The 129,442-nt window shown below is 37.2% G+C and overlaps 1 protein-coding gene across 3 annotated transcripts; it reads right to left on the bottom strand.

Moving 5' to 3' along the window:
- Nucleotides 1-43,862: 43,862 nt before the first annotated feature.
- Nucleotides 43,863-94,609, bottom strand: LOC129745797 (neprilysin-3). Of its 3 annotated transcripts, none has more exons than XM_055739147.1 (5): nt 93,922-94,609; nt 52,172-52,448; nt 46,246-46,751; nt 45,768-46,186; nt 43,863-45,704 (listed from the first exon to the last, which is right to left on the bottom strand). In XM_055739147.1, exons 1-5 carry the CDS (start codon nt 93,931-93,933, stop codon nt 44,549-44,551), a joined length of 2,370 nt encoding a protein of 789 aa, XP_055595122.1. In that variant the 5' UTR covers nt 93,934-94,609; the 3' UTR covers nt 43,863-44,548. The 3 variants fall into 3 exon arrangements, with proteins under 3 accessions (XP_055595122.1, XP_055595124.1, XP_055595123.1); XM_055739149.1 differs by lacking the exon at nt 93,922-94,609 and adding an exon at nt 72,736-72,957; XM_055739148.1 differs by lacking the exon at nt 93,922-94,609 and adding an exon at nt 72,402-72,657.
- Between the last annotated feature and the right edge of the window lie 34,833 nt (nt 94,610-129,442).

Here is a 129,442-nt window from a genome sequence, read left to right as displayed (position 1 = left end):
AGCAGCGTCAATGCTCAAGTGGCAGGAGCAATGGGTCGCATCGAACAACGCAAGATGGACGCATAGGCTAATCCCGCGACTTTCGGACTGGGTAAATCGGAAGTATGGAGAGGTCAACTTCTACCTGACGCAGTTCTTTTCGGGTCATGGGTGCTTTAAGCAATACCTTCATCGGTTTAAGCTTATCAGCTCGCTTTATTGCCCGGAATGCGTAAATACGGGGGAATCGGCAGAACATGCTATCTTTGTCTGCCCCAGATTCATTTCAAGGCGTCAAAAACTTCAAAATTTGAGCGCTGAAAACATTGCGAGTGAAATGTGTCGCGACGAACAGTCGTGGCGTGCGTGCGAAATCTCGCAAATCATGCGCGATCTGATAAGAATCAGGAAAGATGATGAACGGAGAGAGCGAGCTAGTCAACCAAATTCAAATCAAAAGCAACGCGATCTTAGGGCGCGGTATAACCCTAATCTTAAAAGGTCTCACGTACTCAGGTTCGATCTTTCCTGCAGCAAAAGGAAGTGGAGATACCATTCGGGGTGGTCGTGGCGGGATTCTAGCTTGATAGTTTCTCAATCGGCCATGCCTTGGTGGTTAGAAAACCTGTGGGAGTGGATGCTGTGACGGGCGCGAGCTACTTTGAAAGCGTTACCTAACCGGCACATGATTCGGGGTCTTCCGTACAGTCTGAAATTGGCGATAGAAGAAAAGAAGAAACATGATAAAGGAGGAAGACCAAAATTGAGAAAGAGAAAAAGGGTGAGATGCATAATTTCAATAGCAGAGCCTTCCCCTTGATGTAGTATCATAGGGTGAAACCAAGGGGCACATCTGGCACAAGAAGTCCAAGGTGGTTTTAGTGGGACAAACCCACTCACAGCAGCAAACACCCGGCTGTTATGGTTTGTAAATAGTCAAATTTCCATCTTTTAAAAAAGCAAAAAAAAGAGCAGCGGTGATAAAAAAAACATCCTTGGCTCACTCCAGCAGTGGGGCCGTCGTGCAAGACCTTGCACGAAAATGCCTCGTATTGTGCATCAATAAGATGGACAAGTTTCTCTGGGACTCGTCGTCGCCTTAGAGCCGCCCAGATGTTTTCGTGGTTCAGTCGGTTGAATGCTAATTTTGAAATCAACGCACACCAGCAGAAGAGAGTCCTGGAATTCGTTGATTTGTTCCAGTATTATTCGTAGCGTTGTGATGTGGTGCACACATGATCGTCCGGATCGGAATCCAGCTTGTTGCCTTAGGAGGGTAGCGTCAATTTTCTCCTGGATCCTGTTCAGAATCACTTTGCAGGGTACTTTGAGGGTTGTACAGATCAAAGTTATATCTCGCCAGGTACCGCATTCTGTCAGGCCTCCTTTCTTCGGGACCTTTACGATTATACTCGCATCCAGTCGGCCGGGAATGTTGCAGTAACTCAGATGTCAGCCAAAAGACGGTGCATCATTTGTGTTGACAAGGTAGGGTCGGTTTTCAGCATTTCAGCAGGGATGCAATCGATTCCAGGCGCTTTGTTGGATTTCATGGCTTTGATGGCCACTTCTATTTCAGCCAGTGAGGGCGCTTCCGAGTTGACGTCATTATTGCGACTTATTGTTGGCTCTTCGAGCTGCGAGTTCTGTTGGCCATCGCTATTCGTGACTCGAAAGAGTTGTTCGAAGTGCTAAGTCCAATGTTTGAGTTGTTCTGTTCGATCTGTCATTAACTGACCTGTTCGGTATTAGAGCGGCATTCTTGCATTAGTCATTGCACCACTGAGGCGGCGAGACTTATCATAAAGTAATCGGATATTTCTAAAGGTGGCGGCTCTTTCTCCCTCTTCGGCTAGGGAGTTTGTCCAGGCTCTCTTGTCTCGTCTACAAGCTCTTTTAACTACCTTTTCCAGCTCGGTACATGCTTAATTCTGACTTTTGCCTTTCTCCGATCACCGACCATCCTCTAAGTTTCATCCGACATCCACTCATTTCTTCTTCCACAAACTTCACCAAGCGTACCACGGCTTGTCGTGATAAAGACATTTATGATTCCACACCACTGTTCTTCGACTATTCGGTCTGTCGGCAGTTCCGAGACTCGGAATTCAAGCCATCTCGGGGTACCCGAGCGACCTTATGTGCTGGTCGATGGGGGAAGAGCGATCCACCGATCACCATGTTGTCGTTGCCACAAAATACAACAAACAGTTCTCCGTTTTCGCTCATCTTTCCTAGACCATGGCGCCCCATGATGCGCTCAAAGTCCTGATTATTGGAGCCTATCTCTGCGTTGAAATCGCCTTAGTGCATTTGAATGTCACCCTTCGGAATTATCTCAACCACGCTGTTCAGTTGAATGTAAAACTGCTCTTTCTCCTGCAAATCGGCTACGTCAGTTGGCGCATAGCACAGGACCATTGTAAGGTTTCTAACCCGTGTTCTAAATCTGGCTACGATTATTCTTCCGTTTATCGTAGGCTTGCCAGATACTTTCAGAAAAAAGCGCGACATTTAACGACAAAAAAGCCGGATCAGCCGAAAAAAAGCGGGACATTTAAGCAACTCTTAAAAAAGCTTGAAAAACTTATACGTATACCATCAGTAGAAGTTATTCATGGAAAGTCCAATAAGGTTTTTTTTACCAAGTTTATTTTTGCTCAGTTTTTTTACATGCCTTGTATTTACACGGTTTCGTGCCGTAAACATGGTTATTCTCTATGATTCTCGCAAATTAACACGTTATTTGAGAGGAATGGGCGATGGGCGCGCTCGTAATCCCGATATACGATTTCTCGTGTGTTAAACAGAGAGATCAAAGGCCTTCACCCCAATTTCACTCCGATTAGTCATTCTTATGGAAATCTGTGTAAGAGTAAAGAGCAAGCTTTATTCTTTTTAGCAAGCCCAATCCGATTACTTCGAGTCCTGTATATAAACGGTGGATTTAATATCGAGTATAAAACCCTTGGTGTAACAACAAATATATTTCAAATTTGTTTAGAAAATTTGAAAACTCCACTCATTGTATATACTTTGGTCAATTAAGCCGAAAAAGGTGGTGTATAAAAGGCAATTTAACTAAGATTCTGCCGAAAAATTAAAATCTACCGTGAAAGCACCAATGACCGCGCACTACTTGCCATACTAGAAATAAATTTGTTCTGCTTTTTGTGGTCAGGAAAAAAATAAAAACAAACATCGTTTTTGCCGGATGCCATTTTGTCTGTTGTCCTTAGCAAGTGAGCTATGCGGGTCCCTTTTTGTAATTCAGTTTTTTTTGTTGAATTAGAGCACCTTGGCAAAAATTTTCGAACGCAAGTTATTTGTGGCTGTATAATGAATCAATTGTAAAAAAAAAGTGAACAGTTTGAAGGTTCTGTTGCGGAGAAAATGACAATTTTGTTGTGCACGGCCATTGGTACACTTGATTTTTGAATGTTTCTATCGTCGCGCACGGAAAGTCTTCTAGTATTTATCAGCAGTTAAATGTAGAGAAGTTCTTTGGAAGTTCACAAAGGTTGCACAAGATTCACAGGCAAGCTTTCCAATCTATGTTTTACATGAAAAAACATGATTTTTAGAAACAATATCAGAAGTAACGTTTATCTTGAATTCTTGAAAAATTACGTAAGTTTTACTACATGTCAGTGCTTTTCTTTCCAGAATCGCACAAAACACGATTTTTGTACGACACAAAGAACACCCATCATAGCTTAAATGCGCGGCCATTGGTGCTTTCACGGTATAGTCATTTGAGAGCAACTTAAACAATATTTTGTCCATACCAAAGTTGTTTACATATTGCACTGGTTGAACGTGGTCCAAGAACGCTTAAATGAATAAGAATCTTATTGGAACTTTAGAGCTAAAGGGTGATACGGTCAAAATTTAGTCAATATCAACTTGACGTATTTCCACTGACCACACTGACTTGACTCTTAGAACAAAAGTTCAATCATTTTCTGTCTAATTTTTTGTTGTCAGCTTTTGCAGGTTCGCAATACCGACGGCAGGTGGCGAACCTGAAAAATTTGACAAAAAATGCCCTGTAGGAAAAATGGTCCTGTTTAGCCCGATTTTATCGTAGAAATTGCGTGTTTTATTTTTAAAGTTGGGTGGCATTTCCTAACTGGGATAGCATTTCTTCAAATCGATCGATGCGCACTCTGGAATCGACATTGCGTACTGTTGGAAAAATGATTTTTTTTGTTTTTTTTTTCTGGAAAAATTATCCAGAAAACGAAATCGAGTGTCCAGTCAGTATGGTCAGTGGTATTTATTTCCATTTTGCATTTAAAAAACCTGAACACATCTCATTTTGAAGGTGTGTGTGTGTGTAGAATGTTGCTCCTTATTTTGATTTTAGAATTCACTCTTCAGTTGTCAAAATGCCGTCCAAGAAAGAAGAGCAGCGTATCAAAATTTTGCTCGCGCATCGCGAAAATCCGAGCTACTCGCACGCAAAGCTGGCAAAATCGCTAAAAGTTGCCAAATCAACCGTTAAAAATGTAAATAAAGTGTTTGGGGAACGATTGTCGACAGCCAGGAAGTCTGGATCGGGGGAAAATCGAAAACCGGAAGCTGCTGAGACGACAAAGAGAGTTACCGGTAGTTTCAAGCGAAATCCTAACCTCTCTCTCCGAGATGCCGCAAATAAGCTGGGTGCATCGTCTACAACCGTGCATCGAGCCAAAAAACGAGCCGGACTATCGACTTACAAGAAGGTAGTGACTCCAAATCGCGATGATAAACAAAAAACGACGGCCAAAGCGCGATCCCGGAGGCTGTACACGACTATGCTGACGAAGTTTGACTGCGTGGTAATGGACGACGAAACCTACGTCAAAGCCGACTACAAGCAGCTTCCGGGACAGGAGTTTTATACGGCAAAAGGAAGGGGACAGGTAGCAGATATTTTCAAGCACATGAAACTGTCAAAGTTCGCGAAGAAATATCTCGTTTGGCAAGCCATCTGTATCTGTGGCTTGAAAAGCAGCATTTTCTTAGCTTCCTGGAATGCCAACCAAGAAATTTACGTGAACGAGTGTTTGAATAAACGTCTGCTGCCTTTCCTGAAGAAACACGGTGGTCCGTACTGTTTTGGTCCTCAGTCGCGTTTAAACCGCCCGCGGGATAAGACGTGTTTTCTTAGCCTTGTGATCGCCGCGCAAATTTTTACTTAGCAGTGTCTATATCACGGACATCCTTTTGAAAGGATTAAACTTTGTTGTTGTTATTTTGCTTTCGCGACTACTGCTCGTTGAAAAGAAGTGTCTGGCGTTTACACTTTCGCGATGGTGGATTCTAATCCACCTTGGGCTGGTCCAGCCCAAATACCGAAGCAAAATTTTGGAAGAACGCTCCCATCCTGGATGGATCCTAGAGGATTACATGGCGACTTGCAATTTTTAGTTCTTAGAGCCCAAGAGGACCACAAACTACCCGCAAATCCTTTCATCGTCTCCAAATCGATCGATCGGGCTGCCGGACGAATTGATGGAGCCAACCCCATAAATAACGGTGAAGCATATCTGCTGAAAATTCGGAGCACTGACCAGGCCAACAAATTGAAAAAGCTGACAGAACTGATTGACGGAACAAAAATTTTTATTGCTCCGCATGCAACCCTAAACACCTGCCAATGCGTGGTTTCCTGTCGGGAAGCCCAGGGACTTTCCGATGAAGATCTACAAGAGAACCTAGCCGACCAAGGTGTGACAAAGGTATACCGCTTTGTCAAAAAGGTTGACGGGAAATCCACCCCAACAAATTCCATGGTTTTGACCATTAGTGGAACAGTACCCCCAGCCTTCATTTACTTCGGCTACATCCGAACACCAACCCGGCCGTACTACCCTAGACCGCTCATCTGTCTGAAATGTGGAAAATTTGGACATTCGAAGCTCCGATGCCAGGAACCCGAAAAATGCCTCAACTGTGGTGAATCTGGAACACATCCGAACTGCAAAAAGGATCCGCATTGCTTAAACTGCGACGGGAACCACTCCGCCATGAATCGCTCCTGCCCAGTCCAAAAAGAAGAACAAGAAATCGTAAAAATTCGTGTTGATTCTGGCATCTCCCAAGGTGCTGCAATTAAGGAATACCGGAAACGACAAGCAGCCTCTAAAAACATCAGTAAGATACAGCAACGTCTCGCGGTTTCAGATGATCGCGAAAATCAGAAGGATTTAAGAATTGCACAACTCGAACAACAAGTAGCCCAACTTTCAACCCAGCTGATGCTTCTCCAAACGAATCCCGAATCCGACTCCATCACTGAAACGGATACAGATAACTCGGACAATACCATGGTCACCAACGACAGCCAAGCCAGCCTTCAATCAAAATCATCTAAGCAAAGTCGACGCAATCGGAAACCCAAAGGAAACAAACCAGAGAAAGAAACTGCAACCCCCAAAAAACCTTGCCTAGAAACTAGCTGCCAACCCGGTTCTTCACAATCTTCCCACCCTGGACTCCCTACACAACAGAAACTCGGTAAGAACATTCCAATTAATTTCATTCGCAATGGCCCCAAACCCACTTAATATTTGCCACAACCACCAAGTTAATCCACCAACGTGGAGTACAACATTCTGCAACAATAGACCGGTCAATACACCTTCCCAAAAAAGCAAAATTTGTTTGGCAATACAATGGAATCTCTTCGGCTTACGAGCTCGCGCATCTGAGTTACAGATTTTGTCCACCCACTTCTCCCCCATTGTATTTGCTTTACAAGAGACCTTAGCTCCATCACACCTCATACCAACAGATTATATCAAAGGCTATCATCTCCACCTTCAACATCACCCGAGCTCACAAGGTGCAGGGCTTGCAGTTAAAAATGGTTACCCATATACATCTCTGAGGATCAATTCATCCCTGAACGTCATTGCCATTCGTCTTAGATCCCCCATCGAAATTTCAATAGTGTCACTTTATCTCTCTCCAAAACTGTCTTTCCAAAAATACCGAGATGAACTAGAGAATATTATTACTCAACTCCCAGAACCGGTCTTAATCATGGGCGATTTTAACGCCCACTCCACGGAATGGGGCTCATCCCATACCGATAGAAAAGGATTCTTCCTCGAGAGCTTCAAAGACGATAACAACTTAACTATCCTAAATAACTACCTGCCTACAAGAATTTGCCCTAGTACCGGCAACATGTCAGCTCTAGACATAAGCCTTGTCAGCTGGGATATAAGCTCAAGATTTGGTTGGAAAGTTTTAGGAGACTCCCACGGCAGTGACCATTTCCCCATTTCAATCTCTTTAGAACACCCAACCTCAAAGTCCACCATCCGTCAGAGATGGAAATACGATGAGGCTGATTGGATAGGATACCAAATTGACATCGAACAACACCTACAGAAAGAAACTATAGAAAATATTGATTCCTTCACCAAACTTCTGTTCGACACAAGCCTTAAACATATTCCCCGAACAAGTGGAACCCCGGGTAAACCATCAGTTCCTTGGTGGAGCCCAGAAATACGGGACGTCGTTAAACTTCGTCGAAAAAAGCTACGGTACCTTAAACGCCTCCCGAATGACGACTCCCGAAAAGATACAGCACTTGCCGATTTTAAATCTGCACGCTCAACAGCTCGTTCACTAATCAAGCAAGCAAAACAGGCGAGCTGGGAAAAATTCGTGGATGAAATAAATCTTTCCACGCCCTCTGCAAAACTTTGGGATAAAATAAAACGGCTCAACGGATCAGGCAGATACAGTCGCTTTCACCTCATGCTTAACCAACACTACAGCAACGACCCTTCACAGTTAGCAGAATCTATTTCAAAATTTTTCTCCTCTGTCTCATCAGCCGACTCAAACTCTAACCAAAATCCAATAGACTTTTCCACTCACCAACAATTTGAATACAACAATGATTTTACACTATCTGAGCTCGACAAAGCCCTCACCAACGTTAAAGGACGCTCTGCAGGAATGGATGAAATAGGCTACCCTTTGCTTAAAAACCTTCCTTCCATAGATAAAACCATCTTTTTAAATATTTTAAATAAGATCTGGCAGAGTGGCACCATCCCTAGGCAGTGGAAAGAAGGACTAGTGATCCCCATCCCAAAGCCAAAACAAGATCTGCACCAACTGAACAGTTATCGCCCGATTACTCTATTGGACTGTTCGGGCAAGATACTCGAACGACTAGTCAAACGACGTTTGGTATCTATTATCGAGACATCCAATCACCTGAATCTAAGACAATTTGGTTTTCGACCTGGTTTCTCAACGGACGACCATTTAACAACATTTGAAAACCTTCTACAAAACTCCCTATCTAAAAATTGGCATACAGAATGCCTCTCACTGGACATATCAAAAGCGTTCGATCGAGTCAGCCGCCACAAAATCCTCTCCACCATAAAAAAGTGGGGAATACTCGGTCGAATGGGAAAGTTCATCCAAAGTTTTTTATCTGACCGATCATCCAGAGTATTTGTCGATGGCGCTTATTCAACTTCCTATGCAGTCAACAACGGTGTACCTCAAGGCTTGGTTATCGCCCCCACACTTTTCCTGATAGGATTGCAATCTATTTTTGAAGTGGTTCCTAAGGACATAGAAGTACTTGCATATGCCGACGACATCATCCTACTTTCATCCTCTCCATTCTCTCGTATTGCCCGGAAAAAATTTCAACTCGCTGTTGGACAAATCGCTGACTGGGCTCCTTCACTCGGTTTCATTTTTGCCCCAGATAAGTCGAAACTGGTACATTTTGGCCCTAACAGGAGAAGACTACACAAGATACAACCGCTCACACTGAACAATAAAGCTGTTCCCCTAGTTCGATCCTTCCGAATTTTAGGCGTCTGGGTTGACGATCAGCTCAAATTCAGGAACCATATCAACCTTGTTCGGAAGGCCACCACCAACAAGCTGAATATTCTGAAAAAGATCTGTAGTCCTAGAGGTGCAGGTTCACGTACATCGTTGCTTCTGTTCCTACACGGCTGGTTGCTGCCAACAATGCTTCACGGCCTGGGATTCTTCAGTCGAGGACATGACATCATCCGGAAAAGATTGGAACCGATCTATAATCAAGCAATACGTATCATTAGTGGAGCCTTTAAAAGTAGTCCTATCCCATCTCTAATGGCAGAAAGCGGTCAATTACCGTTCAAATACATCCTAGCGAGAACTTTAACTATGAAATCGATCAGATGGTTGTCACTAAACCGGAGTCCCGATGTTCCAATGGTTCTTCGAGCTAACAGTTTCCTAAATACATTCCATGGTACCATACCTCCAATCTGTCACCGCAAAGAGCCTAGGCTACTACAATGGAACTCAAAAATCCCAAAAACAGATTTATCGCTCCTTTCCAAAATTCGAGCTGGTGATAATCCGTCCATAATTTTGCCTCAATTCCGCTACACAGTAGAAAACAAATACAAAACATTTCCTAAGTTCTACACCGACGGCTCAAAAACACAGAATGGCCGGGTTGGCTGCGGCATACACGGAGACTCCGTAAACATTTCGCTCCCCCTCCCATCAATATGTTCTGTATTCAGTTCTGAAGCATTTGCTCTATTGTGGGCCGCAAAAAATGTCTGTCCCCCCTCTGGCTTCGTCATCTTTTCCGACTCCGCAAGTGCGTTAAAAGCTGTAGCTGCCGGAAACCTTAAGCACCCCTGGATTGCTCAATTGTCAGAAGTCGCCACCCTGAAAAATATCTCACTTTGCTGGATACCAGGACATTCTAATATACCTGGAAACGAAAATGCCGACCTTCTAGCATCGGCTGGCTGTCAGTTGGACCCTCCAGAGCAAGAAATCCCTTCTCTCGACGCTGTCAAATGGTTGAAGCAGCATATTTACCATATTTGGTCCCAGGAGTGGAACAACCTATCAGACAACAAGCTTCGAGAACTGAAAAATACCCCCGAACCATGGAGAGACCGCACATCGTTTCAAGAAAGGCGTATGTTAACACGCCTTCGCATAGGGCACACCAATTATACGCACGGATACCTGATGAATAAAGACGATGCTCCTATCTGTGAAGCGTGCCAGGTTCCCCTAACAATTAAACACATCATCATAAACTGCACTTTCTACCAACAAGCTCGACAGGATTGTGATCTTGCAGATAACCTTCGGCAGGCTCTCTCCAATTGCCCCGACGAAGAGAAAAAGATTTTAAATTTTTTCCGACAAACCAAACTCGCAAGACTGATATGAAGAAACTGTCAAATGACGACTACAAATAATGAATGCCACTTGACACCAAGCTTGCAAAAAATCAACTCAACGAGTAAAAATCGGCTCAAACAAACGTGAGTGTGAGGCGGAACAGAAAAAAAATCCACCCCAGGCTGAGCGAGAGTAAAATAAAATCAAGATTCCTTTTTGAACCTTACTCACCAAGCACCGCATACTCGCTCCGAAAAAAAATCGCTCAAGTGGTGAGTAGAGTCAAATTAGATGACTAGAAAATCTGCTCAGCACAGCACGTATGATTTTTTATTCGGTGGTGAGTTGAGCAGACTAGCAAGGAGCCTGAGTCTGATGGGAAAAAAATCCGTAGAGTAAAAATAAAATCCGCTCACAGGTAGGCTGATTTTAAATCCTTGAGTCGGGAAGAGTCTCTTGGTTTTGACTCGCTTGAGTATTTTATTTTGACTCGCTTGAGTATTTTTTTTTGACTCGCTTGAGTATTTTTGTTTTGACTCCGATTCTTTTCGGCTAGCTTGATTTTTTTTAGATTTTGACTCAAGGTTTTTCTGGCTTGCTTGAGTCGTTTGCTTTTGACCGGCCTGAGTCGTTTTTTCTACTTGCTTGAGGCGTATGGAGTTTGGATTCTGGCTCTGCTCGTCGTTCGTGTGGAGTGCACTGGTGTGGTAGAGATGATTGATTCCTTTACCTGTATTATACAGGCTGTATATACCGGGACAAGCGTCGGGTGTCTGGTTTGAACCAAATTTGTTCTATTCGCGCTGTTTGCTTGCGTCGCTGATTGTAGTGCGCTATATAAATTACAAGAAAGTTTTTAATTTCTATCTATAAATATAATTCATTTAGAAATTGTTTCATCTCATCATCTCTACCACACCAGTGCACTCCACACGAACGACGAGCAGAGCCAGAATCCAAACTCCATACGCCTCAAGCAAGTAGAAAAAACGACTCAGGCCGGTCAAAATCAAACGACTCCAGCAAGCCAGAAAAACCTTGAGTCAAAATCTAAAAAAAATCAAGCTAGCCGAAAAGAATCGGAGTCAAAACAAAAATACTCAAGCGAGTCAAAAAAAAAATACTCAAGCGAGTCAAAATAAAATACTCAAGCGAGTCAAAACCAAGAGACTCTTCCCGACTCAAGGATTTAAAATCAGCCTACCTGTGAGCGGATTTTATTTTTACTCTACGGATTTTTTTTCCCATCAGACTCAAGCTCCTTGCGAGTCTGCTAAACTCACCACTCGGTTGAGTAGGGAGTTGATCTTGAGCAAGAGAGCCAAGAGTGGTGATTTTATTTGACTCGGCTCTGTCCGGGTTAGCTTGAGCGGATTCTCTACCCAACTCAGGCAGCATAAGGATGGAGTCAAAGAAAAACTCGACTCGGGCAAAAAAAATCAAAATTCGCAAGCTTGCTTGACACTGAGGAATAGAGGATGAATAACGCGATAGCGTTAAAATCCTAGAAAAAAGAATTTAAAAAAAAAAAAAAGTACTGTTTTGGTCGGATTTGGCATCTTGTCATTACGGTAAAAAGGCCATGGAGTGGTACGCCACCAACAACGTGCAGGTGGTTCCCAAGGACAAGAACCCTCCAAACACGCCAGAGCTCCGCCCAATTGAGAAATACTGGGCTATTGTCAAGCGGAACCTAAAGAAGACCAAAAAACTGCTAAGGACGAGCAGCAATTCAAGACAAACTGGCTTTCTGCGGCGAAGAAGATGGACAAAGTGGCTGTACAAAATCTGATGGCAGGGGGTAAGCGTAAGTCCCGGCAATTCGGATTTGGAAAAGCGGAAGCCTAAATGAATATTTTTCCTGAATTTTATACTAATTAAACTTGAAAAAGAAATTTAATTTGATTTTTTAAATAAACGATTTCACCAATTTACACGCGTTTTCCCTTGACGAAATTTTGACCGTATCACCCTTTACCTAGTTGATGAAGGTAGAACACATAAATAGTTTCACAAAACGTCTCGAACCTGCAACCATCCGAGACAAAAAAAATCTACCCAGAACGTAAACCAAAATGGAAATCTGTTTATGCAATTGAGTTTTGTGTCGTCATTCTGGTATCAGGGAACGCATCACCAAAATGGCAAACTGCATTGCATCTAGCTATCTAAGCATAGGATACCGATGCCTGCCTCGGTGATCAACAGTCTGTGTGATGGCAATCACTGCAACCGGCCCGATGCATCACAGAGGCTTCCCCCGAATCCCGGAAGCACCATGGGATTATTCTGGTGGCAGGATGTCAAAATAAATGTATCCGGTTATCTAAGCTTGAAACCTGTCGCCAACAGGCAGCAACAGACCGATCGGGGTGGCCCTTCATGCCGTTCGTTGTTGGATGGCTTGCATTCGATTCACATTTTTCGAGTGTAGGTAATTGGTTTCCAGCTTCCAGGATAATGGAAATGTAGAACCGCACCGATATGGTATTGGTTGTGGCTTTTGCTATCTGCTATCTACATGCTACTCGTCTTGCATTCGTTTCCATCCGGAAGTGGTCGGATTTCGGTTACAGTGCACTTTTTTTAATTGAGGGTATCGAAATTGTAAAATTGCATTTATTTCAGGATAACGGATTTTGTTCGATTGTTCCGTTATCCTAAACCTACCTTATGATAGCAAAGATCCTTTGAATCTCTAATGGTTTTGATATGACGTCAGTTATCGTTTATCTTTGAAGAAACATTTTATGACAGATACACCATAAATCAAAGCTTCAACTTGATTCTACCACAAACCTCAAATACGCAAAATTTCAAGCTGTATATTGGGCTTTAATAAAATTAAATATTAGGTATCTATCTTGGAGAATCTCCTATATGAGTTCAGAACAGTATAAATTCCTCTAAAAGCTTTTAACTGCATCAAAAATATTGAGCGTGAATAACAAATTAAAAACTTTTTGGTGGTTTATGTAGTTGTTTAGAAATGTTTTTTTAGTTGCGGCTTGAAACTGAATGTGAAAAGTGTTTAGTAAAGATTTTTTTCATTTATTTCACTTAAAACTACACGTGCCTTCAGTTTCAAATGTTCAAAAAATTGAAACAACGAAACAACTTTTAATCATCAGTCTGAAAAGAAGCCCAACATCTTATATAACCACATATTTGCATCAATCTCGTGGACATTCTTCAGAAGCATAATGTAGGTAAGAAATGCAATAAAAAATGCCATTTGCCGTTCATGTTCGATGTAATGCAACCGACATAGCTTCCAGGAGATCTATGAAATATATGCTTCCACTCTACTGTCCTGCTTGTGAACAGTTCAAAACCACTAGCAATTTTATTATTTTTTCAATGTGGTGTATATTGCGGTAAACGGGAATTCCTTCTGTCTTCATTCAGAGGTAATTCATCAATCGCATTGAATATATAGCTGAATTGCCTTTTAGAAACTTATGAATTCTACAAATTTGGTTTTATGATTATCTTTCTATGAAGATGAAGAGTTCTAACCAAATAGAGTTTGGGTACAATTTTTTTTACAAAAACAACACATCGAAAAAGCCAAAGGGATAAAAAATAAAAGTGCATTGAAGCTAATTCGAGACAACACTCTTTTGAGTAATTGTGTTTACCTATTCCCATAAACCTTTCGAGAATTTTTTTTCAAATCGTGAAGTATGTTTATAATGTTCAATAAACTAAATTATTTGAAAACTCAACTAATGCAAAAGCAGCTCATAGCTAAGAAAAAATATAACAGTGAAAAATTGACAAATGTCAATCAAATTTGTCATTTATTCCGTAATAAAGGGTGAAGACGTAATTATTGCGACACATTATTGATATTAATTTTAATTTGTTAGTTAGTAATCATTAGGATGAACATGTGATCCTAATGGTGATGAACAAATCCTAATGATGATCCTAACAAAGCATAACTTTTTTACCATTGGGTAAACATCAACCAAATTTTGTACACGTTCTCATTGATGTGTATTGTTTATATGCTGTCAAACTAGAAGTCGTGTTTTTCGATTCAACAAAAATTGAGGTGAACCAACGCGAGACGAGAGAACAAATTCTTTCCAAACACCTGGAATTTCCTGACCTGTCACACTGGCCGTTGGGAAATATGTTGAAAATTCACCATTCAACTGTCTCCAGAGTGTTGAGGCGTTTTCAGGAGCGGTTGATGTTGGACCACGGCAAAGGAGCTGGACGGAGGGGGAGGTGAAGCGGATGCAAGAGGATTAATGCAAATCCCAACGTCTCAAGCCGTGATTTGGCTAAAACTATTTTTTCTTTTGATTTTTTAAGTAAATGTACATACAGTGAGCGAAATAAGAATAGCACCACTATGTGTGTTGCTTGTTAAAATATGAATGTTTGAAAATCACCAAAATTTTCTTCTATTATTTGTTTTGAATTGTGTAACGGATAAATCAAGCATAAGTTTACTTTTTTTGGACGTTGCAATTGGCGTTGAGGACCAAAACTATGGAAAAAGGGTGCGAAATAAGAATAGGACCACTTGTGTTTTTCAACAAAAACAAGATTATTTCTAAAAATTTACCGTGTAAAAGTAAATAATATTGCTTCTACGAATTATTTGAATAGATAACTGCATTTTAAGGAGTTTTCTAGACTTCCAAAGATTTTCAATGGTTTTGAAATGGTGTTTTTAGAGATGCTCTTCTAGAACTAAGGAATTTGATATTTGAGCTGTAATTCTTCACCAAACTACTTATTTTTTTCATTAAAATGACGTGAAATGATGAATCAAACATTTTTGGTTAGTTTTAAATCGGGAAAAAACAGGTTGAAATTCATAAACTTAGATTTTTTTTCAGAAAACATAACTTTTTCTAGTTTCAAGTCATAGATGGCAGCACTATCTTGCCGTTAAAACCAAATTAAGTCTCATTATTTATTTTTCAGGCTTATTGAGGCCCATATTCATCATTTCGAGGTAGTTTTCCAACACACTTTTATTGGAGTTCACGCTGCAGACATCTTTTCCGGATATGCAAAAAAAAACCAGCACAAGAATATACTACCGCCGAAATTCCTGCTCATCTCAACTTCCGATTCAATTTCAAATCATATCAATAATACTGCTAGTTATCTGATTTATGAAACTCCATCGAAAAGTACAAAATTATTCTGATTATCGGTCCAAGAAATTTACTTTTATCGGTACTTGATGAAATTCTTATTTTTTGATATTGTAAACTTATAATTTCCAAGGCGGTCACACGGTACCAAGTACTTATTTCTTGACCAAAATCATCCAGCACACCTGAATTAATCCCAGATATACAAAAATGGGTATCAATTCGGTTTAATTGCAAGATAGTGCTGCCATCTAAGACTTGAAACTAGAGAAATAGCGTTTGACTATTTAAAAACATTGGTATTTTTGAATTTGAAGCCTGTTTTTTATATTCAAATTCAGCCTCAAATCGATGTTTCGTCAATTTGCATCATACTAATGAATGATAATGAAGAAATAAAGCAGTTTGATAAAGTATTATAGCTCAAGTATCAAATTCCTAAACGCTAGAGGAGCATTGCTTAAAACCCCCTTTTAATACCTTTGAAAATTTTTGAAATCCTAGAAAACTCCTTAAAATACAGTAATCTATTCAAATAATTCGTAGAAGCATTATTATTCTCTTTTACACGGTAAATTTTTAGAAATAATCTTGTTTTCGTTGAAAAACACAAGTGGTCTTATTCTTATTTCGCACCCTTTTTCCATAGTTTTGGTCCCCAACGCCATTTGCAACGTCCAAAAAAAGTAAACTCATGCTTGATTTATCCGTGAAACAATTCAAAACCATTTATAGAAGAAAATTTTGGTGATTTTTAAACATTCATATTTTTACAAGCAAAACACATAGTGGTGCTATTCTTATTTCGCTCACTGTATGTATGAAACCACCCTGAAATTTTGGTTTGGTTCTAAACATTATAAGAAAACTGTCATGACATTTTCGGTGTCGCAATAATGTCGTGTTCGCCCTTTATGACTGTTGGGATATTTATGTCTCCTACCATGATACATGAAGCAGTTGAACTGTTAGCAGATTATAAAGGGTGATACGGTCAAAATTTGGTTAAGGTAAAACGCGTGTGAATCGGTGGAATCGTTTATTTAAAAAATCAAATTAAATTTCTTTTTCAAGTTTAATTAGTATAAAATTCAGGAAAAATATTCAGTTAGGCTTCCGCGTTTCCAAATCCGAATTGCCGGGCCGCTTAACCCCTGCCATAAGATTTTGTACAGCCACCTTGTCCATCTTCTTCGCCGCAGAAAGCCAGTTTGCCTTGAACTGCTGCTCGTCCTTAGCAGTTTTTTTGGTCTTCTTTAGGTTCCGCTTGACAATAGCCCAGTATTTCTCAATTGGGCGGAGCTCTGGCGTGTTGGGAGGGTTCTTGCCCTTGGGAACCACCTGCACGTTGATGGCGGCGTACCACTCCATGGCCTTTTAACCGTAATGGCAAGATGCCAAATCCGGCCAAAACAGTACGGAACAACCGTGTTTATTGTTTATTGTTTATTGTTGCTTTTAAATCATCTGACATAGTTGTCTTAATGATAAAACTTAATTTAAGGTTATGTTTATGCACGGCACTTTAATCACCGAACACTTCACCCTCGATAGCTAGCGGACTGTAAAACTAGCTAAAACACTTTCTTCTGAGGGGATCTTTTGGCTTTCCCACTCTGGGGGAAGAATTTTGTTTACCCGGCGGTGAGATTTCGGACGTAGTAAAAAATCGCGACTTGTTTCGTTGGTGGTTTGATCAGAACTTAATTTATTTGCCGTTTGTTTTCATTCCAGTTCGGCTCTCTGGATCTTGCAAATATAGCTCGACGGTGTAACAGTGAGACGTGAGAATTTGAGAGAATTTCGACCGTTAGCACGTCTCACTGTGGAGCACCCAAATACTACGGAATGAAATACGATTTCACAACAGGTTACATAAATAAATTGCTCGAGCGATGATTTTTCAACTATTATTTCTCAATTCGTCTCTTACCCGGTAAACTTGAATCGGCAGAGAGGTAACTCAAATCGCCAGAGAAATCGTTAACGATCTCTCTGGCGATTTTGCATCATTATATCGGTAGAGAGGAACTCACCATATGCGTGTCTCGAGCGTGAGAGCTACGAAATCTGAGTAGAAATGCTTAGCCCGCCCCAAGAGAGCGCGATCCGAATTGTGCTCATGTGTTCCTATCGTGGTGTGTGTGTTCGGCTCAGTTCTGCCGACGCATGCCGAATAATTTCCGTTACAGTGGTGTTTGCCCAAGTAACCATAAGCATTAAGCCAAAACCCTGAATCAGCATTAAATCTACATTTCTAATGCAAGTTAGCATGAAATCACCATTTCTAATGCAAGTTGGCATTAAATCAACATTCATAAGGCTTTTTTGTTTTATATAAGCATTATTAATGCATAGAAGCAATAAAGAAAATTAGCACTAATGATAGCACTATATGCACATATAGAGTAGCTCTAAAGTTAATAAGCATTAGGGGTGGTGTGACCCGAACAGTACTTGAAGTACGGATTTTTTCACCCACCTTATCAGCATCAAGAGTGGTCGAAATGGTAAAGGTGCAAGGAGAGATAAAGGCTGCTGCGGGATCCTCGGTTCGAGACTCAGAAGAATTCATTAAGCAGGCATAATCCTCCTTCATTCAGCAGGTTGATTGATGTTGCAGATAATAATTATTTATTTATTTTTTGTTCATTTTAATTATTCAAAAAATAATAATTAAATAAACAAAAGGTGTTCTAAGTATGCATTGTTAATGCTTTTATACGGCTTGCGAAAAATGACGTTTTGATGGTGCTCTAATTCAGCATTTGTAATGCTTTTTAAAGGCTATGTTGTGATAGCATTTAATCAGCCCGCTATTTCGCCTTTTTAGCATTAAATCTGCATTATATACGCATATAGTGCAAAACAAGCATTAATACAGAGTTATATATGGGAATATAGTGTTGATTAAGGGCTATGTTTTAGTGCTTATGGTTACTTGGGTGATTTGATTAAGGGCATCAAAAACGCAATGTACCAAATTAATGCTTTATTGGATTAATCCTTTCAGAAACCGTTACCCGATTTTTTTCGTTTGTATGCTTCATACTTTTTTCCCGCAGCGTACAAAAACAGATACGTATATAAAAAACAATTAAATCTATTTTTCTTGATGTAATCCGTAGTTTTCAGAAAACTTGGGGCAAGAGTGTTTAATTTAACTTTTTTTTTATACTTTATTCCATTTTCCAAATTAAAAAATTCGAAATTCAAATTTCTTTTTAAAAATCTTCTTAAATTTTTAATACCCGACTACGAATTGATTAATAGCAAATAGATATTATCAGAACAATACAATAAAGCTTCAAAACAGGGAATTTTGATTCATACTTTCTAAATATCTAACTTTTGACTTAGATACAGCATTTTAATTCTGATTCAGAATCCAGATTCTTGTTCGGAGTTATCGACTGTGATTCTTATTTCATGTTTCCTCGACTGTGATTCTTATTTGATGATGACAAAATTATTTGATGTTTTGGTTGTTGGATAGCAAACTCAGTCTTAAAGACCATCCAACAATCAAAATATTGTTGATATCCAGATTCTAAATTAAGATACAGAATTCAGATCTAGAATTTAGATTTAGAATTCATTTTCAGCGTTCAAATTCAAATTTAAGATAAAGGTTTCCGTGTCAGATTTCAAATTTAGAATTCAGATTCAGATTTCAGATTTATTTTTCAAAATTCAAATTCAGATTTATATTTAAAATCTCAGATTTCATTCGTCAGACTCAGATTTCAAATCCAGATTTCAGATTAAAATTTCAGATCCAGAAGTCAGAATTTAGATTTAGAATTCAGCTTTATAAGATTTTAGATTCAGATCTCTAATACAGATTTCGGTGTCTGATAACAGATTCAGGTTCAGCATAATTGAGATTTCAGATTCAGGTTTCAAATTCAGACTTGATATTTGAAAATCAGATTCAGTTTATGATTTCAGATTCATCTTATTTCAGATTTTTGATTCAGATTTAGGAATAAGAAATTCAAATACACAATTCAGATTCAAATTTTTGTATTCCGGTTCAGATTCAGAATTGAATTCAGATTCCAGATTCAGAGTTCAGATTTAGAATTTATTTAGAAGCAAAAATCGTATTCAGATTTAATATTCAAAATACACATTCGAATCCGGCATGGTTATTTGTATTTTAACCATAACATACGCAGGTTTATATTTTGGAATATCCTAGGATTTTTTCAAATGGCATTCTTTGTGTGTTTTTATTGAATTTTTTGAGTTGGGGCTTGTCTTATTTGAATAAATTTGAATCTGGTTACCCATTGTTTGTTTTTTGTTGTATAAATAACTAGATCTGAATGGAAAACAATTAGCTCAAGGCTCAAAGCCCCGGTGAAGTGATATTTAAAAAATAGAAAATTTTCTTCTGAAAACGAATTCCGTTTAAATCATTTATTCATACATAAATACATATGTAGGTATATCCATAAAACAAATAACATTTTTTAATAACAGATTGCAACTTCTTGACATTTACAGATATCAATTTTTCGTATGGTTTTTTTGTTTTTCGGTATACTGCATCGTTAAAGTTTCGTAAGGCTTTAGAAAACTTGGCAACAGCTTCACAAAAATTTTTTTAATTAGGTACAGTTATTTTGAATCACTGAAATCAAATCGACGACTCATTTCAAGTCTGTGGACATTTTTTCCACTGTAAGTAAATTTTTCTTCTCAGTTTTGGAACAGAAGATCCACAATTTCCCTAACAAATATGGATCTTCATATTCATATGATTTTAATTGTTCTTCGAACAAAACCATGTTTTTGGGATCTTTAAAAAAATCTTCCATTTTTTGAAAATCATAATCATTTTTAGGAGGAAACCCTGAAATATCGCTAGGATCCGAACAAAGATTCTGACGCGAGATTTCTTTGATACTCTTGGATATTCCCCCCACTAGTAAAAAATTTTGAGCATCCAGTCGTCTTGTTGAAAAAATTAGTATGTGTTATTAAATTAAAATTTTCGAAAAACCGTAATCTGGATTTTAAATCTGAATTTGAAACCTTGAATCCTGAATCTGATATCTGAATTCTAAATACTGAAATCTGAGTCTGAAATCTGATAACTGAATCTAATCTGAAATCTGAAAGATCTGAATTCTGAATCTGAATCTGAAATCTGAATCTGAAATCTGAATCTGAAATCTGAATCTGAAATCTGAATCTGAAATCTGAATCTGAAATCTGAATCTGAAATCTGAATCTGAAATCTGAATCTGAAATCTGAATCTGAAATCTGAAATCTGAATCTAAAACCTGAATCTGAAATCTGAATCTGAAATCTGAAATCTGAATCTAAAATCTGAATCTGAAATCTGAATCTGAAATCTGAATCTGAAATCTGAATCTGAAATCTGAATCTGAAATCTGAATCTGAAATCTGAATCTGAAATCTGAATCTGAAATCTGAATCTGAAATCTGAATCTGAAATCTGAATCTGAAATCTGAATCTGAAATCTGAATCTGAAATCTGAATCTGAAATCTGAATCTGAAATCTGAATCTGAAATCTGAATCTGAAATCTGAATCTGAAATCTGAATCTGAAATCTGAATCTGAAATCTGAATCTGAAATCTGAATCTGAAATCTGAATCTGAAATCTGAATCTGAAATCTGAATCTGAAATCTGAATCTGAAATCTGAATTGGAATTGCGGTTCCATATGTCTTCAGATTTGATTTTTACTTTAATACCGAAATATAGAAAGAAAGAAAAAAACTGAACACACCCTAGGTCAGGCAAAAAGAAATTTACTGCAGCATTTTCTTACTTTTCGACAGAAAAAATGAGCGCTGTTTGAAAAGATTTGTAATCGGTTATGATAAAAATTCGTACCAGTACCAAACAAAATCAACAAAGCTATTTTTTCCGTAGATGGGGCATGCTCAGTTTGGTGCAACTTGTAAACATACCCAATGCAAAACTCTCTCAAAGACTTAAAAGTTTTAAGAATTATCATTCTAATGAAGCAAAATTTTATACCTGGTCGGTGATTTAATCAGATCAGTTTGACATTTGAGCGCTTTTTTGTTTTATCTTCTGTTTTCCATCCCTGGAACACACCATTCTGAAACCCAAACTCAGATTTTTTAATCCAGAATTTCGAATTCTAACACAATAACTTTAAATTCGAAATTCTGAATTTGAATTGATAAGTGATGAATTAATCATTCTCACATAGAAACAAAATGTTCTGAATGACAATCTAAAAACGATTGTGGGAATTGAGGAAGAGAATTTAAAATTATTATTTATAATATTTTTTTTTTTAAATGAAAGTCATTTTGATAAAACATAATATGTCACTTACCGAATGTTGCACCTTATTTGTTGCACTAAATCACAATCGAATGTTGCACTAAATCACAATCTCTTTTATTTAACACTACATTTTCTCAATACTTGAATGTCCTTCCTTTAAAAATTTACCGCCCGCTATCACCTGACCGTACCACACGAGGGTACGTCTGGAACTGACAATGCTTTGCTTGCACACAGTTTATTCGAAACGACAAACGAGTAACCCGGTGAGGTAATAATATGAATAATATCAAACGAGCAGCCGTCGCCCGTCGGCCCAGTTAAGTTCTTCAGAAAAATGCTCCCAAGGCGAATAAGAAGAAATATCAGACCCGCCGTGCGCGAGTGTCGCCGAAATATAACCGTTTTTTCCTAAGTCGGGATACCCAGTACTCAATTTTCTGAATTCTCTGTCGATTTTTGAGAGGACGCGCTTACTGGGTAGATAAGCTTCAATACGACGTTTAAAGGTTGTGGTACATACATTGAAGTCGAAAAGCGTATAAAATTGTAGGAAGCTAATTTTTGCAGACCGTAAAGGGTCGTTACTACCATACCGCGTACTTCTTGATTCTAATGAAAGCCAGTCTCGATTTCAAAGAGCTCTTTCTGGAGCATAGATATGACAGCGAGATAGCAACCATGAACAGTCGATTTCATTTCGTAAAACCTTCGCCACGAACAGTGATTGGCCGATGGCATGACGATCCGAGAGTGTGTGAAGACCCAGTAAAGCACAACGCTGAGCATACTGTGGCAGGTTTAGAGGATTCTCCCAAGGCAACTCCCGAAGAGCATATCGCACAAATCTTCTTTGAATTGCTTCAAAACGTGTAATCCATACAGCTTCAAATGGCCACCAAACAAGGCTTGCAGATTCTAATGTTGAACGAACCAAACAGCAGTATAGAGCTCGCAGGCAGGCAGGATCAGTAAATTCTTTGCTCAAACGAATTATAAATCCCAGCATCCGGTTAGCTTTTTCAATAGTAGCAGAGTAGTGGTGCTTAAAAGTCATATGACTGTCTAAAATAACACAAAGATCCTTTATTCGGTCTACACGATGTAATTGTTCGCCAACAATATTATAATCGTACAAGAAAGGTTGTTTCCTGCGTCCAAATGTTATGATACAACACTTAGCAACACTGAAAACCAGAGAGTTGACAGCACACCAGTTCACTACTGTATCAAGGTATTGTTGTAATTCGTAGCAATCAGCAAGACTGTTTATGATCAGAAATATTTTCAGATCATCCGCATACATGAGAACTCCACATCCTGCAAGAAGCGTGTTTATATCATTGCAGAACAGCGTGAACAATAATGGTCCCAAATTACTACCTTGTGGTACCCCTGCACTCGGATTGAATTCTGTTGATTCAGTGGAGCCAATTCTGACAGCTAAACGACGGTTTGTTAGGTAGCTCCTGATCCATATACCCAGTCTTTCCGAAAATCCTAAACGACGTAACTTTCTGAGCAAAATTTCGTGATTCACTGAATCAAACGCGGCGTTAATATCCGTATATATAGCATCAATTTGCTTTCCGCCATCGATATTGGATAAACATAATGAGGTAAAAACTGTCAAGTTTGAGGTTACTGATCGTTTGGGAAAAAATCCATGCTGATTTTCAGAAATCCAATTCCGGCACGCTGAAAACATTACATCATTGACGATCCTCTCCAAAACCTTCGAGCAGTAGACCGAGTCGATTTGGGGTCATTTTTGAATTTCTCAAACCCTGGGGTCTAAAATGCTTTGACTTGGTCCAAAACTCATCTATGATTTTTTGCAGAATTTTTAAGTAACGTTTACATGAGTAAATTTGAACTTTTAGGTTTGTATGGGAATATTGAATATTTTGTACTGAAAAATCAACATCATTTTTATTTCTTCTGTGGAACCAAGCCAGCTAATTGTTTTTGTGCCAATTTATAAAATTTCCAAAGGAAATTTTTCGCTGAACAGCTTTGTCGAAGACCGTAACTTCGTATCTTATTAGGCAAAAAAGTTATTAGCTGTTTAACAGGGGTATGTCTTTTGACATTAAGAAACAATAAATTCAATTGACATCACTGCTGGAGCCTCGCGAAGTATTGCTTGAAAAGTAGTCATGCAATACCTCGCTAGACACCCTGCAGGGATGTCAATTGAGTTTATTGTTTATCAATGCGAAAAGACATATCTCCATTTAACACCGAATAACTTTTTTGTCTAATAAGATACGAGGTTACGGTCTTCGACAAAGTTGTTCAGCGAAAAATTTCCTTTAGGAATTTTATAAATTGGCACAAAAAAAATTAGCTGGCTTGGTTCCACAGAAGAAATAAAAATGATGTTGATTTTTCAGTACAAAATATTCAATTTTCCCATACTAACCTAAAAGTTAAAATTTACTCATGTAAACGTTACTTAAAAATTCTACAAAAAATCATGGATGAGTTTGGGACCAAGACGAAGCTTTTTAGACCCCAGGGTTTGAGAAATTCAAAAATGACCCCAAATCGACTCAGTCTATTCGAGCAGGCAGCAAGTGACGTGACACCTCGATAATTACTCACATCCTGTTTGTCACCTTTTTTAAACACAGGGCTCATGAATGATCTTTTCCAGATGTCAGGAAATTTTTGTTGATCGAAGGACTGATTAAATATGTGAGTTAGAGGTTTTACTAGTATGGAGCTACATCTTTTCAAAACGCACGAAGGTATTCCGTCTTTTCCGGCTGAGGTAGAAAACTTCAAATGGTTGATAGCATCAAGAACCATTTCTTCAGTAATCGCGAAGATGTCGAGGTCTAACACATCTCTGGGTAACAGAGTTACGGCTGCATTGATTTGATCTGTACTTAACGAATGCATCGGAAAAACACTGGAAAAATGACTGGCAAAGAGGTTACATTTCTCAGCAGAAGATTTGGCAGTTCTGTCTTTCAAATGAAGCATCGCTGGTAGACCAGACTCCTTTCTTTTATTGTTAACAAACTTCCAGAACATTTTTGGATTGCGACGAAGCTTAGATTGCGTGCGATCCAAATAGCGACGGTAGCAAAAACGATTGTAGATCCGATATCTTCTGGTGGCATCATTTAGTTTCATTTTGATAAACGGACAGCGGGAGCTACTAAACTGTCGTAACCATTTTAATCGAAGCCGTTTTACCCGTTTTAGTCGAACATTTGTCCAAGGAGGTCGGAGCGGAGGCCGAACCAGCGGTACAGAATTTTCGAAAACTTCAGTCATAATGGAGCAGAATGTACTCACAGCCATATCTACATCAGTACATCTTTGGAAAATCGTCCAGTCAATTTCAGATAGTGCTCGGTTCATTAACTCAAAATCAGCACGACAGAAATTACGAGCAGATGCATCGAATTCATCAACAAAACCTACAGGTTTCGGGAAAGAAATATCAAACTCAAGCGGAGAATGATGCACGTCTATTGGAACAACAACTTCGCTGGTCTCGATGATGGTGCTTATCAAAATAGACTCATCAGTGAATACTAAATCCAACATTCGATTATTCTGGTTCCGTATTCCGTATCTCTGATGCATTCCATTCAAGACAGTCCCATCCACTAAAGAGGCACTTGCCGTACTCATCACTGATGTGGAATCGACCGACAAGCTGTTGCCATGACCAGGGATCCACAGTAATTGAGGTTGGTTAAAATCGCCTAGAAAAATCATACCGCATGAAGAATGTTGCAATCTAGCTTCCGAAAGAGCATTCACGTGAAGATCTAGAATTGATATGTCCTGGCTTTTTTCCGGTGGAATATACGCTAAGCCGATCAAAAACGAACTATGTGCATAAGACACTTTCACCCACAAGTTTCCAATGCTACTGGCATTTCCAATTGTTACGATGGATGAGCTATATTTGCTCGAAATAGCCACAAGGACTCCTCCACCACGACTACGCCTACTGTTGGAAATATTTCTGTCACAGCCAAAAACAGTGTAGTGTGAACAGAAAAGTTGACTTGAAGGTACAGAAGAGTCAAGCCAGGTTTCGGTAAAGGTGTAAATATCGTAACCGAGCTCTGACGTTGAGATAAAACACTCGGAGATTACGATGTGTTGTTCCCGCAGTATGACGATGATGAATGGGGCGCATGCTGGAAGGCGATGGGCAATCACTGAACGCATTGGGAAATAAATATGGGTACTTGCCTGAACGCACAGGCTGGAGAACCCCGTTGCCTTCTTCGAACACAGGGCCGGGACGACTGCTGACGCTGGCTGGAAACTGCGCGACTGTGACGAAGGGCTCTGGGGTCTCCATTGTGCTCAATCCGTTGCGTCCCGGTGAACCAGTGGCAGGCTGAAGCGTTAAGTTGATATCCTCGTCGACAGAAAAAATAATATCCGATGTACACGGAGCGGGGCTGGAAGGCATATGTACATCACCGGAAGAAATGCCTAAATGACACAAATACTTGCCGTGACATGGCAATTGGAAAGGCAGCAGATGTTTATTTAAACACTCTTTCACGTAAATTTCTTGGTTGACAGTCCCGGAAGCTATGAAAATGCTGCTTTTCAAGCCACAGGTACAGATGGCTTGCCAAACCAGATATTTCTTCGCGAACTTTGACAGTTTCATGTGCTTGAAAATATCTGCTACCTGTCCCCTTCCTTTTGCCGTATAAAACTCCTGTCGCGGAAGATGCTTGTAGTCGGCTTTGACGTAGGTTTCGTCGTCCATTACCCCGCAGTCAAACTCCGTCAGCATAGTGGTGTAAAGCCTCCGGGATCACGCTTTGGTCGTTGTATTTTGTTTATCATCGCGATTTGGATTCTCTACCTTCTTGTAAGTCGAAAGTCAGGCTCGTTTTTTGGCTTGATGCACGGTTGTAGACGATACACCTAGCTTATTTGCGGCATCTCGGAGAGAGAGCTTAGGGTTTCGCTTGAAACTACCGGCAACTCTCTTTGTCGTCTCAGCGGCTTCCGGTTTTCGATTTTCCCCCGATCCAGACTTCCTGGCTGTCGACAATCGTTCCCCAAACACTTTATTTACATTTTTAACGGTTGATTTGGCAACTTTTAGCGATTTTGCCAGCTTTGCGTGCGAGTAGCTCGGATTTTCGCGATGCGCGAGCAAAATTTTGATACGCTGCTCTACTTCCTTGGACGGCATTTTGACAACTGGAGAGTGAATTCCAAAATCAAAATAGAAGCAACATTCTACACAAACACACATTCAAAATGAGAGGTGTTCAGGTTTTTGAAATGCAAAATTGAAAGAAATACGCCAAGTTGATATCGACCAAATTTTGACCGTATCACCCTTTATGTAACACTTAAAAAAGATTGTCCCCTTTATTCTGCGCCGCGCGTGAGGTGACGATAGTCGAGTCGAGTCGGAGTCACGTGAGTCTTGTCACCTTATTCCCGAAGCCGATGTGACAGAGCATACGATTTGTCACTCACGGTGACTAATAGATTAGAATAAGAACACAAAAAGTTCATTCTAAAAGATGTTTCTCACCTAAAGCGACTACTGGAATCGGGTGACTCGACTATCGCTACCTCACGCGCTGCGCAGAATAAGGGGGTGTATCTTAGGTTACACGAATAAAAATGAATTATAATTATGGATACTAAGTTATTTAAAAAATTGATTGAGTGTGATTTATAGATGGCGTGGGTATCCACTTGAAACTTACCTGCAAGCGAACATGAATGTGATGATACCCACCAAGATGTAGGTGATATTTTCAAAGACGATGGAAAGTATTAGAGAAGTATTTTTCGAAAAAGATACAACGGCTCACCGACAGGCAATTTCCACTTCAGTACAACAGCGCGTTAACCTATTACACCACGGTGAACGAGTCGAAATAGCTTCCAACAAGCGTATATCTTGAGCTCCATCGGTCGACTGATGGTTTTTTTTATCGATACACCCCATAGGGGAAAGGTTTCCTAAATGGGCCTATCGGGTTAAATGACCCTACGGCTGTTTGGCAAAATGGCTGACTAGACAGCATATCTGACCAATGCATTTTGAGGGTGATACGCTTAGAACAAAAGGCAAGAAAGAATTTTATGAATTTATAAACTCAAAAAAAATTAAAAAATCATACAAGGTTTTGATACATTTTGATGTAATATTTCGACTTTTAAAAATTATACGTAGAGAAGTTTAAAACAAAAACTAGGATGGTTTTTGTTTCTTACTCAAATGAACTTAAGAAATTAAACATATTTCAGCTTTTGTGGACGTTTGATAATGATTATTTAGTGGAATAATAGAGTGTTTTTGTATGCCCCCATCATGTTTGTAAAATGCCTCCGTCCTACAATAACAGGTTAAATAGAATAAATAAATGATTTTTATCACTGAACCTTCAAATCTAAGCTCTGAATGACATCTTAAGAATGAATTGAAGATCTAAAGACAGATTTGATAAAGTTTTTCTCATGGATGAACTGCCTCCATAGTATGGCAACCCTAACTTTTGTTTTATTCCACAAAATTAAAATATACATAGATTTTTATAAAACTTCAGCTTTGTCGTACGGAAATTATTACTTTCTAGCAGTTTCAATGAAATTATACGGAAATATTGCCCAAAAAACAGAAATTTTATTCAAAACATAAATAGGCGCATTTAGCCCGCACGGTTTGAGGTTCGGCATTTTAGACAACACTTACAATAAAATCGTTTTCTTGGAAACAGAAGAAAATTTTAACATAAAAATTACTCCATTGTATAGAAAACAAATGCCTGCACACGTGTATATAGTTTTTGAACACATATTCGACGTGATATTTGATTAAATCAGTGTTCTGCTTAATAGGCGCATATAGCCCGCTCCTCCCCTACCTATATATCTCGCATGTGTTCTTTGCCTCCTATTGATCTCTCAGTTGTTTCTCTAGAAATTCCCCAAGCACAGTGGTCTAGATCGAACATTTAGCGAGGCAAAATTAATAACACAAAATCCGTGCGTTTTTGACAAATCATTTGTTCTACAAAGTTACTTCACATAATATGCGCTTTCTTTTTGAAAGGTGAATTATTAGGACGTGTCAATACCGTGGAAATTCGAAATACTAATTTCTTTCGGTGGAGAGATTGAGTATAGAAATGTTCTAGAAAGCTATAGATTGTATCTTTTGAAGAAACTTTACTGAACATACCAAAGTCGTGAAATGGAACGGTGTCGTTCTATGATTTTTTCAAGATTAAAAAAGTAGGGCGTGTCTAAAAAAACGGTTTTTCGCTTATAACTTTTTTTATACAAGCTCTACAAGTTTGGTGTGTTGCAAACACTTTCTCAACACATCAAAACACATATTTTTCTCGAAGACTGTGCATGGCTATCTTATTGTCTTTTGAAGCTAGGAGCATTATTGTGTAAAAATTTATCAATTTTTGAGCTGCTGTATCTCGAGTTGGGGCAAACGAAAAAATCTGCTTTTTGCTGCATCAACTAGGTTGTAATACAAATATTCGATACAGAAAAAAACTGGAGATGCGTTTTTTGTTTAACTCGAGATTTTTAATTTTCAACATTTTTTATTATTATGTTTTTTCAAACAAAAAAATCACGTATAAAAATTTCGTGCTTTAATTTTCATTGAAATCACATTCAGTTGGTCAAATGATAGTATTTATGCTTTATTTAATACCATTCTCAAATCTTTACTTTATTAAAATACTATAGCTAAAAATACTTTTTATATGAACAAAAGCATTTCATACAACAATAATGTGAAAAATGTTAAATTCAAATATTTTTAAATATACTGTGCGCAGCTTCAGGCAGTTGAATTTTAGCTTTTCTCCCCGCTACAACTGGGTTTCTTCTAACTGAAAAAAAAGATTAAAACAAGAACTTATTTCATTTCGTCAGTCGATTTTTAACTTGCGAACACGCCAAGAAGGATAATTTTTTCCTAAAATGTAGGAAACTTTTAAAAACAACTCAAGGATCACACGTACGCATGTAACGGGGAAAAACCATAACAATATTTATTAGGATTTTTCTCATCGATTGGTTGCGGTATGTTCAGCCATTTCCCAGATGATTTACAAATGTAAAAATTTTGAGTACCTGTGTCGGTCAAATCGTTAATTACTTTTGTATCAGCCATGGTAAAGAGAAGTTCGCTTTTGATATTGAAAAATAAATTCTTGAACAAAAAACATGTTGGATGTAATAATTTTATCTCATCTTCCATTTTCAAACTTCTTCCAGAGTTAACACACGGGTGTCTTAAAAAAAACAAGTCTATATAATGTAGTTGAAGAGGGAAAGTCATTGATTCCTTTCAAAAAGTTCATATGACGGTTTTCAATGTACTGAGCTTAGGTTAAGTCACTCCGACAAAGAAACGCCAAAACTTTCTCTGACGTCTACGGATCTACCGTGGGTTGTACAGACGCATGCGAGGATGCGTCTGGCGATTTTGTCAGTGATTTGACTTTTCGCCTTACATTTTATTTAATTTTCTACTAACAATTAATAGTCAAAAAACACGGTATGGAACTTCCATTTCGCCAAATCGAAATTATGTCTAAATTCAAATTCGCTAAACATAACATGCTTAATAGCACGCCTGTGCTTTCTGTGACCATTATCTGCACAAAAGCAGAAAATTTTAAATAACTTTTAAAGCCGGGAAAATAGAGGGTTTTAGAGGAGGATTTGATATTTTTTGTATGAAAAAACATAATAATAAAAAATGTTGAAAATTAAAAATCTCGAGTTAAACAAAAAACGCATCTCCAGTTTTTTCTGTATCGAATATTTGTATTACAACCTAGTTGATGCAGCAAAAAGCAGATTTTTTCGTTTGCCCCAATTCGAGATACAGCAGCTCGAAAATTGATAAATTTTTACACAATAATGCTCCTAGCTTCAAAAGACAACAAGATAGCCATGCACAGTCTTGGAGAAAAATATGTGTTTTGATGTGTTGAGAAAGTGTTTGGAACACACCAAACTTGTAGAGCTTGTATAAAAAAAGTTATAAGCAAAAACCTGTTTTTTTAGACACGCCCTACTTTTTTAATCTTGAAAAAATCATAGAACGACACCGTTCCATTTCACGACTTTGGTATGTTCAGTAAAGTTTCTTCAAAAGATACAATCTATAGCTTTCTAGAACATTTCTATACTCAATCTCTTCACCGAAAGAAATTAGTATCTCGAATTTCCACGGTATTGACACGTCCTAATAATTCACCTTTCAAAAAGAAAGCGCTTGTTATATGAAGTAACTTTGTAGAACAAATGGTTTGTCTAAAACGCACGGATTTTGTGTTATTAATTTTGTCCCGCTAAATGTTTGATCTAGACCACTGTGGCAAGGGAGGAATAAATAAGGTTCGAGATATTTTATTGATAAATTTGATAAATTCATCGAAAATTCGAACAGTTTAAAGAACGAATATAAAACTGTAGAAAGTGGGATGGGAGATTATATCATATTTTGTAATCGAGATTTTTTCAAATATACAAACTAATTTAACTTGATTTTTCGATATTGTTCAATGAAGATTGTATGCAAGTTTGTTGCATATTTTGTTATTATTCCCCATCATGATGTTTCAACTCCAAGTGACAAAAGAAGAATTTTAAATTAGTTAGTTTATTTATCCTGTGGGAATAGTTGATGTCATTCCTTTTCAAAACATCACTAGATAAATGAAAACCATATGCGCTCCACAATTATTTGAACATTTTTTCACAAAACGCCTCTTTGGTTCAGCGTTTACCGTGTAGTGGGACCAGTTTAGCAAACATAAAGTTAGTGTGTCCCTGACATTTTTGTAGCTGTAATCATTGATTCCCAAAAAAAAACTTATGCATAATATGTAGCTCAAGAAGAACTTCTTCAAGCTCGAAAATTGCTTCCCAAAAATTCGATAATTACAAAGTAATATTCATTAGTTCAAGCCCGAACCGGTAGCGAGAAAAAGGGGAGAACCCTGGCTGGCACTGGCACTCAATCAACAACTTTAAGAAGCGCTCCAAGAAGCATCGTCTCGGTTGTAGAAAGGATCATGCCTGAACTGCAAGACGTCACCCACGGGTGGTTTCCTTCCCATTGTACCATAAATTATGTTGTTCTTTTTTTTTTGCGGTTCATTGAGCCTCCAGGGCCGAAAGCAGCAACTTGCAATGCTCATCACATTTTAAACGTTGACTTTTTCGCATGGCAGAACATCTCAGTATTCTCTTGGCCACTTTTTTATGCCACTAAGTCGACGCTTTTTAGCAAAAGTGAAATTCATCATCCGATTGAGTACATGCCGACATTATTGGAAGCAGTCTTTTTTTCCTTTCGCGATGAACCGAGAAGAAGTGGATTGCAATAATAATAACAATAACAATAAAAAGGTAATTGATGCTGCAGTTACAAATACCCTTTTCTGCATCAGCGACGCCCGGAAGGCACCGCCTGGCCATTCCATTGCGAGGGGCTTTTGTTTACTGTTTTTATCATGTTAATTTCCCCAACTACACACTTTAATGAGTCTATTAGCATAATATCGCGCCGACATCATAAATCGTGTGTGCGGTCGCGGGATGAGTTTGACGACGACGACGACGAAGTTGACGATGACGAGAATGATGGAAATGATTCACGTTGCACGTCGGTGTGGTGTGACAGAGCGGTAGATTACCCCAATGTTGCCTTAAACATAAAAATAAAAGTTTAAAAGTTTTTGTTACATTCAAATTTAATTATATATAAGCATACTTTGCCATATGGCCGCTGGTCACACTGCATTTCTCTATAACGGCCTTTTTTTCAATTAATACAAGGGTAAGATTTGATAGAACGATAAAAACAGTGCAGGAGTTAATTTTCTTCCTAAAAAGGCAAAACTTTTTTACCTTGCGCGTTGTGATAATTAAAATAAGAACAACTTGCGATTCCCAGACTGAGTGCTCTAATTTTATATATCAGCCCTCTTATAGGCTACAACTAGATACGAGTGTAAGCGTAGGGAAAATAATAGTGCACTTCGGTGAAAAAGGTATTTTGCGGAGGACCGTAGACAGGCTGGTAAACGGTGGATAATGTGCAACACGAGACCTCATAGTGGTCATATCACCTCTTATTCACAACTCCTATCTCTACCTCCCCGCGGTGCCGGCTGAGATGCGAGTAACCTAAGCGGAGATCGGGTACCCAACCCCGGTGGATGTTTTGGTTGCATGCAGACTGAGAAGGTGGCCGCACGCGTCTGTTCTCCAGATCAGGGGCGGCGTGCCATGACAACCGAGCGTCTGTTCTCCAGGTCAGGGGCGGCTCAAACAGCGTCTGTCTTGCAGCAAGCGGCTGAACTTATGAAATGCGGCTCCTGCCAGCTAAGTCCAAGATGGCAGCCCCATCGCGGGATAGGGACTTTAGGCTAACAACTTACTGCTCCTGATATCTTGTATTGTTACAGAAACTGAGAGAAGAAATAACCGAATTGGAACTTTGGCAACGACTTTTAGCATGAAAACACGGACTAGAATTGGAACTTGGAATGTTTTGACCCTTGCCCAGCCAGGAAAGCTGGCTCAACTTGCTAGAGAAGCTAGCCGCCTCAAGCTAGATATATTGGGACTGAGCGAAGTCCGTTGGCCTAACACTGGAGAGTGGAGAACACAAGACACAGTCCGGGCAAGTACTGCTTTACTCTGGCATACGAGGAGAATATGCTACTCGGGAACGAGGAGTTGGTTTCCTGTTAAGCCCGCAGGCCCATGCGGCCCTCATAAGATGGGAACCGATAAACGAAAGAATAATCGTTGCCAGATTCAGAACACGGGTTAGAAACCTTACAATGGTCCAGTGTTATGCGCCAACTGACATTGCCAGTTTGCAGGAGAAAGAGCAGTTTTACAGTCAATTGAACAGGCGTGGTTGAGAGAATTCCGAAGGGTGACATTCAAATCCACTTAGGCGACTTCAACGCAAAGATTGGCTCCGATAATCAGGACTTTGAGCGCATCATGGGGCGCCATGGTCTAGGACAGATGAGCGAAAACGGAGAGCTGTTTGTAGAATTTTGTGGCAACAACAACATGGTGATCGGTGGATCGCTCTTCCCCCATCGACCAGCACATAAGGTCACTTGGGTATCCCGAGATGACCGAACAGAAAATCAAATTGACCACATCTGCATCAGTCGAAAATGGAGAAGGAGCCTTCTTGATGGCCGCAATAAACGAAGCGCAGACATTGCATCTGACCATCACCTCGTCCTTGGCGAGATACGACTAAGAGTTGCGCGTGTCCAACGGCGCGAGGAGAAAGTCGGGTGTCGATACGACGTCCGCTGGTTGGAGAATCCAGAGGTGAAAAGGGCATACGTTGAACAGCTAGAATCCCGAGCCTCGGAGTTGCCGACAGACGGAACAGTCGAAGAACAGTGGTTTTTTTTTTTTTTTTTTTTTTTTTTTTTACAAGATGGAAATTTGACTTCAAACCATAACAGCCGGGTGTTTGCTGCCGTGTGTGGGTTCGTCCCACTAAAACCACCTTGGGCTTCGTGTGCCAGATGTGCCCCTTGGTTTCACCCTATGATACTACATCAAGGGGTAGGCTGTGCTCATGCACTTATACATCTCACCCTTTTCCTCTTTCTCAATTTTTTCTCAATTTCTCCTTGATCGTCGTTCTGCTTTATCCTTCTTCCTCCTTCTCCTTTTCCTCTATCGTCAACTTCAGACTGGTACGGAAGACCCCGAAACGTGTGCCGGTTAGGTAACGCTTTCATAATAACTCACGCCCGTCACAGCATCCACTATCCCGGGGACCTCGAAACGTGTGCCGGTTAGGTAACGCTTTCAAAGTAACTCGCGCCCGTCACAGCAACCACTTCCGCAGGATTTCTAACCACCAAGGCATGGCCGATTGAGAAACTACCAAGCTAGAATCCCGACACGACCACCCCGAATGGTATCTCCGCTTCCTTTTGCTGCAGGAAAGATCGTAGCTGAGTACGTGAGACCTTTTAAGTCCCACCACACGTATGAGTCCAGATTAGGGTTATACCGCGCCCTAAGATCGCGTTGCTTTTGAATTGAAGTGTCATACGAGGCCCAAGACCTTTCATTAGCTTGTCAAATTTGGTTGACTATCTCGCTCTCTCCGTTCATCATCTTTCCTGATCCTTATCAGATCGCGCATGATTTGCGAGATTTCGTCGACTATAGCACGCCATGACTGTTCGTCGCGACACATTTCACTCACTATGTTTTCAGCGTTCAAATTTTGAAGTTGTTGACGCCTTGAATTGAACCTGGGGCAGACAAAGATAGCATGTTCTGCCGATTCCTCCGTCTCTACGCATTCCGGGCAATAAGGCGAGCTGATAAGCTTAAACCGATGAAGGTATTGCTTAAAGCACCCATGACCCGAAAGGAACTGCGTCAGGTAGAAATTGACCTCTCCATACTTCCGATTTACCCAGTCTGAAAGTCGCGGGATTAGCCTATGCGTCCATCTTGCGTTGTTCGATGCGTCCCATTGCTCCTGCCACTTGAGCATTGACGCTGCTCGTTGAATATTACGCACTCCTCTAACAGCTCTTGCTTTGTAACATTCCATATCCTCCGCCAGAGTTATGTCGATGGGAACCATGCCCGCGATGACAAAAGCTGCATCTGCTGATATGGTCCTGTACGCACAGGAAACTCGCATGGCTATCAACCGATGTGTGCTCCGTAATTTGGATCTGTTGCGCTCTACCTCTATCGCGGAGCTCCAGGCCGCTCCTCCGTATCGTAGTTTCGACAGTGCTACGCTCGAAAGGAGACGTCTCTTGCTACTCTTTGGACCATGGCAGTTCGGCATAATCCAGGCCAATGAATCTATGACTTTCGATGCACTTTCGCAACAGTATTTGACATGCGCACCAAAACTTAAGCGATGGTCGACCATTTCTCCAAGGTATTTCAGTAATCTTCATGTGCGGCACAACTCTTTTATTGGTCACGAGCAGAACTTCAGTTTTATGGTGAGCTATCTGAAGCTTAACTCCCTCCATCCAGATGCCAACCCTTTCTACGGACACCGTTGCAAGGTCTTCTACCTCCTCGATTGTTTCGCCGGTAATCATGAGCACGATATCGTCAGCAAATCCGACTATCTGCACGCCTGCTGGTAGTTTCAGCGTTAACACCTCATTATACATGGCATTCCAAAGCACAGGACCGAGTATGGAACCCTGTGGAACACCCGCTGTTAGGGCAGTAGATCGTATCCCAGTTTCGGTTTCGTACGTCAGGATTCGATTTTCGAAGAAGCTTCCTATTATCCTGCAGAGAGTATTGGGAACAAGCATCCTGTGAAGCGCTTTGGCAATCGCTTCCCAGCTGGCATTGTTGAAGGCATTCTTAACGTCGATCGTCACAATGGCGCAGTGACGAACACCTGTTCGCTTCTTTTTATATGCGCGCTCCGCGTACTCTATCACCATACGGATGGCGTCCACCGTAGATCTCCCTTTCCGAAAACCGAACTGTCTGTCCGACAGTCCACTTCCGCCTTCTGTGTAGATAATAAGTCTGTTTAATATTATCCTCTCCAGTAGCTTACCAAGGGTGTCCAGCAGACAAATGGGTCTATATGATGATGGATGCCCTGGGGGTTTCCCGGGTTTCGGTAGTAGCACCAACTTCGCCGTTTTCCACGAATTGGGAAAAGATCCCTCGTCGAGACACTTTTGTAGCACCACTCTGAAGGTATCCGGAATGGTCTGTACCGCCACCTTCAGCACTGCATTTGGGATTCCGTCCGGACCAGGGGCCTTATTCACCGCAAGTTTCTTAGCGATAGCCACGAGTTCTTCGTTCGTTACTGGCTCGATGTCGTGGGCACCCGCGTCGTACGGGGTACGACACTGCGTCGGGCCATGCTGCGGGAAAAGATGTGCAACGATCTCTCTCAGTTTTTCCGGACACTTTTCGGTCGGCGATCTTGGGCCACCGAATCTCGCCAGTGCAACTCTATAGGCTTGGCCCCATGGGTTATCATCTACGCTCTGGCATAACGCTCTGTAGCAGTTTTCTTTGCTTGTTTTAATAGCTCGCTTAAGTGACACCCTGGCTGCTCGGTAAACGGCACCTCTCGTTTCTCTGTCGGCTTCATTTCTCGCCCGTTGAGCTCGTCGTCTCGCTTTTAGACAGCTAGTACGAAGCTCAGCAATTTCTGAAGTCCACCAGTAAGCCGGTCGTCGCCACCACTTCGGTGTATTTCTTCTGGGCATGGTCATGTCGCACACCGCTACCATCATTTTCGTCAGCTGCTCAGCATTATGGACCTGGGATGAGTCCTGCATGTATACAGCTTCGGTGCACACTTCCTTGTCGAACACTTTAGTCTTCCATCTCCGCTCGTGCACTGGCAGCTGCCTTACTGCCACCGGATTTCGGTTTCCTACGCTATAGCGTATCGCCTGGTGATCACTGTGGGTATAATCGTCACACACTCTCCAATTCATATCAGTTTTTAATGATGGACTCGCAAAGGTGATATCGATCACTGATGTTCTGTCTGGTAATCCATGCTTGCGATAGGTGCTGATGGATCCAGTGTTGCACAGCTCAACTTCCAGTCTTGCGAAGGACTCTAGTAGACTGTGGCCCCTAGGGTTGTTGCCCCAGTTTACCGCCCAGGCGTTGAAGTCTCCTCCTATTACAACAGGGACCTTTCCTGTCAGTTCGTGAGTGAGTTCGTCCAACATTGTGTTGAACTCCACGATCGTCCATCTTGGTGGAGCGTAGCAGCTACAGAAAAAGATGCCGTTAATTTTGGCAATCACGAATCCGTCCCGAGAATCTACCACTATCTCCTGGATAGGAAAACGTCCCGTGGCGTAGACAGCAGCTGAGCCAGACCTGTCCGCTGCCCAATTACCGTTTCCAGACGGGATTCTGTATGGTTCTGATAAAAGCGCCACATCACACTTCTTTTCGCCTACCGTTTGCTCCAGCAGGAGCTGTGCAATCTCGCTATGGTTGAGGTTTAGCTGGGTTATTTCCAGTTTTACTGGCTTGCCTTTGCCTTTACATATACCGGACAGTCCAAGCCACCAGTTTCGTGGACATTTCCATCCTCCTGCTTGCATAGCATACATTTCGGCTGTTTTTTGCATTCTCGAGAGAAGTGTCCCTCTTCACCGCATCTTCGACAGCATCGTGACCGGTCGGGTCCGTTGCAGCTTCGGGATAGATGACCAAAATCCCAGCAGTTGAAGCAGCGTTGCATCTGCTTCGGTATCCTGGGTGCGGTTCTAAAATGCCCTATTGACCACCCTACTCTTACACTTCTACCGTCAGTAGCGTGTTGGCCGCTGTTGGTGAGAGGCGAATCGTTGCAATCTGCATTCCACCGTACGCCTTTCTTAATTTTATAGCTACCGATTCGTTGCTCATGCCAGGTATGCTGGAGAGAGCTTTCTCGAGCTCCTCTGCAGTTGTAAACTCGTCAAGGTCCTTACATTCAATGGACGCGATCTGTGATAGCGCTCGGACAGTCGCTTCATCGCCTAGGGTGCTTTCGACAAGCTCCTTGAAGTCGGCGCTTTTTACCGCCGGGTCCTTTTTTAGCTCGAAGAGCAGTTCGCCTTTTTGGGTGCGTCTTGTTTTGGTGACGCTCTCACCAAGAGCAGATAACTTTGGCTCTGCGCGCAACTTCCGGAACAAGTCCGCATACGTTGTGCCTTCTTTCGCTTCCACGATAAGCGCATCACCCCTGGATATCACCCGTTGAGGTTTGGGTTTCGGGGGTGGTTCTGGTTTCATAACGACCTTTCTTTTTACGTTCTCCTTCCTATTGCGAACCATTCGCCAGCCTCCAGCACTGCTTTCACCGTCGGCATCCTCATAATCCGTGCCCCTCCTTTTTTTGGAGGAATCGTTCACGACGGGGGAGTCGCGGTCTCTTTTTGCGGTTTTTCTTGGCTTGGACTCCTTCGAAAGTCCTTGAGAAGCAACCAATTTTGCTTCCTCCAGGTCCTTCTCTGCAGCCTCGGCCTTCCGCACCAACTCCGTTCGTTCCTTGACGGCACTCTGCAGGAGCACCATCAATTTCGGCACCCAGGTCTTGATGTGCGTGTGCACGTTGTTGGTGCTTCGCACAAACTCCTGCATCTTGTCGACCATGTCGGCTGCCTCCAAAAGGCCACACTTTTTTATGCCCCTCGGTGCACCTCTTCCTGCGACTGGGACCTGCTCCTCTTGCTGGGAACTGCTGAGGTTTTCAGTGGACCCATCCGCGACCGGGCTTCTTCCCGCTTCCTTGGCAACCTCCCTGCCAATCTCCTTTCCTAGCTCCTTTACTACTTTGCTCAGTAGAGGAGACCTAAGGAGTCCTCTCTTCGCAAAGACCTCCGTCTGAGTTCTTCTGCTTTCTCCTCCTTCGTCCGAACTAACATCAGTTGTCTCGACGTTCTTTCTGTTTTTAGTGTTGTTGTTTATGTTCATGATTAGTCCCACGAGTAGCTAGGGAAATATACGGTCCACTGCGCCAGTGCCCTGCTTTAGCGCAGCAAGGACTTCATTACTGTGGGGTGCGTCCTGGTGCCCCACAGGCTACCGTTTGCGGCTGACACATTTTCGACCCGCCAGCCTTCCACCTCATCAGCACGGTCTTTCGCATAGAGGCGTTTTCACGCCCCCATGAGCGGCACACTTTGGGTAATCTTGGGTCGTTGTATCCAATAGGTTCCGTTAGAAAAGTCCGAGTTCGTTGCGTATGTCTTCATCCGTAGGGGGGTTTCGTCGATTCCGTTTGCATAGTCCATTTCCGTAGCATGTGTCTTTATAAGAGGGGTTTCTATCAGTTCCGTTTGTATAATCCATTTCCGTTGCATGTGTTATCGTTGGAAGAGGGGATGGTTCCGATTTGTTCCGGGTGCATAATCCGAGTTCGTTGCGTAGGTCATTGCTGCATTTAATCGCCTCTTACGACATGGGTCAGCGACCCCGGGGTAGTATTCTAATGCCGCTACCCCACAGCCAGAAGAACAGTGGTGTGGAATTAGGAATGCCTTTATCACGACGAGCCATGGTACTCTCGGTAAAGTTTGTGGAAGACGAAGTGAATGGATGTCGGATGAAACCTGGAGGATGATCGATGATCGGAGAAAGGCGAAAGTCGGAATTGAGCAGGCATGTACCGGGTCAGCCAAAGCAGCCGCCCGCTTACGATATGCGGAGGCAGTTAAACGAAAAGGCAGTTAAACGAGCTTGTAGACGAGACAAGAGAGCCTGGACAAACTCCCTAGCCGAAGAGGGAGAAAGAGCCGCCGCCATTGGAGATATCCGATTATTATATGATATTCCTCGCCGCCTTAGTGGTGCAAGGACAAACGCAAGAATGCCGCTGAAAACCGAGGAGGTCAGCTGCTGACAGATCGAACAGATCAGCTCAAGCGTTGGACTGAGCATTTTGATCAACTTTTCCGAGTTACCAATAGCAAAGGCCAACAGAACCCGCAGCTCGAGGCGCCCACAGTAAGTCACATTAATGGCGTCAACTCGGAAGCGCCCTCGCTGGCTGAAATAGAAGCGGCAATCAAGGACATGAAATCCAACAAAGCGTCTGGAATCGATTGCATTCCTGCTGAAATGCTCAAAGCCGACCCTGCCTTGTCAGCACAAATATTGCACCGTCTTTTCGCTGACATTTGGGATACTGCAACATTCCCGGCCGACTGGATGCAGGGTATCCTCGTAAAGGTCCCAAAGAAAGAAAACCTAACAGAGTGCGGTAACTGGCGTGGCATAACTTTGATCTGTACAACCCTCAAAGTACTCTGATCCTGAACAGGATCCAGAGGAAAATCGACGCTACACTCCGACGGCAACAAGCTGGATTCCGATCCGGACGAGCATGTGTGGACCACATCACAACGCTATGAATAATACTGGAACAAATCAATGAATTCAAGGACTCTCTTCTGCTGGTGTTCGTTGATTTCGGAAAAGCATTCGACCGACTTAACCATGAAAACATCTGGGCTGCTCTTAGACGACGAGGGGTCCCAGAGAAACTAGTCCATCTCATCGAAGCACAGTACGAGGCATTTTCGTGCAAGGTCTTGCATGACGGTGTCTTGTCCGAACCAATCCCGGTAACTGCTGGAGTGAGACAGGGATGTATTTTGTCACTGCTGCTTTTTCTCATCGTAATGGATGAGATCTTGACTGGATCGATTGACTGTAGACCAAACCGAGGATTGCCGTGGAATCCTTCAGCAATTGAGCAACTGAACGACCTTGACCTGGCAGACGATATTGTTTCGCTCGCCCAAACACAACCGGACATGCAGAGCAAACTCGACGACCTCACCGAAAACTCCAAGGCAGCAGGTCTCAAAATCAATGTCGGAAAGACCAAGTCGATGGAAATCAACACAGAAAATCGTTCCAATTTCGTGGTGGCTGGACAACAGGTTGAGAAAGTGGAGTGCTTCCAGTATCTTGGTAGCCAGATTACGCCTGATGGTGGTACCAAGAAGGACATCGAAACCCGGATCAGAAAAGCCCGATTTGCGATTGCGAGTCTCCGAAACATCTGGTGCTCACGCCAGATCTCTCTACGAACTAAGATCCTAATCTTCAACTCAAACGTCAAATCCGTATTGCTGTACGACGGGTGTGAAACTTGGTGCACATATGCGGTGACGACGCGAAAACTGCAAGTTTTTGTGAATCGCTGCCTGCAGAACATCATCCGCGCTTGGTGGCCTGGCAACTGGATCTCAAACGTTGAACTTCATCGCCGGTGTCATCAAAAGGCGCTAGATATCGAGATTCGGGAACGTAAGTGGAGATGGATTGGTCACACGCTGCGAAGAGATGAAAACGAGATTTGCAGAGAGGCGCTTGACTGGAATCCAGATGGGCATCGAAGAAGAGGCAGGCCCAAAAGCTCGTGGCGGCGAAGTCTAGCCGCTGAAATCCGCACAGTTGACGAGAACCTTGGCTGGCAGCAAGTGAAGACGCTGGCTCCGGATCGCCAGCAGTGGAGATCTTTTATTTCAGCCCTATGCGTCGGTCAATCGGCGCCGGACCCTTAGGTAGGTAGGTATGGTCGTTCCAGAAAATTTCTGCAAATAACTTGATTTGTTTGCAGTGTATGAGAATTCGCGATCCCGGAGGCTGTACACGACGATGCTGACGAAGTTTAACTGCGTGGTAATGGACGACGAAACCTACGCCAAAGCCGACTACAAGCAGCTTCCGGGAAAGGAGTTTTATTCGGTAAAAGGAAGGAGAAAGGTAGCAGATATTTTCAAGCACATGAAACTGTCAAAGTTCGCGAAGAAATATCTGGTTTCTCAAGCCATCTGTACCTGTGGCTTGAAAAGCAGCATTTTCATAGCTTCCGGGACTGTCAACCAAGAAATTTACGTGAAAGAGTGTTTGAATAAACGTCTGCTGCCTTTCCTGAAGAAACACGGTTGTTCCGTACTGTTTCGGCTGGATTTGGCATCTTGCCATTACGGTAAAAAGGTCATGGAGTGGTACGCCACCAACAACGTGCAGGTGGTTCCCAAGGACAAGAACCCTCCCAACACGCCAGAGTTCCACCCAATTGAGAAATACTGGGCTATCCGCTGATTCGAAGCTGCGCTGCTGCCATCTGGAGTAGTACGATGTTGTGTGAGCAACATTCCAGGTGAACGATAAAATATAGGCGACTTTACATTGCTTCGAGTTAAGATTACATAAATCCAAATGATTATAGAAAAAAACACTCCTTTGAAAAATTGGAGTTTGTTTTCAATTGAATTAGAATAAATTAACCTGGCAGAAGAGTCAATTCTATCTGATTGTTCCATTTTAAAATAGTCAGTCGGTCAAAAAAAAAACTAACATATAAATCAATCTTTTCGTTCATTTTCCAAACTTTTTTTAATTTTTTCCAATTATCTATATTTTATGTCAACCGATTTTTCGTTGTTACTTTAAACTATAACTTATAGTCTATAACTATTGGATTTGGTTTAGATGTTACATTTAATGAATACGTTAAATAAAAAATTTAATAGTTTCAGCCAACGACAGTATAAAATGTTAAATTTTAATTTGATATTATTTACGGCTAGTGGTTGTAAAAATTTAATTTTCAATAAAAATTTCCCAAACAGAGATCTTAAGGTCCGATCAAAGTACAAAACATGATAAAACCATTGAAAGATGTCAAAAGAATAGCATCCAAGTAAACTTAAATTGTATAGTATTTTAAGGACATAATATTTTTTTTTTCATTTCATCCAACATCAAATATCCAAATCCGCCTTCCAGCTTTAAAATTATTACGCCTGATTGTATGCAGCTGCAGAAGGAAACCTAATAAAAAATAGCAAACAAATATGTTTTTCGGCTAAAAAATTCTAGCTTACCAATTGTTGGATCTTTCCCAAATTTTGAAGGAATATTAATTGACTTCTCTTTTAACAAACTGCAATGGAAAATATGTATTTGGCTTAAGTTTTCATTCAAAAATATGTGAAGGGTTTTGGAGTAGTAAAAAATTTACCTTTTTTGTTGTCGATTTGCGATGCTTCACGGCACATACACAATTTTTCCTATAGCCCACAATAATCTCTGAACTTTCTACTTTAAATTTGTATCGATAATTTTTTGAAAATCCTCACCAAATCAGAGAAAATAATGATTTATTACAAGCAAGTATTTCTACCTGTTTGTTTACATTTTTTGCACGCACACGATCTGTCAAACATTAGCTTCGAAATCGCGAATTGTCAAGCGGAACCTAAAGAAGACCAAAAAAACTGCTAAGGACGAGCAGCAGTTCAAGGCAAACTGGCTTTCTGTGGCGAAGAAGGTGGACAAGGTGGCTGTACAAAATCTGATGGCAGGGGTTAAGCGTAAGGCCCGGCAATTCGGATTTGGAAAAGCGGAAGCTTAACTGAATATTTTTCCTTTTTTTATACTAATTAAACTTGAAAAAGAAATTCAATTTGATTTTCTAAATTAACGATTTCACCGATTTACATGCGTTTTCCCTTGACCATATTTTGACCGTATCACCCTTTATACAGTATTCCAGAAAACAGCAAGATGTTTCAAACTTAGCAAAAAAAGTGGTTTTTTTTTGTTTATATATCTCAATACGAAAATATCTGCGACCGATTCCGCTTCATTAGAAATTATTATCTCTTTTTAATTATGTACTTACCTTCAAAACCAATTGATGTCATCAATAAATGAAGAACGCCACACATGAGTAAATTTTATTACCTATTTTATTCGGTAGTTATAAATTGTGCCTGCCAACATACAATGTTGTGTTCCACAAAGAGTCAAGCAAATTAGTAAAACATTTCAGATAGTCCCATAACTAATCGGATGCAACACAGAGATTTTCTTTTTTCCTGATATTATGTGTATGTAAGTTTTGATTAACGTGGTTACCGCAAGGAACCAGATGGTTTTGTCTTCAAATGCCAACGGTTGGACTGATTCCAAACTCTCTTTTCTTATCGAACATTCGCACTGCGGAAGTTTTTTGTCTTGTTTTGATCTGTTGCCTCAATCTCATTTAGTAACTTGTAAAAATTGAATACACTTATCGCTAGGTTTTCTATCTCAAAACATGTTCGCTTGGTTTGTTCAATATTTGTTCGTGTTAGCGTTACGTTACTGGGTTGGATTAGCAAGGATATCTCTAAAACGGATCTATTGACGTAAATATTTTTGTTCTTTGGGTATGTTCATTTGGCATATTCCAGGACTAGTTACTTACTCAACTGGTGAGACTTAACAGAACATCTGTTCTACATAGGTTTTCTTTGAAATAAGGTAACACTTTTTGTACACAGAACCTTAAACTAAAGATCATTCTTCTATTGGGGTTAATACGTCCATCGTTTTCCAAATAACCCTCGGGTATCCCTCGGGAGCAGTCTTCTCTTTACCACAACTCGCACTTGCGTTCCGGATTCATTCGCGATCCCAGCGGGCAGTTGAAGGTATCGGCGAACTCTTTCAAATTGGACAACGATCCAATGACCCGGAACATCGGTGGAGAGTGGGGATCTTTCTCGATCTGTAACGTGGTAGTCTCATCGGTCACAGCCGAGCACCAAACCTGAGCGAAGGAAATGAAAAATAGCTGACGATGGGTCATGTTTAGTCCCGGTAGGGGTAGAGTGTCTGTATCCGATGTGCTCAACTTTTCGTTCGAAATGTACGCATGGAAGGCAGCCTTGAGGCCTCCGTTGTCTGCGATGTTTTCTCCCATCGTTTGCTTTCCGTTGAGATTCTTTCCATTTATTTTGTAAGTACTGTACTGTCGATTGAAGCATTCAGTTTGATTCTTGAACCTATCAATTGTTTCCTTCTTCCACCATTGGTGGAGGTTTCCAAGTTTGTCGTACTCCCGACCTTGGTCATCAAAAGCGTGCGTCAATTCGTGACCCATTACCACACCCATTGCGCCGTAGTTCAAACTTTTTGGGTTTTTCATATCAAAGAATGGTAGCTGGAGTATTCCAGCTGGGAACACAATCTGATTCTTGGTCGGAGTGTAATAAGCATTCACCGTAGGAGGAGTCATGTTCCATCGGGTTTTATTCACCGGTTGGTCTAGTTTCTCCAGGTTTTTCTTCAAACTATAGATATTGAAGTTTATATTGTTATCAAAATATGCCTTAGGGTCGATGTAGAGATCTTGATACTTCTTGTCCAAATCTTCCGGGCTCAGAATGTAATCTGGGAAACCAATCATATCGGAAATCGCATCCGCTTTCTCCTCCGCCAACTTACGCGTATCGTTGTCCATCCAAACAAGATTCTTCAAATTGTCCTTAAACGCATTGCGTACTTCATTGATCATTTCTTCGGCTCGTGGTTTACTTTCACCGTGAAAAACTTCCCGTACAAACATAGCTCCAATCGCAAATCCTAACACATTTGTTGTATCACTTACACAGTAGCGCCACGGTTCTTCTCCTCCGTCCGATCCGATCAGTGCCTTACGCAGGCCTTTGTACGCGTCTCTGAAGGCCTTGGACAAACATGCCGTCAGAGTACGAACCGTTTGCCATACTAGATAGTTGTTCAGAATACTGCGAAAAGTCAAAGCGTTAAATAGGTCATCTCAGAAATAAGGTATGAATTACCCAACTTACATTTTCTTCTCGTCCGTCTTGGTGTACTCCTCGATGAGCGTATTCAAATTGGTGAGATAATCTGGAACATACACCACCACCTTCTCCTTCTCTGTGATTTTCCGTTTCACCAACCGGAACGCTTCGTCGAAATGATCCCGCCAATTGATGAAGGGCGCACTTTTTTGAAGCGATTTTATATCCATCAAATGGTACATCTCCTCGTCGTCCCGTCTCATGTCCTGTGGAATGGTGATATTAGCCAATCTTGTTTCAAACTGAACCACATCTTGCATCTGCCGGCGAGCGTCCTGTTCATTGGCCCCCAGAAGAACGGCCACCTTGGTCATGTAGTCCAAATACGCTGCCAAAATTTTAACATTTGCCGTTTTGTTTAAATAGTTTTCCCTCGAAGGCAATGTCAGTCCACCCTGGTCAATCTGTGGAAATAAAATTCATAAACACACCTCGTCCGAAACCAAAATCATCCCCAAACTACCTGAATAATATGCCTTGAAGAATTCCTATCATCTTCTGCTACAGCCCATCCAAACAAGCCACCCATATTGTACTTGATCTGCAACGTCTGCAGAGACTTCTGCAAGGACCACTTCTTCAAATCAAACCCACTTTCCTTAGCGGTCACGTTCCATCCTCCAACGGTCTTGAGCAGTTTCAACAGAGGTTCCGCCCCCAACTTTTCCATCGTTTCGTCCTCGTCCAAGCAGGACTGGTAGTACAGTTTGGCCTTTTTCTCCGCCTTTGATTTGAGCTCGACCTCCGGTCGTTCCAGAGCATTCTTCACCACCAACTGGTTCTGCTGCTCCAGTTTTCCGAAGGTTCCCCACATGGACTTTCCGTCTGGGATGGGGTTGTTTTTTATCCATTGATTACAGGAGAAACTGTAAAAATCGTCACACGGGTTCACCGTTGTGTCAATTGAATGCAGGATTTCGCTGGCAGCGAAAATGCAATGCTTGTCCAAACATGGAAGAGCAGCGTCACCTGATTGATTAATAGCGAAAAAGAACATATGCAGTTGGTTTGACATCTATGTTTTATTGTTACAACTAAATCTATATATATATAAATGAATGTTTGTCTGTCTGTCTGTTCCCTATAGACTCGGAAACTACTGTACCGATCACCGTCAAAATTGGCATCTGAGGGTTTTTGGGGCCGGGGATGGTTTCTATAATAGTTAAAACCCCATCCGACTTAAGGAAGGGGGGGGCTCCCATACAAAATTTGTAGTTTTTCGAAACAAATTAAAGTCATGACATCCATTTTCTCGAGATTTTTTTCCTTTGGGCGGTTTGTTTTTCGTCTCCATGGTCGAGGCGTCGCGAACATACGTCGCGAGAGGATAGTAACCATGGCATAGCATACTGATCAACTACGTACTCAACATGAAAAGTGTTTTTGTGTTACACGGCTGCATAAAAGAGACTTTTGATCCGCTTCTTTTTTGAAAAGTGAGACTTTAGAACTGATATTCAACTGTAGCAAAATTGTTATGAGAAGTTTTTAGTATACCCTGAAAGTGTTAGAAATAATAATTTCTCCTGTCAACTTACACGGTGGGGCAAGGGCAAACGTCGAACTTTTAAGAAATTCATCTTCAAAATGATTCAATATGTTGGAAAGACCAGAAGGGGTATTCCGAATGTTGAAACTGAAGAGGATATTTAAATTCTTAAATTTCTTTGTAAATGAAGGTCATTTGCTTTGAACAGCATTCGTTAAAAGTGGAGTAACAAACATAAAATTATACTGCTGGAATACTGCAGATATATCAATGAAACTTGATAAAACAAACAAACAGATATACGTTTTAAATCCATTTTGAAGCGATTACCCTGACGCATCTGAAAATAAGCTTTGCATTTACACTTGCCCCAATATACGGGACAAATGTTAACTTAGAAATTTGTTTTTGCCAACATTTTTGAATATTTAACTTTTAAAAAGCAAATCAAAAACGCGGAGAAATTATTTAGTGATGCAACTGATATTTTTTGCTTTAATAAATTTATTAGAAATAGCAATTTGCACTGTATAAAATCGATAGTTTTCATACCATGATAAGTGTTGTTTGGGAAAACTTCAAGCTATAATATCTCATGTCCACGAGTTTCGCATATGGCGAAACATTTTTTTAACATAATTTTGGCGCAAAAAGGATAGATATTCAAACTGCTTCGAAGGATGGTGAAAAAAGCTGTTTGAAAATGTTTATCAAAAATCCTTTTCATCGTTTTTTTTTTCAAATTTCGATTGCTTATTTTTTTAACTCCAAAAAATACATCATCTAAAGCTATTCAACTGTCCCGATTCACGCTATTGATCAAAATTCTATTTCCATAAAGTACAATATGCAATGAATTCCTATATGCGAATCTTTTTCTTTCAATTAGAAATTTAAGTAAACTCGAGCCAGGTAAATCAGCCTACCTTCTTCAAGCAGTGGGGGACAAAATTGGAAAAGATGGGGGAGCTCCCATGCAAGTTTTAGATAAAGAGCTTTTCAAAGAAGGGACCATATTTTAAAAGAGGGTTTCTTGCATACGGATATTTGGCATAACTCAAAAATAGATGTAACAAATGTTTTTATGGAAGTTCGTAACTTCCCACTTTGGGAAAAAAGGTGGGAAATCCATAAATATTGACATTATTTGAGTCATTATGAAGCTTCAAAAACAGAGTACAAATATCAGATCTTGAAAACAAGTTTAGAGATCAAGCTACAGTGAATAATATATACCATCTTTTAATTGCGATTCGGAACTCCAACTGCAGCTCTCATTTCAAAGTTGTTGGTTCTAAACCATGATGAGGTTTGATTGAAAAAAAAATGCTTAAAAAAAACTAAATTTGAATAAATTTTTACAAATTACCTTTATTTCTGCAAGGTGTAGCAATGCACACCGGGTCAGCTAGTTTATTATACAATCAAATTCTACTTTATAAATATTTTCACAGATGCCATCTGGTATTAGACTTATACGATTTGGGATCAGTTTTGAAAATCTCAAACACTGGGACCTATAAAGCTTTGTTTTGGTTCAAAAATTATGGTCATGATTTTTTTGCAGAATTTTCAAGTAACGTTTACATGAGTAAATTTGAACATTTATGTGTGTATGGGAAAATTAAATATTTTGCTCTGGAAAATCAACGTCATTTTTCATTCTTCTGTGGAACCAATCTTGGTAACGGGTTTTTTGCCAATTGAAAAATTCTTATTACGTCTCGGTGGTCGAGTGGTTAGCGTGGTAAGACGGTAATCGCTGGTCCACTGATGGCATGGGTTCGATTCCCATCTCGGTACTGGGTGTTAAATGTTAATCTTAAGCTGTCCACGTCATTTATTCAGTCTGTAAAGCCTAAATCGGCTAAGACGGTGTATGTCTTTTTTTTTAAGGAAATATTTCGCTGTAGAATTTTGTCGAAAACCGCAACATCGTGCCTTAAATATTAGCCAAAACAAGTTATAAGCTGTTCAATAGGGATACGTCTTTAAAAGGTGATACGGTCAAAATTTGGTCAATATCAACTTGACGTATTTCTTTCAATTTTGCATTTAAAAAACCTGTAACCGGTTGGTTACAAATCGTTTGATTTTTGTTTTCATTTTTGTAGTATTGTATATTTAGCTCTAGAAAATTCATGTTCCTTGTCGAGTTTCACAACAAGATAGCACCACAGTAGGCTACATTTTACTGCTGGCTGCTGTCAATTCACAGAGGAGGAAAAGGAGGAAAGAAAAAGAGAACATGGAAGGCGAAAAGGAAGCTTGCTTCAGGAAAATTCGCTCTCTTCTGTACCAGGCGGCCGTGTGTGAAGTCAAGTTCCTGTTAAGTGTTTGTGAATGTCTACGGAATTCACCCGGATACCGGATTGTCTTCGTCACGGCTCGGCCCGCAGACCCCTTGTGGTCTCGCGCCTAAAACGTAATGGACCAGCATCTTCGTCCTCGGGTTCTGCGGATCCCTAACTCTAAAGGAGGACTTCCCTTCTCGGCCTGTCCGGATACGGGGCACTCTCGTGGGCAGGCCGATTAAAAGCCAAAGAAGGAAGACGCCTGCAACGACCGAGTCCAGCAACGCCCGCTGGCGCCGACGGTTTCGGCACCCCGTTGATACGCCCTTAAATCGACGGTCCTCCTGCTTCCGGAACTGGATTTCCGGAACCACGACGTCGCGACAGAACAGCAACAGCAGCAGCAAACCCACGGTTAGTGAGATTTTACACGCCACACAAGACACAGAACATTGTTTATACACACAGACAACACGCCACATAAAAACGTTAATAAAAAACGCAAAGTAACATGAATTTCCCGATTTGTTGTATTTTACCCGAAAAGTCCTTGGTTACCCAGTAGTCAGCCGGCCCTGAGGTTCCGTACTCTTAGAGTACCTTGCCTTGGCTGGTCTAGCCGCTGCTTTTCTATCTGTAACAAACCTGAACACCCCTCATTTAGAAGGTGTGTGAGTGTGTGTAGAATGTTGCTCCTATTTTGGTTTTGGAATTCACTCTTCAGTTGTCAAAATGCCGTCCAAGGAAGAAGAGCAGCGAATCAAAATTGGGCTCGCGCATCGCCAAAATCCGAGCTACTCGCACGCAAAGCTGGCAAAATCGCTAAAAGTTACCAGTCGAAAACAGGAAGCCGCTGAGACGACAAAGAGAGTTGCCGGTAGTTTCAAGCGAAACCCTAACCTCTCTCTCCGAGATGCCGCAAATAAGCTGGGTGTATCGTCTACAACCGTGCATCGAGCCAAAAAACGAGCCGTGACTCCAAATCGCGATGATAAACAAAATACGACGGCCAAAGCGCGATCCCGAAGGCTGTACACGACGATGCTGACGAAGTTTGACTGCGTGGTAATGGACGACGAAACCTACGTCAAAGCCGACTATAAGCAGCTTCCGGGACAGTTGTTTTATACGGCAAAAGGAAGGGGAAAGGTAGCAGATATTTTCGATCTGTCAAAGTTCGCGAAGAAATATCTGGTTTGGCAAGCCATCTGTACCTGTGGCTTGAAAAGCAGCATTTTCATAGCTTTCGGGACTATCAACCAAGAAATTTACGTGAAAGAGTGTTTGAATAAACGTCTGCTGCTTTTTCTGAAGAAACACGGTTGTTCCGTACTGTTTTGGCCGGATTTGGCATCTTGCCATTACGGTAAAAAGGCCATGGAGTGGTACGCCGCCAACAACCTGCAGGTGGTTCCCAAGGACAAGAACCCTCCCAACACGCCAGAGCTCCGCCCAATTGAGAAATACTGGGCTATTGTCAAGCGGAACCTAAAGAAGACCAAAAAAAACTGCTAAGGACGAGCAGCAGTTCAAAGCAAACTGGCTTTCTGCGGCGAAGAAGGTGGACAAGGTGGCTGTACAAAATCTGATGGCAGGGGTTAAGCGTAAGGCCCGGCAATTCGGATTTGGAAAAGCGGAAGCCTAACTGAATATTTTTCCTGAATGTTATACTAATTAAACTTGAAAAAGAAATTTAATTTGATTTTTTAAATAAACGATTTCACCGATTTATACGCGTTTTCCCTTGACCAAATTTTGACCGTATCACCCTTTAAGAATATCAAAATGTGTGTTTGCTGCGGATTGCACGCCGTGTGTGCAACATCGCTTCGATGATATTTTAAAAATTTTCAGTTATTCTGAATGACCTATTGTTCAAAATCCCAACATTTTCATCCTAGTAGAAACTAGAGTTCATACCTTAAAAACATTATTTTGATTTTCATAAGGAACAAAGTGTCTATGAAATGTCTGAAGGTAAAGCTGTATTTTCACAAACGGCGCTTCGCACCTCGGCGAAGTGTTCGAGAAAACATTTAGTCTCAAATGGGTTAAAAGGCGATATTTTTGAGAAGTTAAGCAAAACCAAACGATTGTTTAATGCCAAAATAAGGTTAGATAACAAAAAAACGATGAACACGTTACTAAACATTTGATGTTTTAATCACTATACTCCATATATTTAATCATTGTTCTATTTTTGACCACCCTTTCGGTTTGGTGTATTCTGTTCACAAGTTTTGGCATTCTGCCCCACGGGGTGTTTTCTTGCTGGTTAATTTTTTTACAAAAATATCATCAAAATGGAGTTTATTTCTTTGCTTCCTTTTGATAATACGTAAATCAAATCCCTGAATTGTAGTAAACGTTCAATTTGGTACTTAAATTATTTTTAGTGCTCTGAATAGCGTTAATGATTAACTAGTGCGTTCTGTACAGTTTTTCCCTAGTATAGTCGAAAATCGACTTCTTATCCAAGGCAAAATTTGGCAAACATGGATAACTCTTCGAAATCTGGTGTTATCTCTAAAAAATATGGTTCCAAAACCCTATCTCAAAATTTTATCCTAGCCTGATTACAACGAAAATAATCTAAAACTCACCTTTATAAATATTTGAGTCCACGTGCGGTTGCACGTGCAGCACCCGGGTACTTTCGGTCGTAAGAACCCCGATCAGTACTGCAATGGTTACGGTAGACAGCAGCATCAGCAACAGGAGTATCTTCTCCAGCTTACTGCGGGCATTCCACAGCGACGTCCCCCTAGCGGTGTGATAGCGAATGTGCATCGTCGGACTACGCGTCGTTTCATTGATCTGAATCGATCCGATGCTGCTGCTGTCCTCGTCGGCGAACTGGGCCTGTTTGTATCGTGTCATCTGAAAGAAAATTGGTGGTACAAAGTATGAGAAAATGATGACAATATTAGAAAAAAGGGTAAATTTCACATGGTTTGGATCAAGACTAGCATGATAAGTTCAAAACAAAGCTAGGGTAGATGTACCCTCCTCCGTCGTATCCCTCTTATTCGTCTTAATTCATGAACGCATGTTTTAGAGCCGAAAAATCTCTTTCCACTTTAATAGGCTACTTCACATGATAAACTTACGCCTGTGAATTTATTTTCTATCACAAATTTGTCACTTTTAAAACTATTTTTTGAGATATTTGATTTTGAAATCTCGAAGTGAAATAATTTATTGGCACACTCCGCCATATTGAAAGACGAACTTAGTGATCCCCCCTTAGTGATTCTTTGTTTTAACGCTTCTTGTCAATGCATATAACAACCAAAATCATCAAATTCAACAGAAAAGTGTTGAAATAAAATTAGAAAAATGATTTCAAACTAATCTGAACTATATAAATTTGTCAATATTCGATTGAAATCGAATCCCTCGGCCCCCATAATTCGTCGTAATTTTGCGACAGGAATAGGAAACCGTTTTGAAAGAATTGGAATTAGACCGGTTCATTTTTACTATTTTTTGCTGACCACAGTCGGACTCATAGAGATTGAACATAATTGATTTCTAAGTAATCACAACACAATTAAGTAATTTTGAAGCTAGGAACTAGATGCGCTGGGAGATAAGTGCAAAAAGTCTTTTTTTATTAATAAATTACTTGAATATATTTAGCATTGCTTATAATGGATGGTTTTCAATGAACATAGAATTGATGGCTTTTTTAGCTAAGTGGTTGGTGTTTTACAAATTATTTACTACCAGTGCCGTGCATAATTTAATAGACGTTTGAGTGCACGCAAGAATATCTCCAACTTTACACATTTCTAACGTTCAACTCCAATGACATTGTTTCTTCATAATTTTATATTTTAAGATTTGATTATTCTTGGTTCAATTATCTGATGACACTGAACCTCTCTCAAGTATTTGAAACATTAGATACATCAATTATATGATAATTAGACTTTTTCAACTTCTTTCATTCAAACTGCAATATCTTACATACGACCAAACGCTTTGCTCTACAGAATGTTCACTGAGAGATCCTTGAAAACTAAAACTTAAACTTCTCCAGTTTTCAGAAATTCCCTAAATGGGAATCAATAACTACTCGAGGAAAAAAATCAATTCCTGGACCGATAACCTTGATTTCTATTGAATTTTGACGATGCATAGAAATCGACAAGAGAATTTAGATGAATGAATAATTTAAACTTTGAAATAAGAGTTCATGATTCTCTGGTTTGGATCTCTATACAAGTTTGGATAAAAAAAATCGGAAGATATAATTTTTTGTACATAAAGTCATTCAAAATATTACAATATTACAGTTTGAATTAAAAAGTCGAAAAGTTTTATGGCTCGTAAAAAAAACTCGAATAGATGAGCTGAACCAGTCTAATGCGCATTACACGCATCAACGTGGCGTTGCTTTGTTTCGATATCCTTCGCCAGGGTTCCCACATGTATAAGAATACACATGTTGACAAAACGCAAATGTGATTCTGCCTCTCCTCAAATGTCTTACTATTCAGTGTCATTACGTAGAAAAACATACAGTTCTTTTACAAATGTTGATGTTCTTTAAATATGGGTAGTTTCTGTGTAAATTTGTGCATTGTAATTTGTGTTAAATGTCTGTATGAATGTTATGAAATTTTATCTTACAGACAAATCCTGGATCATGGCAGCCCTGTCCGTTGGAGAGTGTGTTGGTAGAAAATAAATTTGCAGGGTGGATTCAATTTGTCAGGTCTAATATTGTGCTGCCTGCAATTGCCTTAGCCAAGCAATGGTACCTAGCTACAATAACGCTACCTTGAGATTTCTTGGCAAGACCATTTTATTGCGACTTAGAGCTCATTCGAACTTTGCCGTTATTCTGCGCGGTTGATCCGTGCGAAGTAAATAATAGCATTTGCATGAACCGCAACCGCAAAATTTCAAATCTATACCTCATGAGTAAGCTTGCCAGATTGCCCGGATTTATCCGGGTTTGCCCGGATATTTGATGCAAAATTTCGAGAAAGTCCGGTCCGGCCCGGTTGCCCGGATATCGTGAAAAAAGTCCGGATATTGCCCGGATTTTTTCACAATTTTCACAAAGAAACAAAAAAAAAACAAAGTTTTTGAGTAAATTTCAGCAAAATCGATTAACGGTATGGACATTTTCAACGGTTGTTTCAAATAATTTCGCTGATTTACTTTTATAAACCTTTAAATATTTAAGTGTTTCAAAAACTTTTTGGAAGTCTGCAATTACATTAATAAAATATTAATTTCATTTTTTTTGCATTTTTTCTTTGCTTTTATATATAATAACACCTAAATTTTGCCCGGTTTTTGCCCGGTTTTTGGATTTGAAAAATTGAAATCCATGCCCGGATTTTGCCAGGTTTTTTTGGAAAAATGCCCGGAATTGCTAGGCCCGGATGGAAGTGGAAAAAAATCTGGCAACCTTACTCATGAGGGAGGAATAGTTTGAGACAATTTCGGTATAATTGAACAGAAGGTATAATATTTTGCTGCCTGCAGATGCATCAGCCAAGCAATGGTAGACCTGTTTACAATAAAGCTATCCTAGTTTCATGGCTTATTGCGACTGGTTACTTGAAAGAACTTCTGCTGTTATCGTGTGCGGTTGATCCGTTCGATGTAAGCTAATGCCAATTGCATGAACCGCACCCGCAAAATTTTAAATGCATTTCTGAAGAGGGTGGAATAAATTGAGACAATTTCGGTCTCCTTGTACGACGGAATTAGGAACCTGGTACGACAATGAAGGAACTTGAATGAGGAAAATAAATCATAAATTGACTAAAAAGTACGTAATGGATTGATCTATTTCCTTCATAGTTTCATAAAACAGTATTAGAAATATAGTTCAGTTACTAAACATCAGTTTTAAACCAACGTGGAAGGCAATTCTATTGAAATAATAAAAAAAACTTACTTAAGCCGTTGTCTTAGGGTCCTTTACCCTACCATCAAACGGGGCGTCATGCAACAACGGAGTTAGATGCAATATTTCTAAACCACAGCACTTATTCAATTTTTATTTTAAAATAATGTCATTGAGTAATCATTTAATGATAACAAAATGATAATGACATAGTTTCTCACATCTTAAGCAAGTGTTTTAAAGTTTTTGATACTCATAGACATTTAAATCGAGCTTTAGATGAACAAATTTCATAATTTTTCGATGGCCTAAAAACTTGACCCAGTATGACGGATTTGCTAAACAAATAATACCATTCCCCAATTATTTTTGAAATTATTTAAAAATTTAGTCCGAACAACACCAAAAATTATTGTCATTGGTTTTTCGAGGGGATTTTTATTTCATGGTATCACAAATTTATCAAACACCTAAAATATTCATACGTTTCCATTAGATTCTTCATTACTAACAAAATTGGCTTCAAGTTACCCATTTTTCTGAGTACCGGAAATCGCACACTCAGAAAAATACTATTATGTAGGCCATAAGATTCTCTTATGAAGTGGCGCCATAAGAAAAAACAATGAAATTCATAAGATTGTCTTATGATGGAATGAACTCAAAGAATGAACACCGGTTTCAATGAGGGGTTGTTGCTTTTCATAAGATATTCTTATGGGAAAAGAAATGTCGCATAAAATTAAAATAATTGAAGATTATTTTTCATTTTATTTAATTTTCTGCTTAATTCGTATGAAAAAACATTATGGCGACAATCAGCTGGTTTTAAACACCCGGTTCCAACAAAAGTTTTATTGCGCCTTGGACCTTCGACTTCGCAGTTTTTGGCGGCAACCAAGCTGAAAAGTAAACAAAGCATAAAATGTTCCTATTGAGTTTATAAATATTTTCAACTAAAAATAAATTTCAACTCAAACTTACCATTTAGATGTAAAAAAATACATCAAAGTATTTAATAAAGGTTGTAACTTTTTCAAATGGTGAGTTCTTCTGACGACGACGAAATACATGACTGATGGAATGAATGTGTTCATCATTTTTTCACAATGACGTTTCTTCTATTTTTCATAAGAACTTCGTATGAGAATTAGAAGATTTTCATAAGACTCTTATGAAAAACAATTTTACACTCTAAATAGCTGTTCATAAGAGGCATCTTATGAAAATTGTAATAAGAATTTGCCTGAGTGCATGTTTTTAGAAAATTTTAAAATAATTTAATTGAAGAAACCAAGAGGTTTTCTGACTTTGTCAATTTGTTGCCCCATTAGTTTTAAACTTTTGATTGCTGTATGATTATCTGTCGATGCATTTTTTTAAGTTGCCATTGAAGTTGAAAAGTGTTGCATGTTACCCCAGTTGACGGTAATGCTCGAAAAAAAACTAATTCTCAGATGATAAGCTATTATGAATACTGACAACATCTTCAAACAATTGTCGAATAAAATAAAATGTTAGGTATACGGTATACACCTTATTGTCTTTCAGTCGATTGAATTTTTCTCAATTGCATTTAATTGATCCGGTCCAGGCGCCATACAAATTAATTGATTGTATCAAGCATTTGCCATGACACGTGTTGTCTGTTGACTATTCCACGGTGTCTCTGGGGAAAAACTTTATTTTTCGAAAATTAGCATTGCTAATTTTTGCACCATCGGGGTCATTAATCGGGGTCGTTCATATCATGAATTTCTCGAAAAAGATACAATGGCTCACCGACAGGAATTGTATCAAAAAACTCCGCTTCAGTACAACGGCGCGTTGGCCAATTACACCACGGTGAATTCGTTTGCTGGACCTTCCATGGATACACTCCATGTATATCTCGCAGACCGTAACCGGTCTGCTCGGTACCTTGAGCAGCACTGCAGCACTGGTTGCTTCACCAATTTGACCGTAAGGAGCGGCAAGGCCGAAGCCATCGACCATGAGCGCGTTCGGCTGAAATCCCAAGTCGATGGGTGGTGAGCAGGGAATCCAAAAATCGTTATCCTCCGATAGAATTTGCCGATCAAAACACCCATGAGCAGTGATGCCAACTGTTTTTCCGAAAAGTCTAGAAGATTTTGAAAAAAATGTCTGGAAAAGTCTGGATGGCTAAGTTTATAGGTGACGAACTTTTTTTTTTTTTTTTTTGGTCGCCAGATCGCTATATTGTAGTAGTCTAGGGACAATGTGGTGGAAAGAGAGGTGATGAGAAAGAAACGTTGCAAAAGTAGAAGTAATGTTTTTCTAAACATAGTTACCATGACAGAAGTGACGTCACTACCGACCATTTTCGCGACTCATTTTGCCTAAGATAAATGAAACTCCCTGACAACGCCGCGTCCCGACGCATGGCTTGTTTATGTTTATTTTCCTTTTTTCTCTCCGACATGCAATAGTGTGCGTTCCTTTGCGCCACCTTAGTAAAAGTGTACCTCATTGGTCTAGGGATCGATACTCATTACTTGAAAATGAAAAATGTCTGAGTCTATGCGAACGAAAGCTTAAACAACCGAAAGCTTAGACCCATTCAGTTGTCAAAATAACTTCTGTATTCTGCTTCACAGTAAATTCTTGCCGTTATGAGCTATTGGATTTCAATAATATTTTTTTTTTAAAACGTTGAGCTTATAGAAATTTCTGGACAAATCTGGATAATTTATGAAACGTCTGGACCAGACAACATGAGGTCTGTATTTCTGGATGACACATAAAAATCTGGAAGGTTGGCAACGCTGCCCATGAGAGAGATTTTCATCCTCAAGAACACTATACCCCAGTAAACATGAATCGGCAGAGAGGAAACTCAAATCGACAGAGGGATCGTAACGATCTCTCTTACGATTATGCATCATCTAATCGGCAGAGAGGAACACACCATACGCGTGCCTTGAGTGAGTGCCACGAAATAATCTTAGACACGCCCTGCAGAGAAACACACGAAAACAATCCGGATCGTGTTTGTACACTCAGAAAAATACTATTATACATGCCATAAGATTCTCCTATGAAGTGGCGCCATAAGAAACATCAATGAAATTCATAAGATTATCTTATGACGCGAATGAACTCTGCAGATGAACACCTGCTTCAATGAGAGGTTGTGGCTTTTCATAAGACGGTCTTATAAAAACAGGAAATGTCACGTTCGATGAGAATAATTCAAAACAATTAATGTTAAAAATTTATTTTATTGTTCGGCTAATTTGTTTGGAATTACATTCATTATGGTCACCATCAGCAGCACATCAATACCCGGTTCCAAAGAATGTGTTCGGTCGCATACGGTATTTTGACCATCGATTTTTTCCCGGTCAATGTGGTGAAAAGTAAACAAAAAACATAGAGTTTACATTTACAAATATGTTTAACGATTACAAAAATAAACTTTAATTCAAACTTACCATTTAAAAGAATAAAACTAATCATTCCACTACTTCGTTTCACGACTGAAAAATAACTGATGGAATGAATGAGTTCATAATTTTTCCACAATGCTGTTTCTTCTATTTTTCATAAGAACTTCGTATAAAAATTGAAAGAATTTCATAAGACTCTTATGAAAACTTAGTTTGGACGCAAAAAGGGGTTCATAAGACGTATCTTATGAAAATTATAATATGATTTTGCCTGAGTGTATGTTTTCCTTCGAGACGCGTATTTGTCTGCCTGAGAAGTCGACTGCACCGTACGAGTGTACGATTCACGCTCTTTTTTTTAAACTCAAAATTAAGTAGTTTTGGTTCAAAACAGCACTTCAGTGGCATCCCTCAACTTTGAGTTTGTCTGGGCAATAGAAAAACTAAGTTCTGATATGCATACTCAATACTAAGTTCGGCAGCCAAACTCGAATTTATCCTTTTTTTTTGAGGGTAGCTTATTTTCAGGGAATTAAAGTATGATTAAAATTTGTTTTACCCGGATGTTGCTGTTCCGGTACATTGCATTGCAATTGCAGAGCGGTTGAAAGTTTTGACACTCCCGGTCAAAGAAAACATCCGGATGTTACTTCCTACGGGAAGTAAACAACATTCGAAAGTTTCCGGACATTCCAAGCCGCTCACCGTATGATGACAATGACGGACAGAATTTTACGCTGACACGGTGAACATGCATTCCTTCATAGTCTTCCGGTAATTGTTCCGGAACGACAAAATTTTGCGACGTGTTCGTTTGTTGCTGTTTCGGTTCGAACTGAACTCGCTAAGTGTTTTCAGTCCAACAAAGAGAGTTCAATTTTTAGTTCATAAGGTCGAACTCAGCTTTGCACCCTCGCCGAAGGAAAAAAAGGATCAATTTTGAGTTCGCAGTTCGAACTCCATTTTGAACCATCGCACAGTGGGGCAGACCTGACTAATCGATGGCCAAAACCTCATAACTTTTTCAAATCAAATCCTACTGCTTTGAAGTCTTCTGAAAAGTTGTTCATCTGATCAAAAACTTCAATTTGAAGTAATTCTTTTTCATATAGATGTTGTGAAATTTGATGTAGATAACTTTGTTTGGCTAATGTCCTTATTAACTTGGAAGCTACTCAGCCGATCGGCGTGAAAATGTTCATGTAAGGGTTTTTAGGACCGTTAAAAAGTTAAATGACGTTTTGAGATCCCTTCTCTCACAAAAATAGGGGGCTCCCATACAAATGTTAGCTGAATATCTGCAAAACTCTTGAATTAATAATGCAGATGGATCCAAATTTGTCAAGAGAGAAATCCATGTTATTTAAACCCATCTCTTTACTGGAAGAAGGAGAAGCAGATTAGAAATGGTACAAAATTTCATTTCTAAAAACTTATCAAGCAACCACAAAAGATTTTTCAACTGCTAGGAACTTAATAAGGAACAAATCAAGCCAATTGAACCATATTTGACCTCTGATGATTTCAAGGAACGACAATTCTTTTTAATATGATGTATGTATGTATGTATGTATGAATCCACCTTGGGTTTGCGGCAGCGCCGCGGTTATGGCCAAAAAATAACCCACGCGTCCATCTTGGCTACCACGCAACACAATCATAACCCCTCAATGAGACTTTTAAGGGAATGGAATCGTAAGCAGAGGCACTGACGGTATCCAGGGTTATAAATGGAAATAGTCTCGAAAAGCTATTGTCGTATTGTTGACTAACCAAGATAGCATGTAAATTATAATCCCGCCCCCAAGGCTTCCGAAAAAAGAGTGCGTCCTTATTTTACAAAAAGTAATCGAATACTATCTTTTCCACAACCATGCCAAATTCCCTTGACATAAATTGAGGGACGTCCGGTATTCGAAACGGGAAACAAGCACATACTGTAATCCGCTCCTTTTGCAAAAGAAAGATACCCTGATGCCCCATCCCTTGGCTTTGTAATATATAAACAAGTTCAATATAATACAAAATGATATAACAAAATATAATATAAGGTAATATAATATAATTCGATTTAATAAAATATAACACAAAATAAAAAGATGCTATAAGATAAATTAATTTAGAATTGTGTTGCATTTAACATATATACATTGCAAATAATCACGAACAAAGCAAGAACGTGTACACGACCACGCCAACATAACTGAAAAGAAGGTCGGAATGTTGAAAAATATTTATTTTCATAAAAAATCATATAAAAATTACTTAAAAAATGTATTAATATTCCTTGTTTACCTGAAACCCCAAAACAAAAATTTCGCACGTGTTATAACAAAAAATTTAAAATCATATGAAGTTAAACAATACGATTTAATATGAAAATATACAATATTTTATACCTAACAATTGATAGAGAAAAATACCTAAAAAAACATTTATGGAAGTCAACCAAACTAAAATGTGTTGGTTAATAGAATTAAACAAAAAAATAAATTAAAATTATTTCCAACATAACTCAAAAATCTTTTTTATTTTTAATTAATGATTCGAAAAAAAAACAGTATAATATAACAGATTATAATAGAATATAAAACGCTGTAAAGAAATGTAATACAATTCTAAGAAAACATTGACTACATGTTTGATATATTATATGTTCCTTCAGCCGCTGAAGTGTTTAATATGTCACTAAGTAAATTCCTTTTACATTATTTGATTAAGGTGAAATTCCTGAAATATGATTTATCATGACTTTTCGACGATGAATTCTGGAAAACCTGATTAAAATGATTAATACAATATGTGAGTTTACATTAGAAAAAACCTTAATATTACGAACAACTATTCCACAATAAATTTGACAATGTTAAACTGATGCTTCCAACCAATCTCTAATAAGATGAAATATAAAATATATTAAATGAGTATACTTTTGTTTGAATAAAGTTATAAATATTCAATGAAATATAATAAAATATAATGAAAATAAGTTGTAATAGAACTATAATAAAGTTTATGTTTATGTTATATTTAAATATGTTTGTCAAATATCCTGCAAAAAAGTAATTTTTGTAAATAATTTCTAGATTATACAAGTAAGCATGCGAATGTTTGATATAGGAAGTTTAAAATTGTATGTACGTATTGGTTTCCAGCATAAGTAATAGGATTGTCACTACTCTCCTGTACGGCTTCATTTGCTGTGTTGTCAACTGATATGCCTGTAAGTTTTAAGGATATAATTGAACAAAATAAAATAGAATTAGAATTCCTGATAAAAATGATGTTTCCATCGCCTGGTATTATATTGGTTATAATCAGGCTGAACAAGATTGATGTTAATTAAATTACGTAAATACTTATCAGAAAAATACTGTAATTTTTTTTTAATTTACTATAAATTTATTATAAAAAAGGCATAAAATGTGAAGAAAAGTAAAATAAAAAAGGAAAACCCATTTTCATGTGCTGTTTAATAATTCAGCTTTTAAGTGTCCTATTTTGAATCTGAAATAAAATATGAAAACTTATTCTATTCTTAAATTCAAACTCTGGATCATTTATTGCATTCCAACTTGAAGCTAGGAAAATTGTAAATAAAAATGTTAAGGTAGCACTTAATGAAACTTCACTTAATTAAGTAGGGAAATCTATATTCAGTGAAATTTTTAAACTTAAGCTGATATTAAAGTTGCTTGAGAAATTTAATGCGAAGAAATGTGTTTGAAATTAAAAAAGACCTCTTTTTTCATCTAACAATGTCGCACTTCAGCTACGATCTAGTCACTGTGAAAGAATATATAAATTAATTATCGTCGTTGATTGTGATGATGTCAAATAATAATTTAACTCACAAATTAAATTTTATTATGGATTTGTTGAACACAATATCGACGCCGAAAAAAAAATCAGAATTCTCGAAGCATGTCAGCAAGTTATGGCCTATTTAATTAAATTCCAATGAGTTTTCAAGCTACGTGACAGGGCAAGCTAGGTGGAAATTAAATGAAGAAAATGAATATTGTAGAATTAGGTGAAAATGGACAGTTCATATAAACAAGGACAAAAACAAAAAAAAAAAACAAAAAAAAAATTAGTACGTGATTCTGAGAAAATTCTAAGAAAATTGTTTATCATCATTTAGTTTTAAATTATAATTTCAAATGAAAATAACAAAATTATTCATAGTTCAACCGTTCTAACTTTGTGCTCTTTTACCACAGCACATATTCAACTAACACTACTAGCAGCAAGAAAGGAATGCATTGTAGGGACATACACTGTAGAAATCTATTTCTGTACGGTATTAAAGGGTGAAAGATGAAGAGAAAGAAAGAAAGAAAAATTGGAAATGCCTCACCCAGAACACGCTCTCACTCTCGCATGTCGTCCTACTCTGCCGTCCATTTAGGAAAGAACGTGATCCAACATGCATAAACAGACGACGCAACGCCGAGCATCATCCGAGTCCACACCACACTTACACTATCAAAATAACCGGCTTTAATTCTTTTCCTCGCTTGAAAGAACTTCTCCCAAACATGGTTGCATGCCAAATTCATTTTCTCAAGATAACTGAGCGCACATCAATTACACCAACTTATTAATTATTGGAAAGACATCAACGCCATAACGCGATTCTTCACCAAAACCCAAAATTCATCACAAAAGGCAAGCTCTTCTTTGTGTCGTTCCCCATGTTACCGGATGCAAAGATTTTACTTTACGCACTCGCACGCACGCGATTAAATCAATGATACGGTTCAAAATCCCGCTTCTTTTTGATAGCTGTTAATAACAAAACTGAAAATATTTCTTCCAAAACATTTCAACCTTTCCATCTTCCAACACATTCTCGTGAATATGCTGGCACACCACTCGACATGAAACAGACAAAACACGAAAGCGGAGAGCACAATAAAGTGACCGAACGCGACAGCAGCACAAAGCAGACTGACGATAAATCTTTTTAATATGATGGCTTAAAACTCATTCCATCTATGAAACGAATGCTTCCATACAAATTAAATATAAATTGTATGTATAACTCGAGAATTCACCAATCAAACCGAACTAAAGTTGGGCATTAAGTCTCGTCTTGGAGACATTTTGAACCAAACCTCGGGAAAAAAACTTCAGAAAAAATCAGCCAAACTTTCTTCAAACCAATAAAAATCACGTGCACGAGGTCAGAGCAGGATTTGAGGAGGTTATAGAAAGTTTTATTCCAAAGAATCTTATCTGCTTGTCTGTAGATAAAATAAAACTTTTAAAAACCGAAATAGTATTATCAAAATGACTAAGAGGAAAATAAGTATTGATAAAAAAAAGTAAATGAGCTGAATTTCAAATTCGATTGAGTTCAAGTTTTTCTAGCAAAACCCATTATCAAAATCAATCTCAAAAGTACGAAAATTTTTCAAAAACATGTTTCGCTAAAACGTGAATAACTTTTGAATAGGCAAAAAGTGGCAACTAGTTTTTGTTTTGTTGGATAGCTGAGACTTCCATTTAAATGTTTGAGCAGGAATGAGAGTGGGGTAACACGTTTTCTAGATGTCCGAATATGATGAAAATTCATAATTTTTTATGCTCGTTAAAAAATAACGATTTTTTTTCAATTCTCCAACCCAAAATAAATAAATTTCATATTATTCTGAACACATCCATTCTAATTTTTTTTTTAATTTCTTCAAGAAATAAAATTTTAGTGGAGTATCGAAATAATTTTTTTGTTTTTGCGATAAAATGCAACTGAATCAAACCCCAACTTTACCAACGTAAAAAATTGTATAAAACAACGAATTTAAAGATTTGTTTGACAGATTTGTGATGGTGTAATGTCCAGTTTCTGAAAAGCATAAATTTATGATGAATTTTTGAAATTTACAAAAAGGGGCTTTGGCCAAGCTTTCATAGGTCCTGCCCCACTGTGCATCGCAAGGAGGAAAAATGGTACTTAACTTAACTTAACTAACCTCGGTCGTACTTAATTTTGAGTTAAAAAAAAAGAGCGTGTTCATACTGATTTCGCATGTAAACATTCGCATTCGTTACCTCTAGGTATCTCGGCAGGACAAACCGAATCAGAATATTTGCGTTCTTGGAGTGTCGCCGAAATTAACCGTGCTATTCTAAGTTCGGTGACTCAACTCTCAATTTTTTGCATGCTCTGTCGATTTTTGAGAGGACTGGGACGCGCTTACTGGGACCTAGCGCTTATCAACTTCAATTTTGCTCTCGAAAAGTTGTGCTTTCCGATTTAAATTTATCGTCTCTTGTAACGTTAAGGATAAGCAACAACAATTTGCGGGCACCGCAGGAGGACACCAACAATTGCTTGATGCACAAGGTGCCGGGCCGACTCGACCGGTAGACGCACCAACAAAAATACCAACAATTGCACGGGGCGCACATCAAGCAATCTGATGCCCATTGTTATCTGATCGGCATTGGAAAGGGATGAGAAGTCATTACGTTCTCATATTTATCGCTAAGTGTTACACAAGTGATAAACCAGTTATCATTATCAGATCGGTTCGATTTGCTTCGTGAGTGTGTTAGAGAAACAAGAGAGATCAATAGGAGGTAAGAACTAGGATTGTTCGATCTTCGGGAAAAGATCGATCTCCAAGATCGATTCAGATGAACGGTTCTGGGATCGATCCCTCTAAAAAATCGGAGCTTGAAGATCGATCTCCGATTAATCGATCTTTTACATTTGTAACAAGAGTGACCTGCTTTTTATTAAAAATATTCAAAAGAGAAACAAAATTTCAAATTTGTATAGTTTATGAAAGGTAAACCGTAGTTAGTGTTTTAAAACAACATTAATCAAAATCCAAATATTTCGGAAACGCTTTGATATTTATAAGTAACTAGCTGACACGGTGTGCTTTACTACACCTTCCAAAAATAAATATTATTTGTAAAAATTTATTCAAATTAAGATTTTTGTAAGGATTTTTTAAATCAAACCTCATCACAGTTCAGAATCAACAACTTTGAAATGAGAGCTGCAGCTGGAGTTCCAAATTGCAATTCAAAGATGGTATATATTATTTACTGAAACTTGATCTCTAATTTTGTTATCATAGTCTGAAATTTGTACTCTGTTTTTAAAGCTAATCTAATGACTTAAATAATGTGAAAATTTATGGATTTTCCACCTTTTTCCCAAAGCGGGAAGTTACGAACTTCCATAAAAACATTTGTCACATCTGTTTTGAGTTATGCCAAATATCCGTACGCAAAAAACCCTCTTATGAAATATGGTCCCTTCTTTGAAAAGCTTTTTATATTAAACTCAAATGGGAGCTCCCCCATCTTTTCCAATTTTGTCCCCCGCTGCTTGAAGAAGGTTGGCTGATTTACCCGGCTCGAGTTTACATAAATTTCTAATTGAAAGAAAAAGAACTGATGAACTTTTAAATATTGTGAATGAGTGCACATATTAATTAAATACCTTTGTGAACCCAGTGCATGAAAAAAAATATGTAAAAAAAAAAATAAAGTATGAAGAAGAGGTTTTATGCCTACGGGAGTATGAACTTGAAAGCAGTTCAACTCCCGCGGGCTTTTCCCTGCTCAGAAAAAAAGTCAAATATTCAAAAATGTTGGCAAAAACAAATTTCTAAGTTTACATTTGTCTCGTATTTTGGGGCAAGTGTAAATGCAAAACTTATTTTCAGATGCGTCAGAGTAATGGCTTTAAAATGGATTTAATGCGTATTTCTGTTTGTTTCTGTTTTATCAAGTGTCATTGATATATTTGCAGTATTCCAGCAGTATAAATTTATGTTTGTTACTCCACTTTTAACGAATGACATTTAAGAATTTTAAATATTGGCTTCAGTTTCAACATTCGGAATATCCCTTCTGGTCTTTCCAACATATTGAATCATTTTTTAGGTGAATTTCTTAAAAGTTTGACGTTTACCCTTGGTCTAAAGTCTCACTGTCCAAATAAGAAGCGGATCAAAAGTCTCTTTATGCAGCCATGAAACACAAAAACATTTTTCATGTTAAGTACGTACTTGAATTGGTATGTAAGCAAAAAATACGATGTTTTTTCAGAATTATTTAAAATAAAAAGCTCCAATTTTCATTTCTAAATTCGTTTCAGTTGTGTATTTGGGCAGAAGTAACAATTTCTAGAAGAAAACATTATTTTTTACACTGAACACTGATACCTTTCACTTATGCACACGTCAGTCCTGTCTTATCTAATTTAAAGAAAAAGCTCTTGATCAGTTCATGTGTCGGATCGGATATTTTTATCTTCTTTAAATTTAAATGGCACTTGATAAAACTTCAGACATTTTTACATGTTCAACAAAATGGTTCCGATCTACCTCTGTAGAAAACATCTTATTCATATTTCTGTTATCAATATGATTCAAAAATAACCTTGTAGGCGATAAGGGTTGGAAAATTGTATGTAAATTCTTTTCTTTCTGTATTTTTTATTTTCAATTGTCCGCAAATTGTCATACCATTATTTCATTAGCATCAGAACTAAATTTATGTTTTTTAGACAACAAATGCTACCTACATTAACACGGACTAAATATGGAAGTATTCTTGCAAATCTTTCAATTGGGTTTGATTCGATTGATAAAATACCAATCCGTGTCACATCTAGGCGTCATTTATTTCCACGTGCTGTGTACAATTAAGCAAGAAAAAACACATCTAGGTTGCATATCGCCCCCACGTGCATAAGAAATATAAGAATGTACTTGGTTGAAAAACAGGCGCCTGATTGTTAAATTTTTCCAGCGATCAATATGAACAGTATGTTTTGGTTACTATCCACTTGCGACGACGTTTGCTCGACCAAAGAGACGAAAAACAAACCCCTCAAAGAAAAGAAAATCTCTAAAAATGGATGCCATGACTTTTCAATTTAAGATTTTGACAAAAAAATGTATATGTTTTATTTGATCGGCAGAGTGTTAATCTGGGTCACATCTAGGCGTCATTCATAACCACGTGCTGTACAAATGAGCAAGGAATCAGGTAGAAAAAAAAATCACATCAAGGCTTCATATCGCCATCCCTTGCATTGAAAATATGCTTGGTTCAAAAATACGCGCCAAAATATTCCCACCGATCAGTATGCTATGCCATGGTTACTATCCTCTTGCGACGTATGTTCGCGACGCCTCGACCATAGAGACGAAAAACAAACCGCCCAAAGGAAAAAAAATCTCCAGAAAATGGATGTCATGACTTTAATTTGTTTCGAAAAACTACAAATTTAGTATGGGAGCCCCCTCTCCCTTAAGTCGGATGGGGTTTTAACTATTATAGAAACCATCTCCGGTCCCAAAAACCCTCAGATGCCAATTTTGACGATGATCGGTTCAGTAGTTTCCGAGTCTATAGGGAACAGACAGACAGACAAACATTCATTTTTATATATATAGATGTACTGACAAGAAATATTTACGAGTTACAAAAAAAATAATTTCAAGGTATTTTTTATTCAGATTTTTTAATATATATAAGAGATATCGAACAAAATAAGCAGAACAAAGTTTAAAATCAATTTTTTTAATGAAAAAAGTAGCTTTTGAATAATAGCCGTCATTTCTTAAGATTAGCGAATTCTAGCATTTTTTTAAATCTTAATCAATCACAAACACCTTTCTGCACCCAATTCACAAGGTTTGTAAAGAATTTGCCAAACTATAGTGAAATTAATTTGAAATTTCATAAATTATTTTTCAACTGATCATGAATCCCAAATGAAAAAAAAATCGGCTCGACTAGGAATCGAACTAGAGTTTTCTGATTATCTCTCCGATACCTTACCAATTAGTAAATCGTCAGACGTAAACTGACTAGATTCTACGGTAGAAAACGCTCATCGTGCCCCGATTGCTGGTCCTTATACTGTCCCTACAGTGACTGATTTTCAGATTTCGACACAATAATTTCAAATGCATTTTTAAACGTTGTTGAATCTCAACACTATTAGTCACCCTGAGATGTTAGTGAAAACGCCTGGATGTATACTAGCTGATTGATTTGTTTGGACTATCGCTATAATGTTGCCAGGAATCAAAGCATATTGTTTATTCGCTAAGATTTGCGCGGTAAAAATTGTAATCGTTATGCAAAGAAAATAAAATATTCTCTTAAGTTTTAGTCATCGACAAGAGAAGGTGTCTTGTCAATTTCCCATCCGAAATATATTCAGAAAGAACAAACGTTTATATCTATTTTTTCAAGTTTCACCCAGTTAGGAAGTTAACTTTTTGAGTATCTAAACACGAGACAATAATGAAACTCACATATTATAGCTGTTTTCTATGGTTAAACAAGCATGCTCCTTAATGTGGTCATTATGCCTTTATTTTCCCTAAATGAGAAAAAAAGATCGAAAGATCGAATCGAAAATCAACCGATCTAATCGATTTTTTCCTGGCCGAAGAATCGATCCAAAAAATCGAAAATCGGAACTGAAAAGATCAATCTTCCAAGGATCGATCCAAGATCGACCAATCCTAGTAAGAACACATGCGAGACATAAATGGAGTGCATCGATGGAAGGTCCAGCAATCGACCGATGAAGCTCGACTTGTATGCTCGTGTCGGGCGATTCCATCACGTTCACCGTGGTGTAATTGGCTAACGCACCGTTGCACTGAAGTGGAGTTTGCGGGATCAAGTCCAATCTGCGTGCAGATTGGGAACGGAAACGACATCCACAACCTAGTAAAGTCTTCGAAAAAACGTGCTTTAAATCATTCTTTTGATATGGAAACGTAGAATACCCCCATGCCGAAAATGTCATCGCCAAAACGTGTTAATACTGGAGCTGAAAAATGTAATGATTATGATTTAAGTCGTTTATGTTGATACGTAGATTTTAAGAAAATGGACAATCAAAATCAAAATATATTGTACGATAAATTTGATTCTTTTCATAAAAACAACCGGAACAAATATAATCAGCACTTCTTAAGGGCCTTTCAACTGAACATCAGAGGCCTGAATGATCCGAATAAATTAGACTTCATTAAAATATTCCTCGAAAAATTCCCAGCATCTGTTGATATCTGATATCTGTTGATGGCTGAAAGAGGAAAGGAAACACTTTGCCTGTATAAAAGGTTATCGTTGCTTCGTTTCGTGTCGCCCTGAATCTAGAAGCGGTGGCCTAGCTCTTCTTGTTAAAGAACCACTTGTAATCTCGGAAATTAAACACACACATTGAAGGTTTCCATTTTATCCACCTGCGCCTTGAGCCGGAATGTTCGCCTATTGATATCTGTGCCATTTATCGACCGCCCTCTCTTCACAGTTGTTTTTCGATAAACTTGACTTCGTACTTTCATCGCTTAAGCCTGCCTCTCGATTATTAATGCTTGGCGACATCAACATCCCAATCAATCACGAAACCTGCCCTATTGTCCAACGATATACAGATCTCCTGAGATGTTACGCATGTAGAGTGACCAATATGCATATGACTCGCCCAGCTGGTAGCAACATACTTGATCATGTTGTATGTTCGAACTCAATAGCTGATCAGATTTTGAAGTGAAGGTAAGGGAATACTGCCCGTGGTTTCACTAAATGTATGGAAGCTGATGAAAATCAAAGATCGCACTCTAGCCCGATGTAAAAAAAACACCCTGTAATTTCAACGTGCCAAAGCGGAAGTTAAAAAAAGCTATTATCACAAACTTTTCAACAAATCAAATCAGAAACCGATGTGGAAGAATTTAAACAAACTGGTTGGAAGAAATCAGCCTCAAACCGAAACAATAAAACTAGAACTGGATGGAGTCCTCACATCAGAAGAAAAGCTTGTAGCAAATGCTTTCAACGATTATTTCTGTAACGTTGGAACTCAACTAGCTGCCACAATCCCGAGAAATATTCACGGAAATCAAACTCTAACAGCCAGTGATATACATACGATCAGCAACCGAGCAAGAAGTCATTATTTTAATGAACACACTCGATTCCTCGAAAAGTCCAGGCCCAGACGGAATTTCTGAGCAGTTCGTAAAAGTTCATCATAACGTTTTAGCACCGTTGATAAGAGACGTTTTCAACGACGCTGTTCGAACAGGAGAATTCCCAGAATTCCTTAAAATCGCACGCGTCGTTCCAATCTACAAAGCAGGAAAGAAATCGATCTGTAGTAACTACTGCCCTATATCGATCTTATCGGTCTTTAGTAAAATCTTAGAGCAACTCTTAGCAGCTAGGGTCTCGCAGTTCCTTAGGCAGTATAATCTACTATACAACTACCAATACGGCTTCCGAGAAGGTTCAAGTACTCAGCACTCAGCTGTAACAGCTGCTACCGAATTAGTTGACGATATTCACAGCGCCCTTGACAACCGCTTATTCATGGGAGTTTTCTTCCTTGATTTAAAAAAGGCCTTCGACACGATCGATCACACAATACTGCTTAAAAAAAGGAAGCGCTTGGAATCAGGGGTACAGCGAATTCCCTATTTGCCAGCTATCTTGCAGATAGGAAACAGTTTGCACGAATTAACCAAACGACAAGCGATTTAGGACACCTACCTTTTGGAGTTCCTCAAGGTAGTAATTTGAGTCCCCTTCTGTTCATCTCGTATGTAAACGACTTGAACAAACTTCGTTTACATAGCAAACCCAGACCATTTGCCGATGATACCTCGATGTCATATAAACACTCTGACGTAAGCGTAATAATATCCCAAATGTAGAATGAGCTGGATACACTTCAAAGTTACTTCGATGCAAACCTTTTGTCGTTAAACCTTGAAAAGACCAAATATGTAAGTTTCAAATCAACTAACCGGCATCTCGACTGTCCCAATCAACTTCAAATTGGTCAAACAGTGATTGAGAAAGTCTAAAGTTTTAAGTATCTTGGGCTGACCTTCGACGAGCTAATCAAATGGGATGTCAATATAGACCGTTTGAGGAAAGAGCTTAGTGCTATACACAGCATAATGTGGATCTCCTTAACAGAGCCTCCTCAACAGAGATTATTCTCACTGGAGGCTCGGAAAATTTGTAGTTCCTCACTTGAAATGTAACTGCCATTGCCACCATACAATATTTTTTCTCCCTCTCCGCCAGCCACCACTTAAACAACAAATCGAATAACAGAATTATGATGGAAAGAAATAGTGTAAAATTTCAACAAAAATAGAAAAAATGAACATAATACATTATCTTAAGATGTCCCTACTGAAAATAACATCACTTTCACCGATAAAGCCGATAAATTAAATAACAAATTCTGTGAAGTTATAGATTTTTCTGTGATTTCTACAACCTTGAATGACAGCCGTTAGGGCAAAACTCGTGGAGAACTAGACTGCCTCTGCTAATAATCGAAAACGCTTGGATGATTCAATGCCTACTAACAACACTTCATTAGAAAGGTATAATGAAAAGTAATTTGCTTGTTCAATAATGATGAAAGCATCTCATGCAATTTGATAAAATGACAATCGTATTGCGTTGTATGTTCATATTCAGCAAACGCTGCAGCAACAATCCTGAAGAAATTCTAGATGCTCAACAAACCATTCTTGTTCAACCAAAAGCAGCGGACGCCAATCAATTCCACGCCCGAGCACAGCACTAAATCACAACTGGTCGCAAATCAATGTGACGTCAATGAAAGTTCTCCCGGCCCTGATGCACTTCAGTTACTTAGTTCAAGTTCAAAAGGTTGACAGACAGACATTATTGGTTGCTTTGAATGCATATCCACTACACTAACAGCGATGCACAATTATTGCATTCATATTGCGCGTCTTTCCCAAACAAATGAACACATCAAAACGCGTCCATCGTCAGTCAAATTAATCCAAACCATGCTGTTGATATTCACTGCATGTGCGAGTATTTATCTTACCGTGCCGGTTCGAATAATCGAGAAGGGAAATCACGATCTATGAAATGTATACAAATGTGTCAGCAATATGGGATCATCTCGCCGCGCCACTCGAGATGTGTGCTATTAATCGAGAAGACTAGAAATTGTTAGCGGTTAGACGAGATTCGCGCGATTCAAGATCGTAGAGAAATTGGCAGCGAAACAACCACACCCGGCGGTCTTAGACAAACTACTATTCTATGCCGACTAAGCGTATCAATTTGTGACTACGCTCTCGCTAAATAAAGGAGAAGCGGGAAATCATTGATACTTGAGTCGTTACTTCACAAAAGATGGGTCACATATTTCGGATTAGTATTGACGCAAGTAACATGGAATTCTTTAAAATATCAGAAACTCCATGCTTTCAGTTATTGTCACCTCAATCTGTTACATCCAGCATCTCCTACACTTTGGTTTCCACCCAGATTTTAAAGAACATAATACAAGAATGTATCTTAACGATGCATAAAAATAACGCACAGCATAAAACGTGTACGGATGTATTGCGTATTATCTTATTAAACTATCGAAAGTGAATCCCATCTTCAATTGTATTTTTTAAATAAATATAGATAAGAGGACATTACAACGTGTTAGATTACTTGTAAGGTTGTAGTTTTCTTTAACAGTATTCAAAGTCAACGAGCATCTTTAATAATTGCAAACCACAAATTGTTAGAGTGCGGTATCGTCTGAAGTCCGAGATGCGCAATCTGCTGACAAAAAAAAAACCTATATCGCTATCTTATCTCCTGTATTCAACCCCCATTCTGAATATATAAACAAACATTTCCCCTTTCTGTGGTTTAAATTTCACCACAAGATAAAAAAAAACAGACACAGACTGTCCCTAGCAATGGAAGCACTTGCGGAAGCAAGTAGGAAACTCGTTTTATATGCGAATATATGTCGGTACCGTAATCCGGGGTAAGATTGATCACTTTTTTCAATATTTTTCGATTATTTTTTCTGTTAAGGGGAATGTGGCATGTTTAATATTTTTAAAACCAGTACTGGGCTCCTATGAACGTAAAACATGGTTGCAGAAATTTATTAGACTTCTTTAAATTTGATTTAAAAATCGATTTAATCTCTGTCCAGAATTTGATGCTTTGGGGTGACATTGATCAGTCTCTATTTTGACGGTTTTATCGAGTTTTCTTGATCATAAAGAATACAAAAAACCATAATAATAAAATTTTATATGCTTGTTCATCAATTTGACCTAGTTTTTAACGTTTTCTTTTGAAAACATTTATAATCGAAAAAAAACACTGATGCTGCATACATTTAGGGGCAAAAGTTATAACAATCGCTAAATAGTTTTAGCTTCAAAATACTAATGAAATTTTACCTTCACACGTTCTTCTAGGCTCACCCACTATTACCATTTTCATTTTTTCTTCAAAGTTAACCATTTGATAGGGTTCATAGCCATTTTTCCAATACTGGCTTACTCTTGGAAAACGTCCTTTATTTTTAAATATAAAAAGTTTATCACTAAATGCCTATAAAAATAGCACTACAACTACACAAATACAAAGAAAAAAAGTTGTTCTTTCACGTTCAACAACTCGTTTGCTTCTAAATGCTTTTTGGTATCATCAGGAGAGCTGTTTGTTTGCGAGCCTTGGAACAGATAGATATTTTAAGATTTTGAAATAACATTTTTACTAGCAGAAAACAAATTTCAAATACAAACCAAATTTTGCCTATTTGATACTCAATTAATAGGCTTTCAAACGTAGAAAACAGTTTTCAAAAATTCGAACTATAGACTTAGTTATTGATGATTATTTGGCACAATTTCATGTTGATCAAAGCTACCCCGGTGATCAATGTTACCTCGTTTTACGGTACTTTTATCCTATCAACGTACTAAATACGCAGATGATTCCATTACGGTAATGGGAAACTTAAACTATACATACACTTGACCTAGCAATGAATTTAAAGGGTGATACGGTCAAAATTTGCTCAATACCAACTAGACGTATTTCTTCCAATTATGCATTTAAAAAACCTGAACACCCCTCATTTTGAAGGTATGTGCGTGTGAAGAATGTTGCTCCTATTTTGGTTTTGAAATTCACTCTTCAGTTGTCAAAATGCCGTCCAAGGAAGAAGAGCAGCGTATCAAAATTTTTCTCGCGCATCGCGAAAATCCGAGCTACTCGCACGCAAAGCTGGCAAAATCGCTAAAAGTTGCCAAATCAACCTTTACATTAATTAAAGTGTTTGGGGAACATTTGTCGACAGCCAGGAAGTCTGGATCTGGGGGAAATCGAAAACAGGAAGACCGCTGAGACGACAAAGAGAGTTGCTGGTAGTTTCAAGCGATACCCTAACATCTCTCTCTCCGAGATACCGCAAATAAGCTGGGTGTATCGTCTACAACCGTGCATCGAGCCAAAAAACGAGCCGGACTATCGACTTACAAGAAGGTAGTGACTCCAAATCGCGATGATAAACAAAATACGACGGCCAAAGCGCGATCCCGGAGGCTGTACACGACGATGCTGACGAAGTTTGACTGCGTGGTAATGGACGACGAAAGCTACGTCAAAGCCGACTACAAGCTGTAAGACTGGCTATTAGCCAATCGGTAGATTTGCGGTGAACCCCTTTTAATCCCAGGGTCGGAAAGTTTACACTAACTAAGTTGCAGGGAAATTCGGGAGAGCTAAAGAAAACTCCTCGGATAAAATTCGGTACCGTTTAATGATCTGCAGTTTTGTTCACCCACCACTTTCTTAACCTAGCTAACCTTTATTTTGCGCACTGGTTTTCCTTGCTCGGGCTCGGGTTCGGTGAGGTCGGCTTGGAAGCTGGCTGGCTTTAGCTGGTCGTGTTGTTGTACCCGGTCCCACCTTGGGTGCTGAACCGGGCACTGATGGTCCTTGGACGGCAAGCAAGCGGCGTGGATGCTGAGTACCTGACTCCACCTTAGGTGCTGAATCAGGTACGATGGTAAGTAGCACCGGCGGCGGTCGGTCGATGTTATCGGTGGCGCACGAGGTCCTTCGACGATTAACGGAGCGCGTGGCGACGTCGTACCTGGCCCCACCTTGGGTGCTGAACCAGGTACGGAATTGAGTAACACCGACGGCGGTCGGTTGAGGTGGTAGAGCGCTGTGGCGCTCTCAGGGCTCGGTTGATTAAAAATCAATCCGAAACAGCGGGGTCCTGGTAAGGTTCAGGATCAGATTAAAAGGGTATTTTTGGGCAGGGGCAAAATGGCGTGGGGTTACCTGGAGTTCCAATCTATTCCAGCTTAAGACTGGATTTTCCTTTCTGTGGAATCCTTCAATGGCGATGATTCATGTTCCGTTTTTATATGGATGGAACAAAGCACCAAACTTTGGCAAACGATCGTTAATTTTGGGATCGCTGTGATGCGTTCGCGAACTAATGGCAGAGTAAAATGGTCATTTTTTTACAATCTGCTCTGACTCCATTGCCGTTCATTGCCCCCGTCCCGCGCTCGTTTTCGCCTCGCCTTATCGCACGCTTCGCCTCTTCGCTTGAAGACAACGGCTCACATCTCTGCACTGCGCTCTGGTGGTGAGTTGTTGAACGACCATCTTTCGCCCGGTCGTTCGCCTGGTTAGCGTGGCTTGGTGAACTGCTTCACCAAGGAGAACCCCTTAACCCCCACAAACAACACTGCAACATTTATTTAATTTTACTACAACAAGATCACCGCGGCCTCCTTCGACTGACTAGCAACGCTTACACTCTCCCACTGCTCGGGGAAAAATATTTACAAAGTAAATATTTTCCTTTTAAATCATCACTAGTCTAGAGCGAACACACCGAGAACACATAGCTCTGAACCTGTTTCCACTAACTAATAATCGCACGGTTGAATTGACAGAACTTTACGGTTGCTGGAGAAATATTTCACACCGAACGTAATAGATTCCGAAAAACATTTTACTAGAGGAAAACGCATAAAATCTTCGAGTATTGTGGTTTGAGTATCGGGGTCATAAGTTATCATCATCGGTTTCCCGACTCCTCTCAGTTTCGGGACACTTGGTCCTGTACTGACCATCAGCGTCTTTCGACTCCGGTCTCCAGCGATCAAAATATCAAAGCCACATGGACTTGATAACCTCACACAATACTACCCGATTCTATTTAGATTGCTTAAAAATATTTTATAAATTCCAATATAAATTTCAAGTGTTTTTACAAATTCCAACAAGTTTTACAATAGTACGAATTAAAATTAATAAATAAATAACGTGAAACAAATTAAAAATTATGAGCTAAAATTAAATTAAAACAATCAATTATATTTATTAGGAGCATCTACAAACAAAAATATCACAGTCATGCTATGCTTGATCATGATCAATGAAACATTTCATGCGATCTGTCGGAGTTGCGATTTTCTACTAAATTTACCATTTTCAACTGTATATGTGATCACATGGATCTTATTGATCTGTCAAACTGATGGCAAACGTAAACAACGAAAACTGGATAGCATGCGGATGGAAGGTAAAGTTTTATTAGGCAATATTTCTAGGCGAGCTCGATGGGAATATCCCTAATTTTATTGTTTTTGGTGGGCAGTGGCCTTAAGCTCCCCTTAAACATTAAAGGTTATCGATAATTCCTGGCACTTCCTTGAAAATTGCCTAATAAAACTTTGCTGCATCATGGGTAAGTAAAGCAGCATGGTATTACATTAATTCCGAAAGCTCGTTAGAACATCAGTGTGCGTGAGATCGTTGGACTTTTCTTACGACTGCTTAAGACAAACGATTGGGTGCAGTTCGGAAGAATAAGTGTCTACGCAATTGCATCACTTAAGTTCATACTTGCTTTCATTTTACACTACCGATCAAAATGTTTGAGACACACAATAAATTTTACCAAACTAACAAATTTTTTTTCTTTTTTCAGATGGATTTACAACGAAAATGACCATGACAATGAACATGAACATGTATGGTAGACATGAGTGCACCCACTGTGCCACCCTTTATGATCACAGATGATTAATGACTGCTTTGAGACGAAGTGCATAATTGAGCTTGAAAATGTGAATGGAGATGTGTGTTGGGTAGCTATTTCTGATCCAGATACGATTGACTCGTGTTTCTTTACACTGATTTTACAGAAATCGATTACTCGTTCCGATTCTTTCATATGCTCCCGTGTATTTGCGAAAATTTTAAGCTTTATCCTTTTAGATCTGCGGCCGAGAAAACCCCTAACGGTTTGCCGTCCTGGTCCGCGAGATCGTACGAGCTTGTGCCCCGTTTACTGAGGACTATGCAAGGGAGGTACTGAGGCCCAAGTTTGGCGTTATATTTTTGGCCAGCTGATGACTGTCGGAAGTTGCGTTTAAACACTCGCTGGCCCGGTTGGAATGAGGGTGAGTAACGCTTGTGGCGTAAGTCGTATCGTCTTTTTGTTTCGTCGTGGGTTTTTTTGAGCTGACCTACCACAAGACTTTTTGTGTTTTTGCTTATTCCCCTCCATTTTTCCATCCGTTGCTCTTCCGATAGATCATCAACTGACTCTAAACGGTGATCAGAGCCTTTGGTCACTATTTCGTGGCCAAATATTACACAGTGTGGACTGAACTTTGTGGTTGCATGAACTGTGTTATTGATTACGTACTCAATTTCAGAGATACGTGTATCCCACAAAGTTTGATCAGTTTTAACGTACGATCTGATCATTGAGTTGATTGTGCGGTTTAAGCGTTCAGCAGGATTAGCTTGGCTGCGGTGGCGCGAGTTAGTCCAATGTTGTATCTCATATTTCGCAACAAAGTTATTAAATTCTTTGGACAAGAACGTGCTTGCGTTGTCCGATATGATGATTTGGGGAGCAGAGAAACGTCTGATCCATTGCTCTTCCAACACTTTACACAGATTTACATTCGAAATTTTCCGAACAGGGACAAGCAAGGAATATTTTGAAAAAATATCCATGACAACTAATAAATGACTATTGCCTTGCTTGCTCCGCGGTAAAGATTGGATGTAATCCATGCAAATGAGTTGAAAGGGCCGGCTGGCGATTCTCTGCTTCCCCATTTCAGGTACGCTGGAGGTTGTTGCGTGTTTATTTTGTTTGCACGGAACGCATTTTGCAACGTGCTTGCGTATGTCGCTGCACATGCGTGGCCAATAAAATCGACGCTTGATTTTTTCTACACACTTATCGTAGCCAATATGTAGACTCTTATCGTGTTCATCTTCAAGAATGTGGGTTCGCAGCGAGGCAGGGACACACTGTTTCCATTCGAAACGGTAGTCCAGTGTGTCTGCCTTTGCTGCTACGAATTTATAAAGTTTCCCATTATCAATTTTAAAGTCGATGTAATTTTCTGGGTTTTTTTCAACTTCCAAGAACAGCTTCTTATACCACCCATCTTCCGGTTCCGAATCTAGTGTCTCAATAGATCGAGAAAGAGCATCGGCGACCACATTTTCCTTTCCTTTTCTGTGACGAATTTCCATTTGGAATTGCTGAAGCGTGATACTCCACCGGCTTAAACGGGAGGACGACCTCCACTTCGCACGCATTATAAAAGTCAGAGCAGACGAATCGGTAACCAAAATAAATTTGGTTCCCTCAATGTAGCCTCTGAATTTTTCAATGCAGCGAAGTGCAGCTAGTCCTTCCTTTTCAGCCGCGTGGTAGTTCAGCTCAGCCCCTTTTAATTTTTCGGAATGGTACGCGATAACTCTTTCCTCTCCATTTTGCACCTGAGTGAGGACACCTGCAATAGCCGAATCACTAGCGTCAGTTTGAACAGTAAACTGAAGTGCAAAATTAGGATTGGCCATTACAGGCGCCGATATGAGGCGATCTTTAATTGTCCTGAATGCATCATCTGCTGCCGTGGTCCACTGCACCCTCTTTGGCTTGTTTCTCAACAAGTCAGTGAGAGGTGCCGTAATCTCACTAAAGTTTTCGATAAACCTACGGTAGTAATTGGTCATACCGAGGAATCGCCTGAGCTGTCTTACCGATTTCGGAACCTGATATCCAACGATCGCTTGAACGCGATCGGGATTAGGCCGTAAACCATCTTGGGACAAGACGTACCCAAGATACGGCAATTGTTGACAGCAGAACTTAGACTTTTTCAAGTTGATGCATAAATTCGCTTTCTTCAAGCGTTCAGCCAAATCTTTCAGGCGCTGAATATGCTCCTCAAATGTTTGGGATGCTACCACAATGTCGTCCAGATACACGAATATTGACGGCTCAAGAGCACCATGGTCCAGAATTCTATCCATACACTTGCTCAAAGTGGCTGGCGAGTTACATAACCCCATTACGCAACGTGTCCACTGGAAGAGTCCTCTTCCAGGGATCGAAAATGCCGTGTATTTCCGGGACTCGGGGTGTAATGGAATTTGAAAAAAAGCCTGAGACAAGTCGATGGTAGAAAGGTACTTCACTGGACCTAGATGACTCAGAATTCGGTTCTGGTGCGGCAAAGGGTAGGCATCTCCTTTTGTGCGCTCATTGAGCTTTCGCGCATCGAGACAAATTCTTACTTCGGAGGTGTCTTTTTTTGCGACCGGTATGATGGGCAGCGACCAATCCGAATTGGATGGTTCCACTATATTGTCTTTTAATAATTTGTCCAGAGCTTCGTAAATTTTTTTCTGGATTTGCGGACTCCACGGGTAGGGATTCTGTCTGATTGGAGCAGCATCTTTGAACTCATTTTTGAATTCGATGACGTGCTCTAGGACGTTCGTTTTTCCAAATTTACCCTCCTCGGCATGAAAAAACATCTTTTTTGTCTTTTCCAATTCGTGTAATTGGGATTCGGTAAGAGTTTTTTGAACTTCGGTGATTTCACAAGTTTCACATTCATCTAAATTTGCTGGCGGATTTTGAATCGAAGGAATGATACCAAATTTTTGCCAAAAATCATACCCCAAAATGCACATCCGTTTGAGGTTTGGGGCGAATATTAAATTTAATATTTTTGTCGTGTTATTAAATGTTACGGGAACGTCGGCACACCCTAGGGTTTCAATGTTTTCCCCAGAGGCTGTTTTCAAATTGACGAAAGCTGGATCAAGATTTAAATTTAATAACTGAATTATTTTTCTCGCCCCAACACCCACAACCGTTCGTGCAGCTCCACTATCCAAAAGACCGATCAGTTCAATCCCCAACAGCTGGATTTTCGCGAAAGGTCTCGAGTCATTGCTAAGATTTACGAGCAACGTAGCAATCTCGTCATCTTTAGCACGATTCGTTACTTTCGCATAACCCAATTGCTGGAGAATGTCTGTTGGATCTTTTGGATTAGGAACCTGAGGCCTTACAGAATTTGGTTGACTGCTCTGCCTCATTGAACAGCCTTTTTCGCGTTTTTTGTGTCACAGTAAGGACATTCCGATGTGGCGAAACCTGGAAAGCCACAAGCCCAGCAGAACATGTTCCGGGGCTTTTCGCAGACTTTGAAATCATGGCCCTGCTCGTGGCAATTAAAACAGTGACCGTATTTAACCGGGATATAAGCTTTGACGATTCTTTGGATTGGATCAGTTCCACTTGTGCTGGGGTTTTGATTCCAGCCCGCAAAATTTTCTGTAGTTTTGGCTTTAGGTCTTTGTGAAAATTTTTGAGTTTCACTCGATCTTTGATTTTCTAACGGTTTGTTACGGTAATTAGGATATTGAATTTGTCTATAATTGTTGTTACTGTTTTTCGTATATTGATCTGTATTTCGTTTATATCTATGTTCATTTTCAAAACTGTTAGCAAAACGATTTCTTTGATCGTATACTTCTTCGATTTCCGCATTCGATCTCCCCGGAAAACGATTTTCTTTTTTGAAATAAATTTGCCAATTGATTGCATCAAATCGCTTACCGAACTCCCTCATTTTAGGAATTGAATCAATGCCGGCAGCTAGCATCGCAGTCCTGCAATCTTCCCTGGTATTGCGGAACAAAGCTTCGAATTTTCTATGATCATCCCACTGCTTGGACATACAACGGAAAATACGGACGACATCAAGGTAAAAATCTTGGAATTTTTCACGCGGCCCCTGTCTGCGCGAATTGACTAACCTCTCGTATTGGTAGTCCATATCAATGGGCATAAATTCGCTTTTAAGCTCTTTGACGAGATTGTCCCATGAACCCAATTCGTTGGAGCCGTTAATCTCCATAAACCAGGCACGTGCCTTACGCGTAAAAAGATGATGCGCAGACGCAAACAATTCTGCTTTAGAGAAACCTTCCGATCTTGCATTGAACTCGACTTCTTTTAAAAATTCGTTAATTATTCTACCATTATCCATGCCATCATATCGAACGGTCCACTTGTGAATGGGTAGGCGGTCACGACGTGATCTTATTTCCGTGTTGTTTTCATTAATTTCGCAGATAGACGGTGGTTTAACTTTCTCGACCAAACTTGGTAACGAAGCACCTTTGATTTTCAACCAGTCATCAAAGTTAGTCGGTTTTTTTGTGCTGCCAGTTTCTGAACGTACGGAACTGCTCGACTTTTTTCCGGTTGCATACGCCACGGGCTCATTTTTGTCGCGAGAACGTTCCAAAGCCGAAATGCGTTCGAGCAATTGGCTGACCGTTGACTTCAGCTTATTGTTTTCGCCTACCAGTTCGAGGATAGCTTTGTCTTTCTCGTCTAATAAACCCGAAGCATTTTCCCGATCCGCATCAAATGAATTATTTCCGAATTCATCGTGCTCTTCTTCCGCATTAGAAATCTGGTCAACGTAACCGTCTTGCTCATTCATAGCTTGTTCATTTTCGTGTACACCTTGTTCATCCACATTTTGTTCGATATTCATGGCAGATTGCATACTTTCGTTTATTGCGCTCAATTCAGCCTGCCTAATTTCTTGTAGTGGAGAAACGATTGAAAAGAACATGCTCAGAAGTTTGGTGCACTCAACAGCAATGATAGCAATGCTGTTAACGTCATCTTCGTTCTTAGCATGTAACTTTAATCGTTGCATCCTGAAATATACATGTAAGAGTTTGGTTTTGTATAAACGGTCTGGAACTTTTTTTGCTTTTTTGCCCTTCAATGCATTCCTAATCTCATCTAACTTGACCCCACATTCATTAATTTCGTCTTCTGCCTTTTCCCATAGTATTTCATAATCATTTGTTTCTTTTTCTCTTTCAGTTTTCAACAGCTCGCGTAGAGCGCGTTCCTGGCTGCTGCGCCTCAAATCAGACACGTCTGTGTGGCGGATACGCAACTCATGATAAAGTTCTTGATCGGAAAGATGAGCTGGGTTAATCGCTAAATACTGTTCTTTTAGTTGTGATTCCATTTTCGCGCAAAGAATTTCAGAGCTAAACGATAGTTGAAAATCCACAAGAACAGCAAAAGAAAAGTTATATAGAACTACAAAAATAATGAATGCAATGTCAATGAGATAAAATCATGAATCAAATTAACACCAAGGGAATAAATTAAACACATATGATTAAAAAATAATAATTAAAAAAAATAGATTAAAATGTTAGATTACAGTAGGTACATTCAGATAAGAGGCCACTTTATAATGTAATTGTACAAAACTAATTAGGTTAAAATAAAGAAATTTTTGATTTTGTTGTTTTACTTTTCAATATCACAGTTCATCACACCAAATCATCACAACATACAGTTAAAAATCGCTCCAATTTAAAGATGAATTCTAAATTCAACTTCACTCCGATTAAATTTTTAAACAATCGTGTTTTCCCCGTTCATTTGAACTTCAGAACCCCTCTGTTAAATATGAAATAAATTTCAAAAGCGGTTGAAAGTTTTGTAATTCAACCAATTACTGCAAAAATTATTTAAAGGAAACCTGGATGTTTTCCCAGAGAATTCTGCAACGGATACCGGTGGAACCCCTACAACTAGTAACGGTAAGGCAGTTTTAGTTGGGCGCCAAAGTGTAAGACTGGCTATTAGCCAATCGGTAGATTTGCGGTGAACCCCTTTTAATCCCAGGGTCGGAAAGTTTACACTAACTAAGTTGCAGGGAAATTCGGGAGAGCTAAAGAAAACTCCTCGGATAAAATTCGGTACCGTTTAATGATCTGCAGTTTTGTTCACCCACCACTTTCTTAACCTAGCTAACCTTTATTTTGCGCACTGGTTTTCCTTGCTCGGGCTCGGGTTCGGTGAGGTCGGCTTGGAAGCTGGCTGGCTTTAGCTGGTCGTGTTGTTGTACCCGGTCCCACCTTGGGTGCTGAACCGGGCACTGATGGTCCTTGGACGGCAAGCAAGCGGCGTGGATGCTGAGTACCTGACTCCACCTTAGGTGCTGAATCAGGTACGATGGTAAGTAGCACCGGCGGCGGTCGGTCGATGTTATCGGTGGCGCACGAGGTCCTTCGACGATTAACGGAGCGCGTGGCGACGTCGTACCTGGCCCCACCTTGGGTGCTGAACCAGGTACGGAATTGAGTAACACCGACGGCGGTCGGTTGAGGTGGTAGAGCGCTGTGGCGCTCTCAGGGCTCGGTTGATTAAAAATCAATCCGAAACAGCGGGGTCCTGGTAAGGTTCAGGATCAGATTAAAAGGGTATTTTTGGGCAGGGGCAAAATGGCGTGGGGTTACCTGGAGTTCCAATCTATTCCAGCTTAAGACTGGATTTTCCTTTCTGTGGAATCCTTCAATGGCGATGATTCATGTTCCGTTTTTATATGGATGGAACAAAGCACCAAACTTTGGCAAACGATCGTTAATTTTGGGATCGCTGTGATGCGTTCGCGAACTAATGGCAGAGTAAAATGGTCATTTTTTTACAATCTGCTCTGACTCCATTGCCGTTCATTGCCCCCGTCCCGCGCTCGTTTTCGCCTCGCCTTATCGCACGCTTCGCCTCTTCGCTTGAAGACAACGGCTCACATCTCTGCACTGCGCTCTGGTGGTGAGTTGTTGAACGACCATCTTTCGCCCGGTCGTTCGCCTGGTTAGCGTGGCTTGGTGAACTGCTTCACCAAGGAGAACCCCTTAACCCCCACAAACAACACTGCAACATTTATTTAATTTTACTACAACAAGATCACCGCGGCCTCCTTCGACTGACTAGCAACGCTTACAAAGCAGCTTCCGGGACAGGAGTTTTATACGGCAAAAGGAAGGGGAAAGGTAGCAGATATTTTCAAGCACATGAAACTGTCAAAGTTCGCGAAGAAATATCTGGTTTGGCAAGCCATCTGTACCTGTGGCTTGAAAAGCAGCACTTTCATAGCTTCCGGGACTGTCAACCAAGAAATTTACGTGAAAGAGTGTTTGAATAAACGTCTGCTGCCTTTCCTGAAGAAATACGGTTGTTCCGTACTGTTTTGGCCGGATTTGGCATCTTGCCATTTCGGTAAAAAAAAGTCATGGAGTGGTACGCCGCTAACAACGTGCAGGTGATTCGAAAGGACAAGAACCCAAAATAATATATTCAAAGATACCTAGCTCTTGAAATTTTGCATACACGCTGGGCCAAGTTGAACCATTAATGTTTGAAAAATAACCATAATGGCAGTTTAGTGGATCAAGTCGTTTTATGAGTTTTCAGTGAAAACTCATAAAATGAGATTTCACTGAGAACTTGGATAATGGTTATTTTTCAAGCATGGTAGAAAAAGTAAAAATGGGTCGAAATTTGAAAGAAATATTCGTTTCAAAATATGAATTGACTTAATTTTAATTCAATTAATCAAAACCCAATATGTTTAATATCATGTTATATGTATATAAATGTTATTTATATAGCTCTACTGGCACTACTTTGTTGCTTTAGCGGAAGAAAGTTCATCCGGCGGAGGGAATGATTGCGTCGGCCGCTGCTACGGATCTTGCGCTGCTGCCTATCCTTGAGTGTTCACTGGTCAGCTTCTCGCTCTGCTGTGTTTTTAGTGCCAGTTTTTCTTAGCATATTTTTGGAACCTCCTGATGATGCAAATGTACGGAGTTCCGGAACATTCTGTAAATATTTTTCCATGGTTATTAATCTCGGAACAATTAACAGAGATCTCCAAAATGGTATGTACTTACCCAAAGACGTGACGGCAGCTGTTATAATTTCGTTGAATCTGCGGCGGAACTGCTGCTGCTTCCGACCCCTGATAACCCATAGTTGCCTCACAACTCTCGTCTGGAAATTGAATTTAAAAGAGAGTGACGTTGATGATCAATCTGAACACATTTTCTATTAATTGAATTAACAGGTATTATCCGGAAAAATACTTACAGTTTGGAGATTTTAAAGAAATAAGGTACAACGCAGAACCATAAACAAAACAAACACTTCAAGGATTGCAAACATGGCTCCTGTTTTTTCAGTCATTTTTTTGTTGAATTTCAACCATTATCAACATTTTTGTCAAAAACTCGGAAAATGGTTGAAATTTAACAATTCATAACGGTTGAAAAATAACAATTTTAGCAGCTCTACTAAAAATACCATAAAATGTATGAAAAATAATCATTTATGGTTAAAAAAATATGAGCGTGTATAAATGCCAACGGACAATCTTTTTACAAACCTTAACACCATCTACTGACAGGAAAGGTCAGCATTTCTCGATAATTGAATTTTTCACTTGTACCCCTCGTTCCGGGGGGTTAAAAATGCACTCTAATATGCTTTTGTTCATTTTTGAAATACATTTGAAAATGCACTCTGACATACTTTCACCAATTTTTGAAGAAAAGCTATGCTACTGACTCAATTTAATTGAGAACCTCACTCGTTTTTGCGCATTCAGATTCCTCAATAAAAAAATCTTCAATTAAAACAGATAACTAATTTGAGCCTGATTATTGATTCCAAATTCCACGGAACAGGGCTGAGGATATTGCGATTCAGGGTTTTGATGACGTGGCCAATATTTATTTTGATTGGGATGCTGATTTTTGACATATGTATTACAGAATTTTTTCCCAAGGTTTTAATTTAATTTAGTTTAATTCATTCAAATGCTGATAAATTTTATTTAGTTCTATTAAGTTGTTTAAATCAAAATCTTGAAATTGCATAGCCGCCCAGTTTAAGTTTAAACAACTAGTAGCCACTTGAAAGCATGTGGTAAATATGATAAATAAGAAATTCAAAACTTTCAAAACTATTCTATATCAGGAAGTGCTTTTTCGTTTTTTCCAAATCAGCCATTTTAATAACAAAAAAGCAAAAAGTAGTGTAAAGTACTCTCAAATTAGATTTGAAAAAAAAATTCAAATCTGTCCACGTGAACATCCGGAGACGAGGGTTGGGATTTGCCAAAACTCCACGCTTGTCCACGGAGGGATAGGAGAGGGTCTAAAATCTCATTTTTCTATCCAAGTGGTATCTGAACAGCCTCCAAGGAAGAAAAAGATTTGAATAGCGATTGAAGACTCTGATACCGAAAACCACGTAGGGGAGAGGCGGGCTATATGCGCATATTAAGGAAAGCACTCATTTTCTCCCATATTCCAATAGATAGGAGTCTGAAAACTATATACACATGAACGGACATCTGTTTTATATACATTAGAGCAGTTTTTTTGTTAAAATCGCTTACCATTTTTGTGAAAATAATTTTATAATAAAAAAAAAGTCAAAATAGCCGATTTCCGAAACTGGCGGGCTAAATGCGCGTATTCATGTTTCAAGCTATATTTCGTAAACACTTGCAATATTTTGATATTATTTAATTGAAAATGGTAGAAACGGATGTTAAGCATACGTCAAGGCTGAAGTTTTGGTGAAAATTTTTACATCACTAGTTCTTTTGTATGAAACATAGTCAGGTATGCCATATGGCCATATTTCATGGTAATATTTTGTTCATATCGTATTTTTATCGGATCAGTATGAAGTACATTTTTTTTCGCTGTAAGATCCTGATTTGGGCGTAGATTTAATGTTTAAATGATAAAAAGTTAAATATTTATCAGACTAATCTATTTTTCTTGATATAGGCATTTAACCTGCCTTGATATGGGCATTCAGAACCTGTCTCTTATTCCAATATCTTATCATTTACAACTTTGCCAAAAGCTTCAATTTGTTGAATTTCCGGTTTCCAGGTGAATAAGAAAGAAAAACCATTAAAATTTTTGTTCACAGAATCTGTACGCACGATAATTAAAGTTCAATATATTACAACAAAACTGACAAAAATCTTGTTTGAATTTTTAAATTTTTTTGGCTTTATATAACCATCAAATTTCTTCATGCCCTGTTTCAATAGCGTATTTCCCTCAAACAGCACTGATTAGATACGTTGAATCTCCTGCCATATCGTCAATCGGCTGTATGCGCATATTACCCAACATGCGCATTTAGGAACACTTCCCCCTAGATAAAGACCTCAGTGTGTTTGTCGTGCAGATGAACCCTCAAACTGCTAGTTATTTCCGACCGTGTACTATAAATTGGTTTTTTCCCTTAGCGTGTTTTACTAATTAGTTGCATTTCTGCCGCAGCATTTGATGGTGGCGCTTTTCGATTTTGTCCGTCGATTTTCTCTAGAGTTCCGAATCTTGTAATGGATAATTTTTGCAAGAACCCTTCCAACACCCCAGAACTCCACCCAATTGAGAAATACTGGGCGGAACCTAAAGAAGACCAAAAAAAAACTGCTAAGGACGAGCAGCAGTTCAAGGCAAACTGGCTTTCTGCGGCGCAGAAGGTGGACAAGGTGGCTGTACAAAATCTGATGGCAGGGATTAAGCGTAAGGCCCGGCAATTCGGATTTGAAAAAGCGGAAGCCTAACTGAATATTTTCCTGAATTTTATACTAATTAAACTTGAAAAAGAAATTTAATTTGAATTTTTAAATAAACGATTTCACCGATTTACACGCGTTTTCCCTTGACCAAATTTTGACCGTATCACCCTTTAATGATTTGAAATCAATTCAACCAAATGTTGGAATCGAATGAGTAGAGACGAGATGAAGGATATGCTTAGAAATCAAATTTAAATAAAATAAAATAAAATAAAACATTAGTTGTATGCGGCAACACTGAAGGTATAGAAAATTTAAATAAATTTCTATGGCAACGTTTGTTATTTTGGCAACACTAGGCAAAACAAACAAAACAAAGTCAGTTATTGATCTATTCTTGTGAGCGACAGACGTGTCTGAGGTAATCTCTGAATTGAGATTCGTTGGAATCGTAAAATCACGACCATGGCCATGGCGTGGTTGGTAGAATAAGGACAGAAAGCGCAGATTGTCAAGGCTGCTGCTACGAAAATGTGTTTCTGATTCGGCCTCCGGTAGAAAGTCGAATTGCCACAGGGAGCGTGGATATAGACGGAATTGGCTAAGAAGCGAAGATTTGTTTGTTTTAACCTTTCCTTCCGGTGAAAAGACGGAATTGGCTTAGGAAGCGCAGAGACTGCCCCAAATGACCCGACTTTTTAAAAAGTTATGCGCTGCAGCTTCAAATTAATCCGTGGATCAGTGCAAGATCTCATACCAAATTTGAGCCAGATCGAATCACAGGAAGGGGTCGCTCAACGAGCCTGAAGCTTGTATGGGATTTTGAGACATTTTGCTCGGGACATGAAAACCAGTTTTTCATCAATAATGTTGGTTTCCTTCGGTCGATTTCTATTGAATACGGTTTTTATAAGCCTAAATTTGAAAACGGCCGAAGGAAACCAAAGTTATTGATGAAAAATTGGGGTGAAACTATGAATCATATTCGATTAAAGATACTCGTTTCGAGTTTCAACTCGAATCGAATTAAAATCGTTTTACGTATCTCGTTCAAGTTCAAGTCGGTCTTTGATAGAACTGCTTTGGTCTTTGATAGAAGTGCTTTGATAGAACAACTTAAATTATCAAAAATTAACATCGCTAATTTCTGCTCAATTCAAAAGCTGGGTCTTTTCACTTCCATTTGAGCCCAAGTTTGAAATAATCCTTCGGGGAGTCAAGAACATTTTATTTTTTGATGATTTTTTAAACAATTTTAATGTTTATTATTGAAATTGTTATATTTTCGCTACAATGTTTATTTAAAAAACAAAATCATACTTATAGCTGTTTAAATACTTTTAAACACTTTTAGCGTTATTTCATTATTATTATTTCAATTGAAAAATCTAATAAAGCTTCTCATCGCTGATTTTACCAAAACCAAAAATATTTACCTGACGACTAAGTTATTGATTGTAAAGTGTTTAAATGTTCACCATGTTTTATTTACATTAAAAAATCAATCATTTACATACATTTAATTAGGATTAGGATCTCAAGTTTTGAGCATTCATGTGGTTTTATAATGGAAAATATGGCCCTTGCTTTTCTAGAAAATTGTGAATTCATTTCGTACTTTGAGCAAAGTTACTTCTTGAATATGTTCAAAATCTAGAAGAATAATGTAGATAAACTATTTTCAGCATTACAAGGCACTACAAAAAATTCAGTACATGTGAAAATATTTTCAAGTAATTGTATTACCTACATCAAAAAAAAAAACAACTGAAAAAGTGTTGAAATCAAACTTAATGTTGGGATTTGTCCTTTTGATCGAAAAACAAATCTATTGAAGACATGAGGTTCAGCTCGTTAACCATTTACAGGAATGAACAAAACAGGCAGTAAGTTTTCACTTAAAAATGTATGTTAATTCAAATTTGACCACATTTTTACATAACAGAATGCCTCTAAAACTATTGTAGTTATTGTCATCAATAGTCGACTTAAATTTAGACTTCTTACTTCAGACAATTGGAATTGAGTTAGAAACTTCTATGGGGAAAATTATAATTGTTTCCGCATATGTATTTGCCTTTACAACGTAGCGGTGAACAGAAAAATTTGTTGAAGAAAGATTTACAGAAGCTCACCAGAAATAAATGTTAATATTTTATTATTGGTGACTTTAATGCAAAACACCGATCTTGGAATAATAATTCATCAAATTCTAATGTGAATGTGCAGGTTATTATACTGTTGAATATCCTAATGGGCATACTTGTTTCTCTTCAATTAGAAATCCCAGACCACCTTCCAGTAACTTTTTCTTTATCCCATTGAAAACCCTTCAAAATCAACTTGTAACTTTCAAAAAGCTGACTGGGAGCGATATAGGAATTTCATTGAACGTAATCTGTGGATGTAAACGTTCCACTGAATTTAATAGAAGATATTGATTTGGCTGTAGAAAATTTGACAACTTCAATAGTCAATGCTAAAGCCGCTTCAATATCTAAAGTTAAATATCGACTTACAAGAAGGTAGTGACTCCAAATCGCGATGATAAACAAAATACGACGGCCAAAGCGCGATCCCGCAGGCTGTATACGACGATGCTGACGAAGTTTGAATGCGTGGTAATGGACGACGAAACCTACTTCAAAGCCGACTGCAAGCAGCTTCCGGGACAGGAGTTTTATACAGCAAAAGGAAGGGGAAAGGTAGCAGATATTTTCAAGCACATGAAACTGTCAAAGTTCGCGAAGAAATATCTGGTTTGGCTAGCCATCTGTACCTGTGGCTTGAAAAACAGCATTTTTATAGCTTCTGGGACTGTCAACCAAGAAATTTGCGTGAAAGAGTGTTTGAATAAACGTCGGCTGCCTTTCCTGAAGAAAAACGGTTGTTCCGTACTGTTTGGTCGGATTTGGCATCTTGCCATTACGGTAAAAAGGCCATGAAGTGGTACGCCGCCAACAACGTGCAGGTGGTTCCCAAGGACAAGAATCCTCCCAACACGCCAAAGCTCCACCCAATTGAGAAATACTGGGCTATTTTCAAGCAGAACCTAAAGAAGACCAAAAAACTGCTAAGGACGAGCAGCAGTTCAAGGCAAACTGGCTTTCTGCGGCGATGAAGGTGGACAAGGTGGCTGTACAAAATCTGATGGCAGGGGTTAAGCGTAAGGCCCGGCAATCCGGATTTGGAAAAGCGGAAGCCCGACTGAATATTTTTCCTGAACTTTAAACTTAAAAAAGAAATTAAATTTGATTTTTTAAATAAACGATTTCACCGATTTACACGCGTTTTCCCTTAACCAAATTTTGACCGTATCACCCTTAAAACATAAAATTAATCAACTTTTGATCGATGATGATCTTCAGTTTTTGATACGACTGAAAAACATTCGTCGATGCCAATATCAACGAACTTGGGATCCTTACTTGAAATTCATTTATTGCGACATTCAAAAAGAGATCAAACGTCGTTTAAATTTTATTTTTTATGAAAATTTTGCAAAAGCCCCGGAGCCAATTCTTGGTTTGAAAGATGGAGCGACTTCTTTTAAAATTAGCCCAACAATATGAGTTTGCTTATGATTTTAATTTAAACGCTGTAAGTCCGATTGATGCTCAAGTTTCCCTAGAATTTGAAGATATTCTTTCCAAGCAAAACGTATTTGAAAGTTCTTGTGACTATTTGTCTCACAATATGAAAGCTCCGGAGAAAAATGGGATTTTCTATTTTCTTATTACAAGTTGCCTGAAAGCACTTTATTTTTTTTAGTTAAGATCATCAGTAAATGTTTTCACTTGGCTTATTTCCCCAATAAATGGAAAAATGCCAAAGTAACTCCAATTTTGAAACCTGGAAAAAGTGCTTCAGAGCCTTCAAGTTATCGACCAATTAGTTTGCTTCCTTCTTTAAGTAAACTATTTGAGAGAGTTATTTTGAATAAAATGATGATCCACATTAATCAGAATTCTATTTTCCCTGATGAACAATTTGGGTTTCGTCATGGACATTCTACTACACATCAACTTTTGAGTGTAACTAATATGATTAACGCTAACAAATCTGAAGGATATTCAACTGGTGTTGCTCTTCTAGATATTGAAAAAGCTTTTGACAGTGTTTGGCACAAAGGTTTAGTAGCTAAATTAGCTTGATTCGATTTTCCCGTATATCTCACTAAAATTATTCAAAATTATATGACTAGCCGAACTTTGCAAGTAAGCTATTAAAATTCATGCTCTGAAAGGACACCCATTAGGGCTGGTGTCCCTTTAGGTAGTATACTTGGCCAATTTTATACAATATTTTTACTTCTGATCTTCCTGATGTACCAGAAGGAAAAGGTAGACGATTATTTGCTGATGATACTTTGCTTTCAGCCAAAGGTCGGAATTTACGGGTGGTACGCAATAGATTGCAACTAAATTTAAATTCCTTTTTTTTGTCTTTATTATAGAGATAAAAAAAAAGGAATTTAAATTTTGTTGCAATCAAAATTCCTTATTGAATTACTTGAAAATGTGGAAAATTTCTCCTAACGCTTCCAAAACTCAACTTATTTTATTTCCCCATAAGCCAAGAGCTGAATTTTTAAAACCTCATGAAAATCATTCCATAACTTTTAATGGGGTTTCATTAGAATGGTCTGATCACGTGAAGTACTTGGGACTTACACTTGATTGGAATCTTACTTTTAAAAATCACATTGAAGATATTCAATAAAAATGTAATAAATCCACTAAATCTCTTTATTCTCTCATCAACAGGAAATCCAGACTTTGCCTAATCAAAAAGTTGTTCATCTACAAACAGGTGTTTCGACCAGCGATAATGTATGCAGTTCCGATTTGGTCTAGCTGCTGCGCGACGAGGAAGAAAGCCATCCAGAGGATTCAGAACAAGATTCTGAAAATGATTTTGCGGCTTCCACCTATTCTAACTTCAGAGGCAAATCGATGCAGTCTTCCATCGCAGAGATGCTTTCTCTTTATTATTTGTTTTATTTTAGGATAGTTTTTAGTTTTAAGATTAAAATATTTTTAGTATTTAGGTAACTATAGGACTTTGAACAGTTCATTTTTTTTAAAGCATCTCCATACTACGATTGTTGAGTGCATTTGTTTTTTTTGGTTACTTTAAACTAGAAACCTCTCAAAGTTTGTGAAAAATCGCAAAACCATTTGAAAAGCTATTATCATTTATAACTTTACCAAAGTTCACTGAAACCTATTGTATCCGGGAATTATTGATGCTAAACTAAAATTAGCAAAAAAAGCGTGGTGGAAATTCAACAACAACGCTTATTTGACAGATGGTTTCACCAACGCACAGATGCATGTAACGACCTTGAATATTTTTTAGCTGGTAATTTTTGTTTTAATTAGTTTTAACACTACTTTCAAAAGTCTAGTGAACTCCTACAATATTTCGACGTATTTGAACCTATCTTTTCAATTGTCGAAACTTACCTGAACTGACATGGTTTATCCGCTTGGTGATTACACTTGAAAATGAACTACAAATTCCACAGAGAAGATTCAATTACATCCTTCGTATACGCCTAGTAAAAGCATTATCCGCTGGAAGAAGATCTTGTTTACACTTAATTTGAACGTTTTGCAAACATTTCCACCAAAACTTAGTGAAGAAGGAACATCGTAACATCGAGATCTGACATACGGAAAAACGAAAATCTTCCCAGCTTTCTTCTGGCTTTGTTTATTTTCGAGAAAATCGATACGCGTACGGATAAGCAGGTGGCCTTTATTCGAGGATGCACCACAAACTTGTTTGGTTTTCACTGAACTGCTAACGTTGCTTATCAGATATTTTGTTTTGCTGATTGTTTATTACAGATAGCGCTTCACTGATAACTCATTTTCCCAATGATATCTGTTGTTGATAATTCAATGCAATTTGCAAAAACATTGAATCCCACGGGTCGACACTGCCGGACAGAATCTTCTGCTTTGCGAGTTGAAATTGCAGCTTCTTCACGACTCAATTTGTCTCACAATTGATCGGAAACAAGTCCAGTAATTAAGATGAGTAATTCCACCCATATTTTTGTGCCCAAACTTGACAACAAAATTATTTTTTCCACAGAAACTTGACACCATATGCGTTGTGTACGCGAGGGACCGAAATATGTTTGCTACATATATACGCATGAAAGCGAACGTCTGATAAAAACAGCCATTGGTGAGCATGCGTCCGCGGGATTTGCCAGATTTAGCGGGGAAGAGCGCCGACGCGTGAATTGCCATTTCGGCTGGATGTGAAGGAACTGTCAAAAACATACCGGTTCTTCCCTCGATGCTTGTGGCTAACGAATCTTTACTGTCTGTGGTGGATGTTCCAGCTGGTGATTTTCAAGTTCGACCGTTGCCGGTCAGTTGATCTATACAGTTTTCTGGAACTCGTTACACATCAGCTGTTCGATTTTGAACGGCAAATCGATGGAACAATTTTGAAAACATTTTTGTATCCTCATATGTAGTTGGGTAAACATGAGTTTAGAAGTCTCATCTAAGAAAATCTTCACTTTTACCAATTTTTACACGAGTGATAATAAATATTAAAGTAAATTACTTGTAAACATTTGCGAAGAACATCAATCGGTTTGGGACTTCGGATTGGCCCAACGACGTTGATGCTCTGGGTAGTATTTATAAAGCTTTTCTATGTCATTATTATTTGTTAAAAAATATTCTTAACAATTTATGACTTATAGAGTATTTCTTTATTCCGAGTGATGACCTAGGTTTGCACTGGGGCACCACCGAGTTCTGCCATCTTGTTTGTTTATTCTGCAAGATTTGAACTGGTTTTGACCTGGTGTCGCATTGCCAACGGGCGGGGAAGCTCCGAAAATTTTGCCAGTGTTGTGACTTGCAACAGTAGATACACTGAACGATGACTTTGTTTGTTTATTCCAGTGCCAGGTCAACGCTGAGCCAGCGGAATAAACAAAAACGCTATAAGAAAAGCCATACCTATAAAAACTACTTGGAGAATCAGCGACATTATTAAGTTACCAACTGTCGTTAAATGTTCGTCGTTTCAAATGGCGTTAAATATTTCGCCAAAGTGCTTTGATTAGCTGGTCGTCGATCATATACACCAAGGTTTTTTTACGCGGTTTTTTTTACACGATTTTTTACACGGCTTTTTTACACGGTTTTCGGGAAACACGGTTTTTTACACGAATTTCGCAAATTACACGGTTTCTGAGAGAAAATATTCTAAGCCCTTTTCAAAGGAACACACTATGAATATTTTTGAAGTTGGGAAAATCATACCTCTGAGACTTATGGCGTATTTTTTTTTGATTCCGGATTTGGCTCTGGAACCGTCAGAATAAAAAAACGATTTTCGGGTTTCGAGTTATTCCATACGTAGGTGTGCGTGAGAACGAGCGCAATGTTTACATGCAGCTATCATTTTGTTCTCCCTTCTAGATTTCTTCATTCGGTTCTTCACATCCGGATTGCCTTTTTTCGTGTCCGGATTGCACTGGACAGCAGATAGTACGATTTTGCTTGCCTGAGAGGTTCAAAATCGCGGCAATCATCATTGTTCCGTTCATTATTTCAACTGTTTGCTTTCAGCCAAAAACAGCTGTTTAATGTTTTGACAACATCGTTGAGAGTATTGGTGAACTTCTCGCAAAACTGACTTTCTTCTCAGGGCGACTCCGTCCGTTTTTCGAGCGAAGCTAGGTTGCCTCTCGAGCAATAAATGAGCACGATGACAGCAGTTAGAGCGAACCTAGGTTGCCTCTAGTTTGCCTCCAGGTGAAAAAAAATACGGTATTAGAACACGATACATGAGATCTGAGACTTGAGACTTTAGACCTGAGACTTGAGACATGGAACATGAGATAACTGATAAACCATTAAACCAACATGAAAAATAAAAACTGATTTTAAATCTTTTAACTATCCTGCATTCAACCAAGGATTCAGATGATGCTAAGATATTCAAGTTTAAGTAAACAAGGCTTTAAAAAAAGTTCTGTTATATTATTACAATTATTTCGGGGATTCCTAATGAAAATTTTGGAATATTCGATATGCGAATGATTGAAATTCATGGAACAACTTTTTTAAGACTGCAAAACGATTTGAATAATGTTTAAAAAATATCTTGAATTGAATTTCATTTAAAACTTCTTCCAAGGTAACTGTTTTTCGGCATATCAGTCTTTTCTTAAAACGATATTTTGATTGATCTTAAACATAGAGACGATAAGGTTGGAAAGTGGACAATAAGCTCAGAAATTTCACGCAGAACGATAGATTAATTCCTTAAGGAAGATGCCAATCAGCATTGAAACGTAGGATCAATCAAAACATCGTTTTAAGAAAATAAAGACTGATATGCCGAAAAACAATTGCATTAAATCATCCAGTCGACCCATCTGAAAATCTCACTTCTTTTAAGTTTCATGAAAATTCCCATATTTTTCAGAATGAAGGAAAAATGAAAAAAAAAATCCTATAACTTTTTTCTTAGAAGTCCAAATTACTAGCGGTTTTTGGGAATGTTATTAATTGAATAAAAATCTTTCGTTTCTAAATGATTTACAGTTTTCCCTACAAAAGCACAAATTCATTTAGCGAACTTTTTCCTTTATTCAAAAGATATTTCAAAACCAAGAGTTGAATAAACAACAATATTTCATAATTGGAATGGATGCCCCCAAATTAGTCAAAATGTGGATTTTTATGACTTGTGTTATTTTCGTAATTCGTATAGGTATACTGTAGGTTAAAAATTATCACTTTATGAACTTTTTAATGAATCTTTTCTTTTCACTAATAAATAAAATACTTATTTTTTAACAGAAAATTAAAAAATAAATCTTCATGTTATCTACAATATTTTTCTTGAGGTCCTAGGAGCACAAGGCTCACAAATTTTGTTTATTGCATCCTATTTTGCAACTTGAAATCAAACATTTGAGTGAATTGTTTGTAAATGAATGTTATGAATTTTAAACTGATTGTAAAACTCTTAAATTCAATTAATTTCTGAAGTATTTGTTTCGAGATTCGAAAATATCGTACCATTATGATCAAATCTTATTTTGCTTCTTCAATTTTGAAATATAAGTTAAGACTATCCAATTCACTGGAACTTTATTTTCATGTTTTTTTTTGCTTGAGTTTTAAGGTCCGATACTAGATTTTGAATTTTATTTGAACTAAAAAGAATGAAATAGGAACAAATTTGGAATAAATTAACTATGAAAAAAGTGAAAACTAGTTCAATGTTTTTCAAATTTTTTGTATAATTTTTAAAGTTAAAAATGGAAAAAAAAAGATTCAATTTGGTCAATGAAGCTGATTCGTTTGTAATTGAAAAAACCATTTTTTCAGAGCCAGAGTAGATTTTATACCTAAAATCTTAACTGGATTTTTACTTAAAATTTTAATTTTTATTGTGTACATGGAAAAATTGAAATAAAAGCACATATTTGATTCTTGAAATTCTTAACACACAATCCCCTTTTTTGATCAATTGTTGCTGAATCTGAAATAAATCAGGAGAAAAAATTTCAAAAAGTTAATTTTTTGAAATTTTATATTTGATTTTTATTTTTCAGTTCCTGTATTTTTTAACGATCTTCAATGATATGTAATATTGATATGATAGATGGAAAACGGAATCAAATCAAGTCGCATCCAAAATAAAAACTATGATTTTAAGCTTCTAGTAATGTTATTAATTTTGAAAACCACATTTCCTTTTTTTGAAATCTAATCATAAATTCTTTGTAAACGCAAGTGAATGTAGTATCGATATAATTTGGTCCCAACCCAAGAATAACTCAACAGAAAATAAAGAAAGAAAACTTTTGAAACATTTGTTTAATCCAAAAAAATCAGCAGATTTAATTTTTTTGTTTTATGTCAGAAAACCGTTTGTGTCAACCGTGCAAGTCCGGATAACACCAGGAAATCTGGCAAGCTTAGTTTAGACATTTGATAAGACTCTGTAAATAAGTTTGAAAACTCGGACTATATTTTGTTTTTTAATGTTTATAGGCCATTTATTATGAAATCAAAGTTTAGCACAGTATTTTCATTTTTATTTTGAATTCATAATTTTCCTCGATTCTGAAAATAACCCGAAAAACAAAAAAAAAATACTGATAGAGAACCTTCCATTCCTTCCATAAACATTTGTTGTAAATCTAAAACGATTGAAACTTTATGGTGAAATAATGATAAAATAAAATTTATTTTCAAAATTTTATTTGTTTTTTGGTTATTACTTAATAACAATGTTTTTTTTTTGTTTTTCTTTATTTCATATTTTCTTTAAAAAAAGTTTCCTAAATAAACATCCTAAAAAGATTTTTTTTTTGAGTGGAAGGAAAATGAAACTTTTATTAGTTTAAGTTATTTTAGTATCTCTTAAGTCAATTTCTTGTATTTTTTTTTTAATTTTGGATATTGTGAAATTAAAATGTTCCTTCTTAATTGAAATCATCTTGTCAGTTTTGTTATCTTTTATTGAAAAAAAAGAACAGAACGGCTGTAAAAATCGCAACTTGCAATAAAAAATAAGCCATGTAATTTGAAATTGAAGATTATTTAAAATTTATCGTAAGGAATAAACATTTATAACCAACCCTTGAATTTAAAGTCATTACCTATGATATTTAAATAATATATCGGGAAATAATGTAAACCTACAAAAATATTATTGTGAAAATTTTTTTTCACTTTTTCTATGTTATACATATCTGTTGTGAATTTGTAGCTTGATGAATGATAATCAGAAGTCAAATTGCATCAACATTAAATAATGGTTATAATATTGAAAAGAAAGATAACAAAATTAGGCTGCGGGTGGAAATCATACGCAATTTTTTTTTACCATAAAGGAAATTCAACATCATTTTTTCACTTCTTAGAAGCACCAAGATATGTTGATCCATAAAAAATGGAAGAAATTTTTTAAAATTGAAGAAAATTGCAAATCACATGAAGGAACAAAATACAGACCCCGTTCGATTTTGGCAACCTCCGATTTTGGCACATGTGCCAAAATCGAACGGTTTTTAGAAACAACATTACCTTTTAGTTTTCGTTATAAAATGACCAATTTTATTTAGACAAACACCATAAATACGTTTTTATGTTCTGGAATGGTGATTTAATGCAACAATTAAAACCAAAGATTTTGAAAAAAATTTTAAAGTAGGTACTCAAAATTGACTAAAAGATAAAAAATTAAAAAAGTCTAAAGGCTGCAAGGCGACATTAATGCCAAATTGCCATAAGTACCTTGTCGCCTTCCAGCCTTTAGATAAAATTAAAAATCTGATCCTAACAAAAACTAAGGACAAAATCCCCAAAAACAAAAATACCAACGTCGTGTATGAAATCAATTAATGGTAAATGTAACAAATCATACATAGGTGAAACTAGTCAGTTCTTGGAAAAAAGATTAAAACAACATAAAACGAATGTATCTACAAAACAAATAAGCACTGGACTAGCACAACATAGTTTGGAAACTGGTCACCTTTTCGACTTCGACAATACAAACATTTTAGAAAAAGTTACAGGCTATAATGCAAGAATCACAGCTGAAACTTTTTACATTAAAATTAGAGGTGACAACAATGTAGTCAATAGGCAGATAGACTCCTGTAATTTTAAGACAGCTTACGACTCTGTAATCAAAAAATTGTCACAAACACTAACATACAAATGTAAACGAAAACCAAAACAAAATGCCCCGAATCAAACTAGTATAGACGAAGGCCAGTAGTTTGTAAGATTTTAAATATTGTAAATTTAGTCAAAAATTCATTGTTTAAAATATAATTTTAGTGTCCACTGAAGAGGAGCGAAAGCCATAGTAGCTCGAAACGTCTGGACAACTGGTAATAACGTTTTTGATTCTAAAATCCGCCGAAAAACGTCGATGATTCAAATTACAAAAGACTGAATTTGATAAAAACAACTAAACAAATAATGAAGAATGACAAAAACAGCAAATATGACAAAAGAAAACAAAGATTATGAACAAAACAAGAAAAGTTCAAATGCTTCCAAAACATGATGAAAAATTTGAAAAATTACTACATATGGTCGGAAATTGACTAAAAATAACATTTTTGTCAATAATAGGTAATTGTTATTTTGAAAAAATAACCAAAAAACAAGATGAGAAAAAAACCGTTCGATTTTGGCAACATTCGATTTTGGCAACACAAAATGTACGGGCGTGTTGCGAAAATCGAACGGGGTCTGTATGTACAGTACATTTATAGTTTACGGGAATCTTCTAGTTCGCTTCTATGCAGAAGCGAGTACAAAATATATTGCATAAAGGCAATGAAAGTATGCCGGCAGCAGAACAAATATTTCAAGTATTTCATTCTAAAAACCATATTGACCTGCATATTTGACTATTTGAAATTTGTCATTCCGTTAAAATTATAATAATATGCAGAATTTATAAGCCTTAAAGTTTAAGCAAATACAAAGTTCATAACTATTTGCCCATGTAAACTTATACATATGCTTTTGCTATGCTATTGCTATGCTATTGCTATGCTATTGCTATGCTATTGCTATGCTATTGCTATGCTATTGCTATGCTATTGCTATGCTATTGCTATGCTATTGCTATGCTATTGCTATGCTATTGCTATGCTATTGCTATGCTATTGCTATGCTATTGCTATGCTATTGCTATGCTATTGCTATGCTATTGCTATGCTATTGCTATGCTATTGCTATGCTATTGCTATGCTATTGCTATGCTATTGCTATGCTATTGCTATGCTATTGCTATGCTATTGCTATGCTATTGCTATGCTATTGCTATGCTATTGCTATGCTATTGCTATGCTATTGCTATGCTATTGCTATGCTATTGCTATGCTATTGCTATGCTATTGCTATGCTATTGCTATGCTATTGCTATGCTATTGCTATGCTATTGCTATGCTATTGCTATGCTATTGCTACGGGATGCTTATTTTAAAATTGTCGTTTAGAGTATTGATTTCACCCATTCCTGAATATAACGTTTGAACAATCATTTGAAATGTATCAATTTTACACTTATTTGTTTAGTTTTTTTTCTTAGCTTGAAGTGCAAAGCTGTGAAATATATTTTATTTTAAAGATGATTTCTGGATTTGTTGCCCAGTTCAAAATTATTTTGAACACTTTCAAGGTGCAATAATAACACTGAACCTAGGTATATTGATTTAATCAAATTTTCATACGATTCATAATCTCCGACCAAATAAAAGAGCGCCACGGCTATCGGAACGAATTTTATTTGCCTTTCCCGAGCTAACCTTCTCCCACTTATTACAGTAACTAACCCGACCACGATTTCTCATGGATGGATAAATTGAATTATCCCTTTTAATCCAGTCGCTCTCGCTTAAGATCGGAACCTATTACGATGAGTCATAAATCTTGCGTATGGCGATAGGCTCACTGCATTTATTCCCACCCGCAGATGGAGAAAGAGAAACAAGCCAAACCACCCAAACATACGCCTCCCGAAATATTTCCTCAAAGTGATATTCAAACCAGTTCCTCATCCAGTTGGAAGGTAGGAACCTACTTATTGAATCTTGTTCGGTCGAACAGTGGGCTTAAAAATGCATTTTGGATAACAGTCGAACTGTCATCGAATGATGAATAGTCATCTTGAAGTTTGAAATGAATTTATCCAACCTAGACCAACAAAATAATTATTAATGTTTATAGTTGTTAAGTCTAAGAATAAAAAAAGAACTTTGAAATCATTGTTTCAAGAGAGGAAATCTAATCAACAACCTTTATGTGCCGGCACACCTTCTACGTCCTAAGATTCGACTCAGCAATTAAATGATTTGTATGTTTATCTTCCATCGAAATCCCGTACAGAAACAAAAGCATAAACTAAATAGAGAGATCTCCATGTGAGAGTATAAAAATGGCAAAACCCACTCTTTATCACTTTTTTTACGGAAACTAATTTCATCTAGCGTGTTCAAAAGTGCTCGAAGGTCGAAATAATAAAAACATTTTTTATTAGTTTTGATTGTTTTCTTATTTTCATATTCTCGCAATATCTAATTTTCAAGTTTAAAAACTTTCTCTCTCTATGATTATCCTCATTTTTTTGTTCATTTTCTCATTTTCACATTTTCTCATTTTCTCAATTTCTCATTTTATCATTTTCTCATTTTCTCATTTTCTCATTTTCTCATTTTCTCATTTTCTCATTTTCTCATTTTCTCATTTTCTCATTTTCTCATTTTCTCATTTTCTCATTTCCTCATTTTCTCATTTTCTCATTTTCTCATTTTCTCATTTTCTCATTTTCTCTTTTTCTCATTTTCTCATTTTTTCATTTTCTCATTTTCTCATTTGGTTGATTTGTTTTCTCATTTTCTCATTCTCTCATTTTCTCATTTTCACATTTTCTCGTTTTCTAAGTTTTGCGTTTTAATAATTTTCTCATTTTCTCATTTTCTCATTTTCTCATTTTCTCATTTTCTCATTTTCTCATTTTCTCATTTTCTCATTTTCTCATTTTCTCATTTTCTCATTTCCTCCTTTTCTCATTTTCTCATTTTTTTCATTTTCTAATTCTCTCATTTTCTTAATTTCTCATTTTCTCATTTTCTCATTTTCTCATTTTCTCATTTTCTCATTTTCTCATTTTCTCATTTTCTCATTTTCTCATTTTCTCATTTTCTCATTTTCTCATTTTCTCATTTTCTCATTTTCTCATTTTCTCAATTTCTCATTTTCTGATTTTCTCATTTTGTCATTTTCTCATTTTCTCATTTTCTCATTTTCTCATTTTCTCATTTTGTCATTTTCTCATTTTTTCATTTTCTCATTTTGATGATTTTCCTCATTTTTTTGTACATATTCTTATTTTCTGATTTTTTCATTTTCTCATTTTCTCATTTTCTCATATTCTCATTTTCTCATTTTCTCATTTTCTCAATTTCTCATTTTCTCATTTTCTCATTTTCTCATTTTCTCATTTTCTCATTTTCTCATTTTCTCATTTTCTCGTTTTCTCATTTTCTCATTTTCTCATTTTCTCATTTTCTCATTTTCTCATTTTCTCATTTTCTCATTTTCACATTTTCTCATTTTCTCATTTTCTCATTTTCTCATTTTCTCATTTTCTCATTTTCTAATTTTCTCATTTTCTCATTTTCTCATTTTCTCATTTTCTGTTTTTTTCATTTTCTTATTTTCTCATTTTCTCATTTTCTCATTTTTTCATTTTCTGATTTTCTCGTTTTCTCATTTTCTCATTTTCTCATTTTCTCATTCTCTCATTTTCTCATTTTCTCATTTTATCATTTTCTCATTTTCTCATTTATTTCATTTTATCATTTTCTCATTTTCTCATTTTCTCACTTTCTCATTTTCTCATTTTCTCAATTTCTCATTCTCTCATTTTCTCATATTCACATTTTCTGATTTTCTGATTTTATCATTTTCTCATTTTCTCATTTTCTCATTTTCTGATTTTCTGATTTTCTGATTTTCTCATTTTCTCATTTTCTCATTTTCTCATTTTCTCATTTTCTCATTTTCTCATTTTCTCATTTTCTCATTTTCTCATTTTCTCATTTTCTTATTTTCTCATTTTCTCATTTTCTCATTTTCTCATTTTCTCATTTTCTCATTTTTTCATTTTCTCATTTTCTCATTTTCTCATTTTCTCATTTTCTCATTTTCTCATTTTCTCATTTTCTCATTTTCTCATTTTCTCATTTTCTCATTTTCTCATTTTCTCATTTTCTCATTTTCTCATTTTCTCATTTTCTCATTTTCTCATTTTCTCATTTTCTCATTTTCTCATTTTCTCACTTTCTCATTTTCTCATTTTCTCATTTTCTCATTTTCTCAATTTCTCATTCTCTCATTTTCTCATATTCACATTTTCTGATTTTCTGATTTTATCATTTTCTCATTTTCTCATTTTCTCATTTTCTCATTTTCTCATTTTCTGATTTTCTGATTTTCTGATTTTCTCATTTTCTCATTTTCTTATTTTCTCATTTTCTCATTTTCTCATTTTCTCATTTTCTCATTTTCTCATTTTTTCATTTTCTCATTTTCTCATTTTCTCATTTTCTCATTTTCTCATTTTCTCATTTTCTCATTTTCTCATTTTCTCAATTTCTCATTTTATCATTTTCTCATTTTCTCATTTTCTCATTTTCTCATTTTCTCATTTTCTCATTTTCTCATTTTCTCATTTTCTCATTTTCTCATTTTCTCATTTCCTCATTTTCTCATTTTCTCATTTTCTCATTTTCTCATTTTCTCATTTTCTCTTTTTCTCATTTTCTCATTTTTTCATTTTCTCATTTTCTCATTTGGTTGATTTGTTTTCTCATTTTCTCATTCTCTCATTTTCTCATTTTCACATTTTCTCGTTTTCTAAGTTTTGCGTTTTAATAATTTTCTCATTTTCTCATTTTCTCATTTTCTCATTTTCTCATTTTCTCATTTTCTCATTTTCTCATTTTCTCATTTTCTCATTTTCTCATTTTCTCATTTTCTCATTTTCTCATTTCCTCCTTTTCTCATTTTCTCATTTTTTTCATTTTCTAATTCTCTCATTTTCTTAATTTCTCATTTTCTCATTTTCTCATTTTCTCATTTTCTCATTTTCTCATTTTCTCATTTTCTCAATTTCTCATTTTCTGATTTTCTCATTTTGTCATTTTCTCATTTTCTCATTTTCTCATTTTCTCATTTTCTCATTTTGTCATTTTGTCATTTTTTCATTTTCTCATTTTGATGATTTTCCTCATTTTTTTGTACATATTCTTATTTTCTGATTTTTTCATTTTCTCATTTTCTCATTTTCTCATATTCTCATTTTCTCATTTTCTCATTTTCTCAATTTCTCATTTTCTCATTTTCTCATTTTCTCATTTTCTCATTTTCTCATTTTCTCATTTTCTCATTTTCTCATTTTCTCATTTTCTCATTTCCTCGTTTTCTCATTTTCTCATTTTCTCATTTTCTCATTTTCTCATTTTCTCATTTTCTCATTTTCTCATTTTCTCATTTTCTCATTTTCACATTTTCTCATTTTCTCATTTTCTCATTTTCTCATTTTCTCATTTTCTCATTTTCTAATTTTCTCATTTTCTCATTTTCTCATTTTCTCATTTTCTGTTTTTTTCATTTTCTCATTTTCTCATTTTCTCATTTTCTCATTTTCTCATTTTTTCATTTTCTGATTTTCTCGTTTTCTCATTTTCTCATTTTCTCATTTTCTCATTCTCTCATTTTCTCATTTTCTCATTTTATCATTTTCTCATTTTCTCATTTATTTCATTTTCTCATTTTCTCATTTTCTCATTTTCTCACTTTCTCATTTTCTCATTTTCTCAATTTCTCATTCTCTCATTTTCTCATATTCACATTTTCTGATTTTCTGATTTTATCATTTTCTCATTTTCTCATTTTCTCATTTTCTCATTTTCTGATTTTCTGATTTTCTGATTTTCTGATTTTCTCATTTTCTCATTTTCTCATTTTCATCATTTTCTCATTTTCTCATTTTCTCATTTTCTCATTTTCTCATTTTCTCATTTTCTCATTTTCTCATTTTCTCATTTTCTCATTTTCTCATTTTCTCATTTTCTCATTTTCTGTTTTTTCATTTTCTCATTTTCTCATTTTCTCATTTTCTCATTTTTTCATTTTCTGATTTTCTCGTTTTCTCATTTTCTCATTTTCTCATTTTCTCATTCTCTCATTTTCTCATTTTCTCATTTTATCATTTTCTCATTTTCTCATTTATTTCATTTTCTCATTTTCTCATTTTCTCATTTTCTCACTTTCTCATTTTCTCATTTTCTCAATTTCTCATTCTCTCATTTTCTCATATTCACATTTTCTGATTTTCTGATTTTATCATTTTCTCATTTTCTCATTTTCTCATTTTCTCATTTTCTGATTTTCTGATTTTCTGATTTTCTCATTTTCTCATTTTCTCATTTTCTCATTTTCTCATTTTCTCATTTTCTCATTTTCTCATTTTCTCATTTTCTCATTTTCTCATTTTCTCATTTCTTATTTTCTCATTTTCTCATTTTCTCATTTTCTCATTTTCTCATTTTCTCATTTTTTCATTTTCTCATTTTCTCATTTTCTCATTTTCTCATTTTCTCATTTTCTCATTTTCTCATTTTCTCATTTTCTCATTTTTCTCATTTTCTTCATTTTCTCATTTTCCTCATTTTCTCATTTTCTCATTTTTCCTCATTTTCTCATTTTCTCATTTTCCTCATTTTCTCATTTTCTCATTTTCTCATTTTTCTCATTTTCTCATTTTCTCATTTTCTCATTTCTCCTCATTTTCTCATTTTCTCATTTTCTCATTTTCTCATTTTCTCATTTTCTCATTTTCTCATTTTCTCATTTCTCATTTTCTCATTTTCTCATTTTCTCATTTTCCTCATTTTCTCATTTTCTCATTTTCTCATTTTCTCATTTTCTCAATTTTCTCATTTTCTCATTTTCTCATTTTCTCATTTTCTCATATTTTCATTTTCTCACTTTCTCATTTCTCTCATTTTCTCATTTTCTCATTTTCTCATTTTCTCATTTTCTCATTTTCTCATTTTCTCATTTTCTCATTTTCTCATTTTCTCATTTTCTCATTTTCTCATTTTCTCATTTTCTCATTTTCTCATTTTCTCATTTCTCATTTTCTCATTTTCTCCATTTTCTCATTTTCTCATTTTCTCATTTCTCATTTCTCATTTTCTCATTTTCTCATTTTCTCATTTTCTCATTTTCTCATTTTCTCATTTCTCATTTTCTCATTTTCTCATTTTCTCATTTTCTCATTTTCTCATTTCTCATTTTCTCATTTTCTCATTTTCTCATTTTCTCATTTTCTCATTTTCTCATTTTCTCATTTTCTCATTTTCTCATTTTCTCATTTTCTCATTTTCTCATTTTCTCATTTTCTCATTTTCTTCATTTTCCTCATTTTCTCATTTCTCATTTTCTCATTTTCTCATTTTCTCATTTTCTCATTTTCTCATTTTCTCATTTCTCATTTTTCCTCATTTCTCATTTTCTCATTTTCTCATTTTCTCATTTTCTCATTTCTCATTTTCTCATTTTCTCATTTTCTCATTTTCTCATTTTCTCATTTTCTCATTTTCTCATTTTCTCATTTTCTCATTTCTCATTTTCTCATTTTCCTCATTTTCTCATTTTCCTTTTTCTCATTTTCCTCGTTTTGTCATTTTCTCTTTCTGCTATTTTTACATTTTCTCATTTTCTCTTTTCTTATTTTACTATTTTTTTTTTCATTTTTCTCATTTTCTCATATTTCCATTTTCTTGTTTTCTCATTTTCTAATTCTCTCATTTTTTCATATTTTCATGTTCTCATTTTCTCATTTTTCATTTTCTCACTTTTCAATTTTCTCATATTTTCATTTTTCTCATTTTGGCATTCAATCATTTCTCATTTTCTCATTTTTCATTTTCTCATTTTCTTATTTTCTAATTTCCTCATTTTCTCATTTTCTCATTTTCTCATTTTCTCATTTTCTCATTTTCCTCATTTTCTCATTTTCTCATTTTCTCATTTTCTCATTTTCCTCATTTCTCATTTTCCTCATTTCTCATTTTTCTCATTTTCTCATTTTCTCATTTTTCTCATTTTCTCATTTTCTCATTTCTCATTTTCTCATTTTCTCATTTTCTCATTTTCTCATTTTCTCATTTTCTCATTTTCTCATTTTCTCATTTTCTCATTTTCCTCATTTTCTCATTTTCCTCACTTTCTCATTTTCTCATTTTCTCATTTTCCTCATTTTCTCATTTTCTCATTTCTCATTTTCTCATTTTCTCATTTTCTCATTTTCTTATTTTTCTCATTTTCTCATTTTCCTCGTTTTCCTCATTTTCTCATTTTCTCATTTTCTCATTTTCTCATTTTCTTATTTTCTCATTTTCTCATTTTCTCGTTTTCCTCATTTCTCATTTTCTCATTTTTCTCATTCTCTCATTTTCTCATTTTCTCATTTCTCATTTTCTCATTTTCTGATTTTCTGATTTTCTGATTTTATGATTTTTCTCATTTTCCTCATTTTCTGATTTTATCATTTTCTGATTTTCTGATTTTCTCATTTTCTCATTTTCTGATTTTCTCATTTTCTCATTTTCTCATTTTCTGATTTTCTCATTTCTCATTTTCTCATTTTCTCATTTTCTCATTTTCTCATTTTCCTCATTTTCTCATTTTCTCATTTCTCATTTTCCTCATTTTCTCATTTTCTCATTTTCTCATTTTCTCATTTTCTGATTTTCTCATTTTCTCATTTTCTCATTTTCTCATTTTCTCATTTTCTCATTTTCTCATTTTCTCATTTTCTTATTTTCTCATTTTCTCATTTTCTCATTTCTCATTTCTCATTTTCTCATTTTCTCATTTCTCATTTTCTCATTTTCTCATTTCTCATTTTCTCATTTTCTCATTTTCTCATTTTTCTCATTTTCTCATTTTCTCATTTTCTCATTTTCTCATTTTCTCATTTTCTCATTTTCTCATTTTCTCATTTTCTCATTTTCTTATTTCTCATTTTCTCATTTTTCTCATTTTCTCATTTCCTCATTTCTCATTTTCTTATTTTCTCATTTTCTCATTTTCTCATTTTCTCATTTTTTCATTTTCCTCATTTTCTCATTTTCTCATTTTTTCATTTTCTCATTTTTTCATTTTCTCATTTTCTCATTTTCTCATTTTCTCATTTTCCTTTCTATTTTCTCATTTTCTCATTTTCCTCATTTTCTCATTTTCTCATTTTCTCATTTCTCATTTTCTCATTTCTCATTTTCTCATTTTCTCATTTTCTCATTTTCTCATTTTCTCATTTTCTCATTTTCTCATTTTCTCATTTTCTCATTTTCTCATTTTCTCATTTTCTCATTTTCTCATTTTCTCATTTTCTCATTTTCTCATTTTCTCATTTTCTCATTTTCTCATTTTCTCATTTTCTCATTTTCTCATTTTCTCATTTTCTCATTTTCTCATTTTCTCATTTTCTCATTTTCTCATTTTCTCATTTTCTCATTTTCTCATTTTCTCATTTTCTCATTTTCTCATTTTCTCATTTTCTCATTTTCTCATTTTCTCATTTTCTCATTTTCTCATTTTCTCATTTTCTCATTTTCTCATTTTCTCATTTTCTCATTTTCTCATTTTCTCATTTTCTCATTTTCTCATTTTCTCATTTTCTCATTTTCTCATTTTCTCATTTTCTCATTTTTTCATTTTCTCATTTTCTCATTTTCTCATTTTCTCATTTTCACATTTTCTCATTTTCTCATTTTCTCATTTTTTTAATTTTCTTTTTTTCTCATTTTCTCATTTTCTCATTTTCTCATATTTTCATTTTCTCATTTTCTCATTTTCTCATTTTCTTATTTTATCATTTTCTTATTTTCACATTTTGTCATTTTCTCAGTTTTTCATTTTCTCATTTTCTCATTTTCTCATTTTCTCATTTTCTCATTTTCTTATTTTCTCATTTTCTCATTTTCTCATTTTCTCATTTTCTCATTTTCTCATTTTCTCATTTTCTCATTTTCTCATTTTCTCATTTTCTCATTTTCTCATTTTCTCATTTTCTTATTTTCTCAGTTTCTCATTTTCTTACTTTATCATTTGCTCATTTTCTTATTTTATCATTTTTCCAATTTTCCATTTCTTTTTTCACTTTTTTTCATTTTTTCTTTCTTTTTTCTCATTCTCTCATTTTTCTAATTTTTTCGTTTCCTCAAATTATATTTTTTTTCATTTTCTTATTTTCTTATTTTATTATTTTCTTTTTTTCTCGTTTTATTCATCATCTGAGTTTTAAAAATTTTCGTTCCTGCTAATTTTTTATTTGAGTTTTCCTATTTTCGCGGATATGCGAAATAATGTGATAAATTCAATTAACAAACCATCAACTTTTTCACATTCTTTTTTATCGGTTTATATTTATCTCTTTCTCTCTGCTGCGTGCTAGCAGATTTCTGGTTTTGTAGAATCTTCACAGTATTTATGGTGATTTATTTCGTTTTTGTTGGCTTGCTAATTTTATAATAAAATGGTACGATTTTCCTGGTTTCCTGGTTTTATCGTGTTCCATTCTATAAATACTGAAAGCTCGTTTCCATTGTTTAAAGCTGTCCGTTTTCATTTATGTTTTGATATTTTTTGATATTTTTTGATATTTTTTAAATTAATTAATCATTTATTCGCAAATTCAATTTAATTTGGCCCAGAGTTACAGAAGATGCTATCTGCAGCTAAACTACACTCAAAGATTGAATGCGTCAGATGTAATGTGTGGAGAATCACCCAACCGTTTAATCAATAATTGATTCGTTTGATGCAATGCCTTGTAATCATTAGCCGATGCCTCTGAGCGAGCGTCTCGTATCGGTAACGAGTACCTTCTGTTGGGATATCATGCTTCGAATGTCTGTATGTTTTGAAATGCATTATCGGCTTGTTGAAAAGATGGATAATTCTTCCATGATTAGTAAGATATTCCACACTAAAGTTCGGTACTTATTCTATTTCGACTAATGGATAAACATTTTTAAAACTGTTCGCAATGCAGCACAATTACGAAGACACAAATAGAACAGAGGGATTCCAATTCGGCTAATTCATAAATGCATTCTCGAGAAACGGAAGCACATTGTTTCACATACCGGAACTAACAACATGAAAAGGCTTTCCTCCGTAAAAGCCACTTGGGTAATGCTCGGAAGAATGCACGCCATTTATCAACAACCATTTCATGTGTACAGAATCGCAGCCGGAGAGTTTAATTTATTAGGCCCCGGCTGTTTTGCGCCGCAATCCTCCTATATCCTAAAATTCCCGTTCCCGTTTCCATTGTTGTTATCACCAAATCAAACCTGCTAGGGCTCTTTCTCGGTTCTTCCGGGCGAAGTGGGTCTCATTTCCCTTGTACAAGGAAACATATCGAGCGCATCACCATTATTGTGGTCATTTTTCCTAGAATGGCCTAGAGTAATTCACAACGCATTGAAGAATCTTTTGATGACGGATTGCATAGGATTCCCTGCGTTGATGCTATTTATCTTACGTTAAACCTACAGGGATGTTGTTCAGCTAATTAAGGGCTGATCTGACTGCTATTCGTGAAATTTACCAGAAGATAAAATTTAAACTTATTTTCCTTTGGGAGTAGAAACCTTTGTTTCTAGGTTTAATAAACAATATATTTTCTGATAAGTTAGACTGTTTGGCTTTTTTTAATAAACAAACTGCAAATTATTCAAAAAAAAATAGTTTCCAGCAAAAACCCACAGTTTGAAATGTCATACGCAGCCATCTACAGCAACAGGATGAACTACTCAGTAGAATTGTTCAAAGTGTCGGAACAAGCGATTCATCATAAAAAGGGTATAAATTGGTAAACAGTTTTGTGCTGAAAATTCCGTTTTAAAACTCCTTTAGTAATGCTTCTTAAACTTCAGCTTATTGATAAAATTTCCCAGCTCCGTTTTGGTGCGTTTGAATTTTGTTGAATACACCAATCGCTTTCCAACAGAAGATAAATATATCTTTTTGGACTCTAGGGATTATTTAAACCCATAACATACATTTTGGAAAACTTTGTTTTTCAATTGATAACTTCCTATTGTTTTGAAAAAATGGCATTATGAAGTTAATACCAACATAGCAACATAATTCAAAAGCAACCGCTGAAAATAAAAGCTGGAATTGGAGTTTCGAATTGCGCAACAAAAATGATTTAATATAATTTTCTGAAACTTTATTTCTAGATTAGTTTTCAAAGATCTGCAATGTTTGTTCTGTTTTCGTAAACTTCACATTGTTTCTTTAATTGTGCCAAAATCAATGTTTTACTGATATGGACCCCTCACCCCTTTCCCCCTTCTAACCAGGGTTGTCAACTGTTTTTCAAAAAAGTTTGGAAGTTAAAAAAAAATGTTTGGAAAAGTCTGGATAGAGAAATGTTGACCTTTTTTTTGACCGCCAGATCACAATGTGTCTGACAGCCTTAAGTCGTATAACAATTCTGCTTTTCTCTCAATTACAAACTCATATTTGCAGCATTCCACACTTTTGATTTTAATTTTAAGCTTCAAAACACTTTTAAGTGTCTTAAAGTCTGGAAACCTAAAAAAAAAAGTCTGGCGGAAGTCCGAAAAGTCTGGAAGATCTACACAAAATCTGGAAGGTTGACATCACTGCTTCCAATGCGGGAAGGGCTCGTGAACTACTGTAGACTAGGATTGGTCGATCTCGGATCGATTTTTGCGAGATTGATCTTTTGATCTTCAATTTCCGATTTCGATTCTTTAGCCTTGGAAAAATCGATTAAATCGGTTAATTTTCGATCCGATCTTTCGATCTTTTGAAGTTTTTTTTTTATTTATTCCACAGATTTTAAGATCAAGTTTCGTGCAGAATTTTGATACCTGTACCATCCGAATGACTGCTTTTCATTATCGGTGCTACCATGCCGCTAATATAATTGAGACCGACTTAATATCGAAACTTTAAAGTTTTATAGTCGAAGCTCGGTAGAAAGATGTTCACAAGAGACCACATTAAAAAGTATTTCTAGAAAAATAAAGCGATAATTTTATATTTGGCTCATTCCATGTCAAGTGTGCACAGCGAAAAAAAAATCTTATCGAAAATTCGCCAAACTTGGCCGAAAGACTTTCTGAGGCCTACAAAACAAATCCTCAATTTTTGAGAATGAACCGCCCACCCCCCGTTACAGGACCCTCCCTTCTTTTTTTCAAGATTTTGAAAATTCATCATTTTTAAAATACAATATCTCCGGACTGGAAAATCATACCAAAATGATAAAATATGCGTTGTGTAGATTTTATTAAAATCTATCATTTGATATTATTCATTTTCTGAAATAGTGACGTTTTCAACGTCAAAACAAAGCTCTAAAAATAAAACGTTAGTTTTCGCAAGGAAAGTATATTTTTTTCTTGAATTTTATGATTTCATTGTTTTTTTGAGAAAACTTTACGTAAGAACCAACCAAAATCCCAATATAATATTTCTTGTTTTCGAGTTATGAAAGAATTAAGTTTTACTGTCCATCTAATATTTTCTTACAGTATCCCCTTAAACTTTTGGTAATTCCATTCACGATTTTCTTGACAAATTTCATTTAAAATCAGCATGCAGATTGAAGTTTACTTCTAGTGAACAGCATTTTTTTGTAAAAATAAGATGCTTAAAAATAAAATAACACTTTAAGTTTCATTTCGTTTTGCTATTGAATGATAATTTTATTTATTATCACACTGTTTTAAATCATTAAGTAAGTGCTTCCTTAGCGGATGCTGCGGATGAATAAATGTGAGGATTTGGTTCATTATTTCAAAAAACTGTTAAACTTATTCACAGAAGATGTATAAATGTCAAGAATCTGCTGGTCTGTTGATTACCTACTGAACTTACATGAATTATGGCGATACTGATCTAATAATACTGCTTATTGACGCACAGCATTTGTTCATTGTATATCGCCTTTATTTATTCAAAGCAATCACAGCAGATTTTTTTTGTTGACACCGAATGGAGTACTGAACAATAACATTTTTTTAACTAATTCACTGATCATTGCGAACGAATTGCTGCCGCAACTGCTCGCTTGCTCTTACTTGCAAGTAGTTTTGAATACAACTTCTTAAATCGAAGATTGCTGTTGAAATATCCAGTTGCCTTCTGTTACTGCATTAGAATGGAGTTGTCTTAGTGACTTTTATTGTTAAGCTTCTGAATAGTCGGGAACAGTTTTCTAAGCATGGCAAAAGCAACGTGTTCAATTGGAAAAGAACTTCATAAGCGATGTTCAGTGGATACATTTTTCAAGAACACACGACTTTTTACCGCAAGGGGGTGGAATTTGTTCAAAATGCGATCAGAAGTGCATAATCTAAAGCCTATCTGCAAAAACCATTCTTACAACTTCGGTAAATTGTATCCTGTTTCGCAAAATGTTGCTTAAGTTGAATGCTTTCAAATCAATATAACATTGACTGGAAGGTTTGAAGGACAATCTAAAGATAATTTAACTTGCAGTGTTGGAACGAAAAAAATAGTTATATTTCGAATAAAAATATTTCATAAACCAAAAATATTGTTTTTCTTTCATTAAAAATGTTATTTCTAATTTTCCTTAGTTATAAAACAAATCATGAAAACAAAAAATCTGTTCAAGCATGGAAGATCTGACTAAAAATTTCGACGATTAATGCACTCGAGTAAAACCACTGAAAGATTTAAGTTGAATTGTTAAACAATTTTACACTTGCAGCGTAAAATTGTTTAACAATTCAACTTAAATCTTTCATATCTCGAAAACAAGAGATATTGAGATTTTGGTTGGTTCTTACGTAAAATTTTCTCAAAAAAACAATGAAATCATAAAATTCAAGAAAAAAATATACTTTCCTTCCGAAAACTAACGTTTTATTTTTAGAGCTTTGTTTTGACGTTAAAAACGTCACTATTTCAGAAAATGAATAATATCAAATGATAGATTTTAATAAAATCTACACAACGCATATTTTATCATTTTGGTATGATTTCCCAGTCCGGAGATATTGTATTTGAAAAATGATGAGTTTTTCATAATCTTGAAAAAAAGAAGGGAAGGTCCTGTAACGGGGGGTGGGCGGTTCATTCTCAAAAATTGAGGATTTGTTTTGTAGGCCTCAGAAAGTCTTTCGGCCAAGTTTGGCGAAATTTCGATAAGATTTTTTTTTTCGCTGTGCACACTTGACATGGAATGACCCATTTACATTTGAATTATTACATTCCTAAAGTTTTTCAAAAATTACCTCTACGCTAAGTGAAAATAATACTTGAAAAATTTGTTGCTTGATGGATTGAACTTGAGCCTAGCTGAACACCCAAAGTCGTGGTAAAAACTGTGCATTTGTTTTCAAATTTATTGACTAAAACCAGTCATTTATTTATAACTAGCTGACCCGGTGTGCATTGCTACACCTTGCAAAAATAAATGTAATTTGTAAAAATTTATTCAAATTTAGATCTTCTAAGCATTTTTTTTAAATCAAACCTCATCATGGATCATCATTTTCACCTTTTTTTTCCCAAAGTGTACCGAAGTACCGAACTTCCATAAAAACATTTGTCACATCTATATTTGAGTTATGCCGAATAACTGTACGCAAAAAAACCCTCTTTTAAAATATGGTCCCTTCTTTGAAAAGCTCTTTATCCTAAACTTACATGGGAGCTCCCCCATCTTTTCCAATTTTGTCCCCCACTGCCAAACTCGTGGACATGAGACATTAAAGCTTGAAGTTTTCCTAAACAACACTTATCGTGGTATGAAAATTATCGATTTTATGCAGTGCAAATTCCTTTTTTTTTTAAATATTAAAGCAAAAAATATCAGTTGCATAACTTTATAATTTCTCCGCGTTTTTTATTTACTCTTTGAAAGTCAAATATTCAAAAATGTTGGGAAAAACAAATTTCTAAGTTAACATTTGTCCCGTTTATTGGGGCAAGTATAAATGCAAAGCTTATTTTCAGATGCGTCAGAGTAATGGCTTCAAATTGGATTAAATACGTATATCTGTTTGTTTGTTTTATCAAGTTTCATTGATATGTTTGCAGTATTCCAGCAGTATAAATTTATGTTTGTTATTCCACTTTTAACGAATGCTGATCAAAGCAAATGACCTTCATTTACAAAGCCATTTCAGTTTCAACATTCGGAATACCCTTTGTGGTCTTTCCAACATATTAAATAATTTAGAAGATGTATTTCTTAAAAGTTCGACGTTTTCCCTTGCCCAACCGTGTAAGTTGACAGGAGGGAATATTGTTTTTAACACTTTAAAGGTATACTTAAAATTTCTCATAAAAATTTTGTTTCCAGTTGAATATCAGTTCTAAAGTCTCACTTTTCAAAAAAGAAGCAGATCATAAGTCTCTTTTATGCAGCCATGTAACACAAAAACACTTTTCATGTTAAGTACTTACATGAATTGGTATCTAAGCAAAAAGTACGATGTTTTTCCAGAATTAATTAAAATAAAAAGCTCTCATTTTCATTTCAAAATTCGTTTCAGTTGTGTATTTGGGTCGAAGTAACAATTTCTAGAAGAAAACATTATTTTTTTATTTTTTGTAACAGAGAAAAGTTGAACGTTTGAACATGCTCTAGTGTTCCTTGAATGAAAATTCTTTCGGATAATGAATTTCCTCACTTTTGGTCAATTTAAATCAGTTAATTTCACTGATACCTTTCACTTATGAACACGTCAGTCCTATCTAATCTAATTTAAAGAAAAGGCTCTCGATCAGTTCATGTTTCGGATCAGATTTTTTGATCTTCTTTTTCAGCTAAATACATTTTTACATGTTCAGCAAAATGTTTCCAGTCTACCTCTGTAGAGTATATCTTATTCATATTTCTGTTATCAATATGATTAAAAAATAACCTTGTAGGCAAAATGGGTAAAAAAATTGTATGTAAATTCTTTACTTACAGTATTTTTTTTCAACTGTCCGCAAAGTGTCATACCATTATTTCATTAGCATCAGAACTAAATTTATATTTTTTAGACAACAAATGCTATATGGACAACAAATATGGAAATATTTTTGCAAATCTTTCAATTGCTTTTGATTCGATTGATAAAATACCAATCCGTGTCACATCTAGGCGTCATTTATTTCCACGTGCTGTGTACAATTGAGCAAGAAAAAATATATCTAGGTTTCATATCGCCCCCACGTGCATAAGAAATATAGGTACTTGGTTGAGAAACAGGCGCCTGATTGTTAACTTTTTCCAGCGATCAATGAACAGTATGTTTTGGTTACTATCCACTTGCGACGACGTTTGCTTGACCATAGAGACGGAAAACAAACCCCTCAAAGAAAAGAAAACCTCTTAAAATGGATGCCATAACTTTTCAATTTCAGATTTTGGCAAAAATAATGTATCTTTATGTTTTATTCGATCGGCAAAATGTCGATCTGAATCACATATAGGCGTCATTCATAATCATGTGCTGTACAAATGAGCTAGGAATCAAGTAGAAAAAAAATCACATCGCCACCCCTTGCATTGAAAATATGCTTAAATGAGAAATACGCGCCAAAATATTCCCACTGATCAGTATGCTATGCTATGGTTACTACCCTCTCGCGACATTGGCTCGCGACGCCTTGACCATGGAGACGAAAAACAAACCGCCCAAAGGAAAAAAAAATCTCGAGAAAATGGATGTCATGACTTTAATTTGTTTCGAAAAACTACAAATTTTGTATGGAAGCCCCCTCTCCCTTAAGTCGGAGCGGTTTGTAACTATTACAGAAACCATCCCCGGCCTCAAAACCCCTCAGATGCCAAGTTTCACGATGATCGGTTCAGTAGTTTCCGAGTCTATAGGGAACAGACAGACAGACAAACATTCATTTTTATATATATAGATAAAAAATCAAGAGAAAAGATGAAAGATAAGCATATTATAAATTATTTTTCACCAAAGCACATTAGCGAGATTGAAATTTTTTTCAACAATTCTAAAACAAGGCTTAACCCATTCGAGACCGATTGCACACCGTGTGTGCAATGGAATTTTTGTACCTTTGTCAGAACAATCTTTCATTGTAAGTTTACTTTTCCTCGGAAAAATAATATTCTTAAACCAATGAAATCCGCAAATGTTAGGCAAAATGTATTGGGAAGTGGTTTTGATGAAAATAAAACGACATAAAAGTTATCTAAGAGTTAAGTACTACGAGTTCGGATGTCGTGAAAAGGCCTCCGTCTCGAATGGGTTAAAGAATATTGTCATTGGGTACAAAAACCATGAATTCTGTTGAAAAATTTTAAATTTTGGTCTGGATTTCTCTAATAATGAGGATAAACCCAGAAAAATTTAGGCTATTTTCCTCAATCTCCGGGCAACCGTGCTGAGCCGGGCTTTTTTCCGTTATTTCTCTGAAAATCCGGACAAGCCCGGATAAAATCAGGCAATCTGGAATGCTTGATTTGTGTGTAAATGTATGAGCTTTTCTGTCGTTTTCCACTATTTACTTCGGCATAAAGCAACCCTCAGGCAGCACCTCTCACAAAAAAAATAAATAGATCGATCTTGCAAAGATCGATTCTTTTGCTTCGATTTTTTAGGGGGATCGATCCTGGAACCTTTCAGCTGAATCGATCTTGGGAATCGATCTTTTACAGAAGATCGAACAATCCTACTGTAGACACTGTTTAAGTATCTAAATAACGTAACATTTTGCTCCATTTGTCTGATAAGTTTTTGAGACTAAAGTGATCAAACTCTCAAACTTTTCGTACACAAACATATTCTATGGTCTCTATTGCTTATCAAGTACTCTATTTATACCAACAACTGGTATCGAAGTCCTCCTTTCTCCTTTCGATCTACAACTGCTACTGCATCCCTACTGCAAAGAGGTAGGGATCCCGTGAGGCCCTTCCCCACTTCCTGTGTACTCCCTGTAAGAAGAGTGGTATTTGAAATAATCATAGAACCATTTCTTGTACCCAAATGATTTCCCATGTCGTATTTGGTTCCTTTTGTAAGATAAGTTCTTGATTTATGCATAATAATTGTATCAATGCCTCCCTCTCTCATCACTCTCAATTGAAGGAGAAAGGAGTCTCAAATAAGCAAATTACCTTTTCTCGTATCAGAATGCACTCCTATGCCAAATTTGGTTCCATAAGCTCTAAATCTGCGAAAAATTGTAAAGGAGCCCCGCTCTCTCCTTTGTATCATCCCACTGGAAGAAGGTAGTAGGTGGTAGTAGTACTAAATATTCATAGAAACATTCCCGTGCTCAATTACCCTCCCAAACTAAATTTGGTTCCATTTGCTGAAAAAATAGTTCAAAAATTTTATGGGAGCTCCTCTCTTCTTAAAATTTTCCACGTAGACGAACAGGGAATTCTCAAAATATCATAGTAACATTTCTCAAATTGGTTCCATTTGATTGATAAGTTTTCCAGTTATGCTGAAAAAGGTAAAAGATCCCCCTTTCTGTCTCCCTGTCGAGACCGACCGACCGATTCTGCACCTTTATGCTCTAAATTTTCTTTTACTTTTCCATTTCACATCGATTCCGTCATTTTTGTTCACTACGATTTCTATTCATTTCGTGCGAAAAACAACGCGGTCCATCCGTCATGAAATTAGTCTGTAAACTGATCTGTCTCCTTTCGGTTCTCATCAAACTCTCTTCCTCTTCTCCGAAACTCTACACAATCTTTCTCTCTGATTGCATCGTGAACGCTCCCAGAAACCAGAAATTTCTGAGTACCTAAACAGGAACGTATCCTCTCATATAACAGTGTTGCCAATCATCCAGTTGTTCATTTTTTTTTCATTAATATATTTATCCTCGCTTTATTCCATACACTCCCCACTGGAAGAAGGGAGGTGAACCAAATATTCATAGAACCATTTCTCTAGTAAAAATTTTGTTCCATTCGTTCGAATAGTTCTCAAGTTTTGCAATGAAAAATGGTATGGAAGCCTCCCTACTCACTTTCTATATTCTCACTGGAAGAAGGGAGGATCTGACATAATCAAAGAATCATTTCTCGTACTTCAATACCCTCCCTTGCCAAATCTTTCATTAGCTTTGTTAGTTCTCGAGTTTTGTATAACATTGTAAGCTAGCACCCCTTCTCCCCTCCCACTTCCTATCTCTCCACTGGAAGGAGGGAGGGGTACCAAATATTTATAGAAACATTCTTTGTACCAAAATCCCCTCTCATGCCAAAATTGGTTATATTTGCTTGATCAGTTCTCGAGCTATGCAAACATTTGACTTTTCTTTGGGAAATCCCCTCCCCCCCTTTCAGTGAGAGGGAGGGGTCTCAAACCATAATAGGAACCTATCCAGCCCTCAAAAGTACCCACCTGCCAAGTACCGAGTAAATCGGTTCAGTAGTTTCCGAGTCTATACACTGAAAATCAAAAATACCCAAACTTGAGAACTGCCACCCCCCAAATCTGAGTTCGATATTGACAACTCCAATTTGTGAAAAAATCACAGCTTACATATACGCCAAACTTGTCCTTCAAGCGGAGGACTGTTTTTTGGGGGGTTTTGTTGTAAGCGAATCTAATTCTATTATCTCCATCGTGGCCGATTTAGGTTTGGGGGGTAAGTCCAAAGCGAAGAACTGTTTTTTTTTTGGGGGGATAACTTTTATTCCCGCTTCGTTCGCAGAAAGTCTCGCATATACGATGATGTAGCTGCCCCTCTCAACAAATCCTCGGTGGTCGAGCGGTTAGCATCCTGTGATGATAATCGCAGTGCCATTGCAGGTATGGGTGTGATTCTCGTACCTGCTGTAATTTATTTTTCTTTCCATTTTATTGCGATATCAGATTTTGGGTGATGAGTTCTCCTTTAAGAGCTTAACTTTGGGCTAAGCCACCATTAGCCAAACCTGTAGGGAGGGAGTTTCATTCGGGTTGGCGGGGAAAGTTCTCAAGTTTGGGTATTTTCGGGGTTCAGTGTAGGAGGCAGACAAACAGACAAAATTTCATTTTTATATATTGAGTAAATGAGGATTCTCTGTTTCCTTTGCTATATCTCGAAACCGAAATGTCTTACAAAGATCAAATGTTCACAAAAAAGGTGCTAAATAGAACAACACAACAATGTTATCTCAACAAATTTTTTAAATTTGAATTTTTGAGTTATTGATCTTTGTTTCAAAAATGTAGCAGAATGTGACTTGAAGAACTTTTTTTATCACTTTAAAATGTTTCTCTCATGAAAAATAGTAATAAAAATATTTCTTCCAATATGTCAATCGTAAGAGTATAACATGCACTTCATTATTCCATATTTTCAAAGTAATGGTAAACTCTCAATTAATTTTTAGAAAAAGTTTTTCAACTGATCCTTAGAATCCAAAAAGATATATTTTTCTTCTGCATGGATCGTGATCATAGCTGAGCGCGAGATTATTAAGATTTGTCCAATAACTATAAGCAAACTCGACGACCTCACCGAAAGTTCCAAGGCAGCAGGTCTCAAAGTGAATGTCGGAAAGACCAAGTCGATGGAGATCAACACAAATCCCTCCAGTTTCATGGTAGCTGGGCAACAAGTTGAGAAAGTGGAGTGCTTCCAGTATCTTGGTAGCCAGATAACGCCTGATGGAGGTACCAGAAAAGACATCGAAACCCGGATCAGAAAGGCCCGATTTGCGTTTGCGAGTCTCCAAAACATCTGGCGCACTCAGGCAAATTCTTATTACAATTTTTATAAGATGCTTCTTATGAACCGCTATTTAGAGTGTAAAATTGTTCTTCATAAGAGTCTTATGAAATTCTTCTTATTCTCATACGAAGTTCTTATGAAAAATAAAAGAAACGGCATTGTGAAAAAAATGATGAACACATTCATTTCATCAGTCATGTATTTCGTCGTCGTCAGAAGCACCCACCATTTGTAAAGTTACTACTTTTACTGAATAATTTGATGTGATTTTATTCTTCTAAATGGTAAGTTTGAGTTAAAATTTATGTTAAGTTGAAAATATTTCAATAGAAATATTCAATAGAAACATTTTATGTTTTATTTACTTTTCAGCTTGGTTACCGGCAAAAGCGCGATGTCGAAGGTCCGAGGCGCAATAAAACTTTTTTATGAAACCGGGTGTTGAAAGGCAGCTGATTGTCAACATAATGTTTTTCTCATACGAACTAAGCAGAAAACTAAATAAAATGAAAAATAATCTTGAATTATTTTAATTTTATGTGACATTTCTTTTCCCATAAGAATATCTTATGAAAAGTAACAACCCCTCATTGAAACCTCATTGTACATCCTTTGAGTTCATTCCATCATAAGACAATCTTATGAATTTCATTATTTTTTCTTATGGCGCCACTTCATAAGAGAATCTTATGGCCTACATAATAGGATTTTTGCGGTCACGCCAGATCTCTCTACGAACGAAAATCCGAATCTTCAATTCAAAAGTCAAATCCGTATTGCTGTACGGGTGCGAAACTTGGTGCACATATGCGGTAACGACGCAAAAACTGCAAGTATTTGTAAACCGCTGCCTGCGGAATATCATCCGCGCTTGGTGGCCTGGCAACTGGATCTCGAATGTGGAACTACATCGCCGGTGTCATCAAAGGGCGCTAGAAGTCGAGATTCGGGAACGTAAGTGGAGATGGATTGGGCACACGCTACGAAGAGATGAAAACGAGATTTGCAGAGAGGCGCTAGATTGGAATCCAGAAGATCATCGAAGAAGAGGCATGGCGGCGAAGCCTAGCCGCTGAAATCCGAACTGTCGACGAGAATCTCGACTGGGTGAAGACGCTGGCTCCGGATCGTCAACAGTGGAGGTCTTTTACCACGGCCCTATGCACCGGAGGATCGGCGCGGGATCATTAAGTAAGTAAGTAAATAACTAATATTTATCCAGTAATTACCTGATCAAAAGTACTCAAAACACTGCTTTTACATATAAATTAAAATAAAGCGCCTTTAAGTATGCAATGACATTAGGGTTGAAGACAAACTTTTAGAGTTTTCCTTTCTTGACATTTCCAAGCAGTGTCAAAATTATTCACAGTCGAGGCTCAATCTTCACGTTACTGACAGCATGCTGTCTTTCAAAGTCAAAGCTTGAAAAAAGCTTTCATATTTTGATCGTTCTTTGCAAAAAAGCTTTTCCCCCTATTCAACTCGTGTCTTATTCCTTTCAGATTCATTTGAAAGGCGCCCCAATCATATTCAAAGGAAAATGATTGTTGTTTTTGTTCATGATTTTTTTTGCTGGTCCTGTGATGAATGGTTTCGTTTGAAGGGAGAAATTAATATGGGAAGGTTTGAAATGATTGAAGAAACTAAAACGGCATACAATACTGCAGGCATATGTCAATGTTTCAAAATCATCATTTTAAATTAAAAAAGACAAACAATCTCAGAAAAACAGTTTTAATAAATTTTTCGATTTTCTGTGGATGTGCATCATTAAAATTAGAACCGTATAAAACTTCATTTTTTTTCTTATAAAAGAAAAAATCTTAATTATTGAAATTAATGAAATGTTGTCTTTACGATTGCAAATAAATAAAAACAAGCAAATAATAGTAGTTTATTTATTTATTTCACGTGGCTTAGAATTCAAAACAAAAACTGAGTTTGGATTTGAAAAAAATAACTTAACGGATATTTCATGAAAAAAAAGTGTTTTTCAAAAACTTAAATCTAGCCAAATTAAAAAAAACGTATTTACAAAATTTAAAAAAATAATCAAAACGAATTAAATTATTTTACAGAAACTCATCTACACCTGATTTTTCCAATCGTAAAGGTTTGGGATTTCTTCCTGGAGCAATTCTTTATTGAGTTTCGCCACCATAATATTTTGTAGTACACCTCCTCCAAGGTTAGAGCGATGGGGAGAAAGCACCAAAGCTAACGCACTAAAAGCTCGTTCGACGCTCACTTTGTTTGATGGAGTAGCGTAGACCACCATGGCAATTGCGTAGAGTTCTGGGTGGGTTTGCTTCCGAGCTACCCAATGGCTGTAGACATCATATCGATGATTCTGCCTTGGCTCCACATCAATGGCTTTCAGCTGTTGAAGAAAACTATTACCAACATTTTCTCTCTCGTGCTCAATAGCTCCACCAAAGAGGTCAGTAATAAAATCGTCAAATTCATCCGTTTCAGAAGGAATGGCAGCTTGACTATCTACGTTCCCACTAGGATTTTGTATACGCTGTAGCCTCTTCCAAGTGTTTAAAACCATTTCCTGGAAAATTAAAAAAAAATTAAGGCTATAATTATTAAAATAAAAATCAAACTCACTTGAATTTCTTCCTTATCCCTTGTATTGAAAAGACCTGATCCTCGAAAATTGAACCGCGGGTCCATATATAACGCCATTTTGAATGCGTTAGATTGGCGCAGTTTAATCAGCCGATCGTTGAGTGCTTTGTAAATATCATCAGCGAAACGATTGTTCTGACATGATTTCACGTCTTTGATGGCCATCAACCATTGCAGATAGAATTCAGAAAGCGATATATGCGCTTTCTGCATTTTTGTAGTGCATTCGTAAAGTGGCTTGAATGCTTCTTCATAGCTTCTCATAAACTCCCATTGTTCATTAGAAATTTCTGAAATAAATTGTGTTTAAAATAAAATATGAAATTTTCTCGAATATACAATTTAATTTCTTACCAACTTCCGGAAACTGCTGCCCGAGTTCGATGAAAAATTGTTTTTGATCAATAAATTTTTTCATCATGACATAGATGCCACCCCAGCGCGTTGAGTCCCAAACCGGTGGGTACGATTTAGAACTAGCGTCGAATGATGCTTTGTATTTAATATTCTTAAATTTTTTAGCCTTTTCGGTGATCATTCTTACGCACTCATTAGATTTATTCACCACTCCCAGAATGGCGAGCTGGAGAGTGTGAACTGCACATCGTATCAAATTGACATCATTTCTCAACTCATTTACTAGTTCCTCCATCAAATGACTCGATAACATGTCTCCATTCTCCTCCGGTTCAATCAATTTTTCAATGTGCGCTAGCTCATAATCTGACTGAATATTTTTGACCGCTGCAACCATGTTGGCACCGTTGTCGACTGTGACGGGAAATATTTGATCCAATGACACGCTGTAGTCAGTCAAAGTTCCCAAAATCACGTCCCTCAGAAAGCTGGCTGTTTGGCGTTCTCGTACTTCAACCATTCCTGAAAGTTGTTAAACTTAAAATTAATCTACGTTCAAAATGTTTATATGGTACCTACTACGCTACTACCTACGCAATATAAATTGAACTGCTATAGAGCTAAAACATTATATCTAAATAAACTTCTAAGGTAAACATTGGTATACTTACCAATCGTTCTGGTCACCATTCCAAATTTTTCGCTGTGGTATGTTGAATGGATGCCCAAAATGTGTCGATTCAATCTGCATGTTTAGTCCACTTGAAGTGAAATTAATTTCCCACGCATCTCGTCCTTGATACGATCCCGGATCCGGTTTGCGCACAAATTAATATGATCCTTTACCTTAGCCTCATTAAGGGTGATTTCAAGCGCTTCGGATATTGGATCAAAAATTTCTCTAAATCCTTCCCATTTCACAAATCTCAATGGAAGGTTATAAAATGAAATTAATTTTATGCATGAGGAGACCACTATCTGCCGGTCAATAGCCACCAAACGTTTTTGCACAGATCGTTTCTGCTTCACAGGAACTTCTCCCGAAAAGAATCCAGCAGCACAAGCAGATTCAAAATGTTGGGAACGGAAGTGGCGGATCATATTTTGGCAGTCGTATTTTGTTTGCGCATAACTGCACCGCTTTTCTTTTTCTAGCAAACAATATGCCAACGCTCCTTCACGCCGCACATATTTTCCGCACAGTTCGGCAAACGTTGGTCGTTTCCTAACACTCGAACTTGACGCACCTTCACTTTCCATTATGACTTCACTGCTGGACTTTCACCTTTCAAATGAATATGAATATTTCAGTGTAGCTCAGTCACTGAATAATGAAAGAGCTTTCTGTCAGTTACACTCATTTGATTGACGTTTCTCTCCAGTGTTCATTCAGACAGAAATGACTGACAGCATAAATAAATTCGAATAGCTTTGAGTATAGAAAAGCTTCACTGCGATTGAAAAGCGAGATGCGCTACATTGAGCTTTCGTTCCTTTCAGCTTTCATTGAATGAGACGAATATTTTGAACTCTGTTTCCAAGTATGAAATGAAATCGACTTATATTTGGATTTTGCTTGATTTTTGCCAAGGGTCAGAGCTCCTTGAACAAAGGATCAAGTCTCCTTAAGTGAAGGATCAAGTCTCCTTTAAGTTAAAATATAGCACAGTTTTTTTTTTCATTTCACGAAAGTCTAAAATGCTTCTAGTTCATTCACAGGGTCCGTCAAATGAACTGCTACAAAACTTTAAGAGTGATTATTTCGAAGTATACAAAACAGAGTTAGATGACACCTTGTCACCTTGTTAACATTATGTCAAAGATTTCAGAGGATATTTTTGTTAATTTTGTAATCAAGTGATATTTTTTTGTAAAAATACTCCTCGAACCTTAACGTAGTGCTTTGATTGCCTAGTTCCAGACTGTGAAACGGTAGAAAGACATATTTCGTGAATTGTCCAATGAGTGTATGTATTTTTTTTTATTTTGGCTCGCACTTGGAAAATACTTGGAGATCAGAAGTTCGTGTTCAATCGTCTTTTGGGTTTTTTTTTCTCGAAAGATTAAGAGTAAATGGATATTTCACTGTGGTGTTTTTCTTTTAGCCTGACTCTTAAAAAAAATAAAAAATCAAATTCCAATTCTTTGTTGACATGGTTTTCGGATTTTTTATTTACGCAAATTTGGGAAATGTTTACCTTCTGTTCCGCCGATTGCTGTACCTATATTTTGTTCAACAAGTTGGCCGACCTGAGTGAATCAACCGACGCGACGGTCTGTTAGGTTTCAGGTATAACTGCGCTGAAGGATCCTTCGGGAAGAACTGTTCCTCCAGCACGGCCTTCTGCAACTCCGCTTTTTCGGCTAGACGATTGAACATGACGCACTTTGTAGATGAATGGAAACAAATTGGTAGATATATTTGTTAGAGGAAAATAATTAAAATATAAGCATACATACCTTCACTTCCACGATAAAACCGACAGCGAACAAATAAAAATTTCCAAAAAAAAACAAACATGAATGCGAAATAACAACTGTCATTTTAGCAACGTCGCAAGATACAGGAGATTTTTATCCTGAAGTTGTCCGTTATCCTGAACACTCGAAAGGAAATTCCTTCGAATTTCGGGATCGAAAGTTCGTCGCCAGATTCGGTGAGCTGAGCAGTGGCCCAGGAAAATGTTTGCAAACATGTTTTTTGACAATTCAAGTGTCATTTTCAACTGTTTTCCTGTGATTCAGAGAATCATGGTCTCAAGAAGAGTTAATGCAATCTTTTTTTTTGTTGGGTTCCTACCACTGCGACCAGATGTTAGATCTTTTGTGGTTTAAAAAAATGCAATCTTAGTGTGTATAAATTCCACCTTGATTTGTACATTTGAAACAACTTAGAAAAGGCACGGCGTTGCATTTCTAAACAAAGTAATAGTCAGAAGCTCTCAAATGAGCCTACCGAATTTGAAATACGTTGTCAGATGACAGAGACACGATCGAAATAAATTCGCATGTATTACGATTTGAGGAAAATTTAAATTTTTGATTTTCCGCACGGATTCACGATGTCTAACTTGCCCTAATCTCACCTACGCATTTCTAAAAATAATTTTTAATCTACAAAAGAAAATGGATCAACTGATGCATCACCCAAAAACATTGTCCTGGAACATTAGGGCGGTAGTTTATAACCTCCGAATGCCCCTTTCATACCGACTGGAAAGTGTTGGTTACTTTCGATTAGCAAAAAAATCGGCACTTTTCAGATGTCGAAGATGGAAGATATTATCATCATTCGGAAGAGTCGGGATGAGTTGACGCTTAAAATCCCTTGTAAAAAATAAAAAAGCCCGGAAGTTAATTCCACAACTCAAAAAATTGTAAAATTCACCTGATACCTGCTTCCGACTGTCCAGATTAGGATTGGTCGATCTTGGATCGATCTTTGCAAGATCGATCTTTCGAACTAAAAATTCCGATTTTTTGGATCGATTCTTTAGCTCTGGAAAAATCGATTAAATCGGTTTATTTTCGATCTGATCTTTCGATCTTTTGAAGTCTTTTTATTTTTTTATTTTGGGATTCAATTTCGAGCAGAATTTTTATACCTGCACCATCCTAAAGACTGCATTTCATTTTTGTTGCTTCCATGCCAATATAATCGAACCCACATGACTTACACCTTGGATGCATAGTGTTGTTCTAAAACAACACTGAATAAAATCCAAAAATGTTGGGTAATAGGTAGCGTTTTACACCTCTTTACTCTTAAAGAAACACAGAACTTTTATCGAACGACGAACTCCTACGAACGAGCCTCCCATCGAGAGCCGAACTCGTAGGATTTGCAGATGATGTAGTCCTCTTGGCGAAGGGCTCCTCAACAGCGGAGGTTGAGCTACTGGCCACCTGCTTCCGACTGTCCAGAGTCCAGATCCATCCGTTCCAGCAGGCGATCCATGATTGTCGCAGAAAACCGACCAAAAACTCCGATAAACCCATAAAAAACGCGACTTTAAAAAAAAAACTTTTCGGAAAATTAATTTTGTCCATACGTCACAATGCACAACACGCGGACAAGTGACAAGTCCAAAAGTACTCACGCTGAAAGTTTATTGGAAAAAACTTTTGAGATGCATACTAAATCAGGAACGAAAACTATGCAAACAAAAGAAAATACCAAAAAACTCTCGGGTGAGTAAGAATAACTTGCTCGGTAAGTTTTTGACAGTTTTCGTGTACGAAACATAATATTAAGTAAAATTAACTGCAGAAAATTTGAATTACTTTCTCGATAGATTTCAAATCGTGATAGTTAATTAAACCTGAGAAATTTGTTATGATTTTCGACAAAAAACACATGCTTCAAATTCGAATAAGATTATTGCTATCACGAACAATGACTAGTATATGTATGCTGGTTGGCAGAAGCAATTGGCAAGATATTAAGCCAATCATATCAATCTCCGATAATGACTAGCTTAATGGTCAACAGTGTTATTAATGGCAACCATCAATTGCCGGCCATTGTCCACTGTCCACTGCAACGAGCGCTATTTAAAGTGCCAAGATTTGATGCTCTATGTATGTCTAAAGGAAATATTTGAGTCCCTTTCCCATAGTAAGTGTCATAATTCAAACCGATTGCAAATCACTTTGATTC

The sequence above is a fragment of the Uranotaenia lowii genome, chromosome 2 (genome assembly GCF_029784155.1).
Source record: "Uranotaenia lowii strain MFRU-FL chromosome 2, ASM2978415v1, whole genome shotgun sequence".
In the NCBI taxonomy this organism is placed as follows: Eukaryota; Metazoa; Arthropoda; class Insecta; order Diptera; family Culicidae; genus Uranotaenia; species Uranotaenia lowii.
This window is presented reverse-complemented; position numbering and strand designations above follow the sequence as displayed.

Excerpts from the sequence above, each read along its gene's own strand:
- LOC129745797 (XM_055739147.1), bottom strand. Across the intron at positions 46,752-52,171 it reads GGACTCAAATATTTATAAAG|GTGACGCTGCTCTTCCATGT; the intron begins GTGAGTTTTAGA and ends TTAATCAATCAG. Across the intron at positions 45,705-45,767 it reads AAGACGGACGAGAAGAAAAT|TATTCTGAACAACTATCTAG; the intron begins GTAAGTTGGGTA and ends GACTTTTCGCAG.